A 144,179-nucleotide genomic window follows, 5' to 3' on the forward strand; every position below is an offset into this window, starting at 1 on the left:
TTTACTAAACTTTAGTAAATCATGACGAATAGTCTTATCGATCTTTTTGTGGTGGAATCAACCAGTGCACAAGAATGTGGACTCGATCCCTTAGTCCTTCACTTGACTCACATATACATGTGAACAAGGAACTAGTATTAATTTTCCAAAGATGAAAATTCTCATTCATCATACAATACAACGTGTATGATTCCAAGTCTCTTTCCAACTAAAACATGTTCGATGAGAATCTTTCCTTATTTGGTAAATTATGACACTACCACAAACGACAGAATCAAATCCATTTTCCAATGTTGCTATCAATGGAATCATATAAACAGCAATTTTTCACAAATGCCATTGTAAGGATACTTCAAATAAATAAAATCAAACATTTTCTTTGATTTTTAAAACTTGTGGATAAACTTATCATTACAATGCAAATGCATATGAAAACTATGTTGTTATCTATTCCTAAGCAATCTATCACAACTCTTAAGCAGCAGCTCAAAAATTCTGATCACCGAACCATGCGATCGAAATCCATCTTCGCGATCAGAATCAGCTTACTCTTCTTTATGATTCCTCTTTTTTTCCTTGATTCTTAAAACTTCAACATGTGACCCAGTCACATCATGTAATAAGAATCTCCAAATAGGAACTTAATAGAGTTAGATAGTGGACTTACCTGAAGCAGAGTCAAACTTTTGACTTGACCTTCTCTCAGAACTTTCAGGTAGTTAAGGCAGCTTCGCAACCAATGCTCCTTCCTTTGGCAACAGAAACATATGGACCGTTTGGGAATGGCACACAAGACTATCTCAGACTTAGCCTTTCTCTTTACCATTTGGTCAAACGAGTTGACTATGGTCGATCCCTTTCCATTGGGAAGAAAAAGCTTTTCTAGATATCCAATGTTACCAATTGTCAATGTCCATGGTAGTTTTGGAAGTTGATATACTAATCAAATTTGCTTTACCAGAGCTCCAAATCATTTTTGATTCAGCAGCATCAAGCAAATAGATAAGATCATTAGGGTCAAATCATAGTCTGTTACATAGTAGTCCCAAAGGAACTCACTGTGTGACTTAGAAAGTGATTGAGCAACCAACTTTCTCGAGACTTTGACACCCAACCCTCCCGGCTTGTCAATATGTGACTCTATCTCCAAGATGTGAGCACATATAGACCTTGCTTGCCAATAGGGCTTGAGTGACTTTGAACTTATTCAAGAACTTGTGGGTTAGGGAGAATAACTGGAGGAGGTGGAGGGAGTAAAGAATGATTTTCGGGACATCATCTTCAAGAGTTTTTGGGAAGATCATAATTGTCTGAACCAGACATCTTTTGGGAGATATTCAAGATAGTTGATTTAAAGTCCTTAATATAACACCCAATATGAAATATTAAGGCTAGGACCCAACACAATACTTTTATAACTTGGAAGAGAGATGCTGTAATCCAAGCTATAAAATATTTGAAGGTAGGCGAATGACGATTCACCAATTTCCACCATGAAAAACGAAATAAATTATTAGGTTTTAATTGGTTTTGAAACTCCTAGATCCTTTGAGTTTCATTGAACTTTTCAATGGCATGTTTCAATCTCGAGTGTGCCCTTCAGGTTTTGTGACTAGGATGCCGAGGATCACAAAACAAGGTGTGAATAACCATGCAAATATACTTGGTACCCTTAATATTTACCCCTCAATTGATGTGCCGGTTAACCACACGCGCTCCATCGATACTATGATAAACATTAAGTTACCCTTTGCCTACCTTGTTAAATCCAGGTTAGTGTGCGGTTAACCACACACGCTCCACTAACGACTTAATCAAAGTGCAAAGTGTAATTTCATGGGTTAGCACCTTATTCACATTTTCCTAAAGTAACTAAGATTGGGAATTTTATAAAACATTTAGTTACTTTATATTCATCATTATACTTTTAATGAGAATTATAGTCCTTGTCCTGCCCGTTCGGCTAACGACCCTCCACCCGTCAAGGAAGCGGTGGGTGAGATTGGACACCCATTAAGCTGCCATTTTATAGGCAACAACCTTATACCCCCCTTATAGACTGGCTTCGTGAATGAGGCCTACTAACGGTAAGACTGACTTATTCTTATACATATATATATTATTAACTTATAATACTATAAAGTATAAGGGTTGAATTTTAACTTTTAAAATTCTAGGGGTTGGAACTAAAGTTTTTAAAGTGACTTTACATGTTCCAAAACTTGAGGGCAAGTTTTGTAACTTTCAAAACTTTTCATCTTTCATAACTTATGAGTTAATGGACTACTAAAATGAGAGACTTTTCATTTTATGTAACCTATGTGTTTAATAATGGACTTTAAAAAGAATGACTTTTGGTAATCCATAACTTGAGGACAAATTATGGATTCCATTAAAACACATCAAGATCAAGAATTAAACTAACAAGCAAGTTACAAATAATTCCTATGATCTTCTTGTTGGGTTATGAGCATTCTAACACTCCTAAGTGTACATGCAACCCTAAATACCTTGGATCTATGTTTTCTCTATTATACATACAATTATAACATCCAAGGTATTATCCTAATCTAGCATACAAAATAATAAATATAACAAGATAGAATACATACCTCTTTGATGTAGAATGTCTTCATGAAGCTTGAGTGCCTAGTGCCCCAAGTGTGGCACCTCAAATGGTTCACACAACACCAAATACACTTGGAATAACTTGAGAGAAACTTGAACACTCCTTGAAATCGTCTAGCCCTCACACTCACACGTTAGTGCACGATTTCTTGAGCCATGGGATTCTTTTATATGGTGGCTATTAGGGTTACACCATGTAACTCATAACTTTACCCATTCCTTATGCTCCATGGATTTTAACCTCCATGGAGTATCCATGGGTCACCCCATGGACTTAGTCCAACATAAGGAATCTTGGATTACAAGCCCATATATATAAGAATGAATCATTTACACAATCAACCCATATATTTAATTAGTCTCCTTTTGATCACTTAATTAATTCCAAATTAATTCTTGATCAATACTAATTAAATAACCTTATTAATATATTAGAACTTATAATATATTAACCAACCTTAAGTGTTATTTCTCTCATTATAGTCTATCCAAATGCATGATGCCATGCAACCCAAATGGACCATGCCGGGTCGGGTCAAGTCTTACCAATTATAGTTATGGACTTAGATATTAATCCAACAGTCTCCCACTTGGATAAGTCTAAAACTATTATTGCGTATGACTTCAGGAACCGATCAGCAATCGTAGCTCTCAAAAGCTTATGTCGAACTCTGACCTTGTCGATGAACTCTGACCTTTGTCAATGACTTGTCCATTAGATAAGGGATCATATATTCCTCCATTCTATATATCATATGGATTGAGACATGGATTATCAATCATTCCCTCTGTCCATTTGTTGTTTCCCGATTTCCGATTCATGATGACTGACTGATTGAACAAATCAAATCAGTCCTGGCTTGGCCAAGCACTCACATGTATCATCTTTAAATCATCGAGGGGCCCACAGATATCGCTTTTATCCCGAAGGTAAAAGGAATGGATAAACTTCGACTCATATGGCTTGTTCTACTACTTGTTGAATCATACACAAAGGCACGTTTTATAACATCGAGTTACCAATGCGTTTTCATGCAATCAATGTATAACCAACTCATAGTAACAACTCATATCTCTAGGTTTGAAGAATATAAGATATTATCGTCTCATGATCACTCGTGATAAAATCCATGAAGTGATTCAAATGAGCGCGGGTTGAATCCAATACGCAGAACTTATGAGCACTCATGAGTGTTGTAGCACCACTTTGTCCACCAACTTGGACCTCTACAAACCAACCCATGACAGTCTTGATTCATATCTACTTCCAACATATGACCGACTGTGGATGGTTTGAATAACTTAATCATTCAGGAAGAGCGACTTAGTTATTCTGGAAGTCAAAACATGCAAAGTGAAACATAAGAATAAATGAATCAAATATGGTATCAAACCCTATGAATATAAATAAACACTTTTATTTATCACCATACTGATTACTCATTATTCATTGTTTCGGTTTTATCAACTTTATACTTGAATTTAAAACAATAGTTGTCCCATGCTCCAAGCATGTACACTATGTTTTCTAAACACTAGTCATGCCATACACCAAGTATGCATACTATGTTTGTCTATGATCTTTACTTTGTAAAATAGATCAATTGAACATCACTCCAATGATCCTCTTTTCACAGTCCCAAATCCTTACTGCAAATGCAAGAATTCCAAATTCATGCCATTTACTGAAATCTGTTAGATTCTAAACTTATATGCATTGATCCTCTTGTAATGATTATGCACACTAGTCACAAAGACTTGTCAACAATCATTACAGAGCATTCCAAAGGAGATCAGCTCCTTGGAAACATCCTTCTTTCATTAAGTTTCCTAATCTTACACAGATTGAATAATTTCTAACTTTGAAACATTTCCATATTCCTTTTTGACTATCACTTCTGAACAAGAGTTGCCTCCTTACAGATTATGTCAATATGGTCCTTCCAGAATTAACATTATACTTCCAACTGTCCTTGAGCAACCAATCTTTGGTAAACCTTAGATTGTCCTCGACAATTGCTTAATCATTTTAGTCATATCCAATTCTAGACCTTTTCCCTTCATAATGCCCCAGGCATTTGGAAAATTTTAGAAAGGATGAATATAGCACATGTAATCGATCCTATATCCAAAGCATATGGGACACGATTCATGATGTCTCACATAAAGACTAAACCAGTCTTTTGCTATAATATTTCCATTTCAATTTGCCAAGTTCTCAAAATTCAGATTATGAAAAGGGATGCCGTAATCATAATCGAATTTTAGAACGCAAATAAAGACTAAACCAGTCTTTTGTTATAATATTTCCATTTCAATTTGCCAAGTTCTCAAAATTCAGATTATGAAAAGGGATGCCGTAATCATAATCGAATTTTAGAACGCAAATAATGGACCCATATATAGAATTTCCTTATGTTGAGCCATTCCAACATGAAATTCATATATATATATATATATATATATATATATATATATATATATATATATATATATATATATATATATATATATATCCTTGATTAAATACGATTAAAATCTCAATCTAAGCTTTTAGAATTGAAATGAAGTATAATTTCCTCTCCCTTAATTATAGCAAAACAACTTTTTCAACCCCTGCAACCTCACGAATTGAAACTTTTGTTTTCTATAATTAACATTGCTAACTTGCAACCTTTGTCATAATTATCATGCTCCCACTAACATGATGATTATTAGCATAACACTTATGCTCCCACTAGCTTTGACATGTACTCAGAAATCAGCTGACTTTCTTACCAAAGTTCAGATTTCTGATACTAGATTGTTTTGATAAAACTTTATCAAAATCATACACCTCTCTTAGATAGCTCACATGTGTGTCTAAACAATTTTAGAACTATGAAAAGGGATGTCGTAATCATAGTCTCAATTGTTTAGACCTTTGCCACTTCTCACAATTCCATGTTAGTGTGCCGGTAAACCACACACGCTCCACTAACGACTTTGAGAATGCAAATTACACAATTACTATCTAGCTAAAATCTACTTAGTGAAAGTGTTTCCTCACCATCATTTTCATGAATCGGATAGAAACCTTATGACACTTAGATTTAATAGTGTATGTGTTCTTATCCATGTGAATTTGTCAAAACCATAATCACAAGACAAGGTTAGTGACAAATCCAAAATCATATTGATTAAACTTGTGCAATCTTAAATTCTTGCCATTTGGCAGCTCAGGTGCCTGCCATTGCTTCCAAGTAGTTGTGCAACCAATTGAGAACTCTCAGAACTCCTATGCAAAGCCAACTTGAATAGGCACAAAAATTTCAACACGATAGGTTATAAACCTCAAGTCGTGTGCTAGTGAAGGACTTTAGGTTTTATTCTTGATTAAGTCTTGAAACTTTCAAGAGCTTTAAGACTCCTACTGTCCTCTTGACATATAAGACTCCCTTGTCAAATATTCAAGAGATAGTGCGGATTCTTTATCAAGACTAACACTTTACACAATTGGCCTAAGTTGGTCTCTGTTTTATCCAAAACATCACAACTTACCAATTTCAAATGTACAAGAGTAGATAACCTTTTACTCTTACATTTGACTAGTGTTAACAAACCCTCTTTAAGATATGTCACTCAAGTTACAATCTTGGAGTATGACTCTAAGAATTGTTTTGGAACGAAGTATGACTCATCTTTTTGATTTAACCATTTCAACAATTCATGACTCCTCTTCTTAGTCATAAGAGATGACTTTAGAGGACCAATTGTGATATGGTATCTTAATCATTAAGATGATCATAAACATGATACAAAAGTACTCTCCCATCCTTTCAGATTTGAGAAACTTTTATCTTTCTGCCATACTTTGATTCTTCTTATTCGTTCTGTCTCACATTGAAACTTCTCCAATGCTACAGACTTATACTTAAACTTATAAGTATAACCATATTTACTGAACTTAAGTAAATCATGACGAATAGTCTTCTTGATCTTTTGTGGTGAACTTGACCAGTGCACAAGAATGTATACTCGATCCCTTAGTCCTTTCCTTATTCACATAAGGAATTAGTCTTAATTTTCCAAGCTGAAAGTTCTCATTCATCATACTATACAACTTGCATGATTCCAAGTTTCGGTCCAATTGAACCTTGGGTGATGAGAATCTTTCCTTATTTGGTAATATTAGACACTACCACAACCGAAAGAATCAAATCTTTTTCCAATATTGCTATCAATGGAATCTTATAAGCAACAACTTTTCACAAATGTGATTGTAAGGATACTTAAAATAAATAAAATCAAAACCTTTTTCTTTTATTTTAAAACTTTACGGAAAAACTTATCCTTACAATCCATATGAAAGCCTTGTTGTTATCTATTCCTAAGCAATATAAATTGCATAACTCTTAAGTAATAGCCCAAAATTCTGATCACCGAACCATGCGGTTGAAATCCATCTTCGCGATCAGAATCAGCATGTACTTAATAGAGTTAGACAATGGACTTTACCTGAAGTAGAGCCAAACTTATTGACTTTAACATCCTTAGGTAAATTTGGCAGCTTTTAACCAATGCCCCTTCCTTTGGCAATAGTTACCTATGGACCCTTGATAATGGGACTATCTCAGACTTCGCCTCTCTCTTTACCATTGGGTCAACCGAGTTGACTATGGTCGATCCCTTTCCATTGGGAAGAGAGAGCTTTACTGGATATCCAATGTCATCATTGTCAATGTCCATAGCGTTTTAGGAAGTTGATCTTAGAAAATAGATAAGATCATTAAGGGTCTTGTCTTAGTCTGTTTCATAGGATTCCCAAAAGAACTCACTATGTGACTTAGAAAGTAGTTGAGCCACCAACTTTCTCAAGACTTTGACACCCAACTCTCCCGGCTTGTCAATATGTGACTACATCTCCAAGATGTGATCACACCTAGACCTTGCCTTGCCATTAGGGCTTGAGTGACCTTAAACTTTTTAGGAACTTGTGGGTTAGGGACAATAATTGGAGGAGGTGAAAGAAGTATGATATCCATGGGACATCATCTTCATTTAGGAAAGCTTGTTTCAAGAGATTTGGGAAGATCATAAATGTCTAGACCAGACATCTTTTTGGGAGATATTCAAGATAGTTGATTTAAAGTCCTTAATATGACACCCAATATGAAATATTAAGGCTAGGACCCAACAAACTATTTTATAACTTAGAAGAGGGATGCCGTAATCCAAGCTATAAAATATTTGAAGGTAGGTGAATGACGATTCACCAATTTCCACCATGAAAAACGAAATAATTTATTAGGTTTTAATTGGATTTGAAAGTCCTAGATCTTTGAGATTCATTGAACTGTTCAAAGGCATGTTTCAATCTCGAGTGTGCCCTTCAGGTTTTGTGACTGGGATGCCGAGGATCACAAAACAAGGTGTGAATAACCATGCAAATATACTTGGTACCCTTAATATTTACCCCTTAATCAGTGTGCCGGTTAACCACACACGCTCCACCGATACTATGATAAATATTAAGTTACCCTTTGCCTACCTTGTTAAGTCCAGGTTAGTATGCCGGTTAACCACACACGCTCCACTAACGACTTAAGCAAAGTGCAAAGTGTAATTTCATGGGTTAGCACCAAATTCACATTTTCCTAAGTAACTAAGATTGGGTATTAATAAGAGTTTAGTTACTTAGTATTTATCATTAATACTTTTAATGAAAGGAGAATTATAGTCCTTGTCCTACCCGTTCGGCTAACGACCCTCCACCAGTCAAGGAAGCGGTGGGTGAGAGTGGACACCCATTAAACTGCCATTTTATAGGCAGTAACCTTATACCCCCCTTATAGACCGGCTTCGTGAATGAGGCCTACAAACGGTAAGACTGACTTTACTTATATACATATATATAAATATTATTAACTTATAATATTATAATGTATAAGGGTTGAATTTTAACTTTTAAAATTCTAAGGGCTAACTTGGAATTAAAGTATTCATAAGTGAAAACTTTTCAAATTCCAAAACTTGAGGGCAAGTTTTGAAACTATTCAAAACTAATTAATTCCATAACTTATGAGTTTAAAGTAGTTTTAATTAAAAAAAAACTCTTCAAGTTCCATAACTTGAGGACAAGTTATGGAAGACATTAAACTAATTAATAAAAAAAAATAACTTTTTTTATTGTAACTTATGGAACTAATTAAGGTTACACTTTTTTTTTTAAATTTAATGAAGAGACTCTTGAACCTCCATAACTTGAGGACAAGTTATGGAGTCATAAAACCATTTAATTAGAACTAGACTCTTCATTTTGTAACCTTTGCCAACTTTTATGAGTTTTATGATTCTTAAATGTGACTTTTCATATAACTTGAGGACAAGTTACAAAAACACACTTTGGAATCAACTCTTAGATTAAAATGGATTGAAAACAACTATTTCTATTAATCTAAGAACCTCATAAGAACAAGATAATTCAAATCATCAATCTTCAAGAAATTAGCATGAACATACAAACTAATACAAATCTTGAAATTATGACAATTATCTTAGAAATTGGATTAGCATGAACATTACCACATCAAAAACAAGTTTATAAGTCCAAAAACATCTTAGGATAATGTTCCTAGTCCAATTCCAGCCAAAACAATCGAATATATGCATCCAACTCGATTTTTCAGCTACTTTTGCAAGTATAACAAGAAAACAAGCCTAGACTCTGATACCACTGTTGGGTTATAAGCATTCTAACACTCCTAAGTGTACATGCAACCCTAAATACCTTGGATCTATGTTTTCTCTATTATACATACAATTATGAACATCCAAGGTATTATCCTAATCTAGCATACAAAATAATAAATATAACAAGATAGAATACATACCTCTTTGATGTAGAATGTCTTCATGAAGCTTGAGTGCCTAGTGCCCCAAGTGTGACACCTCAAATGGTTCACACAACACCAAATACACTTGGAATAACTTGAGAGAAACTTGAACACTCCTTGAAATCGTCTAGCCCTCACACTCACACATTAGTGCACGATTTCTTGAGCCATGGGATTCTTTTATATGGTGGCTATTAGGGTTACACCATGTAACTCATAACTTTACCCATTCCTTATGCTCCATGGATTTTAACCTCCATGGAGTATCCATGGGTTACCCCATGGACTTAGTCCAACATAAGGAATCTTGGATCACAAGCCCACATATATAAGAATGAATGATTTACACAATCAACCCATATATTTAATTAGTCTCCTTTTGATCACTTAATTAATTCCAAATTAATTCTTGATCAATACTAATTAAATAACCTTATTAATATATTAGAACTTATAATATATTAACCAACCTTAAGTGTTATTTCTCTCATTATAGTCTATCCAAATGCATGATGCCATGCAACCCAAATGGACCATGCCGGGTCGGGTCAAGTCTTACCAATTATAGTTATGGACTTAGACATTAATCCAACACTTCTAAACTCATAAGTTCATGAATGTTCATATCAACAATTTTAAGAATCATAAATAAACCATATAAAACTTGAAATTTTGATAATAGCCATTAAAAATGGATTAGCATAACCACTACTCCATCTAAAACAAGTTTTATAACATCAAAACAGTTTAGGGTAATGTTTCTAGTCCATTTCCAGCAGCAAAACTCGAAAATCTGCATTCATGGGCTCCTACTCATCGAGTGCACGAACCTACTCGACGAGTAGGATGAATTTACTCATGGACTCGGCGATTCATGCAGCAGAATGCAGAAAACTGAGTTTTTTCAACAAGTTTGCATCAAGTATCAAACAAACAAGCCTAGGCTCTGATACCACTGAAGGGTTTTGAGCATTCTAACACTCCTATGGTGTACATGCAACCCTAGAAACCTTCGATCTATGTTTTACTATGATACATGCAAATTTGATTTTCCAAGGTTCTTAACCTATCTAGCATAGCATGGGGAACTGTTAAACATAAATGCTAGAAGAAGAACATACCTTTTGTGGTTTGGATTCCTTGAGAACCTTGTGAGCCTAGCACCTCAAGTGTGATGCCTCAAATGTCTCACAGAACACCACAACACTTGGAATGACCTTGAGAGAAGTTCACTTACACCTCAAAATCGGCTTGCCCTCTTTCTTGTACAAGTAGTAGTCATAGTGCCAATTTTGCTTGTATAGGGTTCTTTATATAGTTGTGGCACAAGTAGGGTTACACAATGTAAACCCTAATTGTCATGGCTTTCCATATTCCATGATCCATGGGTTTGTAACCTCCATGGAGCACCTTATGGGTTTTAACCCAATCCATACAAACCATGGATCATTAGCCCACTATTCAAGAATAGATGATTTACCCAATCAACCCCATATATTTAATTAGTCTCCTTTTGATCACTTAATTAATTCCAAATTAATTCTTTGATCAATACTAATTAAATAATATTATTAATATATTAGAACTTATAATATATTAATAATCCTTAAGTGTCCTTTCTCTCATTTAGTCTATCCAAGTGTTGCGATGCCATGCAACCCAAATGGACCATGCCAACCGGGTCAAGTACATTCCAGGAATAGTTATGAACTTAGACACCTAATCCAACACATGCACGGAAGGAAACTAAGGTCCAAGATTACATTTTTATATATGGTTCCTAATAACTCCATAATGGATAAAGTTTCCAACTTTATCCATTAGAATGGTCCAAACAACCAAGATCTAGTCTGTAAGTCTTAAAGGGACCAAAAGTGTATCTTTTTCAACTTAATCCATTAAGTCCAAGTCTCCAACCTTTAGATCTGAATCAATATGATGTTTAGATGGATAAATTTTCAAACTTTATCCATAACAAGGTCACAAACTTTCAAGATCTAAACTTTATGCACTAAAGTGACCAAAAGCTCATAACACCCAAAACTAGCTAGATTTAACAAATGCATCATCAAGATTCAAGCTTTATACCTCTACAAGAAAGATCAAAGTGAACAAATTCTAGATCTACAAGCCCCAATGCAACCAACATTTCTCCAAAGAACTCCTTCTTCTCCAAGATGCACTAAGAACACTCCAAAGCACTCAAGATCACCTTCTTTTGCTCAAAAGGGTCAAATTAGGGTTAGGGTTTTCAAGGGAGGGTGTTTGTAACATCCCATTTAAAATATAATAATTGAATAATAAACCTAGAACCCTGAAAACCAATTTTTATTATTATTATATATTATTATAGTCCAAAATCAAATAATAATTATCGGAATGTTAGTTTCGGGGGGTTAAAGAATAAATATCGGACTTAATTTGAAAGGATCTTGGATGGCTGGGGCTAAAAGGGTAAATTATGTGCCTAAGTTGAAAATAATTGGTCATGGAGGGGCCATATGGTTAGTATTCGGACTTGATATGTAATGATTTTCAGAAGGGAGGGTTTAGATTGTAAATTAAGGACTTGTTTTGAAAGAAATGGGGGAAGGAGGGACTATTTATGTTATTATGGGAATAAGTAGAGAACCGGGTATATAACCGTGCTATCCCCCGTCACCTTGCAACCCTAACCCTAAATCTAATGTCAGCCGCCACCCTCTCCATCCTCCTTCTCCAGCCGCCGCCATCTGTAGATCGTCGGACGTCGGGTGTCGTCGGGAGAAACCCCAAGACCGTTGTTGTATCGGGGAGGACCGATCGAAGGTGCTGGGTCGAGCCTTTTCGCTTCCACTACCACTATATGGCTGTTTCGCTGAGTTTCTGCCACCACCTCCGTTTCTACGATCTCTGGTACCGCTACTGCTGTTGCGTTTTCCTTCCTCCATGTCTTCTTCTTCTCTTCTCTCTTCTCCGTTCGACTGCCTCACGCCACCATAGGGGTGGTTGGGATTGGATGCTTCTTCCGTTAAGAACTCATTGTGGTTAGAAGCGATGCGGGTGTAGGTTTTCGTGTGGCCAGAAACAGACCCGAGAAATACCACCATGGTTGTCGGCCATGGTGGTTGTCGCAGATGACGCTGCTGCTGCCCGCCACTCCAAGTCGTCGTCGCCGCCGTATGCCACCAGGTGGGTGGCTGGGTTCCGTTTTCAAGCAGAATATGTGTGGTTGTGTTCTGATGTTAGTGTGTGTGTCATGTGTGTGAGGTTTCCTTGGCTGGAATCGCAAGAGGGCCACCACCACCACCGTGAGGTGGTGGCTGTCACCTCCGACCACCGCCTATCGCCACAGGGCGGCTGTGTGTGTGAGTGTGTGTTATTTTACGTGTGGGTGTGTGTTATTTGGGTTTTGTTTTAAATTTTATTGTAATCGGCCGGAATAATAACAGAAAAATCCATAACCACCACCGTGAGGTGGTGGCTGCCACCACCAGCCGCCGTGTTGGGTGGCGGTGTGCTTCGTTTGCGTTTTGACTCATTTGGCGATATTCGGACATAATGGGCCCAATGAAACCCTAGTGGGCCCAATGAAACCCTATTGGGCCCAATGAAGCCCTAACTGACCTAAAAGCCCAACCATTTGATTAATGGGCTAGTATTTGAGTTAGAAAACCCTAATGCCTTGAAACCCTAATTTTTGGGATTGATCAGGACCGCACGAGAATTAATTATTAATCCTAAAATAATAATTAATAATCATTGGCAAATTAACCTAAGGCAATATTGGACTTAATGGATTAAGTCCTTAATGGTTTAAGTAAGAAACACTTAACCCTAATCGTCATTTCATGTGGAAACCCTAATTTCACTTGGGCCTTGAGTTGGGCCTTTCTATTGGGCTTTGGTGATTGGACTATTAATGGACTTTCCAAGAATAAGTAAATGGACTAAATAATTGTATGGGTTTTAAGATAAGGCCCATGTGAGAGTCTTGGGCCAAATTTGGAAATTTGGGCCATAGGTGGGCCATAATTAAGCCTTTATGATTACGAGATATTGGACCATTGGCATGCCAAGTATTTGGACCAGAATAGGTGAATGGGCCTTAAGGTAAGGCCCATGTGAAGGGTTGGGCCCAATTTGGAAAATTGGGCCATATGTTGGGTTTTGGCCCATTACTTGGCTATTGGGCTTTTAGAGTGTGAGTTGGACCTTGGGCTTGGAACCCACTTATTAATTGGGTATTGTTTGATGTTGGCAGTTCGGGAATCTGTCAACCAGCAGCTGGAGTTTCATCCGTACGACTTCAGTAGTGTCAGGTGAGTTATCCTCACTATACTCAAGGGTCTAAGGCACCAAGGCCGGCCCTTTTGGATTGCTATCCTGATATGTTGTATGCTCGAGTATTATATGATCCGTTATATCGGTATCCTGGTACATGGGATGTTATATGATGTTATGATCCGTTAGATCAGTATCCTGGTAGATAGGATGCTATATGTAGCTATGATCCGTTAGATCAGTATCCTGGTAGATAGGATGTGCTATGCTGTTATGATATGTTAGATCAGTTTGTTTGTCTATAGACTGTTATGTGATTATCTGTTATATGTGCACATGTTTTTTGGCGGTTGAGGCTTATCTACTTTGTGCGAAAGCCAATAGACCTGGGCATTCCAACCTGTTGGTTGTGGGCCGTGAGTATTCCATCTCGAGGATGATTGGACTCATAGTATGTAAGCATTCCAACCTGTTGGTTGTGGGCCTGGGGTATTCCATCCCGAGGATGATTGGACTTATAGTATGTTGGCATTCCAACCGGATGGTTGAGGGCCTGGGGTATTCCAACCCGATGGTTGACTGGACCCATAGTATGTTGTTTGTGATTATATGTGTATTGTTGTGTGTATGAGTATTTTGGGGGAACTCACTAAGCTTTGTGCTTACGATTTCAGTTTTTTGTTTCAGGTGCTTCAGATGTTTTGGCAAGGCGAAGGCGTGACCGTACACATCCGTGTGTTTTGGACTTATGGTTTCTGGGATACTCTGATATTAAACTATTTTGAAAACACTTTGTAATAACTAATGACTTTTGGATGTTTGAAAAAGTTTTAAATTGGCTTGATTTTTATGGGTGTTACAAGTTGGTATCAAAGCCTTGGTTTGAGTGAATTGGAGGAACACTCATGTGAATCCAGTCTCAAATCAAGGAAATATTTTCAAAATGATTTCTAAGTGGATTTCAAAATAAGTAAAGGAGGATGCAAAGTGTATGATCAGCCAGAGCCAGTAAGTAGACCCCAAAAATACCATATGTTTATCTGATATTGTGATATGTTAGAACAGCATGCTAGTACTAGGCGAGGGATCTTGAGGAATTGCATGATAGAATTGTCTGATTACATGATGCCTGCTAGCCTAGGGTTTTCCTTATATGAGATTGACATCATTACTGTAGTTTCTTAGTGTATGCATCATGGTTATACATAATTAAGATCTTATAGCCTGAGAATGTTTGATTTGGCCTTATGTTCTGCTCTTGTTTGATTGGGGGCTTATGGTAGGATCAGATATTCGAAAGTCAATAGGGTCCAGCATTATGTATGGCTAGCAAACACTAGTGCTGCAGGGTTGGTGGAAGTTTCACGGATGGGTGAGTTGTGTGAGGCCGGGAAGCCAGTTATGAGATATCTAGCATTCCTCTAGGAGTGAGGATTGAGCGTTCTCTATGTTTATGTATATTTTTAGGGTGTTGTGGTGATACTTGAGACAAATATGGGTAGGTGTGGAAGCTAGTATGGGCCCGTACTACTGAAAGCACAGGACCCATACGCGTAGCAAGGAAGTCACAACCCATAGGGTTTAGTTGGGAGTCTGTTGCCTATTATTATAGGGATTATCTGAGATCTCTCTGGTGTATTATCAGAATGGTGGTTACGAGATCTTTTGAGGCCGGATTCGGGTCAGGATTGGGAGTCGGCAGCTAGAATAGGCCAGCATTGACAGAGGATCGTGTCAGGGTGATCACCCGGGAGGAGGTGATCGAGATTGTCCGGGGTCAGATTTTGGAGATGCTTGGGTCTATTAAGACTGCCATGGTTGAGTATTTTGATGAGCGTTATGCAGCCCTTGCTGAGACGACTGCCGCAGCAGCTTCAACAGCTGTAACGGCGGCAGTGGGAGGAGCTGGTCGAGCTTTCCAGTACCGGGACTTGTTACTGGGACACATTATGATGAGTAGAGGGCTGCAGTTACTTGGGATCAAGGAGATGTTCTGTACTCGTTACATTCTGCAGGTTGAGCGAGAGAGGATAGCACATGAGTTTCTAGACTTAAGGCGTCGGTGGTTTTGTTCGAGGTCGGGATTCGAGTCGCAGGGACTCCGGAAGGGAGTGATGATTATGATCAGCTAGAGTTTTGTAGCTGGAAGTAGAATGGATAATAGATGGATTGGAAGGTCATTTTCTAGGGCATAGAATTGTGCCCTTTCAGTTTTCGAGCTTGAAGGAGTGAGCAGACTTGGGACCCCAGAACCAGGTTGTATTCTAGCTCGGGGTCAGTTAGTTGCATGGGTTGGCGACATTATTTCAATGCTGGTGAGCGCATATGGGTCTATGTGGCATAAGTATCTTGTGAGGCATACACGATTACCGTCCCTACGCATAGGAGCTAAGATCTGATTCGCCTTGGATCTCTCGTATCTGGAGGTAAGGATTGATTGTGCGATATATTGCACTTTCGGGATTGGAAACTGTCTTAGGAGTAGTTTGTAGCCCGGTTTAGGCCAGAGATTGTTTCAGCTACTACAGTCCAGCTATGGACGACTGAGCTAGTGAGCAAGGCAGGGTGCGAGACCCTGAATGATATCATTTCTAGAGCCCGAAGGCGGGAGACTTGTTTGGAGCACCTTGGGAAGAGGAGTATTATGTGGGAGGTCTGCGGACAGGGTCCCACATGATGATTATTTAGCATTTTCAGGATTCAGTGGTTTTAGTAACCGTTATTGATTGGCAGATGAGAGCGCCAAGGGAAGTAGCTCGCTGCTGAGATATTAGTTGGAGCACCTATCTTTAGGTCTTCAAGGTTTGAGTGTGGGATCATTCAAGTATTAGGGACTGTCGGTTTCACTGGGATTCAGGAAGTGTTCAACTAGTTCTTAGAAGTGTGTGATCATTTGGGATTGGCTGGTAATGGAGCACTAGTTGGAAAAAGTTGGTTATCATCGGATCGATCGTTGGAAAGTGAGAACGATTGGGAATTCTCCAACTTTCATGTATTGTGAACACTTAGTCGAATCTAAGTGGGGGAGAATTGTCCCGGGATTCAGAAGCAGGAGCGGTTTTGGAATTAGGATAAGTTTCGCATCGTTGTCAGGGAGGAAGAAAGCCCGAGTGGTTGTTCGGGGTTGGAGGGTTGTGTAAGTTGGAAGTCCAGTAAAACTCCCCGACATATGAATCGCGTCTTCTTGGTGCTTGATAGCAGAATTTGGGGAATCAGGTTGGGATTCTAGCCACGAATTAAGTTCAATTGTGTGTTAGTTCGAGTGCGTGTTCGACCGGTATGGAAAGTGTTGTAAGACTGCGGGGGTAGCCATAGCATTCACTAGCGATCAGGTAGTATGGAAAGTGTTGTAAGACTGCGGGGGTAGCCGTAGCATTCACTAGCGATCAGGTAGTATGGAAAGTGTTGTAAGACTGCGCGGGTAGCCATAGCATTCACTAGCAGCAGATAGTGCTAGAAGTGTTGTAAGTCTGCAGGTGTAACCGTAGCATTCACCAGGTTGGCAGATAGTGTGAGAAGTGTTGTAAGCCTGCGGGTGTAGCTGTAGCATTCACAAGGTTAGCATATAGTGCTAGAGTGATGTAAATCTGTGGGTGTAGCCGCAACATTCACTAGGTTGGTAGATAGCATGAGCGCGTTGTTAGGACGCGGAAGGGACAGTAGTACCCACCAGTTCGGGTGTAGCAGTGAGAATATGGAAATCCACGGATTGGTTTATGTAACACCCAAAATTTCAAGACAAATTTGAACTTTTAAAACATTTCAAACCATTAAGAATCATTACAACTTTTTTTTCAAAATTTATAATATGAAAGTTTTTCCCAGAAACATAAACAAATCATGAGGAGCTGTACGATCATGCCTTCGCCTTGCCGTGATCCCCTGATGTACCTGAAACAATAAACTGAAACTGTAAGATCCAAAGCTTAGTGAGTTCCCCCAAAATATCAACGCCATACCAATATAACCACAACAAATAACAATTACAGATCAGCATGCATAATGAGCCTTCAGCCTGATTGGACCACCTCACAGGGCCTACAGCCTATCTGGACCGCTCCCGAGCCTTCGGCATGACTGGACCGCCTCGTAGGGCCTACAGCCTATCCGGACCGCTCCCCAGGTATGTTGGCCTACAACACAAAGTAGGACCGCCTCAACCCAACCCCCAATCAAACAAACATGTGCACATAAATATCATACGCTAGCTCATATCGTATAACAGTCAAACTGATCTAACAGATCACTAATCACAGCAACATCCCAATAACCGGGATACAGACCTAACCGGTCACTAACATAGCATCATTCTATAACCAGGACACTAACCTAACTAGGTCACTAAGCATAAGCATACCATCATCCTAACTACCAGGATGTAATCAACAAACATATCATGCCATAATCCAGATACAATATATAAAGGGTCGACCTTGGTGCCTTAGACCCATTGGTATAGTGAGGATAACTCACCTTGTAAATGTCGACTCAGAAGATAAGCTCGCACTCTCGGATCACTGCCGAAAACTCCACCACCTATAATCGCCATACAACCATGTTCATAAGTTCCCAAAATACCCCCAAAGTCCAAAAGTCAGCCCATAGTCAAAGTCAAAGTCAACTGCCAAGGTCAACAGTCCATGTTGACCTGAACTTCTCGAGTGCAACTAGACACTCGTCGAGTTCCATGCATAATTAACCCTCTCGTCGAGTCACTCTACTGACTTGCCGAGTTTACGACAATCTTCATTGGACTCGCCGAGTTGTTCATCCAACCCGTCGAGTTCATGACCATCTTCATATGACTCACCGAGTCTACCATGCGACTCCCCGACTCCCTTCAATTCTCCATCCTTATAGGTGCTTTCTAAGCCATTCAAAGGCTCCATATTGCAGATCTAAGCTCCTAGGGCATGTTTATCACGTAAAGTTGCAAACTTTACATGCATGCAAGATGATAATGCCCCAAAACAAGCTAAAGGAGTGGCTTAAGGTAAAGGAAAGGTCATACGTTGACAAAGACTGAAACTTTATGACAAAGAGGGGCAAAAGGAGTCCAGATCTGAGGTTGCAAACCTCAGATCTTAACCCAAATCGGAGAACCACCTCAAAACCCCAAAAAGGGCTCTAAACCCATAAATGAAGAGATCTAACCAAAGGAGAGTCAAGGTAACAACTTGTTACCTTCAAAACGATGCCAAAATAGAGAAGAATCTAGATCTACAACAGCCCCTTGCTTCAAACTTCTTGAACTCCAAGCCCTTTACTCCAAGAATCTTCTTTCAAGATAAGAAGCACACAAAAATAGAGGGAAAGCACAATTAGGGTTTTTGAATTCAAGGGAGGCAGTAAGAGAGGTTAGGGGGAATAAGTGATCCTTAAATAGGGTGCAAAACCCTGGAAATTAGGGTTTCATCCTCCAGCTCCTACTCGTCGAGTCCCTTCTTGGACTCGGCGAGTAGGTCACTAAAACACGCGGACCAACCCGCTGCTACTCGACGAGTAGGGCAACCAACTCGTCGGGTAGACCTTGAAATCATGAAAATTCTTATATAAAATCGATACCTGAGAATCGGGGCGTTACAATTCTCCCCCACTTGAAATAGACTTCGTCCTCGAAGTCTGCCGCGGCGAACAACTCCGGATAGTGCTCCCGCATTTCTGCCTTTGGCTCCCACGTCCACTCGGAACCCCTCCGATGCTCCCACTGTACCTTCACCAAAGGTATCTCCTTGTTCCGTAGAATCTTCACCTTCCTCTCTAGTATGGCCACGAGCCTCTCAACATAGTTCTGGCGCTCATCGACCTGAATGTCATCCAATGATACCACCGCCTGCTGGTCCATAACACACTTTCGCAATTGCGAAACGTGGAAAGTGCTGTGAATCCGACTAAGCTTCTCCGGAAGCTCTAACCTGTATGCCACCTTGCCAATCCTAGAAATGATCCTGAACGGCCCAATATATCGGGGACCCAATTTTTCCCTCTTTCTGAAGCGGATCACACCCTTCCAGGGCGAGACCTTCAGGAGTACCAAATCACCGACCTGAAACTCTAACTCGGATCGGCGCTGGTCGGCGTAACTCTTCTGCCGACTCTGAGCGGTCTGCAGCCGCTGCCTAATCTGCTGAATCTTCTCAGTAGTCTGCAAGACTACCTTCGTCCGACCCATCACCCTGTGTCCGACCTCACCCCAACAAACCGGGGTGCGACATCTCCGCCCGTACAACAGCTCGAAGGGCGGGGTGCCAATGTTGGAATGATAGATGTTGTTGTAGGCAAACTCTACAAGGGATAGGTGGGAATCCCAGCTCCCATCGAAGTCAATGACACACGCCCTCAACATATCCTCGAGGGTATGAATGGTCCGCTCGCTCTGGCCGTCGGTCTGCAGATGAAATGTTGTGCTAAAGTGTAATCGTGTGCCCAGTTCCTCGTGGAACTTCTGCCAGAAACAGGAGGTAAATCTAACATCTTGGTCGGAGAGAATGGAGACCGGAACCCCATGGCGAGACACGATCTCGCAGACGTACATGTCGGCCAACCTCTCAGCCGACGAACTCTCCCGAATAGCCAAGAAATGGGCACTCTTGGTCAATCGATCTACGATGACCCATATAGCATCAAATCCCCTCGCCGTCCTCGGAAACTTGGAAATGAAGTCCATCGTGATCTGTTCCATTTCCACATGGGAATCTCCAGGGGCTGCAGCTTGCCATGCGGCCTCTGATGCTCGGCCTTGACCATCCTACAGGTCAAGCACCTCTCGACGTACCAAGCGATTTCTCGCTTCATGCACGGCCACCAGTAACTCAAACTCAAATCTCGGTACATCTTGGTGGCCCCCGGGTGAATAGAGAAGTGAGACTTATGAGCCTCCTCCATGACTGTCTGTCTGATCCTACCAGACATCGGAACCCATACCCGACCGCACCAGGTCAATAATCCTCGGCTATCCTGCACAAACCGGGTGTTCTCACCCTTGATCCTCTCCAACTTCCAGTTCTCTGGTCGCATGCCCTCAACCTGGGCATCTCTGATCAAACTCACAAGCGGAGAATCCACCGCTATCGCATACATATCGTTAGGGTGGAAGACCCAGCTGACTTGCGGCTCAAAGCGTCCGCAACCACATTCTCTTGACCGGGGTGGTAAAGGATCTCGCAGTCATAGTCTTTGACTACATCCAGCCACCTGCGATGCCTCATGTTCAGGTTTGGCTGATCCATGATGTGTCTCAAACTCTTGTGATCCGTATATATGGTACAACGAACCCCATATAAGTAATGTCTCCATATCTTGAGAGCGAACACCACCGCTCACAGCTCCAGATCATGAGTAGGATATCTCCTCTCATGCAGCTTCAGCTGCCGCGACGCGTAGGCTATCACCCGACCTCTCTGCATAAGGACCGCCCCCAAACCTGTGATGGATGCATCACAGAATACCACAAAATCCTCAACTCCCTCTGGGAGTGTCAAGACTGGAGCCTCGCATAAGCACTGACGGAGGGTCTCACACGCCCTCTGCTGCTCATGGCCCCATCGGAAATCCACCCCCTTCCTCCTCAGACGAGTGAGGGGTACCGCAATCTTGGAGAAATCTCGATTAAATCTCCGGTAATACCCGGCTAAACCCAGAAAACTCATGATAACCGAGGGAGATCTCGGCACCTCCCACTGCATGACTGCCTCGATCTTGGCCGGGTCCACCAAAATCCCCTCCTGATTAACGAGATGTCCTAGGAACTGGACCTCTCGTAACCAAAACTCGCACTTCGAGAACTTAGCATACAGCCGTTCTCGTCTCAGAACTTCCAACAACTCCCTGAGGTGCTCCTCATGCTGCTCGCGGGTCTTGGAATACACCAAGATATCATGTATGAACACAATGACCGAGCGATCAAGCATCGGTCTACAGACACAATTCATCAGGTCCATGAATACTGTTGGCACGTTGGTGAGCCCAAATGGCATCACCACGAACTCGTAATGACCATAACGAGTCCAGAACGCGGTCTTCTCCACGTCCTCCTCTTTGACCCGGACCTGATGATATCTCGACCTCAAATCAATCTTGGAGAACCAAGATGCACCTTGCAATTAATCAAAAAGATCATCTATCCTCGGGAGTGGATAACGGTTCTTCACCGTCAACTTTTTCAACTCCCTATAATCAATGCACATCCGGTACGAACCGTCCTTTTTCCTGACGAAAAGGATCGGTGCTCCCCATGGAGAACTGCTAGGTCGAATGAACTGCTTGCCCAGCAGTTCCTGCAGCTGTGAAGACAGCTCCTGCATCTCGGGTGGCGCCAACCGGTACGTGCCTTGGCGATAGGAGCCGCACCTGGCACCAGGTCGATCCGGAACTCGACCTGCCTCTCCGGAGGTATCCCTGGCAACTCCTCTGGGAACACGTCGGCAAACTCCCTAACCACTGGAACCTCTGAAACTGAAAGCTTATCTTTGACCCGCATATCCACCACATACGGTAGATAACTCGCACACCCGTGCTGAACATACTGCCAAGCCCTGGCAGCTGAACAAAACCCTGATCCCACTCTGGTGCCCTCACCATATACAATCAGTTCTCCCCCACTTGGGGTTCGAACTACCACTTGCTGGCCCTCACAGTCAATCATAGCACCGAACCGACTAAGCCAATCCATTCCTACAATCACACACACCTCCCCCATAGGGATCAGAATCAAATCTATTGGAAAGGACACCCCGAAAATATCCAACTCACACCCTCGGTAGACCGAAGAAGCATTAACCCCGTGTTCGTTGGCGATAGAGACTCGCAACGGACACTCTAACTCGCCCGCTGGCACACTGAACTCCCTACTAAACGACTGAGATACGAAGGACCGACTCGCCCCCGAGTCAAATAAAATCAAAGCAGGCAAAGAGTTCACTAAAAACGTACCTAATCACAGGTACAACAGATAAGCATAAAACAACTATAATAAATGAAATAAAGTAGAGAAATATACCAACAACCACATCTGGTGCTGCCCTGGCCTCTTCTGCTGTCAGCTGGAAGGCACGCCCCTGAGCCTTCGGAGGCTCTGTCTTGACTGGCCTCCCATCTGGTATCCTCAATGTAGCCGGCGCTGGAGCCTGCGTCGGCCTGGCTGCAAGCTGTGGACAGTTGGTCTTCATGTGACCAACCTGATGACAGTGATAGCATAACCCCATATCTGATGCAGGGGTTGTCTGGCGACAATCCCTAGCATAGTGCCCCTCCTTGCCACACTTGTGGCACCCACTACCCATCCGACAAACTCCAGAATGACTCTTTCCGCACTTTCCACAAGTGCGGCTCTACTGACCCCCGATCCTAGAATCAGCGGTCTTAGAACGTTTAGGCGCCGGCTGCGACTGCACCAGGGCCTACCGCTGCTCCCTTATCTGCAGCTCAATCTCCAACTCACGCTGCCTAGCGGCCTCCTACAACTCCAAAAGAGTATCCCATCGCTGGGTAGACACAAACTGACGGATGTCAGTCTTGAGCATGGTCAGATAACGGGTCATCTGAGCCTGCTCAGAAGCAAACTTCGGGCATAACATCGCCCTCTCTGTGAACATGCGGGTGATCTCCATCACCGACTCCCCCTCCTATCTCAAACTCAAAAACTCATGTGACAGCCGTTCCCGCTCGACCCGTGGAATGTATCGGGCCCAGAACATATCCCTGAACTGCTCCCAAGTAATAGCAGCTCTCTGATCATCAATTTACGACCCAGTCACCAATCTTCACCAGTCCTTGGCCCCGGACCTTAGCAGGTTCAGAGCACACCTGACCTTCTGGTCAGTAGCACACGATCAGGTAAAGAAACATATCCCTGAACTGCTCCCAAGTAATAGCAGCTCTCTGATCATCAATGTACGACCCAGTCACCAATCTTCACCAGTCCTTGGTCCCGGACCTTAGCAGGTTCAGAGCACACCTGACCTTCTGGTCAGTAGCACACGAGCAGGTAAAGAAACACCCCTCCACATCTGAGATCCACCTAATAGCCTTTATGGGGTCTTGCGTCCCATCAAAAGTAGGGGGCTTCGTGTTATCGAAGTCCCTATACTGGAAGCCCCAAGTGGCTCCTCCTCCTCCCCGTGTCACTGTTACAGCCGATGCAGCTGCAGCGGCAACCGTCTCTGCAAGGGCGTATCGCTCGTCGAAGTACTCGACCATGGCGGTCTTAATAGACCCAAACATCTCCGGCAGCTGTGCCTGGAACGCAGCAGCAACCTCATCATGCAGGATCTCCCGAATCCTGGCATCCAACTCCTCAGTACCCATCTGCACCACGGGCTCAGGTGCTGTTGGCCCCTCCAGGTCTCCGTCTCCTGATCCTGATCCTGAACTGGATCCCGTCACAAAGCGTCTCGTCATCACCATTCTGAAACATACCACAAGATATCAGATAATCCACAAAATAACTGGAACCAACTCCTGACTAAATCCTAGGGGTTGTGACTTCCTTGATACGCGTATGGGTCCTGTGCTTTCAGTAGTACGGGCCCATACTACCTTCCACACCTACCCATATTTGTCTCAAGTATCATCACAACGCCTTAACAATATACATAAGCATAGCGAGCGTTCAATCCTCACTCCTAGAGAAAGGCTAACTGAATCACGACTGACCTACTGGCCTTACACAACCCACCTATTCATTAAACTTCCACCAACCCTACAGCATTAGTGTATGTTAATCATACATAACGTTGGACCCTACAGACTTTCGAATATTCGATCCTACCCTAAGCCCTAATCAATAAGAACAGAACATAAGGTTAAATCAAATATTCTCGGGCTATGAGATCTTAACTATGTACAACCGTGCTACATACACAAGTAACTACAGTAATGATGTCAATTCCACATAAAGAAACCCTAGGCTAGCATGCATCACGTAATCAGGCAATTCTATCATGCAATCCATGAGGATCCCTAGCCTAGTACTGGCATGTTGTTCTATCATATCATAATATCAAATAACTGTATGGTATTTTGGGGTCTACTTATTGGCTCCGGCTGATCGTACACTCCGCATCCTCCTTTCTTATTTTGAAAACCATTTAAGATTATTTTGAAAATCTTTTTCCTTAGTTTGAGACTGGATTCACACGAATGTTCCTCCAATTCACTCAAACCAAGGCTCAAATACCAACTTGGAACACCCAACAATTTCAAGACAAATTTGAACTTTTAAAACATTTCAAACCATTAAGAATCATTACAACTTTGTTTTCAAAATTTATAATATCAGAGTTTTTCCCAGAAACATAAACAAATCATGAGGAGCTGTACGATCATGCCTTCGCCTTGCCGCGATCCCCTGATGTCCCTGAAACAATAAACTAAAACTGTAAGCTTGAAAGCTTAGTGAGTTCCCCCAAAATCCCAACGTCATACCAATATAACCACAACAAATAACAATTACAGATCAGCATGCATAATGACCCTTCAGCTTGACTGGACCACCTCACAGGGCCTATAGCCTATCTGGACCACTCCCGAGCCTTCGGCATGACTGGAACGCCTCACAGGGCCTATAGCTTATCCGGACCGCTCCCCGGGTATGTTGGCCTACAGCACAAAGCAGGACCGCCTCAACCCAACCCCCAATCAAACAAACACGTGCACATAAATATCATAAGCTAGCCCATACATTATAACAGTCAAACCGATCTAACATATCACTAATCATAGCAACATCCCAATAACCGGGATACAGACCTAACCGGTCACTAACATAGCATCATTCTATAACCAGGACACTGACCTAACCAGGTCACTAAGCATAAGCATACCATCATCCTAACTACCAGGATGTAATCAATAAACATATCATGCCATAATCCAGATACAATATATAAAGGGCCGGCCTTGGTGCCTTAGACCCATTGGTATAGTGAGGATAACTCACCTTGCAAATGTCGACTCGGAAGATAAGCTCGCACTCTCGGATCATTGTCGAAAACTCCACCACCTATAATCGCCATACAACCATGTTCATAAGTTCCCAAAATACCCCCAAAGTCAAAAAGTCAACCCATGGTCAAAGTCAAAGTCAACTGCCAAGGTCAACAGTCCATGTTGACCTGAACTCGTCGAATGCAACTAGACACTCATCGAGTTCCTTACATAATTAACCCTCTCGCCGACTCACTCTACTAACTCGCCGAGTTTACGACAATCTTCATCGGACTCGCCGAGTTGTTCATCCAACCCGTCGAGTTCATGACCATCTTCATATGACTCGCCGAGTCTACCATATGACTCCCCGAGTCCCTTCATTCCTCCATCCTTACAGGTGCTTTCTAAGCAATGCAAAGGCTCCATATTGCAGATCTAAGCTCCTAGGGCATGTTTATCATGTAAAGTTACAAACGTTACGTGCACGCAAGATGATAATGCCCCAAAACAAGCTAAAGGAGTGGCTTAAGGTAAAGGAAAGGTCATAGCTTGACAAAGACTGAAACTTTATGACAAAGAGGGGCTAAAGGAGTCTAGATCTAAGGTTGCAAACCTCAGATCTTAACCCAAATCGGAGAACCACCTCAAAACCCCAAAAAGGGCTCTAAACCCATAAATGAAGAGATCTAACCAAAGGAGAGTCAAGGTAACAACTTGTTACCTTCAAAACGATGCCAAAACAGAGAAGAATCCGGATCTACAACAGCCCCTTGCTTCAAACTTCTTGAACTCCAAGCCCTTTACTCCAAGAATCTTTTTTCAAGATAAGAAGCACACAAAAATAGAGGGAAAGCACAATTAGGGTTTCTGAATTCAAGGGAGGCAGTAAGAGAGGTTAGGGGGAATAAGTGATCCTTAAATAGGGTGAAAAACCCCGGAAATTAGGGTTTCATCCTCCAGCTCCTACTCGTCGAGTCCCTTCTTGGACTCGGCGAGTAGGTCACTAAAACATGCGGACCAACCCGTTGCTACTCGACGAGTAGGGCAACCAAGTTGTCGAGTAGACCTTGAAATCACGAAAATTCTTATATAAAATCGATACCTGAGAATCGGGGCATTATAGTTTATGGGTTTCCCCAGAAGGATTAGACTTGGTTAAGCCAGTGATAAGACTGTAGGAACGTCACTACAGTAATGAGATCAAGGAAGCAATGGATTGCTTAAGGTTGCTTGTGATGTAAGGCTACCATTGGTCATGTTGCAATCACTTTTAGAAGTGGATTTGGTAACGACGGGATTCGACGCAGGGATCCGATCGGTTGGATCAGGAGGTTGTTAGAGTCGCAGTTGCATGATAACTAGTGGCAACTAGTTCCAGGGAAGGATTTCGTTCGGAATTCATATGAGGCAACTATGTGGGAGTCCTTTAGCTCCGCGACCGGGCCAGAACCCGGTATTTCAAGAGGATTGGTGAACGAATTGAGACCAGAGAGGTCTCGGTACATTTTGGAAAGTAGCCATGTGGCAGCATACTGCTTCAGACAGATCAGTGTTCAGACAGTTTCCGTGTTTAGGGCGGTATTGACGAATTGGGTCTTCAGGTGTATGAGAAGTATCTAGATGTTGGAACCCCAGATATCAGAAGTTGAATAGTTAGAAGAGAGATAAGCGGACTGGGCTCAACAATAATGATTTGGTATGAGAGGTCTGTCAAGGAGCCAGACCATCTCGAGACTTCAGGTTTCGGATCGAGTAAATGTGATCACATTGCAAGGGATTCATTTATTTTTAGGTTTTAGAACCCCGCGAGGGTTGGTTACGGTTGCCTTGGAAAGGCGAGGGTTATGCTCGGGATTGTGGTTCAAGTTGTTTGGCGTGTAAGGACTGAGAAGAAAACGATTTCGAGGACTAAATCAAATTTAAGTGGGGGAGAGTTGTAACATCCCATTTAAAATATAATAATTAAATAATACACCCGAAACCCCAAAAATCAATTAGTATCATTATTATATCTTATTATAGTCCAAATCAAATAATAATTATCGAAATGTTAGTTTCGGGGGGTTAAAGAATAAATATCGGACTTAATTTGAAAGCATCTTGGATGGCTGGGGCTAAAAGGGTAAACTATGTGCCTAAGTTGAAAATAATTGGTCATGGAGGGGCCATATGGTAAGTATTCGGACTTGATATGTAATGATTTTCAGAAGGGAGGGTTTAGATTGTAAATTAAGGACTTGTTTTGAAAGAAATGGGGGAAGGAGGGACTATTTATGTTATTATGGGAATAAGTAGAGACCCGGGTATACAACCGTGCTATCCCCCTGTCACCTTGCAACCCTAACCCTAAATCTAATGTCAGCCGCCACCCTCTCCAGCCGCCACCATCTGTAGCTCGCCGGACGTCGGGTGTCGGCGAGAGAAACCACCAAGACCGTTGTTGTATCAGGGAGGATCGATCGAAGGTGCTGGATCGAGCCTTGTCGCTGCCACTGTTGTCATACGGCTGTTTCGCTGAGTTGCTGCCGCCACCTCCGTTTTTACGATCTCCGGTACCGCTACTGCTGTTGCATTTTCCTTCCTCCGTGTCTTCTTCTTTTCTTCTCTCTTCTCTGTTTGACTGCCTCACGCCACCACAGGGATGGATGGGATTGGATGCTTCTTCCATTAAGAACTCACTGTGGTTAGAAGGGATGCGGGTGTAGGTGTTCGATTAGCCAGAAAAAGACCCGAGAAAAACCACCATGGCTGCCGGCCATGGTGGCTGTCACAGATGACGCTGCTGCTGCCCGCCACTCCACGTCGTTGTCGCCGTCGTACGCCACCAAGTGGAGGCTGGGTTCCGTTTTCAAGCAGAATACGTGTGGGTGTGTTCTACTTTTAGTGTGTGTGTCGTGTATGTGTGGTTGCCTTGGGTGGAATCGCAAGAGGGCCACCACCACCACCGTGAGGTGGTGGCTGCCACCTCCGACCACCGCCTGCCGCCACAGGGCGGCTGTGTGTGTGAGTGTGTGTTATTTTAGAGGTGTGTGTTATTTGGGTTTTTTTGTAAATTATATTGTAATCGGCCGGAATAATAATAGAAAAATCCATAACCACCACCGTGAGGTGGTGGCTGCCGCCTCCTGCCGCCACCAGCCGCCGTGTTGGGTAGCGGTGTGCTTCGTTTGCGTTTTGGCTCGTTTGGGGATGTTTGGACAAAATGGGCCCAATGAAACCCTAGTGGGCCCAATGAAACCCTAATAGGCCCAATGAAGCCCTAACTGACCTAAAAGCCCAACCATTTGATTAATGGGCTAGTATTTGAGTTGGAAAACCCTAATGCCTTGAAACCCTAATTTTTGGGATTGATCGGGACCGTACGAGAATTAATTATTAAACCTAAAATAATAATTAATAATCATTGGCAAATTAACCTAAGGCAATATTGAACTTAATGGATTAAGTCCTTAATGGGTTAAGTAAGAAACACTTACCCCTAATCGTCACTTCATGTGGAAACCCTAATTTCACTTGGGTCTTTCTATTGGGCTTTGGTGATTGGACTATTAATGGGCTTTCCAAGAATAAGTAACTGGACTAAATAATTGTATCGGTTTTAGGATAAGGCCCATGTGAAAGTCTTGGGTCCAATTTGGAAAATTGGGCCATAGGTGGGCCATAATTAAGCCTTTATGATTACGAGATATTGGACCATTGGCATGCCAAGTATTTGGACCAGAATAGGTGAATGGGCCTTAAGGTAAGGCCCATGTGAAGGGTTGGGCCCAATTTGGAAAATTGGGCCATATGTTGGGTTTTGGCCCATTACTTGGCTATTGGGCCTTTGGAGTGTGAGTTGGACCTTGGGCTTGGAACCCACTTATTAATTGGGTATTGTTTGATGTTGGCAGTTCGGGAATCTGTCAACCAGCAGCTAGAGTTTCATCCACACGACTTCAGCAGTGCCAGGTGAGTTATCCTCACTATACTTAAGGGTCTAAGGCACCAAGGCCGGCCCTTTTGGATTGCTATCCTGATATGTTGTATGCTCGAGTATTGTATGATCTGTTATATCAGTATCCTGGTAAATGGGATGTTATATGATGTTATGATCCGTTAGATCAGTATCCTGGTAGATAGGATGTTATATGTAGCTATGATCTGTTAGATCAGTATCCTGGTAGATAGGATGTGCTATGTTGTTATGATCTGTTAGATCAGTTTGTTTGTCTATAGACTGTTATGTGATTATTTGTTATATGTGCACATGTTGTTTGGCGGTTGAGGCTTATCTGCTTTGTGCGAAAGCCAATAGACCTGGGCATTCCAACCTGTTGGTTGTGGGTCGTGAGTATTCCATCCCGAGGATGATTGGACTCATAGTATGTGGGCATTCCAACCTGTTGGTTGTGGGCCTGGGTTATTCCATCCCGAGGATGATTGGACCCATAGTATGTTGGCATTCCAACCGGATGGTTGAGGGCCTGGGGTATTCCAACCCGATGGTTGACTGGACCCATAGTATGTTGTTTGTGATTATATGTGTATTGTTGTGTGTATGAGTATTTTGGGGGAACTCACTAAGCTTTGTGCTTACGGTTTCAGTTTATTGTTTCATGTGCTTTAGATGTCTTGGCAAGGCGAAGGCGTGACCGTACACATCCTCGTGTTTTGGACTTATGGTTTCTGCGATACTCTGATATTAAACTATTTTGAAAACACTTTGTAATAACTAATGACTTTTGGATGTTTGAAAACGTTTTAAATTGGCTTGATTTTTATGGGTGTTACAGTGTAGAAGAAGTGGAGGCTGAGAATGGAATGCGTTTGGGGAAGTTAAGGAGCTTAAATAGGGCTCAAACCACGAAAATAGGGTTTGGGCACTGATCGCGTATGCCCAGCGTACCAAGGATGCCGTAGTACGCCCAGCGTACTAGATTAAGTCCAAAACCTTCCTAACTTCTAACGGTCATAACCTCTTCGTTTCAACTCCGTTTTCGATGATCTTTATATCTACGGAAAGGTATTAAGGAGCTCTACAACCCTATCTGATTACTTTTCACTTAAAACACATAGAACTAAAATCCTTAATTCATAAAAGAAGATTGAAACACCACTTTTCCCATTTTACCCTTTGACTCCAAAGCACGAACCGAACTCTTGGATCACATAATCCACATTAACCACATCCAAATGGGTCTAAACCTCTCTTTCCCAAATCCTGAAGCCTTATGAGACTTGATCTTCAGGTCACAACCCCGAATTATGAAACGACTCGGAACTGGGTGTTACACCTCGCCCGACATCCATCAGGCCCCGCCCAATCCAGATTTGTCAATAACATACGATGGGCCCCGCCGAACACACTCATCAGACCTCGCCAGACATCGGGGCCGCCTGATATACATGCAAACACATACAATACATGCAAGAGTCAGAAAGACAGCTAGCACTCTAATAAAAATAATCAGTGGGCCTAAATTGGTGCCTTCGACCCGTCAAAACACTGTGAGAAGACTCGCCTCAATCAAATGATCCACAGAGATACACATACAGGCTGCTGCTACAATGGTTCCTCAACTGAACACATTCAAACTAGATAGGATCGCATACTTGGTCACCCGATGCTATGGAGGGTCCCACTCCAGTATCCGCTTTGATTCATGCAGCTACTATGGTAACAGTTGGCGTTTTCATGATAGCAAGGTGTGTCAGAATTTCTCACTTTTTAGGCAGTCTCATCCGTGAAGAATTAGGAATTCAACTCTAATAAATAATCAGGGTAATAAACACAACTACAAGCCCAAATCGCAATCCCTCTTATAAATCGTAAAAGACCCTTTTACCCTTCCCACCCTAGGCCCAACAAACCATTCCAAGCCCAAAAGTCGTAAAGTCCAAGAAATGGCCCAATAAGGGTTCCGGTAAGTACGCCCCGCGTACCACCAGTTATGTCCCGCATACAAGCTTCACTGCGAAAGGGAATCAGGGCTCAAACGTGGTACGCTGAGCGTACACCTTTATACGCCCCGCGTACTCCTCAAAATGCCAAAAATCTTATTAAGAACTTAATGCTTAAGTACAAACATCCAAAACATAGATCTTGCTCAAGGGAAACATCTTAAACGATAAAGTCATCAACTTGACGCCTTTGCATGGCTAAAAGAGGTGTTTCTAACACTCTAACTTCATATTAAGACCATTATTTCATGCATGGTTGAGCTTAACCCATAAAAATGTCATTTTTATGGTTCTACAACTCCACAAATGCCAAGAAATGACCAATACAAGTTCTGAAGAAACTTCTACTCACAAGAGCCAAACCAAGGGACCAAAACATACCAAATAAAATCCCAAATCTAGATCTAAGCTAAGGAGTCATAAAGTTTGAAGCTTTATACCTCCAAAAGCTTGCCAAGGTAAAGAGAGTGATGGATCTACAAGCTCCAAGCAAACTAATCCTCCTCTAATGAGTTCTTCTTCTTCTTCACGATGCACCAACACACACCAAAACACACATATAAGGCTCAAATTCTATAAAAAGGGATTAGGATTTCGAGATAATGCTTTAGGGAAAATAAAGGCTGGTAATGAGAAAAACCTTGGGGCATAAGTGTTGTAACATCCCAAAATTTCAGACCAAAAATTTCATTTTCGATATAACGGTTCATAAGACAATTTATAGAAAACATCATCAAGTTATTTCATTTCATAAAAACCATAGATCATATGTCTCAAAAGCATGTCATAAAATAGTAACAATGCCAGAGTACAAATCCCAAGAATCTCATACGCGGAAAATCGTGTGTGTGATGCGCTGCTACCGTACCGGCTCCTTTCCTTTTGAAGAAGAAGGACCTGAAACTAATACTGAAAACCATAAGCACAAAGCTTAGTGAGTTCCCCCATCATACCACATACCATACAATAAACATATCGTCAGGCATAACTGGGTGCCCGGCCTACCCTGCTGAGCATATCTGGGTGCTCAACCTACCCTTGTCAGGCATATCGGAGTGCCTGACCTACCCCTTGTCAAGCATATCTAGGTGCTCGACCTACCCTGCCAGGCATATCTGGGTGCCCGACCTACCCTCCGGTTTATTTCAATCGGCTACGGGGACTATTTCACCCCTACCACTACCACATAATATCTGGGTGCCCGACCTACCCTGCCGGTATATCTCAACCGGGTCCGGGGACCAGACCCCTCCTACCACTATCACATAAAATCATAGTATACTAACTCAAAGAGCATAACAGATAGTGGCATACCAGACAATTATCACAAAGACAACCATCTCTACTATAATCAATCTACTAGTGGGTCGGCATTAGTGCCTTCGACCCACCCGTACTGGAAGGTAACTCACCTCAATGTCGTGAAGTGGCTGAACTGTCCTCAGTGCTAGGATCAACTCCTATCAAACTCCTACACATAACAATTCTCCTTTAATTACTCTTTCATACTCATAACCCCTTTAAGGGTCAACTTTGGTCAATGGTCAAGGTAAAAGTCAACATCCTAGTCAAAGTCAACATCCTGGTTGACTCAACTCGCCGAGTTGATCCATCAACTCGTCGAGTTCCATAATCGATAAAACCTTGAAATCTCGATCTTACTCGTCGAGTTCTTTCATGAACTCGTCGAGTTCCATGATTCGTAAAACTCTAAAACCCCCGACCCTACTTGTTGATTTCTTTCATGAACTCATCCAGTTCTTCCTTATAACGTAGTCAGGACCTTTTATTCATAACTCGTCGAGTTCCTCCTTGGACTCGTCGAGTTCTCCTTGATACAATGTCGGAATATTTTGCTCCTAACTCGCCGAGTTCCTCCTTGAACTCTATGACATCCCCAAATTCACGATCATTTTAAAAATTTTATTTATGCTTATTCAAAAATCAGAGTATTCATTTTAAAGAATAATATTGCGGAATTTTGTTCCAAGAAAAACATGATAATAATATTATCAAAGCATTTCCGGAGAAATGTATTTTGTTTATATTAAAACTTTGGGATGAAATCGTCAATACAGAAACATAAGCATAAACAGACCTTACATTCATTTACACTAGTGAATTACATCTCCTTTAATCTCTCAGTGTAATGTATCTTCGTATCGACACCTGTGATACAAATAAAGTAAGTGGTTCAGGTTGGGAAAACCTTGTGAGTACATAGGGATTTCAAACTCACAATGTTATACCATATATATATATATATATATATATATATATATATATATATATATATATATATAGTAGAACTCACGATATATACAATTTCACATCATATAAGCAATTTCATCCCACCCCGACGATTCTCACAACGATACGATCTATACTCTCGGATATAAAAATTACCGTATTTCCTAATCCATACTCTTGGATCTGAAATTAACCTCTTTACCTAATCCATACTCCTGGATCTAAAATTAACCTCTTACGTTATCCATACTCCCGGATGTAAAATTAACCTTTTTACCTGATCCATACTCCTGGATCTAAAATTAAACTTTTTACCTGATCCATACTCCCGGATCTGAAATTAACCTCCTTACATAATCCATACTCCCGGATCGGGTATGTCTGATCCATACTCCCGGATCAATAATTATGCCTATTCCATACTCTCAGACTAGGGACAATTGACTATGTCTAATCAATGCTCTCGGGTCAATGACAAATTTAAAGTTCGACTCTTTGTGTATATCTCACTTGTTCTCATAAAGAGATACTACCCAATATTCCTCTTAATTAATTTAGGTTTACTCTGTATCCTAAATTATCGTATATTATCAGATATGCTCTTAACACGTATTTCAGGCAATATCAAATATTTTACACACCAACAAACATTTAATACATTATTCAATACTTGTATTAAAATCATGTTCATGAAAGGCACTATGCACTCACTTGTTAAAGTGACGACCTGAAATTCGAGCAGCGCTTCGCTTCTTAAAAATATGATTTCCTTCGATGAAACCTAGTATTATTACCACTAGATTTTAGTCTAATATTTATTGCGACTAATTATTAGTCTATATTCGTCATTAACTCAGAGTCTACTTCATGATCTATCAAGTAAGGAACAATCAGGTAGGATCATATCGGAGGTAGGTTCCGTTTGGTATACGAAGTATACTGTTTGGAAATCCCACTTTAAACACCTCACTAAATCACAGCCTAGACATCATCCCCATAAGTAGATCAATCAGTATAACGACTTTGAATCACTGATAAATCTTATTTATAGGTTCATAATAACGATATTATATTTAAATATAAGCTATATTTAAAATAGGGTAGGCATATCTTACCTACGAGGGGGTTTGGCTAGGAGTCGCGCTCTGCAGGGGCAGAACTTCCAAGTCGAAAGCTCTTCTTCTCGGAGCCTTCCGGCGCTCCGGGACTCGCCTCTGGCACTAAGAAGTTGCTAGGGAAGGGGGAAGAGGGTTTGGGGGTAATGGGAGAGATAGAGTATGAAAGGTGTGAGTTTTAGGGGTGATTTATGCCTTTATTTATAGGCTGTCTGGGCCAATTCATGTCATGAAAAAGGGTGCTCACGTCATGAGCCTTGCGTAGGCTCCAAGGCGAAGTCTGGTGCTGACACGTGGCGCCGGACGCAAGTAAAATAGCCAATCTTTAAAAAATCATAACTTTCGCATACGAACTCTGTTTTTGACATTCTTTATATCCACACGTAGGTAAAGACAAGATCTACAACTTTCCTTTTGACTCCGTTGGGTAATTCTCGACCTATTTTAAATTTACTAGTATGAGAAGATTATACAGTTAAATGACTGCGTAAAATTCATAACTTCTATATACGGACTCCGTTTTCGTCTGTCTTTTTATCGTTGAGCTCCTATTAATGAGATTTTCAATTCTCATTTAGGTTGCATTGGCCAAAAACCGATCGATCTAAAATTTGAATTTCGGGTTGTGCACTGCTATGCTAAATCTTAGAAAAATCATAACTTCCCCATACGAAGTCAGATTTGGACGTTCTTTTTATGCACGCTCTCGGTTTAATGTATACTACGACTTTCATTTAGATTACTAAGGCTAAAATGTAATTTATCAAAAATTCACTTTTTACTTTATGCGGTGTCGTGCCAGTTTAGCTGTAAAACTTCGACGAGCCTTAACTTCTTCGTTATAACAAGGATTTCGGCGTTCTTTATATGTACGGAACCCTTGTGAGATATACTACAACTTAGTTAATATTGTTCATTCTAAATAAAATTCTATCAAAAAGTCGTTTTTTGACGCTTATTGTCTTTAAATTGACTAGCTCGAATCTGCGGGCGTTACAAACTCGTCGAGTTCTTCAATCTTTAAGCCCAAAACATGTCCAACTCGCTAAGTCATCTCCTAGACTCAACGAGTTTACTCAGCAACAGAAAAGGTTGGGGGACCAAGACCCAACTCGCCGAGTTATATGAACAACTCGTCGAGTCCCCCATAATCTAAATCCATACAGTTGTTTTTAGCCGGGCTTAATGCATCCAAAACATAGATCTGGTTCCCTAGGGTCGATATATCACGTAAGTTTCTAACTTTACGTGCATGCATGGGTTATCTAGCTCAAAAAGGCCTAAAAAGTGGTTCATATGATGCATGGGACTTCCATAGCCATAGAGTTGGCACCTTTATGCCATTAGGTCCCTCAAAGACTCTGGATCTGAAATCATGACCCAAAACATGCTTGCACCCATGAATGGTTCCATAATATGCTCCATATGGCCCTAAACTACCCCATGAATAGATCTAGTGAATGAATAGACAAGGTATAGACTTTACACCTCAAATGAACCAGAAATGAAGTTCTTCTTCTGGATCCAAAGCTCCTTCCTTCAACCAAACACTTCTAACTTCCACTCCTTCAAGGAAATACCCAAGAATCACTCTTTTTTCACTCACAAGGCTCAAGATCACGATTTAGGGTTTGCTGGACTAAGAGGTGATGAGGGAGGCCACAATGGAGGTGTTAAGGTCTTTAAATAGGGTGCAAACCCTGAAAATCATGGTTTCACTCTGGCAGCCCTACTCGTCGATTCGAGGCTTCTTGACTCGTCGAGTAGACTTCAAGTCCCGCGTCCAAAAATCTCAGTCCTACTCGACGAGTTTGGGGCCTCCAACTCGTCGAGTCCTTTTGCAAAAATGAATAATTCTTTATTAAAATGCATGCCAGGAACCGGGCGTTACAAGTGCTTAAATAAGGTTCAAACTCTAAAATTTAAGGTTTACCTTTGGCTCAGGTACGCCCAGCATACTAGGAGGAAAGCCTCGTGTCCAAGTTTCGCCATGGTACGCCCAACGTACCATGATTACGCCCAGCGTACTAGGCTAACTCACAAAATCAATAAACACTTTACATTTAAGAAATTTACTTGAAACCAGGCGTTATATGTTGCATGCAAAGGAACCTACCCCAGCTTTAATTCTTTTTTCAAATCAACTTTTGAAAAATGGCACAACACCCCCCCTTGACTTATAAATCATAATATTTAATAAAAAAATTTATTTTAACTCTTTTATTATTAGTTTTATTATTAATTTTTTTTGCAACAACAAGAATTATATACCGAGAATCGGAAGACGATGTTACATCAATGTACCTATGTAACGCCCCAATTCTCGAATATCAATTTATGGTGATAAATTCTCATGGATTCAAGGTCTACTCGACGAGTTGGTTGCCTGACTTGTCGAGTACCAGCGGGTTAGGCCGCGCACTTAAGTGACCTACTCGCCGAGTCCAAGAAGGGACTCGACGAGTAGGAGCTGGAGGATGAAACCCTAATTTCCGAGGTTTTGCACCCTATTTAAAGATCACTTATTTCCCCCTAACCTCTCTTACTGCCTCCCTCAAATTCGGAAACCCTAATTGTGTTTTCCCTCTATTTTTGTGTGCTTCTTATCTTGAAAGAAGATCTTTGGAGTAAAGGGGCTTGGAGTTCAAGAAGTTGAAGCAAGGGGCTATTGTAGATCCGGATTCTTCTCTGTTTTGGCACTGTTTTGAAGGTAACAAGTTGCTACCTTGACTCTCCTTTAGTTATATCTCTTCATTTATGGGTTTAGAGCCTTTTTGGGGTTTTTGAGGTGGTTCTCCGTTTTGGGTTAAGATCTGAGGTTTGCAACCTGTAACGCCCGTGTTTCTAGGCTAGGCATTAATATTGACGTGATAGTCTAGGTTAACCTTTGTAACTCATTTAGAAGAAATGAAAAGGAATTATGTGAATTTTATGTGAAAATTATGTGTTTTATGCTTAATTATTAGGGTTTAATTAATTAAGAATAAAAATGAGCGTCGAAAATAAATATTAGATAAAGCCGATATCTATTAAGAAAGTTGTAGTGGTCGTGACAAGGATTACGGATATATAAAGAATGTCGAAATCCGAGTTATAACAAAGAACTTATGACCTGTCGAAGTTTCACGACAAAATCGGCACGGTGCCGAATGACGTAAAAAGTGAGTTTTTGATAAACTACTTTTTGGCCTTAGTAATCTAAACGAAAGTCATAGTGTTCGTTAAACCGAGAGTATGTATAAAAGAACGTCCAAATCTGACTTCGTATGAGGAAGTTATGATTTTTCGAAGTTTCAACTTAACAGCAGACAGCTAAAAACTCGAATTTTAGATCGAGTGATTTTTAGCCGACACGACCTAAACGATAATTGAACGTCTCGTCAATAGTAGCACAACGGTAAAATGTCTGACGAAAACGGACGTCGGATGAAGAAGTTATGAATTTTTAACGGATTTCCTGTCCCGGTCTGTTAAAAATAATAATATAAAAATTAAAGTCAAAATTAGCCGACAAAGTCTAAATGAAAGTTGTAGAGCGTAATTTTACCTACGCGTGCATATAAAGAACGTCAAAAACAGAGCTCGTATGCGAAAGTTATGGATTTTAGAAGTTTTGGCGCAAAAATCGAGAAATTATTTCAAAATCCGAGAAATTTCCCATAGGCCACGTCACCTTCGTTGTATGAGTGCCACGTGTCCGAAATCGGTGTGTCATGCGAGCCACGTGTCCGAGCCGAAGACCCAGCTGATGACGCGTCGCCTTCTGATTCGTCCGAACAGCGGTCCAATGCGCGTCCGACGCGCCTCGCTTCTGACTCATCATCCGAGCTTCGCTGGTCCAATCCGAGGGCGCCCCGTGTCCGATGTGTGTCTTCCTCTGGATCCGACCACGTGCCTTCGCCTCCTGATGCCACCTGCCTCGCCGCTGACTCCCTTCTCTCGGCCGACTTCGGACCTCGCAGCCTATAAATAGGAGGGTGCGAACCCTCCCGGCTAATGTTGGAAATTCTTACATTTTTACACCCTAAACCCATTTTTAACCTATTTCAACTTCCCCAAAGCCCCGGGATTAATTCCAACGCCCGGAACACGTCCCAGAGTGCCCGAGAAGCCCAGTAAATTTATTTTTTCAGGTTTCGAAGCCCGACCCTCGCAGAGCCCGGTTTCTCAATAAAACTCTCGGTTTTATTAGAAACGGTCGTTTTAGGAAACGAAGTGCTGCCCGGTTATCGTTAAATCATGTGAGTGTGTAGTTACTTTCACCTTACACATAGATATGAAGTATTTTATATAAAATACGTGCTGTGTGAATATATATTGTTTGTTTATTTGAGATGGATGTTGAAGGAATGATTTATACATGTTTTTAAATAATTTAAACTGTATATGTATTTTATCTACAAAAATGTTGGGTACAACATGGGTAGATGAAATAGTGGGTGTGTGATGAAAGGTGGGTTGGATAGATGAGATGATCAGTGATAGAGATCATGAGTTGAGAGTGAGTGGTGAAATGAGATCATGAGTTGAGAGTGAGTGGCGAAATGAGATCTAATAACCCATTGACATGTATTGCGGGAGGGATTCCCGTGGGAAATACTGTCGATAACGCATTGACATGTATTGCGGGAGGGATTCTCGTGAGAAATACTGTCGATAACCCATTGACATGTATTGCGGGAGGGATTCCCGTGGGAAATACTGTCGATAACCCCGTCATTCAGCAGAGTATGGATGACAACCATGGACTATTCTAGACGGTCTGTGGAACACTAGCAGGCTTGCAACCTGTAAGTGTGTGAACTATATGTTCATCAGCTATACTCTAAAAACCCATTGACATGTATTGCGGGAGGGATTCCCGTGGGAAATACTGTCGACATGTAAGTGTGTGAACTATATGTTCATCAGCTATACTCTAAAAACCCATTGACATGTATTGCGGGAGGGATTCCTATGGGAAATATTGTCGACCTGTAAGTGTGTGAACTATATGTTCATCAGCTATACTCTAAAAACCCATTGACATGTATTGCGGGAGGGATTCCCGTGGGAAATACTGCCGACCTGTAAGTGTGTGAACTATATGTTCATCAGCTGTACTCTAAAAACCCATTGACATGTATTGAGGGAGGGATTCCCGTGGGAAATACTGTCGACTTGTAAGTGTGTGAACTATATGTTCATCAGCTGTACTCTAAAAACCCATTGACATGTATGACGGGGAGATACTGTCAATAATAATTCCGATAAATAAGAGCTATGGACTTAGCACCTATTACATAAACGCTGGCAGCTATGAATTTAGTGCCTGTTGTATAAACCCTGGCGATGATGTGACTTTGTGCCTATTCCTTAGGATGAATCCTTAGGAGTGAGTGATAGTTGAATCTTAGGGTAAATCCTTAAGAAATAAATAAGATAATGGGGTTGGGGTAATTTGGTTGGTTGATTGATGTTTAAGTATAATAAATTTATTTATTGTGGGTTGAAAACCCTATATGCTCACCATGCTTCCAAGCCAGACCCACTCAGCCTTTTATATTACAGGTAGTGGACCCCGAGCATAGTCGGATGATGACGATGAAAGATCTTTGGATTATAGGCTAGTAGTTGTAGATAACTGTTGTAAGGCTTATAATGTCTTGTTTATGCTTTTGATCTGTATCGGAACATGACATCCCGAGGTTTTAATATAAAATGAGAATATATATTTCTTAAAGAACGGTTTTGATAAATTTTTATCATGTTTTGTTTTGGGAACAAATTCCGCAACATTTTTAATCAAATGATTACTCTGATTTTATTTTAAATAGCATAAACGACATCGGTCTTTTCTGGCCGTGAAATTGGGGATGTCAAAGTTGGTATCAGAGCATTAGTTTAAGCGAACTAGGAATTTGTAGGATTTCTAGACTTAAACTTAGAATGCTAAGCGATGATTGTGAGATGAGTGTCTACCATATTTTAGACACGAGCACTAGTTTATTTTAGGAAAGATGCCTAAAATGCTTTTATGTGCTAAATGTTATATGTTTGCCATATATGTCATTATTTGTTCGGATCTATGGTCTGTTCCCGACCGGATCTGGAAACCTTATGTGTGCAGGATTCTAAAAGTATGATTACGAGATTAGAACTAACATATAAGTGTTTCGAATTGATAAGGAGATTTATACGTCTATCGTAAATAAAGCTTTCCTATCTTAAATTCTCGCCTGGTACACCGAACGTTTGCTTGGGTGTACAAAACTTTATGGTGAAGACTAGTAGAGAATTGAGTAGATGGAGGAAATGAAAAGCTTATGATAGTGAATGATACTTATCAGAAGATATCGTAAGAGTGGTGTCTTGCCTTTAGAATATGTCTGATAAAATAACGGAACGTTTAGAGGGGTACGGTACGTCTGAAGTACACCTTCGATTGGCAGGATGATGGAATGATTGGTGTAATTCTTGAAGTTGTCCCATCGTTTGGAATTTCCATCACCAACCAAGTTGAAGTAGAATTGATGATTGAAGATACGCCTGGAAGAAGTCCTAGTAGAGTCTAGGAAAATTTTATGATTAATTGGACACATTCGTATGTGTTAAATTGTTTTGTGATTTTAGGACTTGGGGACTGCGAGACAATACTTGGGACGAGTATGAGTAGGTGTGAATAGTAGTAGAGATCTATACTACTGGAAGCACAGGACTCACACTTGGATCAGGGAAAGTCACAAGGTTACCAAGGAACTAGTGATTGATTCCGTCTTATTCTAGTCTGTCGTTACCATCGTTTCGGTAATGACTAAGAAGATGATTGTTATTCCGACCCTAGTGGTCATATTAAATTGAGTCCGACTACGATGGGTTTGTTATGTGGTTCAGAGAACCAAGTTCAATGTAGCAGTTGACTTAAGCCGAATTGAAGTAAAGGATGATCAAAGCGATCAATAGAAGTATCGCGTTCGTTGTTAAAGAAGTTGGGTTAGGTTGTGTTCTGACCCAAAGGGATAAAGTGATAGCATATGCATTGAGTCAATTGAAGGAGCATGAAAAGAACTACCCCACTCATGATCTGGAGTTGGCAGCAGTAGTATTCGCCTTAAAGATATGGAGGCACTATCTTTATGGTACTAAATGCAAACTTTTCACTGATCATAAGAGTCTTCAATATCTCTTTAATCAGAAGGAATTGAACATGAGGCAACGGCGCTGGCTAGAGTTACTCAAGGACTACGACTGTGAGATACTTTACCACCCTGGTAAAGCAAATGTTGTTGTTGATGCTCTCAGCCGGAAGGTAAATCTTGAAAAGAAAAGGCCAAGAGCGTTGAGAATTGAAGTTGTCTCGACAATTATGGAAAGTATAAAGAAAGCTCAAGAGGAAGCTTTAGAGAAAAATGACCGAAAGGAGGAAAATTTGGGCAAAACGTTGGTGTTTGATACAAACAGTCAAGAACTGAAGGTATTCAAAGATAGGATTTGGGTACCTAAGATGGGAGGAGTAAGAGATCTTCTGATGGAAGAATCTCACAAGACCATGTACTCAATTCATCCTAGCGGTACAATAATGTATAGGAATCTAAAACCCTATTACTGGTGGCCGACGATGAAGCTCGATGTTGCTAAGTATATGGCCGAGTGTGTAACATGTGCTAGGGTTAAGGCACAACATCAGAAACCGTATGGGAGTTTAGAACCTTTAACTGTACCCATGGGTAAATGGGAAGGTATCACTATGGATTTTGTGACTAAACTGCCCAGAACAAGGAACGGTCACGACATGATTTGTGTGGTCGTTGATCGCTTCACTAAGAGTGCGCATTTCATAGCAGCCAATGAGAAATGGTCTATGGATAAACTTACGAATTCTTACGTGAAGGAAATTGTGAGGCTTCACGGTGTTTCGTTAACGATTGTATCAGATCGTGACAGCCGTTTTACCTCAAGGTTTTGGAGGAGTCTATAAGAGGAATTGGGTACCAAGTTGTGTTTGAATACAGCTTACCATCCACAAACTGATGGTCAGAGCGAACGAACAATTCAAACATTGGAGGATATGCTGAGAGCATGTACCCTAGAATTCCAAGGTAACTGGGATGAACACTTACATCTAGTAGAAATTTCCTATAATGATAGTTTCCACTCGAACATCAAGATGGCACCTTATCACGCTTTGTATGGAGAAAAGTGTCGAACGCCGTCATGATGGCTGGAAGCTGGGGAAAAGCAGTTTGTGGGACTTGAAATAGTCCATCAGACTGCTGAAAAGTTGAAAGCGATTAGAGAAAGGATGTTAGCTGCTCAAGATCGTCAAAAGAGCTATGCTGACAAGAAAAGACAACCGATATCATTGAAGTTGGAGATTCGGTTTTACTTAAAGTCTCGCCGTGGAAGGGACTTATAAGATTTGGTAAAAGGGGAAAGTTGAGTCCAAGGTTTATTGGACCATTTAAAGTTCTTCAGAGGATCGGGAATCAAGCTTACAAGCTAGAATTACCGGAAGAACTAGAGGGTATTCATAACACCTTTCATGTGTGTCATTTGAGAAAGTTCACGGGAGATGTGCCCGACATAATTCCCATTTTTGAATTAAGGTTGGATGAAAACAAGAGGTTGATTGAAGAACCTGAGGCAATCGTTGACCGTAAGACTAAGAAGTTGTGACGCAAAATGGTCGATTTAGTGCTTGTGCACTGGAAACATACGAATGGGTCAAATCTCACCTGGGAAACAGAGAGTGACATAATGAGTCGCTACCCGTATTTGTTTGCTGATGTGTGATTCCGGGGACGGAATCATTCTAAGGGGAGAGAATTGTAACGCCCGTGTGTCTAGGCTAGGCATTAATATTGACGTGATAGTCTAGGTTAACCTTTGTAACTCATTTAGAAGAAATGAAAAGGAATTATGTGAATTTTATGTGAAAATTATGTGTTTTATGCTTAATTATTAGGGTTTAATTAATTAAGAATAAAAATGAGTGTCGAAAATAAATATTAGATAAAGCCGATATCTATTAAGAAAGTTGTAGTGGCCGTGACAAGGATTACGGATATATAAAAAATGCCGAAATCCGAGTTATAACAAAGAAGTTATGATCTGTCGAAGTTTCACGACAAAACCGGCACGGTGCCGAATGACGTAAAAAGTGAGTTTTTGATAAACTACTTTTTGTCCTTAGTAATCTAAACGAAAGTCGTAGTGTTCGTTAAACCGAGAGTATGTATAAAAAGAACGTCCAAATCTGACTTCGTATGAAGAAGTTATGATTTTTCGAAGTTTCAACTTAACAGCAGACAGCTGAAAACTCGAATTTTAGATCGAGTGATTTTTAGCCGACGCGACCTAAACGAGAATTGAAGGTCTCGTCAATAGTAGCACAACGGTAAAATGTCTGACGAAAACGGACGTCGGATGAAGAAGTTATGAATTTTTAAAGGATTTCCTGTCCCGGTCTGTTAAAAATAAGAATATAAAAATTAAAGTCAAAATTAGCCGACAAAGTCTAAACGAAAGTTGTAGAGCGTAATTTTACCTACGCGTGCATATAAAGAACGTCAAAAACAGAGCTCGTATGCGAAAGTTATGGATTTTAGAAGTTTTGGCGCAAAAATCGAGAAATTATTTCAAAATCCGAGAAATTTCGCATAGGCCACGTCACCTTCGCTGTATGAGTGTCACGTGTCCGAAATCGGTGAGTCATGCGAGCCACGTGTCCGAGCCAAAGACTCAGCTGATGACGCGTCGCCTTCTGATTCGTCCGAACAGCGGTCCAATGTGCGTCCGACGCGCCTCGCTTCTGACTCATCATCCAAGCTTCGCTGGTCCAATCCGAGGGCGCCCCGTGTCCGACGCGTGTCTTGCTCCGGATCCGACCACGTGCCTTCGCCTCCTGATGCCACCTGCCTCGCTGCTGACTCCCTTCTCTCGGCCGACTTCGGACCTCGCAGCCTATAAATAGGAGGGTGCGAACCCTCCCGACTAATGTTGGAAATTCTTACATTTTTACACCCTAAACCCATTTTTAACCTATTTCAACTTCCCCAAAGCCCCAGGATTAATTCCAACGCCCGGAATACGTCCCGGAGTGCCCGAGAAGCCCGGGAAATTTATTTTTTCGGTTTCGAAGCCCGACCCTCGCAGAGCCCGGTTTCTCAATAAAACTCTCAGTTTTATTAGAAACGATCGTTTTAGGAAACGAAGTGCTGCCCGGTTATCGTTAAATCATGTGAGTGTGTAGTTACTTTCACCTTACACATAGATATGAAGTATTTTATATAAAATACGTGCTGTGTGAATATATATTGTTTGTTTATTTGAGATGGATGTTGAAGGAATGATTTATACATGTTTTTAAATAATTTAAACTGTATATGTATTTTATCTACAAAAATGTTGGGTACAACATGGGTAGATGAAATAGTGGGTGTGTGATGAAAAGTGAGTTGGATAGATGAGATGATCAGTGATAGAGATCATGAGTTGAGAGTGAGTGGTGAAATGAGATCATGAGTTGAGAGTGAGTGGCGAAATGAGATCTAATAACCCATTGACATGTATTGCGGGAGGGATTCCCGTGGGAAATACTGTCGATAACCCATTGACATGTATTGCGGGAGGGATTCCCGTGGGAAATACTGTCGATAACCTCGTCATTCAGCAGAGTATGGATGACAACCATGGACTATTCTAGACGGTCTGTGGAACACTAGCAGGCTTGCAACCTGTAAGTGTGTGAACTATATGTTCATCAGCTATACTCTAAAAAGCCATTGACATGTATTGTGGGAGGGATTCCCGTGGGAAATACTGTCGACCTGTAAGTGTGTGAACTATATGTTCATCAGCTATACTCTAAAAACCCATTGACATGTATTGCGGGAGGGATTCCTGTGGGAAATACTGTCGGCCTGTAAGTGTGTGAACTATATGTTCATCAGCTATACTCTAAAAACCCATTGACATGTATTGCGGGAGGGATTCCCGTGGGAAATACTGCCGACCTGTAAGTGTGTGAACTATATGTTCATCAGTTGTACTCTAAAAACCCATTGACATGTATTGGGGGAGGGATTCCCATGGGAAATACTGTCGACCTGTAAGTGTGTGAACTATATGTTCATCAGCTGTACTCTAAAAACCCATTGACATGTATGACAGGGAGATACTGTCAATAATATTGTCGATAAATAAGAGCTATGGACTTAGCACCTGTTGTATAAACCCTAGCAGCTATGAATTTAGTGTCTGTTGTATAAAACCTGGCGATGATGTGACTTTGTGCCTATTCCTTAAGATGAATCCTTAGGAGTGAGTGATAGTTGAATCTTAGGGTAAATCCTTAAGAAATAAATAAGATAATGGGGTTGGGGTAATTTGGTTGATTGGTTGATGTTTAAGTATAATAAATTTATTTATTGTGGGTTGAAAACCCTATATGCTCACCAGGCTTCCAAGCCTGACCCACTCAGCCTTTTATATTACAGGTAGTGGACCCCGAGCATAGTCGGATGATGACGATGAGAGATCTTTGGATTACAGGCCAGTAGTTGTAGATAACTGTTGTAAGGCTTATAATGACTTCTTTATGCTTTTGATCTGTATCGGAACATGACATCCCGAGGTTTTAATATAAAATGAGAATATATATTTCTTAAAGAAAGGTTTTGATAAATTTTTATCATGTTTTGTTTTGGGAACAAATTCCGCAACATTTTTAATCAAATGATTACTCTGATTTTATTTTAAAAAGCATAAACGAAATCGGTCTTTTCTGGCCATGAAATTGGGGATGTCACACAACCTCAGATCTGGACTCCTTTAGTCCCTCCTTGTCATAAAATATCAGTCTTTGTCAAGCTATGACCTTTCATCTACCTTAAGCCACTCCTTTAGCTTGTATTGGGGCATTATCATCTTGCATGCACGTAAAGTTTGCAACTTTACGTGATAATCATGCCCTAAGAGCTTAGATCTGCAATATGGAGCCTTTGCATGACTTAAAAAGCATCTGTATGGTTGAAGGATTGAAGGGACTCGGCGAGTCGCAAGGTCGACTCGGTGAGTCATATGAATATAGTCATGTACTCGACGAGTTGGATGAACAACTCGGGGAGTCCGATGAAGATTGCCTTTGGCTCAGCGAGTCAGTCGTGTGACTCGGCGAGTCGGCTAGGGTTTTTCCCCAACCCTTGGATACACGTGAACTCGGCAAATTGCAGGGAAACTCAACGAGTTAACCAAGGATTTCACGACTTCTTGAGTTTAGGAAGGACTCGACGAGTCGGTAAACTGCACTCGACGAGTCGGGTCAACATGGACTGTTGACCTTGACTGTTGGCTTTGGCTTTGACCAAGGGTTGACCAGTTGGCCTCTGGGGGTATTTTAGTAATTTGGAAATTTATGAAAAAGGGTTTTATGGTAACTATAGGTGGTGGAGTTCGTGTTGGCGATTCGAGAGTTGAGCCTACCACTTCAGTGCGACTTTTGGGAGGTGAGTTCTCCTCACTATATCAACAGGGTCTACAGCACCAAAGCCGGCCCTTTATGATTTACATACTGGTTTAGGATGGTTGCTATGTTATTGTTATGCTAGATTTCATCCTGGTTTAGGGTGGTTACTATGTTAGATTACATCCTGGTTTAGGATGGTTGCTATGTTATTGCTATGTTAGATTTCATCCTTGTTTAGGATGGTTGCTATGCTAGAGATCGGTTAGATCGGTATCCTGGTTATAGGAGGGTTGTCATGTTAGTGATCTGTTAGATCTGCATGTTTACTTGTTTATATATATGTGCACATGTGTGTTGGTTTGGGGAAAGGGTTGAGACAGGTCCTGCTGTGTGCAGTAGGCCAAGACACCCTGGGCGGACCGGGTAGACTGCAGGTCCGGGCCGGGAAAATCTAGTCAGGCCGAAGGCCCAGTGAGCGGTCCGGATAGGCTGAAGGCCCCGAGGAGGCCAGTCCAGATGTGCCGAGGGCTCGGAGAGCGGTCCAGATAGACTGAGGACCGGGATTCGGTCCAGTCAGACTGATGGCTCATTATGCATGTTGTTTGCTTATATGTTATATGATATGATTATGATAGTCATACTTTGGGAAAACGCATCTTCTCACATATGTTATATGATATGATTATGCATCTTCTCACATAAACAGTAATGAAAAACTATATTTTAGTAATGATAGTCATACTTTGGGAAAACGCACACTTTTACAAAAGAACAAACATAGAGAACAGTTGAGTCTTGGTAGAAGGCTACACTAGTAGAAAATATAGGATTTTCTAGGAAGTTTACAAACATTTACATCGAACACTTACAAACTTTTACATCGAACATTTACAATTACATTCTTCAAACTTATACAAACAAAGACACTAAAATACTTATGAACTCACCAGCTTTAATGTTGATCTGCGCTTTCAAAATAACTTGTATTCTCAGGTCGCTAATAGACAGGTACTGATGGCCAGGTTTTGAGAAGATGGAGCACATTCAAGACTCATCTTTTATTTTGATTATACATTTTGGTGTCTTATAAACTTCAGAACACACTTGTATTAAAATTATTACTATTAATGCAATGGATGATGTTGTTGCTTGTTTACTATTATGCATTGTCTGTGATACTGTACATGACGTCCTCCGCCCCCGAACGTTTCCGCCGTTCCGGTTTTAGGGTGTGACACAATGACCTTTCCTCTACCTTAAGCCACTCCTTTAGCTTGTTTTGGGGCATTATCATCTTGCATGCACGTAAAGTTTGCAACTTTACGTGATAATCATGCCCTAGGAGCTTAGATCTGCAATATGGAGCCTTTGCATGACTTAAAAAGCATCTGTATGGTTGAAGGATTGAAGGGACTCGGCGAGTCGTAAGGTCGACTTGGCGAGTCATATGAAGATAGTCATGTACTCGACGAGTTGGATGAACAACTCGGCGAGTCCGATGAAGATTGCCTTGGGCTCGGCGAGTCAGTCGTATGACTCGGCGAGTCGGCTAGGGTTTTTCCCCAACCCTTGGATACACGTGAACTCGGCGAGTTGCGGGGAAACTCGACAAGTAAACCAAGGATTTCACGACTTCTCGAGTTCAGGAAGGACTCGACGATTCGGTAAACTGCACTCGACGAGTCGGGTCAACATGGACTGTTGACCTTGACTGTTGGCTTTGGCTTTGACCAAGGGTTGACCAGTTGGCCTTTGGGGGTATTTTAGTAATTTGGAAATTTATGAAAAAGGGTTTTATGGTAACTATAGGTGGTGGAGTTCGTGTTGGCGATTCGAGAGTTGAGCCTACCACTTCAGTGCGACTTTTGGGAGGTGAGTTCTCCTCACTATATCAACAGGGTCTACAGCACCAAGGCCGGCCCTTTATGATTTACATACTGGTTTAGGATGGTTGCTATGTTATTGTTATGCTAGATTTCATCCTGGTTTAGGGTGGTTACTATGTTAGATTACATCCTGGTTTAGGATGGTTGCTATGTTATTGCTATGTTAGATTTCATCCTGGTTTAGGATGGTTGCTATGCTAGAGATCGGTTAGATCGGTATCCTGGTTATAGGAGGGTTGTCATGTTAGTGATCTGTTAGATCTGCATGTTTACTTGTTTATATATATGTGCACATGTGTGTTGGTTTGGGGAAAGGGTTGAGACAGGTCCTGCTGTGTGCAGTAGGCCAAGACACCCTGGGCGGACCGGGTAGACTGCAGGTCCGGGCCGGGAAAATCTAGTCAGGCCGAAGGCCCAGTGAGCGGTCCGGATAGGCTGAAGGCCCCGATGAGGACGGTCCAGACGTGCCGAGGGCTCTGAGAGCGGTCCAGATAGGCTGAGGACCGGGATTCGGTCCAGTCATACTGATGGCTCATTATGCATGTTGTTTGCTTATATGTTATATGATATGATTATGACTATATGGCGTTGGTATTTTGTGGGTAACTCACTAAGCCTTCGAGATTACATTTATCGATTATTGTTTCAGGTACTTCTGATGATCGTGGGAAGGAAAAGACGTGATCGTACCGCTCCTCACATTTTATGATTTGATTCTGGGATGCTCTGACAAAATACTATTTTAAAAACAAGTTTGTAATAATCATGTGTTTTGAAATGTTTTAAAAAGTTTTAAATTGGCTCGAATTTTATGGATGTTACAAGTTGGTATCAGAGCCTTGGTTTGAGTGAATTGGAGGAAACACTCACGTGTCTCTAGTCTCAAACTGAGGACAAGATTTTAAAACGATTTTCTTAAAATGTTTTCAAAATAATAAAAGGAGGATGCAAGTGTACGATCAGCCGGAGCCAGTAAGTAGACCCCAAAATACCATACAAGTTATTTGATATTATGTGATATGTTAGAACAGCATGCTAGTAATAATATAGGGATCCTCAGGAATCGTATGATATAATTTCCTGATCTTTGATGCCTTATCTTATGTAGAGTACCTCATTGATTGTTTGTGACTCTTTCGTGTGTGAACTAACTATTGGGTAAATACTCTAAGTCACATGCTACATGGGTTAAATGGTCTTAGGGTAAGGGATTTGGCCCTGCAGCGCAGCTCTTTTCCGAGTCCAACCGTTGTGGGATTAAATCTTTTAGTCTAAGATTGTTTAAGCTGTACGGTATGTGATTGTATTCATGCAATAGTTAACTGGCACAAATGGAGGGTCGTATGGTTGTTGGTGGATGGGTGGGTAGTGAGAGGCCGGAAGGCTAGTTATGAGATATTTATCATTCCTCTAGAAGTGAGGATTTAACGGTCGCTATGTATATGTATATGGTAGGGTGTTGTGGTGATACTTGAGACAAATATGGGTAGGTGTGGAAGGTAGTATGGGACTGTACTACTGAAAGCACAGGACCCATACGCGTGTCAAGGAAGTCACAACCCCTAGGGTTTGGTTGGGAATAGATTCCCCGTCATGTATGCGGATTATCTAATATCTTCCTGGTATATGTTCAGTATAGTGATGGCAAATCGATTTGAGGCGGGATCCGGATCAGGACCGGGAGCGAGTGGCTAGGATAGGCTAGTATTGTCCGTCGATCAGATACGGGAGATGATTTCCATGGAGGTTTCTCATATTTTGCGAGAAGAATTATTCGGTGTCGTAGACCGGGTCACCGCCAGGGTGATCACCAACTTTGAGGAGCAAGTTGCAGCGTTGCAATTTGTGAGAGATGTTGCTACCGAGATGACTACTGGGGGAGTACCGGTGGTGGGGTCGCAACTAGGGAAGAGGAGGAGGGACTCTTCAGCAGAGGACGAAGAGTTGGAGACAGCTAACCTAAGTACTGGAAGTTAGGAGGGTCACGAGGTGTGTGGAAAGTGTGGGGGAACCCATGGATTTTCTTGTCACAAATTCAGGTGCTACAAGTGCGTAGAGAGAGGGCATGTGCAACGGGATTGCAAGAAGGATCAGATATGCTTTCACTGTCACCAGCCAGGTCATTTCAGGTCCAGTTGTCCTGCGTTGAGGATGGAAGGAATTCAGATTCCAGCGATCATCATTCCTCAGGAGGTCAAGGTCGAGCTGCAAGAAGTTTCTGGTATGTAATTGGAAAACCCCATTCTGTAATAATATTGTGGTCAAGTCGTCCATGATCGGTATTTATTGTGTCTTGGAATATTGTGGAGTATGGATAAGCAGTAATTTCGGGTTAGTTGCCTGTTCTGTCTGATCTATGTGTTGCGGAGTTTCATGAGTTGTTAGGCCATTGGAGGTGTCAGGAGAAATTTATTATCAAAGGATTGTAGGTGATTAGAGTTCAGGATTTATTAGAGGATGCGAAGTAGAGTGGTTGATTAGAATTTTGTTTTTCATCTATGGCAAGGGTTGTGCCCTTTCATTTTTTCGAGCTCAAAGGAGTGAGCAGGCTTGTGACCCTAAGATCGAGCTGTATTCCAGCTCGGGGTCAGTTGGGTGCAGGGATTGGCGATATTATTTCAGCGCAGATGGCTCGATGTGACATAAGTATTTTGTGAGGTCCGGTTTGCCTTGGATTTCTTGTATCAGGTGGTAAGGATTATTTGTGCGACCTATTGCAATTTTGGGATTATAGACTATGTCTTGGGAATATTTTGTAGCCTGGTTTAGGGAAGAGGTTGCTTCAGCTACTGCAGTTCAGCTGTGAACGTTTGAGCGGGAAACTTGTTTGGAACACATTTGGAAAAGGGGTATTATGTGGGAGGTCTGCGGACAGGATCCCACAGAATGGTTATTCATCATTGTCATGATTCAGTGGTTTTATTAACCGTCATGGGTTGGCGGGCGAAAGCACCAAGGGAACTAGCTCGTCGCTCAGGTATTAGTGGGAGTGCTAGTTAGAAGAGTTGGTTGTTATCGGATCGATCGTTGGACAGTGAGAAGGATTGGGAATTCTCCAATTTTCATGTATTGTGAAGACTTAGTTGAAACGGGGATAAGTTTCACAACCCGACAGGGAGAATGGAGGCCCCAGTTGCTGCTTGGTTTGAGGGTTGTGTCGTTTGGGGGTTCGGTAAAACTCCCCAGCATAAGAAACACGTCTTCTTGGTGCTTGATAGCAGAAGTTGGGGAACCAGGTTGGAGTTCTAGTCATGAATTGAGTTCAGTTCGAGTATTCGGTCGAAGGTATGATCGACTCTGAATGTTTTCGGATTGATAGATTGAGGGTTTTGTTAGCTGCCTGGGGCTCGGCAGTACATTCAGCATAGGTGTACGGGTTATTTAGTGTATGTGGTAGATACGCGGGTCAGGGAACCGACCACGGTTTCCCGAGAAGGTGGGCGATCGACATGAGACCTAGGGTTAGGCTGGGGTTAGAGTCCACAGAATGGATCAGGAGTTCGGAACCCCAAGTGGGTGAGCACAGTCCGCATGATAGAGATCACCAGGATGGGTGGTCTAGGGAGATACTCAACAGATTAGAGCGGTTCAGATAGACTAAAGGTCAGTGGGGCGTACCAGTCAGGCCGAAGGCTCGTGGAATGGTCCAGACAGGATGAAGGCCCAGAGAGGCGGTCCAGACATGCTGAAGGTTCCGAGAGTGGTCCAGGTAGACTGAAGGCCTGGTGAGGCGGTCCAGTTATGCTGGAGACTCTGTGCGCGTGTGTTTGTAGATCTATGTGCAGCAGGTATTGAGTATGCTGCTATGTTATAGCAATCAGTAGGTCTGTCCCCAAGTATTGAACATGCTGATGGAGTATGCTGAAGACTTTACATGGGTTTTGTTAGTTTCATGATTAGGTTCTGAGTTTATATGTGTGTTACGGGGTAGCAACTTGTTCTGCAAGTGGATAGTATAGGGTGAGGTTTCAGCACTGTGACGCTTGTTGGAGTTGTAAAGGACATTGATTAGGTTTTCTTGGGTAATGGAGGAGATGAGTACCTCCAGGACGGAGTGTTGGACATCTGAAGTGTCGATGACGATGTCGATGGGTTTTCGGGAGCATTCCAGTCATGAGCTGAGGGCCGGAGAGGGCATACCAAACTCATGTTGTGGGCTCAGAGGCAATCCAGACCTATGCTAAGGACCATGTAAGGGTATTCCAGTCATAGGCTGTGGGCATAGAGATTGTGTTGATTATGTCTTTTGTAGGAGCGCGTTCGGGTTAGATTTTTCTCCTGGTCGTCTATGGCGACACATTATATGTGGGAAGGGTTGAGGCGGTAGGCCAACAAACCCTGGGAGTTTCAACTCGATGGTTGAATTGATTCGACATGTTGGTAGTTCAATCTAGGGTATTCCATCCCGAGGATGACCGGACCCTATGATCATTTGGACTTGGCATATTGGTATTCCCACCCGAAGGGTGGTATGGGATAGATATGAGTGCCCTGCTGGTGGGCCGGTAGTGGTAGGTATGTTGTTGGTGGTAATCGCTTGCGGGGCTGTATTCTATGGATGGGGTGAACGACAAGGAGCGACATGTTAGATGACCATCGGTACTGTGTGGACATTTTATCCGGATGGGCTATTAGGTGGCATGTTGTACTTGATCGGGCTGAGGTGGTCTTGATCTATGTAGTAGGTCAAGGTACCCGGTACGGGCTGACGGTAGGTCGTAGGCACAGGGGTTCAGCAGAACGTGATCCATGGTTCTACTTTCGGGTAGGAATCTTAGAATCCTGAGGTTTAATAGTCTGTTAGTAGTGTTGGGAAGAGAATTAGTGATGGTTAGTATGAGTGGTCTGTCAGGGAGCCATACCAAATCCGGGTTCCAAATTGCGGGTTAGATAGAGTAAGGTTGTGATTGGATGACATTCAGGTCGATGAGCGCCTGAATTATGCTGAGAGGCCGTGGCTATTCTGGAGAAGAAGGTGAGGGTTCTGCTGAACAAAGAGGTACTTTTGGTAAAAGGTACGGAAGATACACCGAACAGGGTCTACGTGAACGTGGGAGCCCGATGCGGACTTCGAGGACCAAGTCTAGTTCAAGTGGGGGAGAATTGTAACGCCCCGATTCTCGAATATCAATTTATGGTGATAAATTCTCATGGATTCAAGGTCTACTTGACGAGTTGGTTGCCTGACTCGTCGAGTAGCAGCGGGTTAGGCCGCGCACTTAAGTAACCTACTCGCCGAGTCCAAGAAGGGACTCGACGAGTAGGAGCTGGAGGATGAAACCTTAATTTATGGGGTTTTGCACCCTATTTAAGGATCACTTATTTCCCCCTAACCTCTCTTACTGCCTCCCTCGAATTCAGAAACACTAATTGTGCTTTCCCTCTATTTTTGTGTGCTTCTTATCTTGAAAGAAGATCTTTGGAGTAAAGGGGCTTGGAGTTCAAGAAGTTGAAGCAAGGGGTTGTTGTAGATCCGGATTCTTCTTTGTTTTGGTACTGTTTTGAAGGTAACAATTTGCTACCTTGACTCTCCTTTATTTAGATCTCTTCATTTATGGGTTTAGAGCCTTTTGGGGTTTTTGAGATGGTTCTCCGTTTTGGGTTAAGATCTGAGGTTTGCAACCTCAGATCTGGACTCCTTTAGTCCCTCCTTGTCATAAAATATCAGTCTTTGTCAAGCTATGTGTGACAACCCGAAATTTCTATCTTGTACAAACCATTCACTTCAATCAAAGTCAGACTCGTTTCTGCTAACTTTTAGCACTGTTTGGAGTCTGTTTAAGCATTCTGAGCTTAGTACATCAAAGTAATCAATGTTTGGAAGTGTCAGTTTAAATTCCAAACTAGCTAGCAAAGCGTAAACCTCCTCAAAAGGAGTTTACAGTCATGAAGCTTAGAGCTTACGGTCATGGTGACCGTTAACTCCCTATATCTACACAACTCATGATCATTTTGATCCTTTCTTTCCTTTCCAAGCTAAAATCTCGAAAACTCTCTCAAGTATCATAAGATTTTCATCTTGATCTTCCAAAAATGTAAGAATTTTTTCCTTACTTTTGTTGTTACCTCTCTTTATCTAGTGATTACACATGATTTCATCCACGAAATCTCTTCATTTTGATAGATCTTCAAGTGTTCTTCATTTCACCAAGAACACCAAGAACACACACTAGTGTTCTTGGATCCTAATCATCCTTACAAGCTTCTAATCAGTAAGTACACTACCCCTAGCTTGTTATATGCTTGAATCACTTGTTAAACACCTAGAAAACATCAAGAAACTCAAGAACAAAATGTGTTTACGGTCCAAGTGCATCTCCTTAGACCGTAAACCCTTATATATGGTGCATTGTGACCATTAAACCTTCCTAAAGCCTAGAATGGAACTTAGAACCCTTCGAAATGCTTGGAAATCATCCTATGCACAAAGGGATGTGAGTTTACGGTTGGTCCTCCCTAGACCGTAAACCTTATGACCGTAAGGTCATTAGACCGTAAACCATTTGGACCGTAAACCATTTGGACCGTAAACCACTTGGACCGTGAACTCCCTAGGTCATGCCATCTTGACCGTAAGCTCACTTGGTCATGTTATTTGAACCATAAACTCTTTAGGGTGGCCATACACCCTAGTTATGCAATCATATGTGATTGTATCCCTTCAATCTAAGAGTTCCTAGTCTATTTGGGTGTTATCCCTTATAATTAGTTGTTTAAACACTAATCGTAAACATATATGTGTCATTATATGCTAAATAGGATCCTTGTGTGCTCAAGCCTTCACTTGACACCTAGCATCCTTTATCGATCTTACATTCGAGTTACTCACTACAGGTGAGTTCATACCCCTTAATCAACCTTTTAAATGATTTTAAATACTTTTATGGGGGGGGGGAATACAAGTTGAACTATTATAGTTATTATATCAATCACATGTGATTAATAACTACCAAACAAGTGGATTTTCTTACATTTCAAACTGTTTTATAAATCAAACTACTTCAAATCGTTTTATAAACTCTTTTACATGTTAAATACTTTCTATTAAACTCTTTTAAACTTATATTTTGTCAAATGCATATCTATATAGATATAGTTATATAAGTAGGATTGAAAGGACTTAGGACTGATAGCTCACCTTACTTCATGTTCCTTGTTTGGTTGTGGACTTAGGGTATCGGTTGTTTGTCTGAAGGTCGTTTGAATCTTAGTTATATATTATGTATATGTATATAGATATAAAAGTTCCTTCATTCAGTTCAATACCTTTGGGTAGCAAAGGCATACAAACATGTTCAGTCATACAAACAACATTGCTAGTAAACTATAATAGGTATAGTTTAGGAAGTTACTAATACTATTACTAGAACAATGAAACATACTAAGAGTCAGTACATACATGAGTCAATACATACTATTATGAGAATCAATACTCACTATAAAGAGAAACAGATAGAGAATACTATTACGAGAATCAATACTCACTATAAAGAGAAACAGATAGAAAACACTATTATGAGAATCAATACTCACTATAAAGAGAATCAGATAGAGAACACTATTATGAGAAACAATACTTACTACACACTATACACTAGAGAACATACTACACACTAGACCGAGAGAACATACACTACACTAGTACATACTATACAAATACAAGAATACTATAACATTAATGTGAGATACTACTTCGGGGCATAGCATAACTGTTATGGCTCGTTTTGTAACCAGAATCTCCTGGAGGGAGAGCGTGAATTTGCGTATAGATCTATACTGGATTGACTATCCTACACCTTGTTGCTCGCTACAGTGGGACTTGCAAGTCTACGGGTGCCAAATGTCATTACTTCCGACGTCTTTCATCATCGTGTTTTAGTCAGTTAGTATGGTACAATCATATCACGTTTTACCTTCATTAACTAACAAGTTAAAGGTAGTTAGTACATTAGTAGTTATCTAGATAAAACTACAGTACATCATTAGTTTCCCACATTCATTCAAATTGTGATCTTCTCACATAAACAGTAATGAAAAACTATATTTTAGTAATGATAGTCATACTTTGGGAAAACGCACACTTTTACAAAAGAACAAACATAGAGAACAGTTGAGTCTTGGTAGAAGGCTACACTAGTAGAAAATATAGGATTTTCTAGGAAGTTTACAAACATTTACATCGAACACTTACAAACTTTTACATCGAACATTTACAATTACATTCTTCAAACTTATACAAACAAAGACACTAAAATACTTATGAACTCACCAGCTTTAATGTTGATCTGCGCTTTCAAAATAACTTGTATTCTCAGGTCGCTAATAGACAGGTACTGATGGCCAGGTTTTGAGAAGATGGAGCACATTCAAGACTCATCTTTTATTTTGATTATACATTTTGGTGTCTTATAAACTTCAGAACACACTTGTATTAAAATTATTACTATTAATGCAATGGATGATGTTGTTGCTTGTTTACTATTATGCATTGTCTGTGATACTGTACATGACGTCCTCCGCCCCCGAACGTTTCCGCCGTTCCGGTTTTAGGGTGTGACACAATGACCTTTCCTCTACCTTAAGCCACTCCTTTAGCTTGTTTTGGGGCATTATCATCTTGCATGCACGTAAAGTTTGCAACTTTACGTGATAATCATGCCCTAGGAGCTTAGATCTGCAATATGGAGCCTTTGCATGACTTAAAAAGCATCTGTATGGTTGAAGGATTGAAGGGACTCGGCGAGTCGTAAGGTCGACTTGGCGAGTCATATGAAGATAGTCATGTACTCGACGAGTTGGATGAACAACTCGGCGAGTCCGATGAAGATTGCCTTGGGCTCGGCGAGTCAGTCGTATGACTCGGCGAGTCGGCTAGGGTTTTTCCCCAACCCTTGGATACACGTGAACTCGGCGAGTTGCGGGGAAACTCGACAAGTAAACCAAGGATTTCACGACTTCTCGAGTTCAGGAAGGACTCGACGATTCGGTAAACTGCACTCGACGAGTCGGGTCAACATGGACTGTTGACCTTGACTGTTGGCTTTGGCTTTGACCAAGGGTTGACCAGTTGGCCTTTGGGGGTATTTTAGTAATTTGGAAATTTATGAAAAAGGGTTTTATGGTAACTATAGGTGGTGGAGTTCGTGTTGGCGATTCGAGAGTTGAGCCTACCACTTCAGTGCGACTTTTGGGAGGTGAGTTCTCCTCACTATATCAACAGGGTCTACAGCACCAAGGCCGGCCCTTTATGATTTACATACTGGTTTAGGATGGTTGCTATGTTATTGTTATGCTAGATTTCATCCTGGTTTAGGGTGGTTACTATGTTAGATTACATCCTGGTTTAGGATGGTTGCTATGTTATTGCTATGTTAGATTTCATCCTGGTTTAGGATGGTTGCTATGCTAGAGATCGGTTAGATCGGTATCCTGGTTATAGGAGGGTTGTCATGTTAGTGATCTGTTAGATCTGCATGTTTACTTGTTTATATATATGTGCACATGTGTGTTGGTTTGGGGAAAGGGTTGAGACAGGTCCTGCTGTGTGCAGTAGGCCAAGACACCCTGGGCGGACCGGGTAGACTGCAGGTCCGGGCCGGGAAAATCTAGTCAGGCCGAAGGCCCAGTGAGCGGTCCGGATAGGCTGAAGGCCCCGAGGAGGCCAGTCCAGATGTGCCGAGGGCTCGGAGAGCGGTCCAGATAGACTGAGGACCGGGATTCGGTCCAGTCAGACTGATGGCTCATTATGCATGTTGTTTGCTTATATGTTATATGATATGATTATGATTGTATGGCGTTGGTATTTTGGGGGTAACTCGCTAAGCCTTCGAGCTTACATTTATCGATTATTGTTTCAGGTACTTCTGATGATCGCGGGAAGGAAAATGCGTGATCGTACCGCTCCTCACATTTTATGATTTGATTTTGGGATACTCTGACAAAATACTATTTTGAAAACAAGTTTGTAATAATCATGTGTTTTGAAATGTTTTAAAAAGTTTTAAATTGGATCGAATTTTATGGATGTTACAACCTAGGTTGTCTATCCTCATAATATTGTGAATTTCCCACCATGAAGCTCTATAGAAAACATGTAAAGATTTGCTTCTGGTCAAGACAAAATAGAAAAAAGAAAAAGGAAATTAGTAACTTTCCTTACCACAATCATTTTTTTTCTCATTTTTTATTTATAATCAACTCATTAATTAAGACTAAAGAACTAACCATATATGGCTCTTGTATCAAATTGTTGTCATAGTGGTCGAATTGTCTACATTTGAAAAACCATCTTTAAACAAATGTAGTTGTGATGATCTAGAATGTTATTTAGAGTCAGGGTTTTATATGGTTTAAGAATAAGAATGTATGATAAAGAAAATAAAAGACCAACTAAAATCTAAAGGGTATAAGCTTGAGTATAGGCTTTCTTATGTTCCCATAATGTCAGCAAAGATGAAAAGACAACTCTCCCTCACATAAGAGGTCGATGTGGTTTTAACGAATGAGATTTAACCGATGTTATCTTTGGGAACCAAATCTACAATAAAAGTAGGCCCAAAAAACCATATCCACAGTTTTAAAAGCCTTTGGACCGGAACCAAAGAGCAAACCACATAGACCAAAGGGCTTTTGACATAAAAGTCCTTAAATTTTGCAATTTTTGTCGGTTTTGTCCCTGCAACGATTTAGATGCGTTAAAGCCCAATATTTTCAAACTTTTTTTCATTTTCGCCATTTAGCCGGTTACCCTCTCCACAGCAGGTCATTTTCGCTTAGGTGGCGGTGAGTAGGCCTGGTTGATGACGTGGCTAGCTACGTCAGCATTTTCTTCCTTTAATTTAATATCCACGGTTTTAAAAGCCTTTGGACCGGAACCAAAGAGCAAATCACATAGACCAAAGGGCTTTTGACATAAAAGTCCTTAAATTTTGTAATTTTTGTCGGTTTTGTCCCTGCAACGATTTTAGATGCGTTAAAGCCCAATATTTTCAAACTTTTTTTCATTTTCGCCATTTAGCCGGTTACCCTCTCCACAGCAGGTCATTTTCGCTTAGGTGGCGGTGAGTAGGCCTGGTTGATGACGTGGCTAGCTACGTCAGCATTTTCTTCCTTTAATTTAATATACACAAAATAGAAAAAGTGCATGCTCATAGAAGGGTTCGAACCCTCGCCCACTCCAGAGCTGGGCAGCGCCGAAACCACCAAGCCGGACAATTTTCCAGTGTTTATTGCCGAATAATTGTATATATTGTGCATTAATTATTTTTTACATTAAATAATAATAATAATAATAATAATAATAATAATAATAATTATTATTATTATTATTATTATTATTATTATTATTATTATTATTATTCTATTTTTATTCTTACATAAAACGTATTTATTAATCTTCAAACGTATCTTTAACGTACAAAAAAAATATTTTTTAACGTATAGAATTTCATATTCTTATTATTTTTATATGAAATAAATATATAATTATGCCTATCAAATACAAATAATTATATTTTATAACGTATACAAATGTACAAATTTGTATATATATATATATATATATATATATATATATATATATATATATATATATATATATATATATATATATATATATATATATATATATCGTTATTGACGGTATATTTTTTAACATATATAAATATCTTTTTCAATATATAAAAACATTTAAAATTTTATTTTACCTTTAAAACCTATTATTTATGTTTTTTTACTTAAAAATAACATTTATACCTATAATTTTTTTATTTAAAAAACTTATACATAATATATACAAATAAATATGCTAAATTTATTTGAATATGTGTAAAACGTTAAAGAATATGTTTTTATAAGTTTAAACATTATCAAATACGTTTTATATAAAAAACAAAAAAAAAATTTAAGTTATTATTACGGTTTCGTGATAGTGTATATATATAAGTTCATCAATTATTTCATAAAAAATCGTTTGTCATTCTGGCATTCGCGTTGGCATTTTGGGGCTAGGCGAGGGTTCGAAACCCTTTTCCACGATTCATCTAGATTTTAGAGAATTTTTTTCTTAAGGGAAGGATACGCTGAGGTGGCTAGCCATGTCAGAGCCACGTCAGCCCCGTGTCAGCGAAAGGCCCACTTACCGCCACCTAAGCGAAAATTACGTGTTGTGGAAAGGGTAACCGGCTAAATGGCGAAAATGAAAAAAAGTTTGAAAATATTGGGCTTTAATGCACCTAAAATCGTTGCAGGGGCAAAACCGACAAAAATCACAAAACTTAAGGATTTTTATGTCAAAAACCCTAGACCAAATTTGTAATCTTTTCTACTTTTTTTATTAAAAATGTTACTATATTATTGGTGAATTTATTATTTTTTGTAACTTTTATTTTATAATTCTAACAATACGATAGCGGTGTGGTAGTATTTTTATTTTCTTAACCAAAACAACACGTTGAATCTTTGATGATGTCAAGGTGTTGATAAAAGGATGAAATGTTGCACGTCAATTCAACGAGGTCATGCAATCCAAACAAATAGTTTTTATGAGAAGGTGTTGGAGTATAAGTTAGACATACAAGTTAGTTATGTATGCACCTCATTAACATTTGGATTCAATTTTAAAGAATATGATCCAAGGAGTTAGTTTACTTGATAAAATCTCACAATCACTAGAACAAGGCTTTAGAAAAAGCAAGTCTATTAGTGGGTAACTACATGCAATACTTTTACAACTCAAATGAAAACAAGCATAGAAAATACAAGATTACAACCAAAAAATTTGAATCAACCATAAGGAACACAAAGATTTAAGTATGGATCTCTCTCTTTCTCTTGATATACAATACAACACTAAAATTTTCAAGATAATTAGTATCACACCAACAAGATTAAAATCAAGCGTATGTAAGTGGAGAAAAATATTTATACGAGTTTTGTTTCAAAGATATTTTCCTAATCTCACAAACACTCCTTGACTCATTTATGTCCCAAATCAGGAAAGTGTTACAAATAAATACTTAAATAAAACTTTTTTATAAAATTACAGCTAAAATTACAAATAAATAAATAAATCACATCTAATAATGCATTTTAGGCAAACTTCTGACACTAAAACACGAGAATAGTCCAAGTCATATCCATATGTAACCATGTGCAAAGGTCAATGTCGACCTAATTTCGTTCAACCAAATCATTATTCCCCCAACTAATGGGATCACACACAAATCAACTTCAAACATTAATTCGTTCCAATAATTCCAAGATTTTAAATTTTTTAATATTGTAATCAATCTATTCATGATTAAATATTCAATGTAGAAAATGACAAAACTACCCCGAAGTTCTATCACCACCAAAACCCGAATCCAAATACCCAGCCCCATTAAGATGACTCACATCCCCCCATGACTTGATCACCCATCGGTCAGGATCTGATAAGTGAAGAACATTGACCGAAACATTCAGTATCCTTCCTGCCCGCTGCCCGCTTCCTGTATAAGCCCGTTGGTGAAGTGCCCGGATCACACCGCCATGTGTCACCACCACCACCCTCTCCCCTGTCAAAAAAAAATTATAAATTATTGACAAGTTACAAATTTGGTCCTTGTACTTTACTCAAAATCACAAGTTTGGTCCATTTTTTGAAATCTTCCTTCAGTTTACATTAAATAGTGGATTTAGCCCCTGGACTTTAATCAAAATCGCAAGTTTGGCCAAAATATTTCTTTGAAGACTTGTATTTCGTTGTTGGAGGGACTATATCCGCAACCAAATGCAAACTTAAGGACGATTATTGCAAAGATTTCAAAATTTTGGACCAAATTTGTAATTTGATATAAACTAGTATTTAATTCACCCTGTGCAGAGAACTAACTCCTTTGTAATTAATAAAAACGAAACCTATAAAAAGAAATTATGTAAGGGACAAAGAACGTAACTTTAAAATATAGTAAGGGACCAAAATCGCAACTTATAAAATACCAACAATTTAACTTTAAAATTACGAAAGATGAAAACTGTTAGATCAAAATTTCGAGAGAGATGTTTATATTGCGTCTTATATTATACGTTGTAAAAGTTGTAATGTGATCTGGATTTAGCCATTTTTGGTCTGGAAAAAAGTAAAAAATCAAAATGAATAGTAACTTCCACTCACAAACCATATTTGGTAATTAATATATAGACAAAATTGCAAAAATGGTCCCTGAGGTTTCTCATTTTATAATTTATTACCTCGATGTTTACTAGCAATTGTTTGTAATGAAGATGTGCAACGTTTATAGAGTTGATCTAGACTTTCACCACCACCCTGTACAAATAATAGATTAAAAGGGAAAATTGCTAAAAATAGAAACATACTTTACTCTGATTACCAATATAGACAATGTACTTTATTTTTTTACATTTCTTTACCCATAATAGCAATATATTTACATTAATGTGTTTTATTTTTATTTTTATTTTCACAAATGAAGTGTGTACTTACAGGGATTTCAACGTTAGTGTGTCGAGACTGAAGAGCTTCATATGCTTTGGTTTTAATTTTTGGTGCTTCACTATATACAAGACCTTGAAGATCACCTAAATGTCTCTCTCTAAGGGTTTGATCTTGAATAACCTAAAATAAAATAGTTTAGTAGTGAAATATGGTTTTTTGAACGATTTTAAAAACTATGTGAAGAATTTATAAGTGGGAATTAGAAATTTGGAATCATACCTGAAGCCCTCCACATCTGTTTGCTATTGTTTCAGCAGTTTCAAGAGCTCTTTTCAGGTCTGAAGAATATATCGCAGAGATTTTGGATTCTCCACTTAATCTTTCAGCCACCTTTAAGATAATAAGATTTTTAATTTAATAAAAAAAAGTTTGAGTAAAAAGCATTATGTAAATAAATAGTAATAGAATGATGCACATTCACAGTATCAGAGGTAACTTACTGCAACTGCTTGCTGTCTCCCAACATCATTTAGGTCAATATCTAAGTGTCCCTGGTCAACATAAAGAATGAAAATTCTTAGAAGAGCCATGAAAGATTATAGGAAAAGGTTCATCAAGTAATGTTAGACTCTATTCTATTCTTTCCAAAGCTTAAAAACAAATGACTTCACTTAAAAGATGATGGATTTGCTCAATAATCAAATGAAGATGTGGTTTATGTATTTACACATAAGTATGTATACATGTATGAAAGATACTTAGCACAGGGGAACAAAAATTAGGAACTCATCATACTACATTTTGTGATGGATTAACAGATTAGGTATTTGCAAGGAGATCAGATTACTAGAGGCATATTGGCATAAACAACTATGTATCAATAAAAAGAGGAAAGTTAATAATTGATCACTAACTATTAATCAATTACATCCAAGTTAGAAGTTCGATAAAACCTGGATTCTTTTCTCGGCATTCCACTCCGTCTCACCATGACGTACAACTACGATCTCAGTAAAACTCCGATCAACAGAATTGAGTTCAGCATCACCACTGCAATTGAAAAGGAAAGTAAGCAGAGTTGATAAGTTCAAAAGATCATTAAGCCCTAGAAATTATCGAAATGTAGGTGCACCAATCCACACATCAATACATACATGATAACCTGTATCGATCATATGTAGATGATATTTGCTTAACTGTTATACTAACCTGAAATGAGTATTGGCCATTAAAGTAAAGACAGCCGTGAGAAGAAGAGGGATTGGTTGAAGCGCGACGGAGAAGCTTACGAACTGTGTTCTTGGCCACCACAGGATCCGATTCCGGTTGTTGGCTCCGTGAAGGTTTGAAAGCTTTACAATACTGTGACGAGAGATCAATGGTGGTAGAGAAATGGCTGATGATTCTAAATGACACCAGGTTCGCAGTGTACTCATTCCCCTTTCATCGGAATTAGGTCTGTTTAAACAGTTTACAAGTTACACGCTACTCAATGGATATTACAGATGACCCCCTGGTGTTTGTTATAAATTCATTACAACCCCCTTTCAAAACTTTTGTTCATTATGGCCGCTTGTTACTTTACTTTTTTGTTTAAATTCATTATTCAGTTTTTCTCTTTCGTATCATTTTTCATATTTCTCATCTTTCTTAATCTTCAACATAAAGAATCATCTTTTTCAATCCTCAAACTGTGATGATACATGTACTGTGTATAAAATTGATACTGTTGCTTTGCTTTTGAACTTAGTCCGAATATAAAATTGATACTGTGATGATACATGTATTGTGTCTAACGCCTTAGCCTACTGTACTTTAAATCATATAGTCCCTTTTTTTAAAAGCCTTATTGAAACCGTAAGTTATGTCTTGCAGTCTTGTATTTATCCACTATTAACTGATAACATATTTGATGTTAAAAAAATACAATAACATTCAGGGACGGACCCAGGATTTTGTAGTAGGTGTTGCCAGTGGCATATTTTTCCTTTTACGTAGTGGCACAAATGTAGAAAAAACAAAAAATTCGAAAATTTTACACTGTATCCGAAAAAATAAGGGATTGCCGGTGCCACTATGGGCACCATAGTGGAACCGTCCTGATAATATTTTATAAAGATGTTTCGTATTAAAAAAAATATATATTAACATTGTATGTTAGTCTTATTTTTTTTGCAATATATAGTTTGTGATTGTAGTTTTTGCAATTGAATTTTTATAAATATTTATGTGTCAAATTTATTGTGAAGATGTAATTTAATGGTTATATTTTATCATTTAATATCCTCCCTAATAATTAAAGAATTTTTTGTCACATGTCACATTTTCATTGATTTGGTCACATGTCATTTTGTGGTTATTTTCAATTAATTTTTTTTCTCACATGGTAGTTTGTGGCTTTTTTCATTTTATTAATTTTCACATAATATTTAAATGTAATAATTGCAATAAATATAATAATAAATGCATATCAATTTCATTAATTGATTTCCTTCTAATTTCAAATTTTCTAAATTAAAGTTTTATTAGTTTACTTTATTTATTTATCTAAATTATTTGTTTAATTTAAAGAAAAAAAATAATTTAATTTTAATAATTCAGTATTTTTCTATTTTTTTCTTATAAATTCAAACTTCTCAAATGTTTAGAATTTCATATTTTTTTTCTTTAAAATGAACTCATGTAATACATGGGTCTTACACCTAGTTATTGATTATATCATGACACCCGTAAAATTATGTAGTGGGTCATTTAATATTGCATACCCTAATTTTTTTTCTTGATCCGTGACGAAACTTAAATTTGAATTTGTGTTCGTGTCAAGTATAAAAAACACGATGTCATGTCGTGTTCGTTTTCAAAATTCGACACAAAATTAACATGATTTAACATTTGTCTGTTGTATTTTTCATGGTTTTCGTGTTTGTTGTGTTATATATAATTACGTATTAATTAAATAAACTAATTTTTATTTTATTTTATCTTTGTCATGTCTTGTCGTGTTTGTTGTTTTTTAATCAGTTCGTTTTCGAGTTAGTTAAAAAAAACACGAGAGTGTGTCGTGTCGTATTCGTGTTATATAAAACTTTGTCATTTCGTGTCGTGTCAAACAAAAAACACGATACGATGGTCCCATTTGTCACCCCTAATCACTGTCATCAATACTAAAATATAATGAAATATTATAACAAAAATAAAAAATATATTTGTGTACGTTATAGAGGAAGGGTAGTAGACATTCATACCTTTTCAACGATATAAATTACTCTCAAACGATCTATATATATATATATATATATATATATATATATATATATATATATATATATATATATATATTATGATTTTTAGAAGTTTGGGGCATATTCATGATTTTATAGCAATAAGTTATTAAGTCAACTGTTACCCTAACCACTAAGCATTTAATGACAAAGCTTCTTAATACTTTCGGTTATTATAAATGCCATATTTAGTGCATCAAGATGTTGATAAAAGATGGCTTAACTGATTAATAACTTGGCTTGAAAATGATTAACAATATGAGGGTTTTGCATAAAATCATAACTTTCAATAGGGTTAACAACTTAACCCATTAAGGTGGTGTTTGTTTTTTGTCCGCAGATCTTCGTGGCCTCTTCTGTCTGCGCGGCGCAGACCACGCGCAGACATTAGCCTTCGCAAACTGTTTGTTTTTTTGAAAACTGCAGACCTAAAAATGTCTGCACGCCCTCTTCTTGGTGCAGACGTGGACCAGAGTCTTCTAACATTTTCAGACATCTTCTAGCCTAAAAAAACACATATACTTTATTTTATTTTTTTTAGTTTTTTTGAATTTATATTTATTCCAACTTTATTAGTGATAAACAATTTGAAAAAAAAAGTTACAATACTTAAAAGAAAAAGTTCGACGACACAAACATTATATTTTTGACAAATTTATAAATAAAAGTTTATTATACTGTCGTTGAAGTTGTTTATATAAATATGAAAAAAATATATATTCTTATATTTTTTGTGCCAAATTTTATAAAACATTATCTAATAAAACATCGTCAATTTCTTAGAAAAAATATTTATGGCACGTTTTTAATTGATTTAATTGAAAAAAATCGAAGTTTATCATTCATTTACATATCAAATTCTTTGATTTTTAATTACGATGTTTAGGAATAACTTTACGACCAAAATTGTTGGTTTTTATTAAATATATACGTTAATTTGTATCATTTTTATTTTCACTTTTTATACAATAATACATAAAGTTGATTTAGATTTGTTAATTATTTATAACAAAGTCATAAATATATTAAAAAATCACTTTGTAGTTTAAAAAAAATCAGTTTATTTAGATTTTAGTTTATTTTAGTAGCCTGCAGATGTTAAAAAAAAAAAAACAATCTTTTTTTTCAGACTGCAGACGTTTGGTCCACCTCTTCTGCTGCAGAGGTCTACAGATGTGGTCCGCAGACTGCAGACATTTTGCCTCAGAAAAAACAAACAGCACCTAAGTCTTACCTGAAGATTACTAGGGCTGGAACATGAGCCACTCTCACATGGTGGTCCGGTGGTGGTAGCAAGGCGGTGGCATGGCGGTTAAAACTACAAAAATGAACGTTTCATAAAAACTGATTTTTGAATAGTCACACCCACTAAAAATATTAAATGTTTTTTTTTCATAGCACCGCCAAATTGTATTTTAGATTGCAAATTTGGAAAAACTTTTATAGATTTTTTTTCCTTTTCATTTTTGAAGATTTCTTTTGTCGTGGGCAATAAAAAAAAACTATTTCACGGAAAAAAAAAAATAAACCAGTTTTGTTGTGGTTTCCTTGCTAAACAAACAGCCATTTCAGTAAAAATAAAAATAAAATAAATAAATAAATAAATAAGGTTACCATTTTATTAGATACATTCCCTTATTTTTGTTATTTTCTAATTTTGTCAATAATTAACCCTTAACATTCATATTTCATAAATCCTAGGAATCTACAGATATTATCATATTACATCATCCAAATAATTTTGGAAGACGATTTATTACACAAATCCATCGAATGCAAATAATTTACATGATTGTTTTTAAAAAAAACTCGTTAAAGGAGATTTTAATTATATGAACTCATCACTAATCCCTACTATTTTGAGCTCAAAATCAGGACAAATTATTTACTTTGGCGACGTTTTCGCTCCTCACAAAGCAATCTGGCCAACCGTGTCAAAGCTTCGGAATTTGTCCCTTCAGATTCGACTTCTTGAAAAATTCCGGTTTCTAAATCTACTCTTGACACCTTCTCATTCAACAGTTTTATTCCTACGTCCTCAAGTGCCTTCATGTTCTCATCCGTCGCAATATCGACTGATGACGTGTCTCCTATCAAGTTGTCTTCCTGCCAAAATTCAAAAATACACAATTATACGACCATTCAAGCTTGAAAGACCTTACTTTAGGAATGTAATGAGGCTTTCTTTTGAAATATTTTACTCAATATTGACATGACTTATGTAGATTTTTGCAGTTTAATAGAGAAAACCAGAATAAGTTTTTTCCAAATAATTCGCAACATTTTACAAAATGATCTAGTTTATTATTTACTTTTTTCTACTTCCCTAGGTGTGTAAAAACCATTTTCTCAAATATTTAGTTGAACGTTATATCTCTAGATAGCACTAGGAAACAAACAGGGCCTATTAAATGTTTATCTAATTCTCATCAGGTTAAATGCAAGATTAGCAATATACTTTCCTTTTGTTTTCCTTATTAGGGTGGAGGGAGTTCTTCACTCTCAACCCACTCAACTCACTGTCACATCTGTTTTTCTCACTTTTCTCTCTTCCATCTTTCTCAACCCACAACATTTGGAAACCTTATCTTTCCCAACTCACTCAACCCACTTGCCACAACACTAGTTTTTATTTAATTAAATTAGAAAATATAAAATAAAATAAAACATAACATTTTTTCTTTAAAAATAAACTTTTGCTAATTTAAAATTGTACAACACATCTTCCAGAATGGATCAGTTTAGGGCATAAATGAGTCAAAGGCATGGTTTTTGGGGAAAAACCATGTGTCACAACGTGACCATAGGGAGGTTACGACATGACATGCCAAAATGAGAACGCGTATCCGGAAGGATGTCACTATGTGACATGAGTATGGTCACAACGTAACTATAGATGCAGCCCAAGTCCATGATTTTTTATGGTTTCCTTCGTAATTAAACCCCTAATCTCGGATTTAGGGCTTCATTTCCAGCCTCCATCACCCTCTAGAACCTTGAAGCAAACCCTAATACCCTCATTTTCATTTGTGAGCATATTCTTGGTGTTTTGGTGCTCTTGGAAGGAAGAAGAAGGCCCTTATGGTGTAGATAACCTCTTGGCAAGCTTGGAGTTTGTATTTGAGCCATTTTTATACCATTGTAAGTGTTCAAGATTCAAACTTTATGTTGATAGTTTCTAGATCTAGGCTTCTTGTCCCTTTTTCTTCATGTTGTGGATGTTTGGATGGAAGGATTCCATAAAGTTGGCAACTTTATGGGTCCTTGATGTCCCTTGAGGGTTATGTTTGTTGGATTTGAAGTTTGACTAAGTTTTAAAGACATTCATGTGATTGTGGTTCCATTTCTTCATCATTTTGACCTAATGTGAGATCAAGACATGCATTTGACATGCATGTCTATAAAGCATCGATTTTTAGGATGTTTTTGGAGTAAGAATGTCCTTTGGAAATTTGGAATGTATAGCTTAAAGGATTAATGACTGGATGCATTAAGTTGTCCCAAGTTATTGTAGTCACGACGTGGCCATATGGGGGTCACAACATGACAATGAGTTTTCCCGATTATTTTGGATGGACTCTCTGTCACGACTCGAGGGCATGGTCATCACGACGTGACAATGGTGTTGATCGCGGCTGAGTTATTTGAATTTGGATTCTTTGGATCAGGGTTGAGTTGTTAGCCACGACGTGACCATGGGTTGGTCACGACGTGAGTATTAGCTATTGGTGATGTTGAATGTTGACTTTGACCTTGACCGTTGACTATTGGCATGGGTTATTTTTGGTCAAGTTTCTAGTTTTAGAAGGTAGACTAAGGGTTTACCTTGTGTGGTTTTTGTAGGAGGTCTTTAGCACCCGTTCTTTGGCTGTGAGAGTTGTTAGATGTTGGCTACGTCGGCAAGGTGAGTCTACTCACTATATTATGTAGGGTGTTAGTTGTTTCTGTTATACTTGCATGGAAGATCACGCGGTGGCCCCTAACATATGAATGAAAGACCAGGTGATGGATCCTGCCAATTATATGCAAGACCAGGGTTTGGCCCCGATAGTTATATGTAGGATGCTAGTTATCTTTGTGATGCTTGCATGGAAGATCAGGAGGCTCTTAGCACTTGTATGTAAGACTAAGATTTGGCTCCTGGTGTGGCAAGAAAATACCATGACTTGGATTATGGTTGATAGTGACAATAATTCTATGGGTGGCCCATAGCATTCCATATATTATGTATGGTATGTGGTATTTAGGGGAACTCACTGAGCTTTGTGCTTACGGTTTTGTGGTTTAAACATTTTCAGGTACTTCTAGTTCCAAAGGGAAGAGCCTGGTGTGACTACACAACATCCCCTGATGGGTTTTCCACACTGATTGTTATTGTTCTACTATGATGATTGAAAGATTCATTTTACTCTGGTTGGTTTTTGAACAAATGGGTATATGGATTTGATGGTTTAAAAAAAAATTGTTGTTGGTATTTTTGGGATGTTATAAGTTCGTATCAGAGTCTTGGTTTGAGGGGTTCAGGCACACTCTCGGGTATGTCTAAGCTCAAACTGAGGGATTGATAATCTTTTTGAAAGAAAAACAAATTTTCTAAAAATAATTTTACAAAGAAAAGAGAGTGCGATGCATGCAATCATTCGAGCTCAAGTAAGTGATTCCCAAAATACACGTACATGTTGATATGTTATATATGTTATAGAATGTTTTGCATGCTAGAAGTTAGCATAAGGATTTGTTCAGGGTTGCATGATAGAATGCTTATTAGGAAGGATGCATTTTGATGTTTTGTGGCCTATAGAGTTTTACTACTCGAATGTTGCTTGCTTTGTACTTTGTAGGACTCATATTGATATAAGTTAACTATTAAGTGAATACGTTAAGTTACATGCTACAAATGTCGAATAATTTTAGAGTGATTGATTTGGCCCTATTGCGCAGCTCTTGTTTAAGTCCAACCATTGTAGGGTTGAGTCTTTTAGTCGAAAGATTATTTAAGTTTTGTTGCATGTAATTGTATTCATAAAATAGTTAGTTGACACTAGTAGGAGTTTTTCAGCAGCTGATGTAAGGGTGATGTGGGATCCTATAAGAGCCTAGGAAGTGCTTTAGTGTGAATGGTGCACTATTTAGCGCGTTTTGGGAGTATTATTATAAGTAAGTGACATAAAGGATTCGGGATGATTCTTGAGGATAGTCTGGATAGGTGTGTAAGGTAGTGTTGGGCCCATACTGTTGAATGAACAGGATCCATACTCGAATCAAGGAAAGTTACGAGGATTCTGAGAAGCATGTAGGATGAGGCATTCTTAGGGTATGTTTTGATCATTTGTATGTTTGTCTTTTCAGTATGGTGACGAGCACTTATGGAGGAGGTTCTGGTTCTGGTTCAGGCTCAGGCTATGGTGTTGAGCCGATTGATGAGTGGATACACAGGTTTATTACATCTAAGACCGATCACAGTATTTTAGAAGTGAATCTTGTAATGTGTGGTACTATCAAGGATGGGATCATGGAGTTGTTGGATGATCGACTTGGGGCTTTTCATGCAGAGATTGTGGTTGGTCAGATCGGGGCGCAGACTCTCTCTTTTCGGGAGTTCAAGGCTTACGGAGCCCCAGAGTTCTTCAGGAAGAAGGACCCTATTGCTAGTAGACGATGGATTGCGGACATGGAGAATGCTCAGCGGACTAGCTTTTTCCCTCTGGGATCGAATGTGGTATTTTCATCATGCTTTCTAACGGATGGAGCCCGCGACTGGTGGGAGGAGGTTGGTCACTCTTTGGGAGATGAGGTCGTGGCGGCCATGTCTTGGACTGATTTGTGTCAAGGTTTAGGGTGGAGTTTTTACCTGGCATTGAGGTGCAACAGTTGGCGAGGGAGTTTTTGGACCTTCGCCAGACGACGGAGATTGTGGCAGAGATCACTGCCAATTTCAGGGATAGGGCTTTAATGGCTCCGCAATATGTTGTGGATGCAGCGATGAAGAAGACAAGGTACCATGATATGTTGAGGGATGATATCCAGGATTTTGTGAGCCTATTGAGTTGCAAGACCTTGGAGGATATGCTTACCAGAGAACAGGAGCAGAAGATTGAGTTAGAGCTTCAGATGAAGCGGACTCCAGTTTCGGTTCAAACAACAAAGGCTCAGTGAAGAAGCCCAAGACTTTTGATTCACCAGAAAAGGGCCATTACGGCAAGTGCGGGAAAACCCACGATGGGATGTGTCGATCTAGAGGTGTGGGCTGCTACAAGTACGGTGGGATTGGTCATATTAGTTGTGACAACCCGGAACTCCTATCTTGTACACCTAGTCAATTCAATCAATGTTAAACTCGTTCCTGTTGTCTTTTAGCACTGTTTAAGGGTTCGTTTAAGTGTTCTAAGCTTTAGTACAACCAAGGTTGAGATTAGGAATGAGTTGTCGAGTCACAAAGTAACAAAATCAGGCCATACACCCCTTTTGGAGGAGTGTGCGGCCGCACACATGGGTATACGGCCGTAGACACCCCTCATGGACACACACCCACCCTTATATAAAGGGTAGACTCCTTTCCTTTCATTCCTTTCACTCATTGGCAGCACACCACACCATTTCTCTCAAGTTCATCAACCGTGAACCCTTCCAAGGCCTAAAAAACGTGAGTATTTCATCCTCTAGTTGTTATACTTGAAAGACCTAATGATCTAAGCCTTGATTCATCAAAGTTTCATCATGTTCTTCATCATATGAAGGAGTACGGCCGCACACCTTCATAAGGGTGGTCGTACACTCCTTAAAAGCCCTCCAAAGTGAGAGTTTGACCCCCATCTTCCAGTTGGACTTGACCCTATCCTTGTTTCATCTTAAAATCGACAAATTGGGCATAAACATGAAGGGTGTACGGCCATACACCCCTTTGTATGGCTGCACACACACCCTATGGCCGCAAACCCACTTTGATGATCATGTTGGGCATCAAACTTGCATTCCAACCAAGCACGGGGCCTAGAACACTTCCTTGATGCTTCTTAGGACCTTTAAACACCTCCACATGCACACTTTTTCATGAGTGTGCGGCCGCACACTCATGGGCCACACACCCATGGCCGTACACACCTTAAGGGTGGCCGCACACCTTCCTTACTCGATCCTATAAGGTTCTAACCCTTAGTGTAAGTAGTTCCAAGTCCCTAGAGTGGTTCCCCGTCATATCTAGTAGCGAAATACCTTCATTTGACTCCTTTATGTGTCATTACATGTTAACTAGGATCAAATCGTGTTCAAGGTTTTTACTTGACACTCAGCCTCCGTGTCGAGCCTTCAATCAAACCACTTATTCAAGGTGAGTTCATAACCCTACATTTTCCAAGTTTTTAATGTTTTCAGGGGGGGGGGGGATACAAGTAAAAGCACAAGTAATCGTGTGTTCAAATATATTATGTTGTTTAATGTATTTCCGTTAATAATATACATCGGATATAGAAAACAGTTTTACAAAAAGGAGTTAAGATACTAACCTTGCAAAAGCAGTTTTCAAAACTAAGGAAATGAACTTAGGAATCATAAAATAAAATATATTATTTTATAAGGATTCATGTTAATAACAAAAAGGGTTTTCATTTTATTATTCGTGGATTCGTTGAGAGAACTACAGTGTGAGACGCCTTATAACCAGAGTCTCCTGGAGGGAGAGCGTGAGTTTGTGTATAGATCTATATGGGAGTGACAATCCTGCACATGAACTGCTAGCTACAGTTAGGCAGGCATGACTGGGGTGACAAACGTCATTTTTCATGACGTACGTCCGAGTACGTCTAAGTGTTGAACGTCCATAGTATGGTTATAAGAATCCGCAGGTGAAACAACGACTCGTCCACGTAATAATGTACTTATCAACCAGTCATCAGGGTTAATAACTATGTGATGATTTAGTATGTACATCAGGGTAATATGAGATTAACATCTGACTTGCAGTGGGATATGTGATTTCCGCCTCATTTCCTGTTCCTTGTTTGGTTGTGGGCTTAGGGCGGATTCACCCAATCAACTGTTTGTTCGATCTAAGTTTCTATGACTCGTATGTACTAAACGATCACAGGAGGGTATTAACAACACTTTCAAGATTTAGATCACCACGTTTTCGAATAGTTTTATTTATGTAATAAGACTAATATACATCACTGGAGGTAGCCAGGGTTTTCAAAAAGAATAATGCCTAACCAATATAAGTATGGTAGATACTTGTACTTTCCGATTTAGAACAGATAATTCAATAACTTACACTTAGGGAAAATATAGGATTTTTCAGGGTAAACATCAGTATTTCATAAACAAATGGTTTAACATTCAATTAATGAATATTCATTTTAATTCCATGACTCCTTAGTTTATGCATCCGGGTTACGTATGAAGAATACCCGATAGACGGTGAAATGTGTGGTTTCCGCCTCATTCCCTGTTCCTTGTTTGGTTGTGGGTTTAGGGCAGATCCACACAATTGACTGTCTAGTCGTTATTGGTTTATGCGTAACTTGTATGAATTAAGAAGTCATAGAAGGAATTGGGTTTAATCACGCTTTTCATAAGAAAATATGGGATTTTCTTGAGGAACACTTTTCGAAAGGATCAAAGAACATTTTCCACCAAAACTAAATGCTTATGAACTCACCAGCTTTATGCTGATACTCTTTAAAACCTACTTGTATTCTCAGGACCTTAGTAGACAGGTACACGCACTGGGTTCATGAAGATGGAGCATCGTAGTTCGAGTCTTTACTTGTTATTTACTTTTGGGGTCAATCATGTATGATTTAAAATGAAATGTAAACACTATACTATTAATACAATGGTTGTTGTTGCTTTGATTACTATTATTCAATTGTTGTGATACTGTACATGACGTCCTCCGCCCTCGAACGTTTCCGATGTTCCGGTTTGGGGTGTGACAGATTGGTATCAGAGCATTGTTTATAGTGAACTTAGTATATCAACCAGTAAAAGATATACAACTATAAATACAATGGGGCCGGAGTGCTCTGACTAAAAGTATACTTTTAAAATATAAGTATTTTACGATAAGTATACCAATAAGCATACATACTAAGAACAAGTATCACAATAAGAACAAGTAAGAACAAAACGAATAAAAGTATTTAGATGTTGAACGCTACAGTCAAACCTAAGCAGTTATGTAATCATATCTGGAATACATATAACATGATCAACTATATTTATTCGAGATACGACCAACATGTGTTTAGGAGTGATAGTGGTGTCGCAACGAGTCTAAAACGTACCTAACTCCATACACAAAGGTATCCTTAGAACAAAACATAAAGATAAAATACTATAGGAGTATTTTAGGCACTATAACAAGCTTGAATAAGAACCAAAAGACCTTTACTGGCAGGTCTATAGTTGCGAAGTGCATGCTTCCAGGGTTATGTATAATTGGGATCTTATAGACTCAGAATCGGTGATCTACGCTCTACTACCTGTTCCTTGTTTGGTTGTGGTTTTGGAGTAGGATCACCTATTCGAAGGTCTATTTGATCTTGGTTATATACAGCTTGCATGCACTGCTCGATTATAGGAGGACCCAGTTTGGATCATCAATAACTAAAGAATAAATGTTTACTTAACCTCATAGGATTCTCTAGACATCCCTATTCTCGCACGAACAATCTAGATATAGATAGCCACTCCAACCGCTAACAAAGGAATCAAAGAGGAACTAGAGAGGATTCATAAAGAGGGTTCCTAGAAGGAATCATACGAAGAGACAAATCCTCCATCAGGAGGTGACGGAGATCTGTAAGTAGAAACCGGAGCAGGAGCTGCGGTGAATAGGAAAACTATAGGAAAGTTCAGAGACAACAAATCCCCACAGCTGAATTCAGGACCATCATAACTAGAACAGAAACCCCTCCCGAGGCGCGCCAGGTGGTAGAGCACCATATACGTCATACTAATAATTAACTAGCTAATATGATCTAGTGAGTTAGTGATTACACTGCTCACACTATGTGTTAGGCTTATCGCCTTTTTCATATCCGCTAGTATCAGTAAACCAGATCCATAACTTCATTAAGAGGGTAGTCACTATCAAATTCATAAGTCTATGTTGCATAGACCTCTGTTATGAATTGCTTCAAAAGTCAGAACATGATACATTCAAAACCGAGACCATTTTGATTCAGATAACACTCGATTCGTAGCCACTAAGTACTTACCCTCGTTTCGTCTTATTAGCAGAAAGATGCCACCTAAGAAGTCGAACAGAAATAAGAGCAACGCACCTCCACCGCCACCTCCTCCGTATGACCCGGTTGCCTTTCAGGCAACAGTGACAGCCGCAGTGACAGTTGTCATGGCACAGGTCAATGCAAGTGGTACCAGTGGATCGGGTAGTGGAACCAACAACTCTAACCACGGACGCACAAGGGAGTGCTCATACAAAGACTTCATGGTTTGCGGACCCAAATCCTTCGATGGAAGTGAGGGAGTCATCGCTCTAATGCGATGGTTCGAAAAGACAGAATCGATTTTTGAGCTCTGCGGGTGTCCAGAAGGGAGCAAAGTGAAGTTTGTTGCCTGCACTTTCTCTGACAGAGCCCTTACATGGTGGAATAGCCATGTCAAGTCACTGACTCTTCCAATCGCAAACGCAATGGGCTAGGAAAATTTGAAACAGATGATGCTGGAAGAGTACTGCCCGAGGGGCAAAGTGAAAAAACTAGAGCATAAGTTGTGGAATCTCACCATGGCAGGCTCAGACATAGAAGCCTACACAGACCCATTCAGCGACTTAGCTGCACTATGCCCTGGGATGATTACCCCGGAAAGTAAGAAGGTAGAAAGATTCATTTGGGGACTACCTTCTCCAATCCAAGGAAACGTAATAGCGGCAAAACCTCTTACGTTTGACAGTACCAAACGCCTGGCTCGGACCTTGGTGGACTATGGGATCCTCCAAGGCGTAATGGACCCCGTTCATAGGACAACAAAAGGAGGCGATGATAATCAAGGGTCCGAGAGAAAAAAGAAGAGGCAGTCAACACAAGAACCCTCCGAGGAACAACAGACAGGTACAACCTATGCTGCCCCGACGCCAACCACCTCAGCACCTGGCAGTCGTTATGCTGGAACCCTCCCTAAATGTAATAAGTGCAACTTCCATCATATCGAAAGGTGTCGGAAGTTGTATTGCAAGAACTACCTCCGAAGGGGACACACCATCCGCTCCTGTAAGGCACCGGCACGACCAATCTCTCAGGTCCCATTTAAGGAAGCAAGTCAGACCTGCCACGAATGTGGTGAATCGGGACACTTCAGGAGAGATTGTCCCTTGGTCAGGAACCCTGGTGAAGATGGAAGAGTGTTAATGACCACCGCAGGAGAGTCTACCCCGGAGACCCCCGAAAGCAGCGGTACGTCTTCCAACTCGAATCTTTTCCCAAACCTACATTTTCAAGGAAACCATTTCACGATTAAGTTCTAACGATAATAGTTTCTTCCTCGTCTAAACTAAGCACATAGTTTATATATAGAAACTAAATACTATTTCTGGTAAGATATAACGGCTTGGTGTAAACATTAGGGCTATATATAATTAGGAACCAATAGACTTAGAGTGCGTGATTCCGCCTTATTTCCTATTCCTTGTCTAGTTGTGGATTTAAGGTAGGGTCACTCAGTCGACTGTCTTATCACTCTTAATTATATATGACTTGTAGACACCAAGCGATTATAGAAAGACTGGATAGGGATCATAATATCAAGTAGCATTCACCAGAAAAATCTTTCAGTTAATACACACGAAGGGCAATGCAAAACTATCGTAGTAGTAATTTCCGAATCGAAACAGAAAGCACCGAGAATACACCCTGATGCACCGATGTTCTAACAAAGTACCCTTTCCGAACTAACTTAACCCGAAACTCCACGACGTCTTCCCGCTGAGTCCGACTGATTCTGCATTATACCAAACCCACGTGTCATCGAGGAGACCCTTTGCCTTAAACCGACTGAATAACACAACTCTCGTCACTCATAACGATAAACTAGATGCGAACACCGAAATTCCATCTCGCCTCAAACTCTCGAAAATATTCATGCAAGGAGTATGGTATCCACCCGTAACCTTCCTTAAGCACCCTCAGCAGACCATTTTGGAAACACCACTCGCGCAACAAGTCAAGTTCAAGCACAGAGGCTAGGGACACATAAGGTTAGCCTATCAATGTTAAATGTGCACGCGAGGGTGGTGTATAATTAAGATCCTGCAAACTTAGGATGTGTGTTTCCGCCCTATCTCCTGTTCCTTGTTTGGTTGTGGACTTAGGGAAGTGACACCCATCCGACCGTCTTATTAATCTTAATTATATACGACTTGTGTACATGAGGCAATGGTAGATGGACCAGGTATGAGTCCTACCATGAACTCAAGGACAAAGGTTGCTCAGAACTACGAAAGAACATCCTACCAGTTGGATGAACGTGGCCAGGCAAGTCAAACCTACACATCATTCACAGATCAGAATAGCAGATACAACAGTGATGATCCGCTAAATCACCCAGCAAGGATCTGAATTCACTGGAGAACGCGAGGGTTATATGAAACCCAAGGTCTCTACCGATCCTATAGAAACGTCTATCCGATGAGACACTTGTGATAACCTTTATCTTTTTCTAAAATCCAGGAATTTTATTCCGTGTTTGAATTTCGGGACGAAATTCCCTCTAACGGGGGGATGATGTGACAACCCGGAACTCCTATCTTGTACACCTAGTCAATTCAATCAATGTTAAACTCGTTCCTGTTGTCTTTTAGCACTGTTTAAGGGTTCATTTAAGTGTTCTAAGCTTTAGTACAACCAAGGTTGAGATTAGGAATGAGTTGTCGAGTCACAAAGTAACAAAATCAGGCCATACACCCCTTTTGGAGGAGTGTGCGGCCGCACACATGGGTGTACGGCCGTACACACCCCTCATGGCCACACACCCACCCTTATATAAAGGGTAGACCCCTTTCCTTTCATTTCTTTCACTCCTTGGCAGCACACCACACCATTTCTCTTAAGTTCATCAACCGTGAACCCTTCCAAGGCCTCAAAAACATGAGTATTTCATCCTCTAGTTGTTATACTTGAAAGACCTAATGATCTAAGCCTTGATTCATCAAAGTTTCATCATGTTCTTCATCATATGAAGGAGTACGGCCGCACACCTTCATAAGGGTGGTCGTATACTCCTTAAAAGCCCTCCAAAGTGAGAGTTTGACCCCCATCTTCCAGTTGGACTTGACCATAGCCTTGTTTCACCTTAAAATCAACAAATTGGGCATAAACATGAAGGGTGTATGTCCGTACACCCCTTTGTACGGCCGCACACACACCCTATGGCCGCAAACCCACTTTGATGATCATGTTGGGCATCAAACTTGCATTCCAACCAAGCACGGGGCCTAGAACACTTCCTTGATGCTTCTTAGGACCTTGAAACACCTCCATGTGCACACTTTTTCATGAGTGTGCGACCGCACACTCATGAGCCGCACACCCATGGCCGTACACACCTTAAGGGTGGCCGCACACATTCATTACTCGATCCTATAAGGTTGTAACCCTTAGTGCAAGTAGTTCCAAGTCCCTAGAGTGGTTCCCCGTCATATCTAGTAGCGAAATACCTTCATTTGACTCCTTTATATGTCATTACATGTTAACTAGGATCAAATCGTGTTCAAGGTTTTACTTGACACTCAGCCTCCGTGTCGAGCCTTCAATCAAACCACTTATTCGAGGTGAGTTCATACCCCTACATTTTCCGAGTTTTTAATGTTTTCAGGGGGGGATACAAGTAAAAGCACAAGTAATCGTGTGTTCAAATATATTATGTTGTTTAATGTATTTCCGTTAATAATATACATCGGATATAGAAAACAGTTTTACAAAAAGGAGTTAAGATACTAACCTTGCAAAAGCAGTTTTCAAAACTAAGGAAATGAACTTAGGAATCATAAAATAAAATATATTATTTTATAAGGATTCATGTTAATAACAAAAAGGGTTTTCATTTTATTATTCGTGGATTCGTTGAGAGAACTACAGTGTGAGATGCCTTGTAACCGGAGTCTCCTGGAGGGAGAGCGTGAGTTTGTGTATAGATCTATATGGGAGTGACAATCCTGCACCTGAACTGCTAGCTACAGTTAGGCAGGCATGCCTGGGGTGACAAACGTCATTTTTCATGACGTACGTCCGAGTACGTCTAAGTGTTGAACGTCCATAGTATGGTTATAAGAATCCGCAGGTGAAACAACGACTCGTCCACGTAATAATGTACTTATCAACCAGTCATCAGGGTTAGTAACTATGTGATGATTTAGTATGTACATCAGGGTAATATGAGATTAACATCTGACTTGCAGTGGGATATGTGATTTCCGCCTCATTTCCTGTTCCTTGTTTGGTTGTGGGCTTAGGGCGGATTCACCCAATCAACTGTTTGTTCGATCTAAGTTTCTATGACTCGTATGTACTAAACGATCACAGGAGGGTATTAACAACACTTTCAAGATTTAGATCACCACGTTTTCGAATAGTTTTATTTATGTAATAAGACTAATATACATCACTGGAGGTAGCCAGGGTTTTCAAAAAGAATAATGCCTAACCAATATAAGTATGGTAGATACTTGTACTTTCCGATTTAGAACAGATAATTCAATAACTTACACTTAGGGAAAATATAGGATTTTTCAGGGTAAACATCAGTATTTCATAAACAGATGGTTTAACATTCAATTAATGAATATTCATTTTAATTCCATGACTCATTAGTTTATGCATCCGGGTTACGTATGAAGAATACCCGATAGACGGTGAAATGTGTGGTTTCCGCCTCATTCCCTGTTCCTTGTTTGGTTGTGGGTTTAGGGCAGATCCACACAATTGACTGTCTAGTCGTTATTGGTTTATGCGTAACTTGTATGAATTAAGAAGTCATAGAAGGAATTGGGTTTAATCACGCTTTTCATAAGAAAATATGGGATTTTCTTGAGGAACACTTTTCGAAAGGATCAAAGAACATTTTCCACCAAAACTAAATGCTTATGAACTCACCAGCTTTATGCTGATACTCTTTCAAAACCTACTTGTATTCTCAGGAACTTAGTAGACAGGTACACGCACTAGGTTCATGAAGATGGAGCATCGTAGTTCGAGTCTTTACTTGTTATTTACTTTTGGAGTCAATCATGTATGATTCAAAATGAAATGTAAACACTATACTATTAATACAATGGTTGTTGTTGCTTTGATTACTATTATTCAATTGTTATGATACTGTACATGACGTCCTCCGCCCCCGAACGTTTCCGCCGTTCCGGTTTGGGGGTGTGACATTAGTAGGGATTGTTCTCAGGGATCAAGTCCTATTTGTTTTCACTGCAACCAGGTGGGCCGCAAGAAGGCCGATTTCCCAGAAATGACGAGTGAAGCGGTGAGGGCACCTACTCTAGCTACACTAAGGATTACTGATGGTCGTAAGGGCAGGGAGGAGGCTCCAGTAGTGAGGAGCTAAGTGTTTCAGTTACATGTCGAGGAAGCCCGAGCTCTGCCAGATGTTGTCGCTGGTATGTATCGTATTCATTTCCTTTCTGCTTTTATTATTATGTTAATGATTATGTGATTATGTGTGAGACGTAATGTTCAAGATGTTTAGGTCTCCACCTGAGGTTCAAGGTTTCCTTTATGATTGTATGGTTATTATCATTCAAGGGATTATATTATGTTATTTTACATACCGAGATCCATGTTTAGAGTGCATTTGGTTGAGCCGATTTTAAGATTTGACATGGGAGACGTCGGCTAAGTTTAGAGTGATCCTAAAGTGGGGGAGAACTGGGGGTTCTTCCTGGAGGATCAGTAGCCGGATAGATTTTTTTTGGATTTAGTGCAATGGGTCTGAGGAAGTTGCAGTGTAAGTATGTTGGACTTTTGTATTCGGAATTCATAGAGATACTTCATGGTTGCAAGATAATGATGGATTGATCAGACCGCGAGTGTAGGATTAGTTGTTGTCAAGTTCATGCCTTCAGGGATGTGTGTGTGGTCCTTGCATCAGGAACTGTTAGGCGAAGATCTCATTGTAGTCAGCTGTTCCTTGTTGGAACATCGAAGATCAGGCTTAAAGGGTGCTTGAGCTGCCCGGGCTGAATGAAAATTTAAGGGTAAGTTAGCTCGTTGAGTTGATCGTTATCTTTAGTAGGGGAAGAGTTATTTTTGATGCATTTTTTGCATGGGTTTTGTTCAGTAGTAGGTGGATCATTGGATTGGTTATCTATCCATTTTTTATAGTTTGTTTATTAATTCTTTGTCATTCGGTTGAGTTATTTGTAGATTTTGAAGGCATATAAGTGGAAAGTGCTTTGGATGCATTAATCTTTCGCCGAGCCTAGTGAAGTGTTTATCCTAGTTTTAGGGTGTGCGTACTCTAGATTGTTTGGTCATGGAATCTTAGTCCTTGGAAGCTCAGTTGATGGTGGTCTTGAGTAGTGAGGTTGTGGAATGGCTTGGGAATTCGAATGGTTATGAGGTGGACAGAGTGTAGTTGAATCCAAGTGAGGGAGAATCATTTGGGATGAATGGGAATATTTCCAAGTGCGAGTCAACTTGAAGTTTCATATCCAAGGTCAAGAAAATAGCCAGTTTTGGTTTAAGTCGGGGCTTATGCAAAGAATAACGTTCATCGCTCAGTTGTAATCAGAGGAGAAAATGTTGAGAAATCAGGTTGTCTTGTCTGAAGACGTGAACCATCGACAGTGGTGCATTTTGGGTACTTGTAAAGGTGCAGGTTGAGGGTTGTATCGGAACGTCCCTATCTGTTATTGTATGTGTAACGCTTCGGGGTTTAAAAGCGCGACCCCAAACGCCTGATAAGGTCGAGTCGGCTAAGGTTCGACTTGTGTTGTTTCTAGCTAAGTATTTTGGTGAATAGTTAGCCAGACCACGGGGAGGCCCATGGCAATCACAGAAGTGTTGTAAGGCTACGGTTTGGTACATAGCACTCATTGGGCTAAGCTAGGCTGTTGTGAAGCGTTATAAGACTACAAGTTGGCTCGTAGCATTCACTAAGTTTAGGTAAGCCGTTGTAGGAGCGTTGAAAGACTACAGTCTGGCTTGTACCAATCATTAAGCCAAGATAGGAAATTAAGAGAGTGGTTGTAAGACTGTGGGAAGGCCACAACATTCATAGAATTGGGTTAGGTCGCATGCCGTTTTGGGGCTAGGTGTAATGTAAGAATACGACTTGTCTTATAGCATTCACCTGAAGTGAAACAAACTTGTTATTATTCGTTGTTGGTTGGTCATTTGTCATTGTTTGGGCAAGAGATCTATCAGATCAGTGTTGATAGGTAAGCTAGGATAGCCTTTATCAGTTAGACTCTTGGTTGGAGTCTTGTGGTACAACCGTGTGTGAGGTGGTCATCTTCAGAAATCGGTAAGGATTTCTACATTTTAGTTTGTTGGTAGGATCGAATTTGCAAATTTTTGGTCAGAAGGATGTAATGTATGTGTTTGGGGTAGTGCCAAGGGTTTGGGCTAGTGTCGGAAGCCGCCTTTATTGTTGGATTAAGTGTCTAAGCCCATAACTATATTTGGTATGTACTTGGCCCGATTGTAGCATGGTCCTTTTGGGTTGCCTTCACCAAAGCATCTTGACTGGTTGAATAATAGAGAAAGAGGTTATTATGGTTTATTAATATATTATATGAATAATATATTAAAGGAGAAATCATATTTGTTTAATTAATATTGGTCCAGAATTAATTAGGAATTAATTTTGTGATCAAAATATATTAATTAAAGCTAAGGGACTGATATTGTAATTATTGGATAGTTGCAAAGTAGGGTAAGGAAACCCTAGAGATAGGGTGGACGAATTCTTGGGGATAAGGCCTTAGAATTCGTCCAAGGTAGGGATTCCAGAACATTCTTATGGGCTGCTTAGAGCCTAAGCAACCAGATAAGTGTTTGACTGAAACCCTAACTCCTCACATATATAAAGGGACCCTTGGCCACCTAAAATCAGCTACACATAACCCTAAGAGTTCTAGGAGCCGATTTTTAGCCTTGCCCTCTCTCTTTTGCCTACTCCAATTGTTTTGGTGTTTGTGATCTATTAGAGGCACGACATTTGAGGTGCTAAGGTTCTCAAAGGCTCAAGTTCTTCAAGCAACAATCAAGGTAACTTTCTAACTAGTTTATTACAGATGATTTTGATTTTTATGATATGCTAGATTAGGGTTTATGCAAGTCTTGGACAATTATGCATGTACAAGTAGAAAAACATAGATCCGAGCATTAGGGTTTGCATGAACATCATAGGAATGTTTTTTTGCTCAAAACCTATCAGTGGTATCAGAGCTTAGAGTGCAAATCTCGGGATTTTGGCCTACTTTGGATTGGGATAATTACCAAAAATGTTTTTGATTAATAAAATCCGATTTTTATTAAACTTATATGATTATCCTTATCAAAATAGTAGATAATTGCAAATTAATTAGATAATTATTGCTTTATATGATAACCCTAATTATTTGAATTATTTGTTTGAATTATCTTGCCATGTAATTGGATTATGTCAAAATTTAGATAATCACTAATTAAATGTTTAATTAAATTATTTGTAATTTGATCTAGTTAGTTTTGAAAAGTTTCAAAACTTGCCCTCAATTTTTGGAATTTAAATTTTTGATTAAAAGTTTAATTTTTGAAATATTTAAATTCTAAACCCTAGAATTTTACAAGTTTAAAATTCGACCCTTATACTATTATAATATTATAAGATTAATTATATATGTATAAGATTAAGCTAGTCTTACCGTTAGTAGGCCTCATTCACGAAGCCGATCTATAAGGGAGGTATAAGGTTGCTACCTATAAAATGGCAGTTTAATGGGTGTCCACTCTCACCCACCGCTTCCTTGATTGGTGGAGGGTCGTTAGCCGAACGGGTAGGATAGGGCAAACTAACTCCTCGTTAAAAGTATAATGGCTGATAAAGTAACTAAATGTCTTTTATAAAATTCTCATTCTTAGTTACTTTAGGAAAAATGTGAAATGATGCTATTCCATGAAATTACACTTTGTACCCTTGCCAAGTCGTTAGTGGAGCGTGCGTGGATAACCGGCACACTAATATGGACTAGAAATGGTGGCAAAGGGTGACTCGGTGTTTATCATAGATCAATGGAGCGTGTGTGGTTAACCGGCACATTGATTAGGTGATTTGTAACATCGAGAGACCAAGTATATTTGCATGGTTATTCACACCTTGTTTGTGATCCTCAGTATCCCAGTCACAAACTTGAAGGGCATATCGAGATTTAAACATGCCATCGAAAAGTTCAATGAATCTCAAAAAATCTAGGAGTTTTCAATACATTTAAAACTTTTTTCTTTTTGTTTTTCATGGTGGAAATTAGTGAATCGTCATTCACTTACCTTCAAATTATTTGTTGTTTAGATTACGGCATCACTCTTCTAAATTACATATAATGTTGTTGGATCCTAGCCCTAATTTCTCATTTGGGTGTTTAATTGGGGATTCTTATCTCATCAAACTCTGTCTCTTTTCTATTTCAGATATCTGGTTCGAACAACAACAATGCTTCAGGCTCGACCTCTTCCGACTTATTCTCACTCATGAATTTGTGTGGGAGGGTGATTTTTGATGGGACCAACTTCAATGATTGGATCCGCAATATCCGAATGGTCACCGATTACGAGGACAAGGAGTATGTTCTCGACAAGGAGCTGAAAGAAGTCAACGTCAACACTGCTACTCCCGAGCATATCCGTGCTTACGAGGCTCACGAGCGAGATGCTACGAAGGTTCATTGCATCATGCTCGCGACTATGACCGCCGAACTCCAAAATTCCTACGAGGACATCTACCCCTATGAGATGCATCAAGATTTGATGGATATGTACCATCAAAGCGCGAGGCAGGAGAGGTATGAGATCATCGCTTCGATGATCACTACCAAAATGAAGGACGGAGAGGTTGTCATGGCCCACCTGCAGAAAATGAAGAGGTATGTGGACTGCTTGTTGAAGTTAAATGTTAACTTCGATGAGGAGCTGCCCATAGATATTATTCTACACTCTTTACCTCCTTGTTACGACCAATTTCGTATGACCTACCACATGAACAAGGAGGAGGTCACTCTAAGCAAGCTTCAAGGCCTGCTAAGGACTGCTGAGAGTAGTCTGAAAGGAAAATCCGTTGCATCAACTCCTACTGCTGCTGCCCCCGTCTTGGCTATTGGGCAAGGGAAGGGTAAGAAGAAGAAGGCTCCTTCTAAGAGCCACCGCAAGGGAAAGTCCCAAGATGGCACCTCTTCTAGTGGAACGAAGGTTGGTCCCGCTGCACCCTCCTCGAACCCGAAGGATGCTGATTGCTTCTACTGCCACGACAAAGGGCATTGGAAACGAAGCTGCCCGAAGTACTTGCAAGATATCAAGGATGGAAAAATCAAACCGTCCTTCGCAGGTATTTATACTATTCATTCTAACAACTCATCACATGCTATGTCTTGGATCCTCGATACAGGATGTGGTTTTCACATTTTTTCTTATTTGCAGGGTCTAAGAAGAAGTAGGGATGTGGAGCATGGGAAGATAAACTTGATAATGGGGAATAGGAAAGCGTCGCCTGTCACCAAGATTGGAGTTTACTCTTTAGTGCTTAGTAGTAGGTTAGGTTTAGATTTGAATAATTGTTGTTATTCGTCAGAAATGACACGAAACATTATTTCCTTTCATGGTTTGTATAAACAAGGCTTTAGATTTTCGTTTGATAATGAAAAGGGTTCTATTAATTCTTTCTTTAATGATATTTTATATTTTGAAGCATTGCCTTGTAATGGAATATATGAAACTGTGATGGTTGTAGACAACTTAGGAAATGATGTATTGTATATCGATTCTTCCAATGATTTGGATAAAGCATGCTTGTGGCATTGTCGTCTTGGACATGTCAACAAGAAGCGCATAGCCCAACTCCAAAAGAATGGAGTGTTAGAGCCATTCGACCTTAGGGACGATGATGTGTGCGAGTCTTTTTTACTTGGAAAGATGACCAAGTCACCCTTCACTGGTACTTGTGAAAGGGGTGAGGGTTTATTGGATCACATACACACTGATGTGTGTGGGCCCTTTAGATCCACCACAAGGGATGCAAGCCACTTCTATGTGACTTCTACCGATGATTATAGTAGATTTGGATATGTCTACTTAATCAAGCACAAGTCAGAAACCTTTGAAAAGTTCAAAGAGTTTAAGCAAGAAGTGGAGAATCAGGTGGGGAGGAAATTTAAGATGCTCCGATCCGATCGAGGTGGTAAGTACCTTAGTCTTGAATTCCACGATTATCTCAAGGAATGCGGAATTGTTTCGCAATTGACGCCACCTAGGACACCACAGTTGAATGGTGTGGCTGAGAGACGCAATCGAACCTTGTTGGATATGGTTCGTTCCATGATGAGTTGTACTTCGTTACCTATCTCATTTTGGGGGTATGCCTTAGAGACTGCCGCCCACATCCTTAATCTAGTCCCGACTAAGAAGGTTGCCAAAACACCTCACGAGATGTGGACATGGAAAGCTCTCTCGTTGGCACATATCAAGGTTTGGGGTTGCGAGGCTTTCGTAATACGAGAGACTCACGACAAACTCGAACCTCGTAGTGAGCGGTGTATTTTCATCGGCTAGCCGCAGAAGTCCTTTGGATATCTCTTCTATAGACCGAGTGACAATGTTGTCTTCGTTGCGAGGAGAAGGGTTTTCCGAGAGTGAGAACTCATAAGCTAAGAGGACAGTGGGAGGCAAATTGATCTTGAAGAGCTTTAAGAATCAAGCGATGAAGGAACCTCTAATGCTGGAGCTCAACCCGAGGAGGAAACTCCGGTTGAACCGATTGACGAGTCCCTACCTCTTAGACGTTCCAGTAGAGTTAGTGTTTCACCCGTGTTGTATGGTTTTCATATAACAAGTGAGGGGGATATGTTTATTAGTTATAGTACACTAGTAAACTTGGATGAACCTAACACCTACAAGGAAGCCATGGCAGGCCCGGAGTCTGCAAAATGGAAAGAGGCTATGGACAGTGAGATTCAGTCCATGTATGACAACCAAGTTTGGAACTTGGTTGACAATGTACCGGGTCGTAAAACGGTCGGGTGAAAATGGATCTTCAAGAAGAATACCGACATGGATGGGAAAGTACACACGTATAAAGAGCGATTGGTTGAGAAGGGCTTTACTCAAACTCCCGGAGTTGACTATGATGAGAGCTTCTCACCAGTAGCGAAGATAAAGTCTATAAGGGTTATGCTAGCCATAGCTACGTTTCATGATTATGAAATATGGCAGATGGATGTCAACACCACTTTCCTTAATGGGAAGTTGGCTGAAGATGTTTACATGAGTCAGCCAGAGGGTTTTGTCGATGCAAAACACCCTAATAGAGTGTGTAAGCTTGAGAAATCCATTTATGGATTGAAACAAGCGTCTCACAGATGGAATCTTTGTTTCGATGAGAAAGTCAAAGAGTTTGGTTTCTCAAGAAGCGAGGATGAGTCCTGTGTATATGTCAAAGCCAGTGGGAGTATAGTTAGCTTTCTCGTTTTGTATGTCGATGACATACTACTCATAGGAAACGACGTCCCAACCCTACAGGAGGTTAAGTCCTGGGTTGGGAAGTGCTTCCCTATGAAGGACCTCGGAGAAGCTACTTATATTCTTAGGATAAGAATAGTGAGAAACAGGAGTAAAAGACTAATAGGACTTAGTCAAAGCACTTACTTGGATAAGGTACTAAAACTTTTTAGTATGGAGAATTCCAAGAAAGGGGAGTTACCAATCCAAAGCAATACCAAGTTGAGTAAGACTCAAAGCCCGAGTACCGAAGTCGAGATAGCAGAGATGAGCAGAGTACCTTATGCTTCCGCAGTTGGCTCGGTCATGTATGCTACGACTTGTACTCGCCCTGATGTGGCCTTCGCTTTGAGGATGGTTAGCAGATATCAAGGTAACCCTGGTAGAGCACATTAGATCGCAGTCAAGAATATTCTTAAGTACCTTCGGAGGACTAAGGAATGGTTTCTTATCCTCGGTGGGAGTGATGACTTAAGGGTGCGAGGGTATAGTGACGCCAGTTTTCAGACCGACCGAGACAACTTCTGCTCTCAGTCGGGCTGGGTCTTTACCCTGAATGGAGGAGCAATGACTTGGAAAAATTCCAAGCAGGAGACCGTAGCTGATTCTACATGTGAATCAGAATACATAGCCGCGAGCGAAGCGTCAAAGGAGGCAATATGGTTGAAGAACTTCATCGGAGACCTTGGAGTTGTGCCAGCCATAAAGGAGCCTATGGAGATTTTCTGCGATAACGAAGGTGCAGTTGCCTTAACCAAGGAACCAAGGGATCATGGCAGATCCAGGCATATCGACAGGAAATATCATCTCATTAGACATCGGGTAGAAGAGGGACTCCTCGTAGTAAAGAGGGTATCGTCAGAAGAGAACCCAACAGATCCCCTTACGAAGGGACTGAGTAGGGTTAAGCACTTGCAGCACGCTAGGAGCATTGGGCTGAAGGACAATATTAGTTTTAGTGATTAGATAGCCATAGAAACTTGTAATAGATAAATTGTAATTGAAATTTTGATGATTAAATAAAGGAGTATTATTTATGAGTAATGTTACTGTCTTATTTCAATTATTTACTATTGTTTCATTTTGCATGTTTTGACTTCCTAAATAATAAGATTATTTGAGCTATCCACAGTCGCTCATACTTTGGAAGTAGGTATGAAAGAAGACTGTCATGAATTGGCTTGTAGACTATCTAAGTGTTTAGACATAGCAAAGGTTTGTTGCAACGTTCATGAGTGCTCTTGAAATATGATTTGAGTATTGGATTAAACCCGCGCTCACTTGAATCGCTTCATGGAATTAATCACGAGTGATTGTGAGACAATAATATCATATAGTCTTTAAACCTAGATATATGGTTTATTGTTTGCGTGTTGTTTTTTCATTGATAATGCGTAAACGCATCAGTAACTTGATGTTATAAAACGCATTGTTGTGTATGATTTGATGAGTAAATAGTAAATGCATATAAGTCAAAGTTTATCTGTTCCTTTTATCCTATGAGGGTAAAAGCGATATCTTGGGACCCTCAATGATTTATTTTGACTTATGTGTCGGGCCCGGTAAGGACTAAGTTGATGTGTTCAATTAAGTTCTATGTCAGACAGAATCAGAGATCGAGAAACAAAGTGCTAGATAATAAGTATGACTATGTTCCATGTAATTGTCCACACGATATCTTGAGAACGGAGGACTATACGATCCCTTATCTAAAGGACGTGTCAGAGTTCGACAGCGGCTTTTGAGAGCTACGATTGCTAATCAGATTTTGAAGTCGTACTTGCATCTATAGTTATTAGACTTATCCAAGTGGGAGACTGTTGGATTAGGTGTCTAAGCCCATAACTATATTTGGTATGTACTTAACCCGGTTGTAGCATGGTCCTTTTGGATTGCCTTCACCAAAGCATCTTGACTGGTTGAATAATAAAGAAAGTGGTTATTATTGTTTATTAATATATTATATGAATAATGTATTAAAGGAGAAATCATATTTGTTTAATTAATATTGGTCCAGAATTAATTAGGAAATAATTTTGTGATCAAAAGATATTAATTAAAGCTAAGGGACTGATATTGTAATTATTGGATAGTTGCAAATGTAGGGTAAGGAAACCCTAGAGATAGGGTGGACGAATTCTTGGGGATAAGGCCTTAGAATTCGTCCAAGGTAGGGATTCCAGAACATTCTTATGGGCTGCTTAGAGCCTAAGCAACCGGATAAGTGTTTGGCTGAAACCCTAACTCCTCACCTATATAAAGGGACCCTTGGCCACCTAAAATCGGCTACACATAACCCTAAGAGTTCTAGGAGCCGATTTTTAGCCTTCCCCCCTCTCTCTTGCCTTCTCCAATTGTTTTGGTGTTTGTGATCTTTTAGAGGCACAACATTTGAGGTGCTAAGGTTCTCAAAGGCTCAAGTTCTTCAAGCAACAATCAAGGTAACTTTCTAACTAGTTTATTATAGATGATTTCAATTTTTATGATATGATATATTAGGGTTTATGCAAGTCTTGGACAATTATGCATGTACAAGTAGAAAAACATAGATCCAAGCATTAGGGTTTGCATGAACACCATAGGAATGTTGTTTTGCTCAAAACCTATCATTTATACTCAAGTGCAAGGCTGTCGACATCGGTGAATGGTCAGGGATTCTGTTTCCCAGTTATCAGTGAGATAATGCATGGTCAAAGGGGTTTTAGTCAGTTCAGGGTTGCGTATTAGAGTCATTATGGATGTAGTTGGAATGGTTATGTTTTTCTGGAAGTCAAGCATGGTATAGCGTTTTCAGATTTCGGGCAGAGTAGTTTGATCTTCTCTTTGATGGTTACTGAGGCATGTCAATGTTCGTTCCTTCGTCAGGACGCATGACTTCTGCTAAGATTAGGTTTGGTAGTAGTATCGTAAGGTGTCGTCTGTGTAAGATGATATCTCAGTTCTATTTTGAATAAGGACAGTTCAGACGGAGTCGGCTGGTGTAGTAGAGTAAGTTGTAAGGAGTGATTTCAAGGACGAAATCTAATGTAAGTGGGGGAGAGTTGTAACACACGTCTTCCAGAATGGATCATTTTATGGCATAAAGGATTCAAATGCATGTTTTTAGGGAAAAACCATGTGTCTCGGCATAACCATAGGGAGGTCACGACGTGACATGCCAAAATGATAACGTGTATCCAAAAGGATGTCACGACGTGACATGAGTATTGTCACGACGTGACTATGGCTGCTGCCCAAGCCCATGATCTTTTAGGGTTTCCTTCGTATTTAAACCCATAATATTGGATTTAGGGCTTCATTTCCAGCCTTCATCACCCTCTATAACCTTAAAGCAAACCATAATACGCTCTTTTTCATTTGTGAGCTTATTCTTGGTGTTTTAGTGCTCTTGAAAGGAAGAAGAAAGCCCTTGTGGTGCATGGAACCTCTTGGCAAGCTTGGAGTTTGCATTTGAGCCATTTATAGACCATTGTAAGTGTTCAAGATCCAAACTTAATGTTAATAGCTTCTAGATCTAGGCTTCTTGTCCCTTTTTCTTCATGTTGTGGAAGTTTGGATGGAAGGATTCCATAAAGTTGCAACTTTATGGGTCCTTGAGGTCCGTTAAGGGTTGTGTTTGTTGGATCTGAAGTTTGGCTAAGTTTTCAAGACATTCATGTGATTGTGGTTTGTTTTCTTCATCATTTTGACCTAATATGAGATCAAGACATGCATTGGACATGCATGTCTATAAAGCATCGATTTTTACGATGTTTCTGTAGTAAGAATGTCCTTTGGAAAGTTAGAATGTGTGGCTTAAAGGATTAAGGTCTGAATGCATTAAGTTTTCCCAACTTGTTGTAGTCACGACGTGACGAGGAGTTTTCCCGATTATTTTGGATAGACTCTATCACGACGTGAGGGCATGGCCATCATAAAGTGACAATGGTTTTGATCGCGATTGAGTTGTTTAAATATGAATTCTTTGGATCGGGGCTGAGTTGTTAGCCATGACGTGACCATGGCTTGGTCACGATGTATGTATCGATTGTTGGTGATGTTGAATGTTGACTTTGACCTAGACCATTGACTATTAGCATGGGTTGACTCTTGGTCAAATTTCTAGTTTAGAAGGTAGACTAAGGGTTTACCTTTTGTGGTTTTAGTAGGAGGTGTTTAACACCCGTTCCTTGGTTGTGAGAGTTGTTAGTTGTTGGTTACGTCGGCAACGTGAGTCTTCTCACTATACTATGTAAGGTGCTAGTTGTCTTTGTGATACTTGCATGGAAGACCAGGTGGTGGCCCCTGGCGTATGTATGAAAGACCATGTGATGGCTCATGGCAATTGTATGCAAGACCAGGGTCTAGCCCCGACAGTTATATGTAGGATGCTAGTTGTCTTTGTGATGCTTGCATGGAAGACCATGAGGTGGCTCTTGGCACTTGTATGTAAGATCAGGACTCCTGGTGTGGAAATAAAATACTATGACTTGGCTTATGGCTGATAGTGACAGTAAGACTATGGATGACCCATAGCATTCCTTATCCTATATATGGTATGTGGTATTTTGGGGAACTCACTGAGATTTGTGCTTACGTTTTATGGTTTAAACATTTTCAGGTACTTTTAGTTCCAAAAGGAAGGGCCCGCCATGACTTCACAACATCCCCTGATGGCTTTTCCACAATGATTGTTATTGTTTTACTCTGATGTTTGAAATATACATTTTACTCTGATTATATAGATTTGAGAGTTTAAAAATGAAATTTTTTGTTGGTATTTTTGGGATGTTACAAAAAAAAGCTAAAATAATGTTATAAATGACACTTAATTAAAAAAACCACACTACAAATAAAAATAATACGTGATAATTAAAAAACACACTTAAAAAGAAAACATAATTAAAATCCTATAATGATAATTGAAATTAACTAGTTATCTAGAGTTGGAATGCATGCATGTTCAATGTAATCAGTAAGATCGGATCGAAGCTGGATGTGGGTTTCATCATTGCGTAATTCATTTAGTATTTCTAGGTCATCGACTTCGTCGTTGGGAGGGTCGGGCTGAAGCATAGAAGATATTGTAGCGCCTTCATCTTTAAGTATCATATTGTGTAGTATAATACAAGTGTACATTATATATCTTGTTCTCTTGATCGACATAGCTCGTGTAGGCATTTTTAATATGTCACAACGTCTTTTAAGGACCCCAAAAGCATGTTCTATGTCATTTCTTGCTGATTCTTATGCCGCCTTAAACTGATTTTTTTTTCGTTTTACTTGATGTGGATATGCCTTCACAAATACAACCCATGTTGGATATATTCCATCCACAAAATAGTAACCATGATTTTAATGTTCGCCATTCAGATAAAAGGAACAATCGCGTCCTGTTCCTTGATACTTCTCATCAAACAATGGTGATTGGTAGAGGACGTTCATATCTTTGTTCGAACCGGCTATACCATAGAATATCTGCCAAACCATAAATTTTGTGATGCCGCTTCTAGTATCATTTTTGGATATGGCTGGTCACCCCTCATGTATTGGCCTCTCAATTCCGTTGGAAAAATCCTCCAAATCTAGTGTGTGCAGTCAATGCTAGCAAGCATTCCAGACAATTCATGTCTAGCTGTATGTGCTTCATACAAAAGTTGAATACTAGTGGATATTGGACGACCTAAATATTCAAGCTTATACATTTGGACAACACCATAGCAAAAGTTTTGAAGAGTTTCACAAGAAGTTCTTTCTGACATATTTAGATACTCATCTAACGAGTCTAATTAACGTATAGGTGATTTACATTTTTGTAGTGCACTGAAACTTCTCTGATTTGTTGCATTGTGTTGAAAATATGTATAATTCATCTCTAGGTCACCAACAAGTCGCATAAACAAACCTTTGCTCATACGGAATCATCTGTGAGATTTCTCGTTTGCATATGTTGAATCATCCGCAAAGTAATATCGGATTAGTTTGTACATCGAAAGATGTTGTGTGGGCGTTGGATGAAGATAATTTGATTTGTTTTGAAGAAGGATACGGGGAGTCTTTACAAGTTTTTTTTAACCAACGCCCATTTCTCGTGGTCTTTCAAACACTCCCAAGTTTTTTCATGAGGTAAAGCTTTCTGATTACTAGTCCTCTGATACTCGCTTTGTGTATCTTTTAAAACATCAGCCGTAGATCTCCCGCATATCATACCGTTCATCCTACGGTTGTAGATGCAGTCGAAATCGTTACACTTTTTTTTGAAGGTTTTTCCATTTTGAGTTTACTTGGTGCCGTGGCCGATCCGAACCTCCCAATCGAACATTAAAATGCTCTAGAATCCGCTCCTAAAATGCATCCGACCTTTGTTGATTTCCACATTTTTTATCTTAAGAAACATCGTCATATGCCCTAACCAAATCCAACTCTTCACATTCCACGCATTTATTTGACTTCTGGCGCTTTGTATAGTTGCATTTTTTCTCAGCAATAGGTTGCAACTCCTCGTTGTCTTGTTCGTCGTCTTCGTCGTTTCTTTCGCTAATCAGTTCGTCACTAGAGCTGTCAGATTCTACGTTCTGAGCATCATGGAACTGGAGAGTCTCGAGATGAGAAGGTCGGAATTGGGTTTCCGTAAATCTTTGAGAAAACTACATAAATGGATTATAACCTGGATTTTCCTCTGAAAACATAAATGCGTTGTAGGATTGTTCCACCGGGAAATAATGGTGTGGATAGTTTTGGTATTATTGATAGTTTGGGTTTTGAAATCCTGGAGAAGAAAATGGAATATGTTGACTTGAACCTCCTTGCGTGGACTTACATCTTTGGCTAGAACCGACTTGTTTAGCTTTGCATCAGGAATCCATTAAAGGTAACTGAAGCGAAAAGTTTTTTTTAGATAAATGTATATAGAATTGAGTGAAGTGGGATAACTTGATAAATATATAAAAAAAATTATATAAAAAATAAACAATAAAATAAAAAGGCAGCTGTGATCTTCACAGGTTGCATGAAAACAAAAAAGGCAGGTGAGTAAATTCTCTTACTCGAATTGTCACATGCATGCATTGAACACAAAGTCAATGGTGGGTTAGGGCGGTACCGATGGTACCACCAGGTTGTGATTTCGTGAACGAAGGGTCTAGCGAGCTCGAGAAGTTATTCGCATGCAACGGGTTGTTAGACACATGAAGCATGTAACAGTTCGAGTAAGAGAATTTATTCGCCTGCTTTTTGTTTTCATGTAGCCCGTGAAGACCAAAGCTGCCTTTTTATTTTATTTTATTTATTCTTAATATAATTTTGTATATATTTATAAAGATATCCCACTTCACTCAATTCTGTATAAGTTTCTCTAAAAAAAACTTTCCGCTTCAGTTATCTTAAATGGATTCCCGAGGCAAACCTAAACAAGTCGGTTCTAGTCAAAGACGTAAATCCATGCAAGGCGGTTCATGTCAAGATATTACATTTCATTCTCTAAGATTTCAAACCCCAAACTATCAAAAATACATAAACGACCAACAAAACCAAAACTATCCACAACATTATTTCCCGGTGCAACAATCTTACAACGCATTTACTCTTTCAGAGGAAATTTGGGTTATAATCCATTTATGCAGTTTTCCTAAATGGTTCCAGAAACCCAATTTCAATCTAATAGTTCTAGTGATGACTCGGTTACCGAAAGAAACGATGAAGACGACGAACAAGTCAGCGAGGCATTGCAAGTCGTTCCTGAGAAAAAATGCAACTATACAAAGCGCCATAAGTCAAAGAAATGAATGGAACATGAATAATTGGCTTTGGTTAGGGCACATGTCAATGTTTCTTAAGATAAACAACGTGGAAAAACCTTCAAAACAAATGTAACGATTTGAACTGCATCTTCAACCGTAGGATGAAAAGTCTGGCTAGCGGGAGATCTGAGGTTGATGTTTTAAAAGATACACAAAGCGAGTATCGGAGGACTAGTAATCAGAAAACTTTTCCTCATGAAGCAACTTAGGAGTGGTTGAAAGAACACACGAATTGGGCGTTGGTTAAAAAAAGATGGTGAAGACTCCCTGCCTCCTTCTTCAAAATGAACCAAAATATCTTCATCCAACGCCTACACAACATCTTCCGATGCATAGTATCCTCCCACATTCCCCCAACAACAACATCCGTTTAATGTTGAAAACTCACTGCCTCAAAGAAAAAGAAAAGGAAAGAAAGTGGCATCGACATCGTCAACACATAATGAAATATTTGATCTCGTTAATGAAATTGATGGCATCAACACTACAACCAGAACAAAGGTGGTACAGAGACAATGGTACCTGGAAGAAAAACTACACATTTTCCAAGCTAATGAAGAACGCAAAGCTCAACTGTTGGAACGAGAGATAGTGAACCAAGATATGTAGTATTTTCTTGAACCATATGATTATTTGAATGGAGGTACTCTGTGCACTGTGCTTGAAAAGAAATAAAAATCGCAACAAAATATGGTTGGGAGTTGTAGAACCCGTGAAATTCAAAACAATTCATCTTTATCTTTTAGGGGGTCATTTTCTTTATCTTTATCTTTTTCTTTTTCAAAAGATTCTTTATATATATATATATATATATATATATATATATATATATATATATATATATATCCTTCGTAATTACTATATTTTCTCTCTATATAAACCTCTAAGATCCATTTTCTCTTTATTATTTCTCTCTATACAAAATGAATCTAAATATTCAGAAAATAATAATGGAAGGTAATAAATATAGTTCATCATCACATGATGAACTTATCAACGATAATTTCTTACCTGTATTATCTCGTACTACAAAATCTATTTCAGAATAATGCTAGTTCAAGCAACATTCAAGGGAGAAACACAATAAAAAAGATCGTCGAGAGGATGAATAACTACTAATCTGACATTACTTTTGTGGATGATTCAACCTATGCTAACGAGAAATTCCGTAGAATGTTCTATGTGAGCAAATGTCTGATTATGTAACTTATTGGTGACCTAGAGATGAATTATCCCTATTTTTGAAACAACATGGGATGCAACAAATCAGAGAAGTTTTTGTACGCTACAAAAATGTACATCAGGAATACGCCAATTTACGAAGGGTTATAACCGAGACTTGTTAGATAAGTATCTAAATATGTCAAAAAGAACTTCTCGTGAAACTCTTCAAAACTTTTTGTATGATGTTGTCCAAATGTATAAGGTTGAATATTTATGCCGTCAAACATACACTGATATTCAACTTTTGTATAAAGCACATGTAGCTAGGCATGGATTCCCGGGAATGCTTGGTAGCATTGACTGCATACATTGGAGTTAGAGGAATCGTCTAACGGAATTTAGAGGCCAATACATGAGGGGTGACCATCTGTATCCAACAATGATACTAGAAGCGGTGACATCTATTTATGGTTTTGGCATGCATTCTATGGTGTAGTCGGTTCGGACAATGATATAAACGTCATCTATCAATCACCACTGTTTGATGAGAAATATCATGGAATATGACCCGATTGTTCATTTTATCTAAATGGTGAACACTACAAGCATGGTTACTATCTTGCGGATGGAATATATCCAACATGGGATGTATTTGTGAAGGCGTATCCACATCCAACAACTAATAAAAGGAAACGGTTTAAGGCGACACAAGAATCAACAAGAAATGACGTAGAACATGCTTTTAGGGTCCTTAAAGGGCGTTGGAACATATTAAAAATGCTTGCACATGTTATGTCGGCGAAGAGAACGAGAGATATAATGTACACTTGCATTATACTACACACTATGATAGTGAAAGATGAAGGTGAGGTGATATCTCATGTGCATCAGCCCGACCCCCTCCCTCCCAACGACGAATTCGATGACCAATAATAATACATGAATTGCGCAATGCTGAAACCCACCACCAGCTTCGATCCTATCTCACTGAACACATTGAACATGCATGCATTCCAACTCTGGATAACTAGTTAATTTTAATTGTTGTTTTAGGATTTTAATTATGTTGTCTTTTTTAAGTGTGTTTTTTAATTATCGTGTATTTTTTTTAGTTAAAATGTGGTTTTTTTCATGAATTGTTATTTTTATTATTATTTTAGAATTTTTTTTTGTTTTAAATTATCAAAAGTTTATTTTTAAAGAAAAAGATATTATGTTTTATTATATTTTATATTTTCCAATTTAATTAAATAAAAAATAATGATGTGACAAGTAAGTTGAGTGTGTTAGGAAAGATAGGATTTTCATGTGTTGTGGGATCGAAAAAATGAAAGATGTGGGAGAAAAGAAAACTAATATGGAGCTGATCTGATAGTAAGTTGAATGAGTTGAGAGGGAAAACTCCCTCCACCCTTATAACATTGTAGCAACGAATATCATGATTTACTCGCAAGTTAATAGGTTTTTGGGATATATGTAGAAAAACACAACTCATTATACTTGTATATGCAGAAAAGCCTTTATATTATTTTTATGTTAAGAAAAACTTTTATATTTTTATTCACGTTTAAAATAAAACCAAATAGCAAATTTTTAGAAAAATGACCGGCTAAAATTATAATATGACATATATAGATCTCTCATATTTATTTGATTGTATGTGAAAACATATTAAAACCTATATTTATTTCGATTACTTTTGCTAAATTATGTTCTCCATAGGAAAGTATACGATTGATTTTTCCCTCCATAACTAATCGTTTTTATCATAATTAAAATCAATATCATATTAAAAAATAAAAATATAAGCAACAATCATATTTGTAGTTGTCACTTTGTCTTCAAAAATATTTTTGTCTTTTTCGAATTATAACTATTAATATTAGGGTTTTTTAACATAAAAATAATATAATAATGGTTTTTTTTTATATATACATATACATATATACTACATATATCCTTATTATGTTTTTTTTATCATGTAATTGTCCACTTAGGATGATCAGGTGTAATTTAGTGTTGACGTGGCAACCAAGTATGGTATGTCTTGTTTAAGGCGCACATACCTGAATGCGTAGATAATTCTTTTCAGCATTGAGGGATCTGAAGAGAGTGGAGACATGAATATCGACCATATCAGAGCTTGCATCCATGAAGATATCAATTATGGGAGAAGAACCATTGTCGAACACCCAATTCACCAAACCCCATCGTGAAGCTCTCCGGGCATTATATTTCTCGGAGCGTTTCGGCATCCCGGTGCCAAGCGAAAGCACAAGCATCCTCCTGCCGTCGACGGACTCCAGATCGGAGAACTTGTGTTTTCCGATCATCACTTCCTTCATGATATGCGTTATCGCTACTTGCGTCTGTCAATCGCCATTTACACAATGATTCCGATTCATCCATATTTTGACTTTTGATTCAACGAGTTTAATTTTGACTTTTTCAAATACGATTCAACTTACCGGGTTGTTTGCTGCAACTCCGCCGTCGATCAGATCGAATGTACGCGTAGCTCCTTCGGCGTCTGTGGTCTCGAAATAGTGAGGCGGGAAATACGTCGGAGCGGCGGAGGTGCTTATGCATACGTCCGATAGAAAAGCATCTTTCCAGGCGAACTCTTTTGCCTGAACAAATCAACGAAACAATTACGGATTGTTGATGAATCATGAGAAATGTAAAGAGTAAGAGATGATCGGAGATTACATCGTCGGTGGTGAAGATCGTCGGCTGAAGGCGTTTGATGTCGAAAGTTGGTATGATTATGTCTGTTATCGTTTGTTTGAGAGTTGCGTTTCCCAATATCTGTCTGGTTATTGATCGGAGATATTCGCCGTCGTATTTTGGTCCGACGACTCCCCCAAAGAAATTTGCTACAGCATTTAAGAACTTGATGCGGCTGATTTCATGATCAAAGTTGCAAGTTGATCAAATTTTTTGTCACAATAATATGGGATTGACGTTGAAAATTAATCATGCAAAAATAATGATTAGAAATGCAAATTTGTTTTAATTTAGAAATTTTTTTTAGCATAAAATTGTCTTTTTGTACATGTTACAAGATGTTGAAGCTAGCAACATGTCTTCTCGATGATATTTGATCAAACTCTATCTAATAAAAATGGATGTGGAATTGTTTGTCGACATGATGCATGAAAAACAGTGAGCTTGTTAAATATACTTTTTGTCCCTATCTGATTTTCGTCGTTAAATGAATAAAAAGTGATATTAAAATTAATAGATAAAAATTGGCTGAATTATATTAAAACCAATAAATTTTGGTTTTTTTCCAGCTTAATTATTGAAAGATTTTTTTTCTTTCTATTTTTAATCATTGAGAGTTTGTTTTTCTTTTAAAAAAAATCCATTTTGAATTATATGAAAACGTTATAGTGTGGAATATGTTCAATTTACCCACTAGAAAGAAACTTTTTGATTACTTAACCATTAACAATTTGAGGGTTTTTTTTATTTTTTTTATTTTTTTTATTTTTTTTATTTTTTTATTTTTTTTATTTTTTTTATTTTTTTATTTTTATATAAAAACATCTGTAACCAAAAAAAAGTTCCGATTGTTTTTTTGCTATTTAATATCGTAAAAATTCAAAGTAGTTTTTTTGAAAAAAAAAAACTAATCTTTAAATAGTTAAATTAGAAAAAAATTCTTTTACTGATTAAACCGAAAAAAATGCTTAATTTTTATAGAAATAACTCTACATTGGTTTATAAATAAAAACTGGCCAAACTAATTGATTAAAAGAACATAAATATGTAGTATTTTTATATTTGGCCCTTTTGAAGTTATACTTGAAGCAAAAAAAAAAAAAAAAAACTAAAAAAAAAAAAATTATAAACTTACAAACCCAACTTAATTATTCATATAAAAAGTCCCATTACTCAATTACAAAACAAAATAACATTATAATAAAACAACAAAATAAGAAAATAAATTGATATTACATTTGCACACTCCGTGAGTACTAAGCTGCAGTAGCACGCCACCAGTCTAATAATTTTAAGCAACGCGACAATTCACATTCACGTGCATCTTTACACTATTCCAACACACGTTTATTTATCAATTATCCCAACATTTTATCTTTCATAATTATATATATTAAGATTTTATATCCATGATTTTGTATTATATCCCACTAAATAATTCAAAATTGATAATTAATAAACAAACAACCATTTTTATTGAAGGGTTTAATTAATTAAACGATTTACCTTATTAGAGGAAAAATCCTTGGTGAATGATAAAAGTAGAAGTTACTAATATCATTTGCAGAGTAGAGAGGTCGATTATCATCACCAGGAACAGCAAGCATCGCCGTCATCAACCCTCCGGTACTTGTTCCGGCGATGACATCAAAGTAATCCGCAATTCGTGCCTCAGGTCCATCGATTTCCTGCCGGAGAAAATATACTTAAAAGACAGCTCGATTGTAAAATTCTTTTGTATGTTCATCAGATATAACTACTAAACATGTATACCTGAAGTTTGGATTCGAGAAATGAAAGTATGGTTGCCGGAATAATGCCACGGACGCCGCCGCCATCGATGCTAAGAACAGTGACGATGCTGGTTTTGGATATTCCGGCGGTGGCGCAGTTGACAGTGAGGAGTTGCAAGGCTACGGTTGTGATAACAAGCGAAACGATTGCGAGATTAGCCTTGGAAATGACGCTGGAGTAGGAAGTAGTGTCCATTTGTTTAATCGGAAAATTGTTCTTATCGGAAGTTAAATTAAACAGTGAGCGAAATTGAGGAAGGAGGGAAATGGTGAGTCATTGAGTTCGAGGCACTTCTGCAAATATGAAACCTAATAATTTATATATTGCATGAGATACAAACTATTTATTTTTTCTTTTAGTATATGGTATTAGTAAAATTGTGATTTATGATTATAAGACAAAATTACATAAAAGGTTCATGTGGTTTTTTAGATTTTTGGTTTTCGTTCCTAATTTTTTTTGGTTGTATGGTTGGTTTTCGGGGTTTCAATTCCAATTTGCAACATCCATAAATTGATAAAAAATTTAAACTTTTAAAACCAACTTATAAATCATTATTGTTTACAAAATAGTTTTCAAAACATGTTCAATATCAGAGTTTTCCCAAAATTATAAAACATATCACGAGGAGGTGCACGATCAGGACTTCGCCTTCTCGCGATTCTATGAGGTACGTGAAACATAACCAAAAACTGTAAGCTCAAAACTTAGTGAGTTTCCCCCAAAATACCAACACATCACAATATCATAATAATAATAGCAAACAACATGCATACAGAGCCTTTAGTCTGAATGGAACGCCCTGTCGGCCTGCAGTCTACCTGGTACGCTCACAGAACCTTCAGCATGACTGATACGCCACACCGGGCCTTCAGCATATCTGGAAAGTTCTCCGGGCCTTCGACCTGACTGGTTCTCCCCACTGGCCTTCAGTCTATCCGGGACGCCCTGGGTCTGTTGGCCTTTAGCACAAAGCATGACTGCCTGTAACATCCATAAAATCATAAGATAAAATTTTCATTTTTAATATATATTCAAACATTTATAGGTATTTCAAAGTAAAACAATTATCACAGTAAAATCCCAAAATCACGAATTGCAGATAAACACGGGTATATAAGCTACGATCAAGCCAGACCCTTCCCTTTCGCACCGGAAATACCTGAAACCATAAACAACAAACTATAAGCACAAAGCTTAGTGAGTTCCCCAAATACCACATACCATACATATCATACGAGCCATACATATCATACATATTCAACAATCAATAGAAAGTGCTATGTGCCAACCATAGTCTTGCCATTATGCCACGAGTCGTATCATGTTCTTCCTTGCCAGGCCGAGGGCCAAAACCCTGGGTCTTACAGACAAGTGCCAGGAGCCACCTCCTGTTCTTCCATGCAAGCATCACAAAGACAACTAGCAAACAATCTACAACTACTTAACTAATTAACTGCCAGAGTTCAGACTCTGGTCTTGCATATAGGTTGCCAGGAGCCGCCTCTTGGTCTTTCATACAAAATATCATGGGTCACCCCTTGGTCTTCCTATAATACATAAACCAAATGGGTCGGCATTGGTGCCTTCGACCCATAGAACTGTGAGGAGACTCACCTCGAATGTTAAAGCTCACTGAAAGAAATCCCTAGCTGCTGCCCTAATGACTCCCCGAGCTATCAAAACAAAATAACACCCAATTATCACTTGGGTTTCAATCTGTGGCCCATAATCCATACTTGGGGTAAGATGACCATTTTACCCCTGGCCTAGCTTGAACCAAAACTAAGGCCCAATTCCATAAACCAAAAAGGCCCAAAACCAATAGATCCACAAAGGCCCACTTATGTCCTAATTTTCGAAATTGGGCCCAATCCCCATATGGGCCTTATCTTAAAGTCCAATAATTTCCTTAGTCGAAAAAGTTGATTACAGATGGCCCAAAGGCCCAAGAAACAAAGTCCAAAGAAGTGGCCATAATATGTGAAGCCCAAAAACACAACAAGTCCAAAGTCCAACAAAACTTGTACGCTGAGCGTACGCTCAGTACGTTGGACGTACTCAACGAATCCAAATCACGACCAAAACTTGGTACGTTGGACGTACGCTCAGTTACGCGGGGGCGTAAACTAACTTATTCCAAAACCTTTGTTATGGCTTAACCAATTAAGCACTTTGCACCCAAACTTCAGAGAACCTTAACAATAAGCTCTTAATGCATAAAGTTGGCACATTTATGCATTTGCATGTCTTAATGGGACCCAAAAACCATCTTAATCCATTAAGACCCATATTAATCCAACTAGAATATGCATGGACCAAAATCAAGGATCAAGATACCATTTTTACGAACTTATAAACTCAGAAAAGGCAAGATCTAACAATCTTAGCTCCTGGAGTGGATCAAACTCACAAGGAGAACTCAAAACCCTAAAATAAGCACACTTCTAGTCCTAAACCCATAAAGCATAACAAGAATTTAAGGTATGAACTTTATACCTTAAATGAGCTGGAAATGAAGCTAAGAGTCTGGATCTATAACTCTTCTTTTGAACCACAAGCTAGCACCAAACACCTTTTCCTTGAAAATGAGCAAAAGCACACCAAAATGTTCACTTAGATCTCACAAACACTCAATGATAAATTAGGTTTTCCAAAATGAGGCTAGAGGTAAGTGGAGGTTGAGAAATGAGAGAGCCTTGAGCTTATAAGGATGTTTAAATAGTGCCCAAACCCTAAAAATTATGGTTTGTCACTCTGCCAATTATATTGGGCGTACACACCCAGAAACGTGCCTTTCCGCCCTTGCATGCATGGGACCGACTTGCAAATCTTTTCCATTAAGGGCCATCTCTGCCAATTATTTAAACAACTATAACTCCCTCGTCTTAGGCCCGTTTCCTATGAAGTTTATATCCACGTAAAGGTGACGAGAAGCCCTACACTTCTGTCAACTCACCTTCATCTTAAAACTTCCCGAACAAAATCCCAAATTCAAAAAGTCCACAGCCAATTTACCAAAATACCCCTTGGTTCAAAACCCAACCCAAATGCCCGAATCGTCTACATGACATCTCCCAAGCCCAAAAGGGTAACGATTCGGAAAAGGGCGTTAAAACTCTTCCCCATTTAAATTAGATTTTGTCCTCAAAATCAATATTTACTTTTCCTAACACTCCAAACAACCTGAGCAACACGACCCCGATTCCGAGAACACCACAGCCTTCCCAAGGCAACCGAAACCAACCCTAGAAGAACTCACCAAACTGAAGAAGAAGAAGAATGAATCCATAAACCCATGCAGAAAATCACTTCCACCTTTCCGAAACCTGAAATCTCAAGTTGGTCTGACTTCCCGACAAACCACTCACACTTTCCAAAAGCAGCCGAGATCTCCATGGTCCTAACTTGTCTACCAACTACCTGAAACACAAACTCCTACCCGATTGTAGAGTCAAAAGGCACCTATACACCGTCGCCCCATGCGACTCCCGAAAAGAACCTTATCTGGTGATTATTGCCAAAGCCATCACGCCGCTAATTCCAATGCCAAAATGAATGCTACATGACCAACTGTAGTCTCATATCATATCAGGTCTCCAACGACCTACCATTCCTGATTCCAAATATGTTGTGGCCCTCCCACAGCCTTGCGAACTGACCCACCCTGGTCTAAACCATCTGAAGAAATCTGTGAGCAAATCATAGATTTGCCACACTCTCACCGTTACACAGGGACCGGTGAATGTTATGGGTCACCCCGCAGTCTTACAACACTCCCACACTAACTGCCAATTAGTGAATGCTATGGGCTACCCTGCAGTGTTACAACACTTCCACACTAACTACCAATTATTGAATGTTACGGGCCACTCCACAGTCTTACAATACTTCCACTTTGCCAAAACCACCGCCCATGGTCTTACCGCTCATCTATCAATCCAAAAACACCCAGAGACGAACACGCATTCAACCAAGCACCCAAACTAAACTCAAGACATGATGGGAACCCCAACCTGGGTCCACCAAAAGCCTTCTATCCGTCACCAAGAAGGCGCTAACCAACTGTTGGGAAGTTTCCCAAACTCCGAACTCACACAATCCTCAATCCAGACGGCCACTTGGGCTACCCTCCTCCCTCGCGGGAATGCGACACTTATCCTAGTTTCATGCCTGCTTCTGTTTCTAAATATCTGAACGGGTCTCCCCCACTTTGATTCGACTCAGCTCCCACAACATACAAGATTCGACGGATTTCCAATCCATCTTACCCCCCAATGATTGAACTACTGACAGCAGGCGCTTACCAATGCTAGTGAACCATCACCAGCCAAACCCAAAATGCCGCACAACCCTTGAAGACCAGATGAACACTTCCCGAAATCCCAGCAAAACTGATAACCCCAGAAGCTTTTAATGATACAACACTTAAATCTTGAAGCCCAATGACCATATGCCCAGACCAAAACCTCAGGAATAGACCACTTCCCTTGGCATCCCTAAGAGCCAACAAAGCACAATTGCAAAAACCACTGAATCCTGACGATACTGGAGAATTAACCCGCTGAATCCTGACTATAGACCTTCCATACGATGCCCTTGAACCGATCTCGACCAAAAACTAGAATAACAACCGAACACTTTGGAATCCGCTACACGAGATACAACCCCTTACTAACCCACTAACGATTCATGGCATGCAAATGGCATTTAACAATTCTTGAAGATATAACTCAAACATAAATAGAGAACTAAAATAAAGATAATACTTACCCAAACCGATACAAAAATCTCATACACATAAATATTGATCATAACCAAAAGAAAGCTATAGCTATAAGGAGCGAAGCTCACACACACCGGCTGATGTAGGGTGGGATAAAGTTGCCAATGCGAGTCACGCGCAGAGTTGGACACTTTTTTTGAAGCGTGATGCTGATAAGTCCACTCGATAAGATACAACTTCCGGGGCCTTATGGGGGAGGGCCGACCTTGGTTTTAGCTACTGATGACGGGGCTGCATCGGGGACCGGAACAGGGGCACGAAGCTGCTCCGTGATATTCCAGATGAGTTGAAAGAGGAAAAAGATAACATACCTGCAATATCACCCACTCGAGTCCTGACCCCCCTGTCTGACACTGCAATGCCCGACTCCTCTCTGTTGGGGCTCCGGTCCTACCCCCACGACCATCAGTGATCCTCAAAGTAACTGGGGCAGGTGCACTCACTGCTCCTCCCCTCAACATCAGACAGTCGGCCTTCTTGTGGCCCACCTGGTTGCAGTGAAAACATAACGGGCTTGTCCCCTGAGGGCAATCCCCGTTGACATAACCAACCCTGCCACACTTGTAGTAGCCCATACCACTGGAACGACAGACTCCATCGTGCAGTTTCCCACACGTGTTGCACTGACTCCGGCCCTACTGGCCTCTCAAACGCTGATCAGAAGTCTTGGGTCTCTTCACGGGGCCCTCCACTATATGCACCTGATCTGGCCCCCTCTTCCCAAGGTGCTCCAAATCAATCTCCCGCTCTCGGGCTCTAGAAATCATATCATTCATGGTCTTGCAACTTGAAATACTCAAAAACTCCCTGATATCATCCCGCAGCATATCATTGTTAGATTAGGTGTCCAAGCCCATAACTATAATTGGTATGTACTTGACCCGATAGTAGCATGGTCCATTTCGGGTTGCCTTCACCAGAACAATTTGATAGATGGATATTTGAGTAAGAGGTTATTTATGATTTATTAATATATTATAAGTGTAATATATTAATTGAGGAATCATATTATTTAATTAGTATTGATTAAGAATTAATTAAGAATTAATTTAGTGATCAAAAGAAACTAATTAAATTGATACATATGAGTTGGGCTAATGATCCATGGTTTGATTTGTGATGGGCTTATGGGTTAATCGATGAAGTATTTATCCAAATCAAATGGATGGATCATGGGCTAATGTGTATGGATTAGGGTTACACATGGCCCTTGATATTCTACACACACACACAGACACACACACACACGCACACACATATATATATATATATATATATATATATATATATATATATATATATATATATATATATATATATATATGTTGTGTTAAGCCCTAAAATCGACTAATACCGGTATTCCAAGAAGAGAAATTCGATTTTGAGTCTCCTTAGCCTCTCTCATATCCATCTAGTTGTTTATTTGGTGTTTGTGACTTGTTTGAGGCACAACACTTGGGGTGCTAAGCTCTTGAAAGGCCAAGTTCTACAAGCTAAAACAAAGAGGTAATCTATCAACTAATTTTATTATGTTGTTTATGTAAAATTGTATGCTAGTTAGGCTTCATGCTTTGGAAACCAAGATTGTATGTATAACTAGATAAAACTTAGATCCAAAGCATTAGGGTTGTATGTGCACCATAGGAATGTTAAAGTACATAAAACCCAACAGTTGTATCAGAGCCATGGGTAGTTTTCTATTATATTGATGCAAATGCTTGATTTTCAAAGTTGAAAAAAAAGATAATTGTTGTCTGACTGCTGGACTCGACGAGTCCATGAAAGAACTCATCGAGTTGGCTCATAAGCTCATGAACTCAACGAGTCCATATCAGACTCGACGACTTGGGCAGCCTGTTGGCAGATTTTTCGAGTTTTTGGCCTATTTTGGATTAGGATCATTACCACAAACTATTTTGGTTCATAAAATATGATTTTACTGATATGGTAATGCTTATCCCCATCCAATAACATGATGATTGTCAAATTTTGAGATAATTACTTGATTTTGTGAAAAACTAATTATTTGTAAAATTTGGATCATTTTGATATATGAGTTGAATTAGGTCAAATTAGTTAAAGATAAAATTACTTGATTATTTTATTAGTTTAAAAGTTTGATCTAAAGAGTTTATGAAACCTCCATAAGTTATGGATATGAAAAGTCTCACTCATAAAACAAGTTAACTTCTTTAAGTTATGGAATTGAAGAGTCATGAATGGTTACAAGTTAGCCATTAAATTTTGAAGTCCAAAGGTCTTGAAGAGTTTCATAACTTGTCCTGGAGTTATGAAACTTCGAAAGTCTCATTTATGTAATATAAATTTTAAGTTTTGGAATTTAAAATTTGATTAAAAAAATGGTTTTAATTGTCAAATATTAAATACTAAACCTTTTGACTTCATAACTTAAGTTTAGAATTAAAAGATTTAATTATGGATTTGTTAATAATTAAGTAAAAGAGTATTAAGAAGTCCATAATTATATGGTCTGAGTTTAATTAAATTAAAAGTCTAGTTTAATTAATAGATTAAACCACCTAGTATTTTAAATGTTTAAAATACAACCTTATACTATATAAAATTAAAAGTCTAATATATTATATATGTATAAGTTAAAAGTCAGTCTTACCGTTAGTAGGCCTCATTCACGAAGCTGGTCTATAAGGGGTGTTTAAGGAAGCGGCCTATAAAATGACCGCCATTGGGTATACACTCTTACCCATCGCACCCTTGACCAGTGAAGGGTCGTTAGCCGAACGGGTTTGACAGGACATTTAAATCCTCATTAAAAGTATAATGAAAAACTAAGTAACTAAATACTTATAAATTCTCAATCTTAGTTACTTAGGAAAAATGTGAATTTTATGCTAACCCATGAAATTGCACTTTGCACCTTGTTAAGTCGTTAGTAGAGCGTGTGTGGTTAACCGGCACACTAATTTGGGACTGACAATGTGTGGCAAAGGGTAGCTTAATGTTAATCATTGATCAATGGAGCGTATATGGTTAACCGATACATTGATTGGATGATTTGTAACATTAAGTGTACCAAGCTAATTTGCATGGTTATTCACACCTTGTTTGTGATCCTCGGTATCCCAGCCACAAACTTGAAAGGGCATAATCGAGATTAAACATGCCATTGAAAAGTTCAATGAATATCAAAGGATCTAGGAATTTCAATTCATTTAAAACCTAATGTTCATTTTCGTTTTTCATGGTGGAAATTGGTAAATCGTCATTTACCTACCTTCAAATATTTTATAATTGGATTACGACATTCCTCTTCCGAATTGTAGAATATTGTGTTGGGTCCTAGCCTTAATATTTCATTTTGGGTGTTATATTAAGGACTTAAACCAACTAACTTGAACTTCTCCCTTGTAGATGTCTAGTTCAGACAACTATAGTCTTCCCGAATCTTTTGGAAAAAGCTTTCCTCAAGAAGATGATGTTCCCAGAAATCATACTTCACTTCCTCCACCTCCTCCAATAGTTCTCCATAACCCACATGTTCGAAGACTTGAAAAGTTCAAGATCATTTAAGCCCTATTGGCAAGCAAACATGAAGTTGGAAAGTATGTATGTGCTCACGTCTTGGACATGAAGTTGCATATTGACAGGCTGGGTATGTTGCGTGTCGTGTCCCCAAGGAAGTTGGCTGTTGACTTGGTTCTTCAGTCACTTCCCGAGTCGTATAGTCAGTTTGTTAAAGACTACTATATGACAAACCACGACGTAACCCTTATCGATCTTACCTATTTGCTTATTGTTGCTGAATCGGCAATGATTTGGTGCACTGGTAAAGCAAACCTGAGTGGACGATCTACTTCCCAAACTTCCATGGACACTGACAATGGAAAAATTGGAAGTCCAGAAAAGATTTCTCTTTCCAAGGGAAAGGGAAAGGCTAAGTCTGATATTGTCCCATGTACCATTACGAAAGAGTCTGTTTGCTTCTATTGCCAAGAAAAGGGACATTGGAAGCGAAGCTGCCCTGACTACCTGAGAGATCTAAGATATGGTAGAATCAAATTGTATGGTTCCACTTCAGGTAAGTTCATTATCTAACTCTATTAAGTTCTCATTTATTGATTCATATTACATGATGTAAAGTTACATTTTGATGTTTTGGAGAATCAAAGAGAAAGAAGGAAGCTTAAAGGAAATAGCATGATGAGTCTGATTGCGAGGAAATGGATTTCGATTGCATGGCTCGATGTCATATTTGTGAGCTGCTACTAGAAGTTATGATAGATTGCTTAGAAATGTGTAGTAACATAGTTTTCATTTGTAATTGCATTGTAAGGGAAAGTTTTTTTCGCAAATTTTATAAATAAAGAAAATCTTTATTTTATCTTATTTATATTTCCTTGCAATGGCATTTGTGAAAATTGGTGTTTATATATTGTTAGCAATATTGAAAATGGATTTGATTCTTTCGTTTTTGGTAGTGTCATAATTTGCCAAATAAGGAAATATTCTCATCACCCAAGTTTCAATTGGACAGAAACTTGGAATCATGCAACTTGTATTGTATGATGAATGAGAACTTTTGTCTTTGGGAAATTAAGACTAATTCCTTATTCACATATAGATGTGAGTCAAGTGAAGGACTAAAAGGATCTAGTACACATTGATGTGCACCGGTCAGGTCCACCACAAAGAACAATAAGACTATTCTTTATGATTTACTAAAAGTTTGGTAAATATGGTTATGCTTACAAGATTAAGTATAACTCTGAATCGTTGAAAAAGTTTCAATGTATAGCAAAACGAATAACAAGAATCAAATTAGGCAGAAAGATAAAACTTTCTCCAATCTGAAAGGAAGGGAGAGTACTTGAGTATCATGTTTTATGATTATCTTAGTGATTATGAAACCATATCACAATTGATCCTCTAAGGACATCTTAGTGCATTCGTATGTCTAAGAAGAGGAATCGTGAATTATTGAAATGGTTAAATCAAAAGGTGATTCATACTTCGTTCCAAAATCAAGTCTTAGAGTTATACTCCAAGATTGTACATTGAGTGACATAATCTTAAGAAAGGTTTATAAACACTTATCAAATGTAGAGTAAAATGTTTCTTACTCTTATACATTTGAAATTGGTAAGTTGTGATGTCTTGGATAAGACAAAGACCAACTAAGACCAATTGTGTGAAGTGTTTGTCTTGATAAGAAACCACACTAACTCTTGAATATTTGTTTGTCAAGTAATGTTTCTTGACAAAGAGAGTCTTATATGTCAAGAGGTCAGTGGGAGTCTTAAAGATCTTGAAAAGTTTCAAGAACTAATCAAGACTAACCCTATTGCTAAATCACTAGTCCACGACTTGAGATTTTTAACCTATTGTGTTGACATATTCTTGTTTCTGTGCCCATTCCAGTTAAAGTTGACTATGCATGTGAGGTCTATGAGTGCTCAATTGTATGCATAACAACTTGGAAGTAATGGTAGGCCCTTGAGCTGCCAGGTAGCAAGAAATTAAGATTGAACAAGTTCAGTCCATATGAGTTTGGATTTGCCACTAACCTTGTCTTGTGATTATGGTTATGACAAATTCACATGGATACGAACACGTACACCATAAAATCTAAGTGTCATAAGTTTTCTCTCCAATTCATGAAAATGATTGTGAGGAAACGCTTTCACCAAGTAGATTTTAAAGAGTTAGCAATTGTGATATTTGCATTCTCAAATTCGATTATGATAACGACATCCTTCTTCATAGTTCGAATTGTGAGAAATGGCTAAACATTTGAGACTTATTGCTGTAAGTTCTAAAATTGTTTAGACACACATGTGAGCTATCTAAGCAAAGGTGTATGAATTTTAGAAGCCTAGATAGAGTCCTATCGAAGCGTCTTGTATCAGAAATCTGATGTTTGGTAAGAAAGTCAAGAAGTATTGATTTCTAGAAGTCCAACTTATTTCTGGGTAACATGTCAAAGCTAGTGGGAGCATAAGTGTTATGCTAGTAAGATAATAATTATTATGCTAGTGGGAGCATAATTATTGTGGTAAGTGTTGCGAGTTAGCAATGTTAATTATAGAAAACAAAAGTTTCAAATCGCAAAGTTGCAGGGTTTGAAATTAAGGGAGAGGAATTCATACTTCATTTCAATTCTGAAAACTTAGATTGAGATTTTAATCAAATTTAGTTAAGGACATATATGAATGTTATGTTGAAATGATTCGACATAAGGAAATTCTATATGTGGAAATATTATAGCGAAAGACTGGTCAAGTATCATGTCTTTATGTAAGACATTATGAATCGTATCCTATATGCTTCGGGTATAGGATCGATTGCATATGCTATAATATTCTCGTGTTGTAATTATCCAAAATATCTTGGGTGTTAAGATGGAAAAAGGACTAGAACTGGATATGACTAAAGTTATTAAACAACTGTTAAGGACAATCCAAGGTTCACTAAGGATTGGTCAGTTGTGGGCAGTTGGAAGTATAGTAATGGATGTACTATATTGACATTATTATGAATAGACACGATTCTATTAATAATGATTTGTCATATGGCATATATGGAAATGTTTCCATAATGAGAGATGGATATTAGGAATCTATGTGGAAGTTAGAAACTTTTATGCAAGAAGAATGTTCAAAGGAATGTACTTTTGAAATTGAGACTTCGCTTCCATGGAATTGTTTTGTAACAATCTCCAAAGGAATACTTTCTAATATCGTTGGCAAAGTCTCTGTGACTTTAGTACCATGACATTACAAAAGGTTATATTGCATGATAGTTTAGAATCTAACACTAAGTAATAAGGATTTGGAATTGTGAAATGAGTGTCATTGTAAATGATTACAATTGATCTATTTCACAAAGAAATGACCATAGGTAAACATAGTGTGCATGCTTGGAGCATGGGATAACTATTGTTTTAATTCAAGTATTAAGTTGATAAATCGAAACATTATACAATGAATAATGTGTAATCAATATGGTGATTAAATAAAAGGTGTTTTATTTATATTCAAAAGTTTTGAGACCATATTGGATTCGATTATTCGTGTGTTTCACTTTGAATGTTTTGACTTCCCGAATAACTAGGTTATTTAAACCATCCACAGTCGATCATACTTTGGAAGTAGGTATTAAAGCTAGACTGTCATGAATGGGTTTGTAGATTGTGTAAAGGTGTTTAGACGTAGCACAAGTTTGTTGCAGTATTCATGAGTATTCCTGTAATAAGATTTGAGTATTGGATTCAACCCACGTTCATTTGAATCACTTCATGGATTTTATCACGAGTGATCATGAGACGATAATATCTTATATTCTTGAAACCTAGACATGTGAGTTGTAGTTTACAAGTCGGTTGCACAATGACATATGTAAACGCACCAGTAACCTGGTGTTATAAAACATATTGTTGTGTGTGATTTGATGAGTAAGTACAACAAGCATATGAGTCGAAGTTTATCCGTTCCTCTTATCCAATGTGGGATAAAAGTGATATCTGTGGGCCCCTCGATGATTTAGTGATGACAATCCGAAGCGCTTGGCCAAGCCTGGACTGATTTGATTTGTTCAATTAGTCAGTCGTCATAAATCAGAAATCGGGAAACAACACATGAACAGAGAGAATGATTATAATCAATGTCTCAGTTCATACGATATCTTGTAGAATGAAGGAATATATGATCCCTTATCTAATGGATGCGTCGTTTGATTTGTTCAGAGTTCGACAACGGCTTTTTGAGAGCTACGATTGCTAATCGGATTTTAAGTTGCATTGGCAATTATAGTTATTAGGCTTATCCAAGTGGGAGACTGTTGGATTACGTGTCTAAGCCCATAACTATAATTGGTATGTACTTGACCCGATAGTAGCATGGTCCATTTCGGGTTGCCTTCACCAGAACAATTTGATAGATGGATATTTGAGCAAGAGGTTATTTATGATTTATTAATATTTTATAAGTATAATATATCAATTGAGGAATCATATTATTTAACTAGTATTTATCAAGAATTAATTAAGAATTAATTTAGTGATCAAAAGAGACTAATTAAATTGATAGATATGAGCTGGGCTAATGATCCATGGTTTGATTTGTGATGGGCTTATGGGTTAATCCATGAAGTATTTATCCAAATCAAATGGATGAATCATGGGCTAATGTGTATGGATTAGGGTTACACATGGCCCTTGATATTCTACACATACACAAATATAGATATATATATATATATATATATATATATATATATATATATATATATATATATATATATATATATATATATATATATATATATATATATATATATGTTGTGCTAAGCCCAAAAATCGACTACTACCGGTATTCCAAGAAGAGAAGTCGATTTTGAGTCTCATTAGCCTCTCTCATATCCATCTAGTTGTTTATTTGGTGTTTGTGACTTATTTGAGGCACAACACTTGGGGTGCTAAGCTCTTGAAAGGCCAAGTTCTACAAGCTACAACTAAGAGGTAATCTTCTAACTAGTTTTATTATGTTGTTTATGTAAAATTGTATGCTAGTTAGGCTTCATGCTTTGGAAACCAATATTGTATGTATAATTAGAGAAAACTTAGATCCAAAGCATTAGGGTTGTATGTGCACCATAGTAATGTTAAGTACATAAAACCCAACAATCATGATACCTCACCTTCTTCATTTCCTCATCTGATGCATACTACGGAACCAATAAAGCCCTCTCCCGGAACTTGGCACTGATCTCTACCACAGTCTCAGTAGTCTGGAGGAGATCATGAAACTCTCGCGCCAACTGTTGTACCTCGATCACCGGTGCAAACTCAGCTTGGAACCTGGTTGAAAAATCATCCCAAGACATAGCATCAATTGTATCATCACCAACCTCACGACTAACCTATTCCCACCAAACACGTGCTCTGTCCTTCAAAAGGCAGGAAGCATATCTGACCTTCGCCTCCTTGGGGCAGAAACTCGTCCTGAATGTGTTAGCCATATCCACTAACCACCTCCTACTGAAAATGGGGTCCCTCTCCCCAAAGAACGCAGGAGCTGCAGAAGCACGAAACTCACGGAAAGAAAGAGTGTGAGCTCCATTGATAGCCATAACCTCAACACGGAACGCTCCCAAGCGTTCATCCAAGATCTCCAAAATCCCCTCCTTCACTAAACCAAACATCACAGGAGTCTGCTCCTAAATATTGCGGGTAATCTCAGACGAGATGAACTCCCGCATCTGCTCGCTAATCGTCTCAGTACCTACACCTGAGCCGGAACCCAAACCAAAACCAGAACCTCCTCCCTGAGTGCTCGTCGCCACACTAAAATACAACATGCCAAAGATCTGAACTTAACCAAAAATCCTCCTTCCTCAAGCTTCTTAGATTGTCCAAGGCTCTCCCCGATTCGAGTATGGATCGGGTGCTTTCAGTAGTACGGTCCCAATACTACCTTCCACACCTATCCATATTTTCCTCAAGAATCATCATGAATCCTCTAAGTCACATGCTCAACTGATGCACCAAAAATTCACTAAGCAGTGCCACCAAAACCCATTGAAGCACTTCCTAGACTCTCCTTGGTTCCCGACCTCACCCTGCCCTCAGCTGCTGAAAAGCTCCCACTAATGTCAACTAAATACCTCATGAACACAATCACATGCAACAGAGATCAGATAATCTTTCTAGTAGAAGACTCAACCCTAGAACGGTTGGACTCAAACAAGAGTTGTGCAATAGAGTCAGATCCACCACTCTGAAATTATTTAACCTATGCCACATGTGACTTAGCATATTCACTTAGTGGTTGATCCACACTGCTAAGAGCCCCACAAAGCACAAAGCAAGCAGCATTCAGGCAACAGAAAATCTAACCAGCACACATTAAACAAGCCATTCTATCCACTTATCTAGAATCCATACTAGCATGCAATTTTAAAGCTCATACAATCATACATATAAAGGCATCTCTCCTATCATATAATATTGAGCAGATCCTTAGCCCTAATCTAACATGTAATTATCATAATCATATCATAATAAACATGTATTTGTATTTTGGGAACCACTTACTTGAGCTCGGCAGTTTGCACGCATCACACCCCTTTCTTTGATTATAATTTCCTTTTTAAATAAATGTTTATTTTTTTAAAAAAAATTTCACCAAACCATCAGTTTGAGTTCAGGCACACCCGAGAGTATGCCAAAATCCCTCAAACCAAGTCTCTAATACCAACTTGTAACATCCATAAAATCATAGGGTAAAATTTTCATTTTTAATATATATTCAAACATTTAAAGGTATTTCAGAGTAAAACAATTATCAGAGTAAAATCCCAAAATCACGAATTGCGGAAAAACACGGGTGTACACGCTGCGATCAAGCCAGGCCCTTCCCTTTCAAATCCGAAATACCTGAAACCATAAACCACAAACTGTAAGCACAAAGCTTAGTGAGTTCCCAAAATACCACATACCATACATATCATACGACCATGGGTCTTAAAGACAAGTTCCACGACCCACCTCCTAGTCTTCCATGCAAGCATCACAAAGACAACTAGCATATAATCTACAACTAGTTAACTAATTAACTGCCAGAGTTCAGACTCTGGTCTTCCATACAGGTTGCCAGGAGCCACCTCCAGGTCTTTCATACAAAATGCCAAGGGCCACCCCTTGGTCTTCCTATAATACATAAACCAAATGGGCCAGCATTGGTGCCTTCGACCCATAGAACTGTGAGGAGACTCACCTCGAATGCTGAAGCTCATTGAAAGAAATCTCTAGTTGCTGCACTGACGACTCCCCGAGCTATCAAAACATAATAACACCCAATTATTACTTGGGTTTCGATCTATGGCCCATAATCCATACTTGGGGTAAAATGACCATTTTGTCCCTGGCCTAGCTTGAACCAAAACTGAGGCCCAATTCCACAAACCAAAAAGGTTTAAAACCAATAGATCCACAAAGGTCCACTTATGGCCCAATTTTCCAAATTGGGCCTAACCCCCATATGGGCCTTATCCTAAAGCCCAATAATTTCCTTAGTCCAAAAAGTTGATTACATATGACCCAAAGGCCCAAGCAACAAAGTCCAAAGAAGTGGCCCAAATATGCGAAGCCCAAAAACACAACAAGTCCAAAGTCCAGCAAAATGTTGTGCGCAGGGCGTACGCTCAGTACGTTGGGCGTACTCGACGAATCCAAATCGCGACCAAAACTTGGTACGCTGGGTGTACGGTCAGTTACGCGGGGGCGTAAACTGACTTATTCCAAAACCTTTGTTATGGCTTAACCAGTCAAACACTTTGCACCCAAACTTCAGAGAACCTTAACATCAAGCTCTTAATGCATAAAGTTGTCACCTTTATGCATTTTCATGTCTTAATGGGACCCAAAAACCATCTTAATGCATTAAGACCCATATTAATCCAACTAGAACATGCATGGACCAAAATCAAGGATCAAGATACTATTTTTACGAACTTATAAACTCAAAAAACGCAAGATCTAGCAACCTTAGCTCCTGGAGTGGGTCAAACTCACAAGGAGAACTCAAAACCCTAAAATAAGCACAATTCTAGTCCTAAACCCATAAAGCATCACAAGAATCTAAGGTATGAACTTTATACCTTAAATGAGTTGGAAATGAAGCTAAGAGTCTGGATCTATAAGTCTTCCTTTGAACCACAAGCTAGCACCAAACACCTGTTCCTTGAAAATGAACAAAAGCACACCAAAATGTTCACTTAGATCTCCCGAACACTGAATGAGAGATTAGGGTTTCCAAAATGAGGCTAGAGGTCAGTGGAGGTTGAGAAATGAGAGATCCTTGAGCTTATAAGGATGTTTAAATAGTGCCCAAACCCTAAAAATTATCGTTTGGCACTCTGCCAATTATATTGGGCGTACACACCCAGAAACGTGCCTTTCCGCCCTTGCATGCATGGGACCGACTTGCAAATCTTTTCCATTAAGGGCCATCTCTGCCAATTATTTAAACAACTATAACTCCCTCGTCTTAGGCCCGTTTCCAACGAACTTTATATCCACGTAAAGTTGACGAGAAGCCCTACACTTCTGTCAACTCACCTTCGCCTTAAAACTTCTCGAACAGAATCCCAAATTCATAAACTCTACTGACAATTTACCAAAATACCCCTTCGTTCAAAACCCAACCCAAATGCCCGAATCGTCTACATGACATCACCCACGACCAAAAGGGTAACGATTCGGAAAAGGGCGTTAAAACTCTTCCCCATTTAAATTAGATTTCGTACTCGAAGTCAGTCCTTACTTTTCCCAACACTCCAAACAACCTGAGCAACACGCCCCCTATTCCGAGAACACCACAACCTTCCCAAGGCAACTGAAACCAACCCTAGCAGAACTCACCAAAATGAAGAAGAAGAATGAATCCTTAAACCCATGCAGAAAATCACTTCCACCTTTCTGAAACCTGAAATCTCAAGTTGGCCTGACTTCCCGACAGACCACTCACACTGAACCATCATCATGCCAAACCCTCATTGAATACTAGGCTAAACAAAACACTTCCAATACTGATTATTTTGATGCTTCCAAAGGAACAAAATCACTGACCATGCACAACTACAGAACACTTACGCTCGACAGAAGGCTCAAATAATCCTTCCACTAGTAGATTCATCCTACAATGGTTAGACTCAAATGAGATCTGTGTAACAGGATCAAATCAACCACTCTGAGATTATTTAATCCACTGCAAGCGACTCCACACACGAATCGCAAATCACTGAAACCATTCCGACTCATTTTGCTACCCCTAGCTACTTTCCAAAAGTAGCTGAGATCTCCCTGGTCCTAACTTGTATGCCAACTACCTGAAACACCATACTCTTACCCGATTGTAGAGTCAAAAGACACCTATACACCGTCGCTCCATGCGACTCCCAAGAGGAACCTTATCTGGTAATTATTGCCCAAGCCATCTCGCCGCTAATTCCAATGCTAAAATGAATGCCACATGACCAACTGTAGTCTCATATCATACTAGGTCTCCAATGACCTACCATTCCTGATTCCAAATATGTTGTGGCCCTCCCACAGCCTTGCGAACTGACCCACCCTGGTCTAAACCATCTAAATAAATCCGTGAGCAAATCATAGATTTGCCACACTCTCACCGTTGCACAGGGACCGGTGAATATTATGGGCCACCCGGAGTATTAGAACACTCCCACACTAACTGCCAATTAGTGAATGCTACGGGCAACCCTGCAGTCTTACAACACTTCCACACTAACTGTGAATTAGTGAATGCTACGGGCCACCCCGCAGTCTTACAACACTTCCACTTTGCCATAACCACCGCCCATGGTCTTACCGCTCATCTATCAATCCAAACACACCCAGAGACGAACACGCATTCGACCAAGCACCCAAACAAAACTCGAGACATGACGGGAACCCCAACCTGGGTCCACCAAAAGCCTGCTATCCGTCACCAAGAATGCGCTAACCAACTGTTGGGAGGTTTCCCAAACTCCCAACTCACACAATCCTCAATCCAGACGGCCACTTGGGCCGCCCTCCTCCCCCGCGGGAATGCGAAACTTATCCTAGTTTTATGCCTGCCTCTGTTTCTAAATACCTGAACGGGTCATCCCCACTTTGATTCGACTCAGCTCCCACAGCACACAAGATTCGATGGATTTCCAATCCATCTTACCCCCCAATGATTGAACTACTGACAGCCTGCGCTTACCAATGCAAGTGATCCATCACCAGCCAAACCCAAAAGGCCGCACAACCCTTGAAGACCAGATGAACACTTCCCGAAATCCTAGCAAAACTGATAACCCTAGAAGCTTTTAATGATACAACACTTAAATCTTGAAGCCCAATGAACAAATGCTCAGACCAAAACCTCAACAATAGACTACTTCCCTTGGCACCCCTAAGAGCCAACCAAGCCCAATTGCTAAAACCACTGAATCCTGACGATACTGGAGAATTAACCCGCTGAATCCTGACCATAGACCTTCCACACGATGCCTTTGAACCGATCTCGACCAAAAACCAAAATAACAACCGAACACTTTGAAATCCGCTACACGAGATACAACCCCTTACTAACCACTAATGATTCATGGCATGCAAATAGCATTTAACAATTCTTGAAGATATAACTCAAACATAAATAGAGAACTAAAACAAAGATAACACTTACCCAAACCGATACAAAAATCTCGTACACATAAATATTGATCATAACCAAAAGAAGGAAAAAGATAACATACCTGCAATATCACCCACTGGAGTCCTGACCTCCCCTATCTGACACTGCAATGCCCGACTCCTCTCTATTGGGGCTCCAGCCCTACCCTCACGACCATCAGTGATCCTCAAAGTAACTAGGGCAGGTGCACTAACTGCTCCTCCCCTCAACAACGGACAGTCGGCCTTCTTGCGGCCCACCTGGTTGCAGTGAAAACATAACGGTCTTGCCCCCTAAGTGAAATCCCTGTTGACATAACCAACCCTGCCACACTTGTAGCAGCCCATACCATTAGAACGACAGACTCCATCGTGCAGTTTCCCGCACGTGTTGCACTGAATCCGCCCCTACTAGCCACTCAAACGCTGATCAGAAGTCTTGGGTCTCTTCTCGGGACCCTCCACTATATGCACCTGATCTGGCCCCTCTTCCCAAGGTGCTCCGAATCAATTTCCTGCTCTTGGGCTCTAGAAATCATATCATTCAAGGTCTTGCACCCTGAAATACTCACAAACTCCCTGGTATAATCCCGCAGCATAACATGATACCTCACCTTCTTCATTTCCTCATCTGATGCATACTGCGGAACCAATAAAGCCCTCTCCCGGAACTTGGCAGTGATCTATGCCACATTCTCAGTAGTCTGGCGGAGATCCTGAAACTCTCGCGCCAAATGTTGTACCTCGATTACCGGTGTAAACTCAGCTTGGAACCTGGTTGACAAATCATCCCAAGACATAGCATCAACTGCATCATCACCGACCTCACGACCAAACTCCTCCCACCAATCCTGTGCTCTGTCCTTCAAAAGGCAGGAAGCATATCTGACCTTCGCCTCCTCGGGGCGGAAACTCGTCCTGAATGTGTTAGCCATATCCACTAACCACCTCCTACTGAAAATGGGGTCCCTCTCCCCATAGAACGCAGGAGCTCCACAAGCACAAAACTCACGGAAAGAGAGAGTGTGAGTTCCAATGATAGCCATAATCTTAGCATGGAACGCTCCCAAGCATTCATCCAAGATCTCCCAAATCCCCTCCTTGACCGAACCAAAGATCACAAGAGTCTACTCCAAAATACCACGGGTAATCTTAGACAAGATGAACTCCCACATCTGCTCACTAATCGTCTCAGTATCTGCATCTGAGCCGGAACCCGAACCAAAACCAGAACCTCCTCCCTGAGTGCTCGTCGCCACACTGAAATACAACATGCCAAAGATCTGAACTTAACCAAAAATCCTCCTTCCTCAAGCTTCTTAGATTGTCCAAGGCTCTCCCCGATTCGAGTATGGATCGGGTGCTTTCAGTAGTACGGTCCCAATACTACCTTCCACACCTATCCATATTTTCCTCAAGAATCATCATGAATCCTCTAAGTCACCTGCTCAACTGATGCACCAAAAATCCACTAAGCAGTGCCACTAAAACCCATTGAAGCACTTCCTAGACTCTCATTGGTTCCCGACCTCACCATTCCCTCAGCTGCTGAAAAGCTCCCACTAATGTCAACTAAATACCTCATGAACACAGTCAGATGCAACAGAGATCAGATAATCTTTCTAGTATAAGACTCAACCCTAGAACGGTTGGACTCAAACAAGAGTTGTTCAATAGAGTCAGATCCACCACTCTGAGATTATTTAACCTATGCCACATGTGACTTAGCATATTCACTTAGTGGTTGATCCACATTGCTAAGAGCCCCACAAAGCACAAAGCAAGCAGCATTCAGGCAACAGAAAAAATCTAACCAGCACACATTAAACAAGCCATTCTATCCACTTATCTAGAATCCATACTAGCATGCAATTTTAAAGCTCATACAATCATACATATAAAGGCATCTCTCCTATCATATAATATTGAGCAGATCCTTAGCCCTAATCTAACATGTAATTATCATAATCATATCATAATAAACATGTATTTGTATTTTGGGAACCACTTACTTGAGCTCGGCAGTTTGCACGCATCACACCCCTTTCTTTGATTATAATTTCCTTTTTAAATAAATGTTTATTTTTTTAAGAAAAAATTTCACCAAACCATCAGTTTGAGTTCAGGCACACCCGAGAGTATGCCAAAATCCCTCAAACCAAGTCTGTAATACCAACTTGTAACATTCATAAAATCATAGGGTAAAATTTTCATTTTTAATATATATTCAAACATTTAAAGGTATTTCAGAGTAAAACAATTATCAGAGTAAAATCCCAAAATCACGAATTGCGGAAAAACACGGGTGTACACGCTGCGATCAAGCCAGGCCCTTCCCTTTCAAATCGGAAATACCTGAAACCATAAACCACAAACTGTAAGCACAAAGCTTAGTGAGTTCCCAAAATACCACATACCATACATATCATACGACCATGGGTCTTAAAGACAAGTTCCACGACCCACCTCCTAGTCTTCCATGCAAGCATCACAAAGACAACTAGCATATAATCTACAACTAGTTAACTAATTAACTGCCAGAGTTCAGACTCTGGTCTTCCATACAGGTTGCCAGGAGCCACCTCCAGGTCTTTCATACAAAATGCCAAATGCCACCCTTTGGTCTTCCTATAATACATAAACCAAATGGGCCGGCAGTGGTGCCTACGACCCATAGAACTATGAGGAGACTCACCTCGAATGTTGAAGCTCACTGAATGAAATCGCTAGCTGCTTCCCTGATGACTCCCCGAGCTATCAGAACAAAATAACACCCAATTATCACTTGGGTTTCAATCTATGGCCCATAATCCATACTTGGGGTAAAATGACCATTTTTCCCCTGGCCTAGCTTGAACCAAAACTGAGGCGCAATTCCACAAACCAAAAAGGCCTAAAACCAATAGATCCACAAAGGCCCACTTATGGCCCAATTTACCAAATTGGGCCTAACCCCCATATGGGCCTTATCCTAAAGCACAATAATTTCCTTAGTCCAAAAAGTTGATTACAGATGGCCGAAAGGCCCATGCAACAAAGTCCAAAGAAGTGGCCCAAAGATGTGAAGCCCAAAAACACAACAAGTTCAAAGTCCAGTTGAACGTTGTACGCGGGGTGTTCGCTCAGTACGCTGGGCGTACTCAACGAATCTAGATCGCGACCAAAACTCGCTACGATGGGCGTACGGTCAGTTACGCGGGGGCGTAAACTGACTTATTCCAAAACCTTTGTTATGGCTTAACCAGTTAAGCACTTTGCACCCAAACTTCAGAGAACCTTAACATAAAGCTCTTAATGCATAAAGTTGGCACCTTTATGCATTTGTATGTATTAATACGACCCAACAACCATCTTAATCCATTAATACCCATGTTAATCCAACTAGAACATGCATGGAGCAAAATCAAGGATCAAGATACCATTTTTACGAACTTATAAACTCAGAAAACGCAAGATCTAGCAATCTTAGCTCCTTGAATGGCTCAAACTCACAAGGAGAACTCAAAACCCTAAAATAAGCCCAATTCTAGTCCTAAACCCATAAAGCATAACTAGAAGCCAAGGTATGAACTTTATACCTTAAATGAGTTGGAAATGAAGCCAAGCGTCTGGATCTATAAGTCTTCCTTTGAACCACAAGCTAGCACCAAACTGTAACACCGTAAATTTTCAAACAAATTTTTCATTTTAGAATTAATGTAATTCTCAAAAAACATAGTTCACAAATCTCCAAAATAACAATTTTTCAAAAACACATGCTCATAAAATTGTTTAAACACAATCCAGGATCCTCAAAACATAACTCTGCCTCGTGTGTACAATCAAGTCGGTGCCTTCTCGTGATCCTGAGAAGTACCTAAAACACATAACACATAACACAGTAAGCACGAAGCTTAGTGAGTTCCCCAAAATACCACACACATCTCATTAGCCTCTCATAGCTATTATCGATTAAGACCCTCCGGTCAATGTGTCTCAGTGGAACCCTCCGGTCCCACAACTCGGGTGGACCCTCCGATCCTAACTCAGTAAGCTTAGAATAATACACAACATAAATCACAAAGACATAATGCAGGATATCACAATACTCAATATCATCACATAAGACCCTCCAGTCACACAAAGATTACCACTCTAGGTATGTATAGTGAGAAGACTCACCTCGTAATCAAGCAAATAAACCTCGTACACGAATCCCGATCTAGCCTCCGCCTAACACATGTGATAAGTATCTCTAATTAACACTCCATTCACAACTCTAAATAAACCAAAGGCTATTCTCTCTCTCTAACTCTTGGAATGGGTAAAAGACCATTCTACCCCTCCATGCTCTCCATACTTCCTGTCTTGACCAACACTTAAGGTCAACTGAAGTCAACACTCTAGTCAACAGTCCATGTTGACCCGACTCGTCGAGTGCATCTATGTGACTCGTCGAGTCCCCTCGTTCCTTCAGAAAAGTCGCGAAAGCCCAACTTAACTCGTCGAGTTGTCTCATCAACTCACTGAGTTACTCATGTCCAGACTCATCAGGGAAAACCCTAGCCGACTCGTCGAGTCAGCTCATCGACTCGCCAAGTCCCTCCAGACCCTTATCTCATTCATACGTTTTAAGGAAGATTTACAATCCCAAACTCTAGATCTAGCCTCCCAAGGCTGATATACCACGTAAAGCTGCAAGCTTTACGTCCATGCATGGCACTTAGGGCTTGAAATGCCAAAACAACTTCCACTTAGGGTCTTAATCATGAAAGCTCTTCTATTAGCTGGATAAAGCTGGGGCCTTTGGACTCCATGTCGTGCCACCACCTCTCTCACATAAATCTCGACTAATTTCTCTGCAGAAGAGCTCTCACTGATAGCAAGGAAGTGAGCACTCTTCGTCAGCCGGTCCACAATCACCCATATCGCGTCGACACATCGCGCGGTTCTCGGTAAATTGGTGATAAAATCCATGGATACATGTTCCCATTTCTACTGGGGAATCTCTAGAGGCTTTAGCGGTCCATGTGGACACTGGTGCTCCGCCTTAACCCGACGACAGGTTAAGCACCTCTCGACTACCCATGCCACATCCCTCTTCATACAGGGCCACCAGTAATCTCTCTTCAGATCCAAATACATCTTAGTGGCTCCTGGATGGATCGAGAATCTCGATCTATGTGCCTTCTCCATCAGTATGCGCCGAGCTCCAACTGTATAGGGCACCCAAATCCGCCCACGAAATGTCATAAGCCCTTGACTATCCGTCTCAAACTCGGAAACCTGTCTGATCACTCGCTCCCTCTTGAGGTTCTCTGGCCTCACAGCCTTCACCTGAGCCTCTCGGATGGTATCTAGGACTGGAGTCATCACCGTCATCCTCATACACACATCTCGGATCGGAGCACTCTCTGCTCTACGGCTCAAGGCATTGGCTACCACATTAGCCTTGCCTAGGTGATATAAGATCTCGCAGTCGTAGTCTTTCACTAAATCCAACCACCTCCTCTGTCTCATGTTCAGGTTGGGCTGATCCATGAGGTACTTCAGACTCTTATGGTCCGTGTATATGGTGCACCGGACTCCGTACAGATAGTGGCGCCAGATCTTAAGGGCGAACACCACCTCCCCCAGCTCCAAATCGTGGGTGGGATACCTCGTCTCATGAGGCTTTAACTTCCTCGATGCATATGCTATCACATGCCCCCTCTGCATCAACATCGCACCCAACACTGATATAGATGCATCACAATAGACTACAAAGCCCTCCACTCCCTCAGGAAGGGCTAACACTAGAGCTTTGCACAATCTCTGGTGAAGATTCTCGAATGAGGCCTGCTGCTCGGGCCCCCAGGCAAAAGTAACACCCTTCCGGGTCAATATGGTAAGAGGACCAGCAATCTTGGAGAAATCTCTGATAAATATCCGATAGTAGCCGGTCAAACCCAGAAAACTCCTTACCTCAGACAGGGATCTCGACACCTCCCAACTCATAACTTCCTCAATCTTGGACGGGTCGACCAATATCCCATTCTGATTAACGAGATGTCCTAGGAACTGGACCACTCGTAACCAAAAATCACACTTGGAGAATTTGCCATAAAGCCTCTCAGCCCTCAATACTCCAAGAATCTCTCGAAGATGCTCCTCGTGCTGCTCTCTGGACCTCGAGTACACCAAAATATCGTCGATGAACATGATCACCGATCGATCCAACATGGGCCTGCACACCCGGTTCATGAGATCCATGAACGATGTCGGTGTGTTGGTGAGCCCGAAAGGCATCACCACAAACTCATAATGCCCATAACGAGTTCTGAAGGCCGTCTTCTGGATATCCTCCTCGCAAACTCTCATCTGATGATATCCAGATCTCAAATCAATCTTGGAAAACCAAGATGCTCCCTGCAACTGATCGAATAAATCGTCGATCCTCGGAAGTGGATAACGGTACTTGACCGTCAGCTTGTTCAACTCCCGGTAATCGATGCACATCCGGTGTGAACCCTCCTTCTTCTTAACAAAAAGGATAGGTGCTCCCCACAACGAGTTACTCGGTCTGATGAAACCTTTCCCCAGCAGCTCCTGGAGCTGTGAGGATAACTCCTGCATCTCTTGAGGCGCAAGGCGATAAGGTGCCTTGGCAATAGGGGCCGCACCCGGAACCAAATCAATCTGGAACTCCACCTGCCTCTCGGGAGGCACACCCGGCAACTCCTCGGGAAAAACATCTAGAAACTCGCACACTATCGGAACCTCGGAGATAGAACTCGACCTCTCTGTAGCAACCCGTGTATCCATCACGTACGCCAAAAAGCCCACACAACCCTGCTATAGACTCTGTCTCGCCCTGGCAGCAGAGCAGAAAGCTAATCCAGATCTGGTACCCTCGCCATAGACCGTAAGCACTCCCCCACTAGGGTCTCGTATGGTCACCATCTGACGCTCACATTCGATCACAGTTCCAAACCGACTCAACCAATCCATGCCCACTATGACACAGACATCACCCATCACGATCGGTACCAGGTCTATCCGGAACTCATCACCAAAAATCTATAGTACACATCCTCGGAATACATCAGTAGCGAAAACTGCATGCTCGTCGGCTATAGAAACCCTCAGTGGTCGACTCAACGCCTCACGTCAGATACTGATGTGACAACTAAAAGCTAAAGACACAAAGGATCGACTTGCAGCCAAGTCAAATAACACCAAAGCAGGTAGATAACTCACAAGAAAATTACCTATGTACAACACATAATAAGCACAACAAATCTCAAAATAATATAAATAAGGGAATACATACCAGCCACGACATCAGGTGATGCACGGACCTCCTCTGCTGTCAGCTGAAAAGCTCTCCCACGAGCTCTCGGCGTCTCGACCTTCACTGGCCGACTATCTGTAGCATGCAAAGCAGCAGGTGCAGAACCTTGGGCTGATCCCTGAATGAGCTGAGGGCACTCAGCCTTCCGATGGCCGGTCTGGTTGCAGTGAAAGCAAACTGCAAACCCCTTGGGGCAATCCTTTGCCATGTGCTCCTCTTTGCCACATTTGTAGCAAATCCCTATCCGACACGATCCCTCGTGACTCTTGCTGCACTTGCCACAAGCGCGGCCCTTCTGGCCCCCAGATCTCGCATCAGCGGGCTTTTCCCGCTTTATTGCCGGTTGCGACTGTATCAGTCTCCGGTCCCTCCCCTGGGACTCTCCTTCCTCCCTGGCTTGTAACTCTAGCTCAATCTCCCTCCGTCGGGCATTGGTCTGCAACTCGTCCAATATACAGTAAGACGAGTTCGCCATAAACTCCCGTATATCCCTCCTCAGTATGCTCTGATAGCGGCTCACACGTGCCTGCTCAGTAGACACGTGCTCAGGGCAAAGCAGCGCCCTCTCATGGAACATCCTCGAAATCTCGTTCACAGTTTCTGTCTTCTGTTTGAGAGGTAGAAACTCTGGGGCTAACCGTTCCCTCTCCACCTGGGGAACATACTCGTCTCGGAACAACTGTGTAAATCTCTCCCATGTCACTGCAGCATGATCTACAGGAGTAAAGTTGGCTGTCACAAACTTCCACCAGTCTGTCGCTCCCAAGCGAAGCTGGTTCAACGCAAACCAAAATCTCAAGTGCTCGGGGCATGAACACGTGTAAAAACATCCCTCGATGTCGGAGATTCATCTCATAGCAGCAATCAGATCCTGTGTCCCATCAAACTCTGGTGGCTTCGTGTTGCTGAACTCCCGAAACAACAATGAGCCACCTCCCTGTGGCCTAGCAACGGCAACAGCTGCGGTGGCTGCAGTAACAGCGGCCTCAATAACAACGGCATACCGCTCATCAAATATCTCGATCAGGGTGGTCTTAATAGACCCAAACATCTTCTCTATTGCCTCTCGAATAGTTGCGGCCACCTCCTCATGAATGATCCTGCGGATCTCCTCGTCACTAGCACTACTGCTCTCGGGGTTGTGGCGTGTACCCACCATGATGTCTCTGAAACACAACACAAAAATTATCAGAGACTCACTCGAGCATACTCACACTCAATATCCCGTCCCTACATGCTCCTTAGTAATCTAAAGATTCTTACTTGGGTTGCATACAGATCCGGTGTTTTCAGTAGTACGGGCCCCATACTACCTTCCACACCAACCTGTAGTCATCCCAAGTCCTCCTCCTAGGATCCCAATTCACACGTACTCTATCTCTCAAGAATAACATAGTACTTTCTCAGTAGACCCCTCATATTCTCATCTAGGTACCTCTCCTAGATTATCCCTCGACTCAGAACTCTTTCTAAGTGATTCCTGCTAGATACTCCTACTCCGCACACTCAAGGCAAACAACAGATAGCAGAAACTCCTAGGCTATGGCATCACAAATCAGGTAACACTAGCCCTAAATATGAAATACCTAGCCTATCCTCTAGCATGCATTCCTAACATCTCATAAATATCTCATAACACAAATAAGTAAGGGTATTTTGGTAAATCACCGTTCGAGCTCTGGCTGATTGTACACATTGCTCCACTCATTTTTCTCATAAACTCTTTCTCATTTTGGAAAAACCATTTCTTTTGAAAAAATTTCTCAAATCCTCAGTTTGAGTCCAGACACACCCGAAGGTACATCCGCATCCCTCAAACCAAGGCTCTGATACCAATTTGTAACACCGTAAATTTTCAAACAAAATTTTCATTTTAGAAATCACGTAATTCTCAAAAAACATAGTTCACAAATCTCCAAAATAACAATTTTTCAAAAACACATGCTCATAAAATTGTTTAAACACAATCCAGGATCCTCAAAACATAACTCTGCCTCGTGTGTACAATCAAGCCGGTGCCTTCCCGTGATCCTTAGAAGTACCTGAAACACATAACACATAATACGGAAAGCACGAATCTTAGTGGGTTTCCCAAAATACTACAGACATCTCATTAGCCTCTCATGGTTATACTCGAATAAGACCCTTTGGTCAATGTGTCTCAGTGGAACCCTCCGGTCCCACAACTCGGGTGGACCCTCCGATCCTAACTCAGTAAGCTCAGAATAATACACAACATAAATCACAAAGACATAATGCAGGATATCATAATACTCAATATAAGCACATAAGACCCTCCGGTCACACAAATAATACCACTCTAGGTAAGTATAGTGAGAAGACTCACCTCGTAATCAAGCAAATAAATCTCGTACACGAATCACCAATCTAGCCTCCGCCTAACACATATGATAATTATCTCTAATTAACACTCCATTCACAACTCTAAATAAGCCAAGGCTATTCTCTCTCTCTCTCTATATATATAACTCTTGGAATGGGTAAAAGACCATTCTACCCCTCCATGGTCTCCATACTCCCTGTCTTGACCAAACCCTAAAGTCAACTGAAGTTAACGCTCGAGTCAACTGTCCATGTTGACCCGACTCATCGAGTGCATCTATGTGAATCGTCGAGTCCCCATGTTCCTTCATAAAAGTCGTGAAAGCCAAATCTAACTCGTCGAGTTGTCTCATCAACTCACCGAGTTACTCATGTCCAGACTCATCGGGGAAAACCCTATCCGACTCATCGAGTTGGCTCATCAACTCGGCGATTCCCTTAAGTATCCTTTCTCATTCAGACGTTTTAAGGCAGATTCATAACCCCAAACTCTAGATCTAGCCTTCCAAGGCTAATATACCACGTAAAGATGCAAGCTTTACGTCCATGCATAGCACTTAGGGCTTGAAATGCCAAAACAACTTGCATTTAGGGTCTTAATCATGAAAGCTCTTCTATTAGTTTGATAAAGCTGGGACCTTTGGACTCTAGGGACCTCATAAGGTCCAGATCTAAAGTCTCAATCTCTTGGTAAGCTCAACACACTCAAAGCCTTAAGGAAAGATGGTATAAGCCCTAAAACTCCATAAAATGAGATCTAATCAAACTAATGAGCAAGGTGGAGACTTTTTACCTTCAACAGAAGCCCTAGATGAAATAACACCAGATCCAGCAGTCTCTTCTCGTTCCTTGCTTTGATACTCCACTCTTCTCTTCAAAAAGTGCACTAAAATGCCCAAAGATTAGCTCTCTCTCTCTCTCTCTCTCTCTCTCTCTCTCTCTCTCTCTTAGCTCAATATAGGCGATTAGGGTATCACACAGGGGAGTAAGGTGGCTGGTGAGGTGGAAATGAGTAATTAAGGTCCTTTAAATAGGACGCAACCCCGGAGAATTAGGGTTTCCTCTCATAGCGCCAACTCGTCGAGTTGGTCTCTCCGACTCGTCGAGTTGGTCATAAAACCCACGTGGTCAATCCGCCTCTACTCGACGAGTTGGGGCATCCAACTCGCCGAGTTGCTCAAACAACTCATAAATAAATATATAAATATTATACCTGGGAGTCGGGATGTTACACAAACACCTTTTCCTTGAAAATGAGCAAAAGCACAACAAAATGCTCACTTAGATCTCACAAACACTCAATGAGAGATTAGGGTTTCCCAAATGAGGCCAGAGGTGAGTGGAGGCTGAGAAATAAGAGAGCCTTGAGCTTATAAGGATGTTTAAAAAGTGCCCAAACCCTAAAAATTAGGGTTTGGCACTCTGTCAATTACGTTGGGCATACACACCCAGAAAAGTGCCTTTTCGCCCATGCATGCATGGGACCGACTTGCAAATCTTTTCCATTACGGGCCATATCTGCCAATTATTTAAACAACTATAACTCCCTCGTATTACGTCTGTTTCCTATGAACTTTATATCCACGGATAGGTTACGAGAATCCCTACACTTCTGTCAACTCACATTCTCCTTAAAACTTCCCGAACAGAAAACCAGATTCATGAAGTCTGCTACCAATTTACCAAAATACCCCTTGGTTCAAAACCTAACCCGATTGCCCGAATCGTCTACATTACATCACCCATGCCCAAAAGGGTAACGATTTGAAACAGGGCGTTACACCGCCTCAACCCAACCACACATACACCGTGTCGACAAACACACACACACACACACACACACACACACACACACACACACACACACATATATATATATATATATATATATATATATATATATATATATATATATATATATATATATATATATATATATATATATATATATATATAATAGACAAGCATGCAAATAACCAGCCAGTAACAACAGACATATCATACAGATCACTAAGCATAGCATCATCCTATCTACCAGGATACAAATCTAACAACTCCTTACAGCACACCATCATATGATAAACCAGGATAACAATCCAAAGGGTCGGCCTTGGTGCCTTCGACCCGAAAGTACGGTGAGGAAAACTCATTTCGCAGAATGAACATAACTGATGAGGTCCGACTCTGAAATCTCAGTTCTCTAACCGATACATGTACACACCAAGTGACCAAATCCATCAAGATCCCAAAATACCCTCAAGGCCCAACTTGGTCAAGGTCAACAGTCCATGTTGACCCAACATGATGTGTTTCCCCTTGGCCACGCCGTGTTCCGCGAGCATCCAAACAGTCGGAAAAACCTTTGCAAACATGTCGTGTTAGCCCGAGTTTCAGCAGCTTAATACATTCAGCTGCCTTTTCGACTTCAAGAGCTCCAAAGCTCAGATATAGACGAAAATGTGATTAGGAAGGGTAAAGTTTCCAACTTTATTAATTGGGACTGCCAACAAGGTCCAAAAACCCAAATCACAAGCTTGAAAAGAAAGGGCTTAACCAAAATACTCTTAATCCTTAAGATCTGAAGTCCAACCCTTTCCAAAAGTGTTTCTAACACCTAAACAATCCCAAAGGTTGGTGCTTTTTATACATGCATGTCTTGAACCTATATCTGGTCAAAAAGAGGATTTATGACCTAATCTCTATGCATGGCATCAAAACTTGGTTATAGACTAGATCCAAGCCACTACTAGGTCATCTTGACCAAGAGATTCATAAAGTTGCAAACTTTATGAGATCCATCCATTGCAACATCCAAGAACAAGGAGAAAAAGTGACAAAACTCAAGATCTAACAACTTCGGATGATAAAAATTGGGTCTTGGACACTTACAAAAGTCTAGGAGAGTTCCAAACTCAAGAATGGGGCTTGCTTGCTAAATCTTTGCTTCCTTCTTTCACCTTTTTCCTTAAAACACCAAACTATCTTCACAAATGGGAGAGAAAATGATTAGGGTTTCTTTCAGAGTTTGAGGGGCCGATGAGGGATAAGGGTGAACAAACCCTAGCCTCCACATTCCTTTAATTAGGGAAAAAAACCCGAAATATTAGGGTTTCATTTCAGCAGTTAACATGTCGTGTTCCAAGAGGAAACACGTCACGTTGCCCAAATAAAACCCGCTCCTTTCATATCTAGACATGCTATGTTGGTGCCTCCAACATGCCGTGTCCAAACCTCAATTATACCCAAGGTTGCTACCACCTGGCCAATTGACATGAAATAGAAGTGTAGGGATGAATTTAGAAGTACCTGCACATCGGGATGTTACAGTTCTCCCCCACATGAGCTAGACTTCGTCCTCAAAGTCTACCGCAGCGAACAAATCTGGATAATGCTCCTGCATCTCAGCCTCCGGCTCCCAGGTCCACTCGGAGCCCCTATGGTGCTGCCACTGAACCTTTACCAAAGGTACTTCCTTGCTACGCAAAACCTTCATCTTCCTATGCAGGATAGCTACCAGCCTCTCAACATAGTTTAGGCGCTCATCGACCAGAATATCATCCAAGGAGACCACTGCATCCTCATCCAATACGTACTTTCGCAGTTGCGAAACATAAAAAGTGCTTTGAATCTGACTGAGCTCCTCAAGAAGATCCAATCTGTAAGCAACTTTGCCAACCCTGGCAATCACCTGAAAAGGCCTAATATACTGGTGACCCAATTTTCCCCTCTTTCTGAAGTGTATCACACCTTTTCAAGGTCAGACCTTTAGTAACACCATGTCGCCGACCTGAAACTCCAACTCAGATCGGTGCTGGTCAGCATAGCTCTTCTGCCGACTCTGAACGGTCAGCAGTCTCTACCTGATCTGCTGAATCAACTCCGAGGTCTGCAGGACCACTTCGGTACGCCCCATGACCTTATGACCAACCTCGCCCCAACAAACCGGGGTACGACATCTCTGCCCATACAAGAGATCGAAAGGCGGAGCACCAATGCTGGAGTGATAACTTTTGTTGTAGGAGAACTTCGCAAGAGGCAGGTAGGAGTCCCAGCTCCCACCAAAATCGATAACATAGGCCATCAACATATCCTTAAGGGTCTGTATTGTCCGCTCACTTTAGCCATCATTTTGCGGATGATAAGCAGTGTTGAAGTGCAACCTTGTGTCCAGTTCCTCATGGTCCTTCTGCCAAAAGCGGGAGGTGAATCGAACATCACATTCTGAAACAATGGAGACCTCAACCCCATGGCAAGCAATAATCTCGCGAACATACACATAGGCCAACTTCTCGGCCAAAGAACTCTCCTGAATCACCAGAAAGTGGGCACTCTTGGTCAATTGGTCTGCGATGACACAAATAGCATCAAAACCCTTTGTTGTCTTCGGCAAGTTGGTGATGAAGTCTATCGAAATCTGCTCCCATTTCCACATGGGAACCTCCAGAGGCTGTAGCTTGCGATGCGGCCTCTCATGCTCAGCCTTGACCATCCTGCAATTCATGCATCTCTCTACATACCAGGCTATCTCTCTTTTCATACACGGCCACCAATAACTCAATCTCAAATCCTGATACATCTTGGTCTCCCCCAGATGAATAGAAAAACGAAACTTATGAGCCTCCTCCAAGACAATCTATCTGACCCCACCAGACATCGGAACCCAGACCCGACCACATCGGGTCAACAATCCGCGATTATCTGAGACGAATATGACAATCTCATCCTTGATCCTCTCTTTCTTCCAATTCTCTTCCCGAAAACCCTCGGAATGAGCCTCCCTGATCAATCCCAAAAGCGGGGAATCCACTGATATCCTCATACATGACACCCCATCTGAAGGTCCAGCCGGCTTTCGGCTCAAAGCATCCGCCACTACATTCACTTTACCCGGATGGTAAAGAATCTCGCAGTCATAATCCTTAACGACGTCCAGCCACCTGTGTTGCCTCATGTTCATCTTTGGTTGATCCATAACATGCCTTAGAGTCTTGTGATCTGTGTAAATAGTACAACGGACCCCATAAAGATAGTGCCTCCAGATCTTGAGGGCAAAAACCACAGCTCCCAACTCCAGATCATGCGTGGGATATCGCGTCTCATGCGGCTTCAGCTGCTACGAAGCATAAGCTATCACTCGTCCTCTCTGCATGAGGACCGCCCCTAAACCAGTGATGCATGCATCACAGAATACCACGAAATCCTCAATTCCCTCCGGGAGGGTCAATGTCGGGGCCTCGCATAAACTCTGCCGAAGGGTCTCGAATGCCGATTGTTGCTCAGGGCCCTTCAGAACTTCACCCCCTTCCTCATCAGATGAGTGAGGGGTACTGCAATCTTGGAGAAATCCTAAATGAATCTTCGATAGTACCCTTCCAAACCCAAGAAACTCCTGATATCCAGGGGAGATTTCAGAACCTCCCACTACATTACGGCCTCGATCTTGGCCAGATTGACCAATATCCCATCCTGGTTAATGAGGTGTCCAAGGAACTGAACATGTCGTAACCAAAACTCACAATTTGAGAACTTAGCATAAATCCGTTCTCACCTCAAAATCCCCAGAAGCTCATGAAGATGCTCCTCATGCTGCTCTTTGGTTTTGGAATACACCAGGATATCATCAATGAACACAATAACGGAACGATTGAGCATCAGCCTTTATACTCAATTCATCAAATCCGTGAATACTGTAGGCACATTGGTGAGCCCGAATGGCATCACCACGAACTCGTAATGCCCATAACGAGTCTGAAACGCGGTCTTCTCCACGTCCTCCTCTCTCACTCTGACCAGATGATACCTAGACCTCAGATCTATCTTGGAGAACCAAGATGCACCCTGAAACTGATCAAAGAGGTCATCAATCCGTGGAGGGGGGATAACGGCTCTTTAATGTTAACTTGTTCAACTCCCGGTAATCAATGCACATCCGGTGCGAACCATCCTTCTTCTTGACGAACAAAATCGGCGTTCCCCACGGAGAACTGCTCGGTCTGATGAACTGCTTGCCTAGCATCTCCTTGAACAGATGACAACTCCTGTATCTCAGGCGGTGCCAATCGGTACAGCGCCTTAGAAATCAGGGCCGCACCTGGCACAAGGTCAATCATGAACTCGGCCTGCCACTCGGGAGGCACACCGGGCAACTCCTCCGGAAACACATCTACAAACTCCCTAACAACTGGAAAATATGAGACTGAAATCTGGTCCCAAACCCGAGTGTCAACCATATAAGCCGAATAACCTGCACACCCGTGCTGAACATACTGCCGAGCCCTGGCCGCCGAACAAAAACCTCTCCATAAATAACCAGTTCTCCCCCACTTGGGGTTCGAACTACCACATGTTGGCCCTCACAATCAATCATAGAACCAAAATGGCTCAACTAATCCATACCCACAATCATGTAAACATCCCCCATGGAGATAGGGATCAGATCGATCGGATAAGGCACCCTGAAGATCTCCAGAACACAACACTGATACACTAATGATGCAGAAACCCCATGTTCGTTGGTGATAGAAACTCGCAACGGACACTTTAACTCCCCAATGGGCATATTAAACTCCCTACTGAACGATGGAGATACAAAGGACCTTCTCGCACCTGAGTCAAACAACACTAGAGCAGGCAAAGAGTTCACTAGGAACGTAACTAACAGAGGCCCTTATACAAGCATAAAATAAAACATAATCAACAAGATAATGGATAGAAACATACCAATCACCACATCAGGAGCCGCTCTGGCCTCCTCGGCAAAGAGCTGAGAAGCGTGACCTCAAGCCCTCGGGGGCTCCACCTTCCCCTGGCGCCCATATATGACCCTTAGAGTGGCTGGCATCGGGGCCTACGCTGGCTTGGCGGTGAGCAATGGACAGTTGACCTTCACATGGCCAACCTAATCACAATGATAGCAAATCATGGAACTTAGGACTGGGGCCAACTGACGGCAATCCCTTGCATAGTGCCCTTCCTTTCCAGATTTGTGGCACACACCTCCTGATCGACAAGCCTTGTCATGAACCTTACCGCACTTCCTACAAGTACGGCCACTCTGACCCCTAGCTCTAGAATCAGCAGCGTAGAACCACTTCAGCGGTGTCTATGATTGTGTCGGGATCGGTCTCTGCTCTCTTGTCTGCAGCTCTATCTTAATCTCACGCCGCCTAGAGGCCTCCTGCATCTCCAATAAAGAATCATATCGATGGGTGGAAACAAACTGCCTGATATCTGTCTTGAGCATGCTCAAGTAACGGGTCATCTAAGCCTGCTCCGAAGCAAACTCAAGGCAGAACATGGCCCTCTCAGTAAACATCCTAGTGATCTCTGTCACTGACTCTGTCCCCTGTCTCAGGTGCAAAAACTCCTGGGCTAACCTCTCGCGCTCCACTCGTGGCACATATCTAGTACGGAACATCTCTAAGAACTGCTCCCAAGATATAACAGCTCTCTGCTCAGCAGAATACGATCCCGTAACAAGTCTCCACCAATCCTTCGCTCCGGACCTCAGGAGGTTCAGAGCGCACCTTACCTTTTAGTCAGTTGGGCAAGAGCAGGTGAAAAGGCATCCCTCGACATCAGATAGCCACCTCATGGCTATGATCGGGTCCTAAACTCCATCAAAAGTCGGGGGCTTCGTATTGTCGAAGTCTCAATACTAAAAAACCCGACCCGATCCAACCCCTACAGCCATAACGGCCGCAGTGGCTCCAGCAGCAGCAACCTCAGACAAAGCAGCATTACGCTCATCAAAGTACTTGATCATGGCGGTCTTAATAGACCCAAAAATCTCTGGCAACTGAGCTCGAAAGCGAGCGAAAACGTCTTCCTGTAGGATCTCCATAATCCTGTCATCAGACGCAGTTGGTCTACCCTGACTGCCAGCTCCCGATCCCGATCCGTACCCAGCCTCAAATCATCGCGTCGTCACCATACTAAAAATAAATCAGGGAGATATCAGATAACACACATATTAGAACAAGGAAACCAACTCCCAATCAATCCCTAGGGGTTGTGACTTTCTTATTACACGTACGGGTCATGTGCTTTCAGTAGTACGGGCCTATACTACCTTCCACACCTACTCGTATTTGTCTCAGAGGATCATCACAACAACCTTAACGATACACACTAGCATGCTCACAAATGAGATCCTCACATCCTAGAGGAAGACTACACATCTCGAGACTGGCCGGCTGACCCCACACAACTCATCCAACCACTAACTGCCACACGATCCTCCATTGGTGCCAGGTAACTATCGCATGAATACAATCACATGCCATATAGTTTAAACAATATTAGACTAAAAGACTCAATCCTACAACGGTTGGACTCAGGCAAGAGTTACACAGTAGGACCAAATCTTTTACCCTAAAATCATTTAAACCCTGTAGCATGTGACTTAGCGTATTCATACAATAGCTAGTTCACACGCGAAAGAGTCGAACAACAATCAGTCAGGGATTCTATAAGAGATAAGGCATCATATATCAAGAAATTCTATCATACAATTCCTGAAGATCCCTATCCTAATACTTGCATGTTGTTATAACATATCAAAGCATAATCTTAAATAACTGTGTGGTAATTTGGGGTCTACTTACTGGCTCCATTTGATCGTACACATCGCATCCTCCTTGATTATTTTGAAAACCATTGTAACATCCATAAAATTCATGAAAAATTTAAACTTTTAAAACCAACCCATAAATCATCATTTTTTTACAAAATAGTTTTCAAAACATGTTCAATATCAGAGTTTTCCCAAAATCATAAAGCATATCACGATGAGGTGCGCGATCATGCCTTCGCCTTCCCACGATCCTCTGAGGTACCTGAAACATAACCCAAAACTATAAGCCCAAAGCTTAGTGAGTTTCCCCCAAAATACCAACACATCACAATATCAAAATAATAACGGAAAACATCATGCATACAGAGCCTTCAGTCTGAATGGAATGCCGTGCCGGCCTGCAGTCTACCTGGTATGCTAACAGAACCTTCAGCATGACTGGTATGCCACACCGGGCCTTCAGCCTATCTGGAACGTTCTTCTGGCCTTCGACCTGACTTGTACACCCTACTGGCCTTTAGTATATCCGGGATACTTTGGATCTGTTGGCCTTCAGCACAAAGCAGGACTGCCTCAACCCAACCACATATACACCGTGTCGGCACACATATATAAATATAACAGAAAAACATGCAAATAACCAGCTAGTAACAACAGACAGATCATACAAATCACTAAGCATATCATCATCATATCTACCAGGATACAGATCTAACAGATCACTACAGCACACCATCATACGATAAACCAGGATAACAATCCAAAGGGTCGGCCTTGGTGCCTTCGACCCAAAAGTACAGTAAGGAAAACTCACCTCGCAGACTAAACATAACTAATGAGGTACGACTCCAAAATCTCAGTTCTCTAACTAATACTTGTTCATACCAAGTGACCAAATCCATCAAGATCCCAAAATACCCTCAAGGTCCAACTTGGTCAAAGTCAACGGTCAAGGTCAACGGTCCATGTTGACCCAACACGTCGTGTTTCCCCTTGTCCACGCCGTGTTCCGCGAGCATCCAAACAGTGTTGAATTGCAAACACACCGTGTTTGCCCAACTTTCAGCAGCTTAATACATTCAGTTTCCTTTTCGACTTCAAGAGCTCCAAAGCTCATATCTAGACCAAAATGTGATAAGGAAGGGAAAATTTTTGAACTTTATCTATTAAGACTACCAAAAAGGTCCGAAAATCCAAATCACAAGCTTGAAAAACAAGAGCTTAACCAAAATACTCTTAATCCTTAAGATCTGAAGTCTAGCCCTTTCCAGAAGTCTTTCTAACACCTAAACCATCCCAAAGGTTGGTGCTTTTTAGACAAGCATGTCCAAGGCATGTCTTGAACCCATATTTGGTCAAAAAAAGGATTTATGACCTAATCTCTATGCATGGCATCAAAACTTGGTTATAGACCAGATCCAAGCCACTACTACGTCACCTTGACCTAGAGATTTATAAAGTTGCAAACTTTATGAGATCCATCCCTTGCAACATCCAACACTACAAATAAAATGACATTTAGTGGCACAGAAAAAGTGTCACTAAAAACCAAAAAAAGTGCCACTAAAGGCCCATTGGGGAATCAGCGGCACAAAAAAAGTGCCACTAAAAGCGCTGCCACTAAAGACCTTTAGTGGCACATGTTGATTGTGTCACTTTAGCCTTTTTAGGTTTTGGTGGCACTTTTCTATTATGCCACTAAAACAATTTTAGGTTTTAGTGGCACTATTTTTATTCCACAATTTAACTACTAAAACAAAATATTATTTTCATTCTTTTAGTGGCACTTATTTTAACATAAAAAAATTATATTAATAAATTATGTCTAGTTTTTAAAATTTTAAATGGAATATAAAATAACAATAAGACAATTTAGATGATAAATTGAAACACAATATCATTACATCGGTTTAAATTTAACTAACAACAATATCCTCAATATATTTACAATATAAACGTCTTTAAAAAAGTTGAATACATCTAAATGTTATGTTAGTAGTCAAAACATAATATTATCAAACTAAATACCTGTTGGACAAGAAACACGATAGTTGATTGACCTCGAACTTTATATAATTGATCTTCTTGTTTATCCACTTTACGAACAATTACCTATCATATAACTATAATATATTATATGAAAACATATAGAAATACAATTAATAAACATGAGATAAAAAGAAACATAAACCTTTTACATTAAATAATATTTGTGCTAAAAAGGAAACGGGTCAAACAGTTTAAACACCTCCAAATCAGTCGATGGATCCTTCATATTATCCTCTAAAAGTTATTTCTCCTGCACATCATGATACTGATGGTTAAAAATTGGAAGATAAAGAAACATTTACATGTGTGTGAGAACAAGATCTTTACGCAGGGACAAGGTTTGAGAACTCAAACCTTGAGTGAATGCTTGAGATCAATGTCTGCTTAATAAAGGATGTTCAAGTCGAGACTGGAAAGACCAGTCAAGTCTTAGATAATCAATTCAACAAACGATCAAGACATTAATTGAGAACAAGTAAATAATGATCAAGGTAAAGTTAATAAATGAGGAACAAGAAGAATGTTTTAAATGTGATAAGAGTAAATGCCAATAGTGAGTGAAAGATCCGTAGTTGACTTGTATTGAATGCTCCTATATATAGGAGAGAATGTTACGGTGAATTAACCCAAGTGTTTACATAGGACCGGACAAAAGATACAAGTCTGACATTCTGATTGTCCTAAATCAACTTTAGACTAAGTCCTATGAAACGTTACATCAAAATGCAAGACAAAAGTAATAAATGCATAAGAGACAAAACAATTTCATTCCGGACAAGTGTTGTTCCGGAGATGACAGCTTGATCCGGATCACTATACATTCCGGACATCAGGTTTAGCTCCGGAATGTGTTCCTCTTCAGTATGCTCCCCTTCATCTTATCTCCAGCTTCGGACAGGTTCCGGATCACTTCTTCTGCTTCGGAACTGACAGCCTTCGGAATATGTACTTAGGATTGCTAGAGGTTCACTTTCAGGTTCTAACAATCTCCCCCTAAGTGAACTTGGAAATCCAGCAACCTTAGTTCATTTCTTCCTTGATGAAGGTGTATGCTCGGAACAACCACTCATGCACCGCAATGTACCAAGTCAGTTGACTTACCAACTTTGCCTTAACCTGTTCCGGAGCATCAGACTTGGACGCCCGGGATATGAACTTCTGCAGAGTTTAGGTAGGAACTAGGTGTTTGTCAAGGACTCGGAAGAAGTCCTTCTTGTTTGTTCTTCTGGTGGTGTAGACAAACCCTAGAACCGGTTCTTCGATCGGACCATCTGCAAGAATTTCAGCTTCACGAAGAACAAATTCGATCTTTGCAACGAATTGTTCGGTTCCGTAGAGGTGAGCAAGTTCGTAATCACATCGGCAAAACTCAGCAAGATAGTCTTTGAGAAAGCTGAGAGTTGCGTGATAGGCACCCATACTGATGTCATCCTTTTGATTTTCTCTGAAGTAAGCAGCAAGAGTAAGGATGTCATTCAGATTCATTGAAGGGAAATCCGCATCAGTAACGGTCCGGGGAGTTGGTTTGTTCCAGAGGAGATGGAAACGGAACAGAGGACAGTTCAGCTCAAATTTTACCAAGATTTTTCTTCCAAAGCCATGAACTTTGGTGATCCTCTTTCTTGTCCATACCTCCTTGAAGGGTTGAGCATTCTTGGCATAAAAGGTTTTGAGCCTTTCACGCTCTGTCC

At 40.2% G+C, this 144,179-nt stretch overlaps 2 protein-coding genes across 2 annotated transcripts; both read right to left on the bottom strand.

Annotated features, from left to right (window-relative positions):
- Positions 1–62,438: 62,438 nt before the first annotated feature.
- LOC145109232 (Phosphoglycerate mutase family protein) lies at positions 62,439–65,230 on the bottom strand. The gene is made up of 7 exons (XM_079046355.1): positions 64,980–65,230; positions 64,724–64,820; positions 64,271–64,321; positions 64,050–64,160; positions 63,819–63,950; positions 63,566–63,641; positions 62,439–62,889 (listed from the first exon to the last, which is right to left on the bottom strand). Exons 1-7 carry the CDS (start codon positions 65,204–65,206, stop codon positions 62,663–62,665), a joined length of 921 nt encoding a protein of 306 aa, XP_078902481.1. The 5' UTR covers positions 65,207–65,230; the 3' UTR covers positions 62,439–62,662.
- A 3,387-nt stretch (positions 65,231–68,617) lies between these two features.
- LOC145109233 (patatin-like protein 2) lies at positions 68,618–103,533 on the bottom strand. Its single transcript, XM_079046356.1, has 6 exons — positions 103,203–103,533; positions 102,936–103,117; positions 101,412–101,604; positions 101,171–101,332; positions 100,769–101,071; positions 68,618–69,157 (listed from the first exon to the last, which is right to left on the bottom strand). The coding sequence occupies exons 1-6, from the start codon at positions 103,416–103,418 to the stop codon at positions 68,933–68,935; spliced, it is 1,281 nt and encodes a 426-aa protein (XP_078902482.1). The 5' UTR covers positions 103,419–103,533; the 3' UTR covers positions 68,618–68,932.
- Positions 103,534–144,179: the final 40,646 nt, after the last annotated feature.

The sequence above is a fragment of the Lactuca virosa genome, chromosome 4 (assembly GCF_052849685.1).
Source record: "Lactuca virosa cultivar CGN04683 chromosome 4, Lactuca_virosa_CGN04683_v6, whole genome shotgun sequence".
Taxonomy (NCBI): Eukaryota; Viridiplantae; Streptophyta; class Magnoliopsida; order Asterales; family Asteraceae; genus Lactuca; species Lactuca virosa.

What these genes read in the sequence shown, in the direction of transcription:
- LOC145109233 (XM_079046356.1), bottom strand. Translation starts at nt 103,418, where the DNA reads ATGGACACTACTTCCTACTCCAGCGTCATTTCCAAGGCTAATCTCGCA. An exon ending in TTCTCGAATCCAAACTTCAG is followed by an intron (nt 103,118 to 103,202) that starts GTATACATGTTT and finishes TTTCTCCGGCAG; the next exon opens with GAAATCGATGGACCTGAGGC. An exon ending in AGAATTATCTACGCATTCAG is followed by an intron (nt 69,158 to 100,768) that starts GTATGTGCGCCT and finishes GAATTTTGGCAG; the next exon opens with GAAGACAACTTGATAGGAGA.
- LOC145109232 (XM_079046355.1), bottom strand. Translation starts at nt 65,206, where the DNA reads ATGAGTACACTGCGAACCTGGTGTCATTTAGAATCATCAGCCATTTCT. An exon ending in ATGCCGAGAAAAGAATCCAG is followed by an intron (nt 64,322 to 64,723) that starts GTTTTATCGAAC and finishes TATGTTGACCAG; the next exon opens with GGACACTTAGATATTGACCT. An exon ending in ACACTAACGTTGAAATCCCT is followed by an intron (nt 63,642 to 63,818) that starts GTAAGTACACAC and finishes TTATTTGTACAG; the next exon opens with GGTGGTGGTGAAAGTCTAGA.